This window comes from Pristiophorus japonicus, chromosome 2 (assembly GCF_044704955.1).
Source record: "Pristiophorus japonicus isolate sPriJap1 chromosome 2, sPriJap1.hap1, whole genome shotgun sequence".
Taxonomy (NCBI): Eukaryota; Metazoa; Chordata; class Chondrichthyes; family Pristiophoridae; genus Pristiophorus; species Pristiophorus japonicus.
This window is the reverse complement of record NC_091978.1, coordinates 212,861,047-213,005,225: the sequence shown is the minus strand read 5'-3', so window position 1 is coordinate 213,005,225 and position 144,179 is coordinate 212,861,047. Positions and strand designations below refer to the sequence as shown.

Below are 144,179 nucleotides of genomic sequence, written 5' to 3'. Positions count from 1 at the left end.
CCCTTGATAGCCACGGTTGAGCCACCTTCCCTTTTTTATTTTTACGCCAGACAGGTATGTACAATTGTTGTAGTTCATCCATGCGGTCTCTAAATGTCTGCCATTGCCCATCCACTGTCGACCCCTTAAGTATCATTCGCCAATGTATTCTAGCCAATTCACGCCTCATACCTTCAAAGTTATCCTTATTTCAGTTCTGGACCATGGTCTCTGAATTAACTGTTTCATTCTCCATCCTAATGTAGAATTCCACCATATTATGGTCACTCTTCCCCAAGGGGCCTCGCACAACGAGATTGCTAATTAATCCTCTCTCATTACACAACACCCAGTCTAAGATGGCCTCCCCCCTAGTTGATTCCTCGACATATTGGTCTAGAAAACCATCCCTTATGCACTCCAGGAAATCCTCCTCCACCGTATTGCTTCCAGTTTGGTTAGCCCAATCTATATGCATATTAAAGTCACCCATGATAACTGCTGCACCTTTATTGCATGCACCCCTAATTTCCTGTTTGATGCCCTCCCCAACATCACTACTACTGTTTGGAGGTCTGTACACAACTCCCACTAACGTTTTTTGCCCTTTGGTGTTCTGCAGCTCTATCCATATAGATTCCACATCATCCAAGCTAATGTCCTTCTTAACTATTGCATTAATCTCCTCTTTAACCAGCAATGCTACCCCACCTCTTTTTCCTTTTATTCTATCCTTCCTGAATGTTGAATACCCTTGGATGTTGAGTTCCCAGCCCTGATCATCCTGGAGCCACGTCTCTGTAAACCCAATCACATCATATCTGTTAATATCTATTTGCACAGTTAATTCATCCACCTTATTACGGATGCTCCTTGCATTAAGACACAAAGCCTTCACGCTTGTTTTTTTAACACCCTTTGTCCTTTTAGAATTATGATGTAGTGTGGCCCTTTTTGTTCTTGCCTTTGTTTACTTGGCCTTCCACTATTGCTTTTTACCTTCCTACCATCTGTTTCTGACTCCATATTACTTCGCCCTGTTTCGCTGCAAAGGTTCCCATCCCCCTGCCATATTAGTTTAAACACTCCCGAACTGCATTAGCAAATGTTACCTCCAGGACATCAGTTCCAGTCCTACCCAAGTGCAAACCGTCCCTTTTGTACAGGTCCCACTTCTGGTTCCATTGTCCCAGGAATTTGAATCCCTCCCTCTTGCACCACTGCTCAAGCCACTTATTTATTCTAACTATCCTGCTCCCTCTACTCTGATTAGCACGTGGCACTGGTAGCAATCCAGAGATTACTACCTTTGAGGTCCTACTTTTTAATTTAACTCCTAGCTCCCTAAATTCAGCTTGTAGGACCTCGTTCCGCTTCTTACCTATATCATTGGTACCTACATGTACCACGACAACTGGCTGTTCACCCTCCCTCTCCAGAATGCTCTGCAGCCGCTCCGAGACATCATTGACCCTTGCACCAAGGAGGCAACATACCATCCTGGAGTCTCGGTTGCGGCCGCAGAAACTCCTATCTATTCCCCTTACAATAGAGTCCCATATCACTATAGCTCTCCCACTCTTTTTCCCGCCCTTCTGTGCAGCAGAGGCACCCAAGGTGCCATGAACCTGGCTGCTGGTGCCTTCCCCTGGTAAGTCATCTCCCCCAACAGTATCCAAAACGGTATATCTGTTTTGGAGGGAGATAACCCCAGGGGACTCCTGCACTACCTTCCTGCTCTTGCCTTGTCTCTTGGTCACCCATTCACTATCTGTCCTAACCTTTACCTGCGGTGTGACCAACTCACTAAATGTGCTATCTACAACATTCTCTGCATCGCGCATGCTCCAGAGTGAGTCCATCCACAGCTCCAGTGCCGTCATGCGGTCTGTCAGGAGTTGCAGCTGGACACACTTCCTGCACACATAGTAGTAGTGTCCCTGATTTCCCACATAGCACAGGAGGAGCATGACACAGGTCCGAGCTCTCCTGCCATAACTTAACCCTTAACTTAATTTACTTACTAAAATTTACTTAAACATCAAACAGCTACTTAGTAGTTCGCTGCCAATTAAACCAATCTAAAAGTCAGTCTAAAAGAGAGTTATACTTACCAGTCGAACAGCCAACCACTTACCGGTGTCACCTCTCGATTTGGCACCCCTCTATCTTTGTCTGCAGCTGGTTGGGCTGGTCTCTGGGCTTCCGTCTCCTACTCTTGCACTCCTTATCAGCTGCTCTAGTGTCAGCACTGGTAGGAAAAACAAGACAAAACAGCACCAGCCACCCCCACTTGCCCAAACTCAACCACTTACCAAACTCACGAATGCCACTCTATGCTGCTGCACTCCGCGCTCTGCACTGTATCTAAGTCAGATGACTCACTACTGGTCAGTCGTTTACAGAACTGGTTTTAACTAGCTGCTAATTGCCTCCTACTGGAGAGTTAACTTGTTTTTCTCTGCCTAAACCTGAAAGATTCCCAACTATTTAACTTTTCCCCTTTAAATTAAACTGCTACTTACTTAGAAGCTACTGGCAATTGTCACTAACAATTTACTCCAGCCTCCAAATAGTTTAAAGAGAATAACCCTTAAAACTCACCCACTTACCAAACTCACGAATGCTACTCTATGCTGCTGCACTCCGTGCTCTGCACGAGCAGCCACTTTTTTTTAAAGAGACCAAGGTCACAATGGTGTCAGCTTACAACACAGTTCTCGTGGAGTTATTCTGAACTTAACAACTGGCGACGAGTTACAGATCACGAACCTTCATGCGGAGATGGCTACCGTTGGTATTCTTGAGAGATTTGTTGAGAGTGATGATTGGGAAGCTTTCATTGAGTGCCTCGACCAGTACTTCTTGGCGAATGAATTAGACACGGCTGAAACAGAGATCGAGCGCAGACGATTCTCCTCACCGTATGTGGGTCATCGGTATGTGGCCTCCTCAAAAATTTGCTGGCATCAGTCAAACTAATGGACAAATCCTACGCAGAGCTGTGTACGCTGGCTAAGGAGCACCTCAAGCCAAAGGAGAGCATCCTGATGGCCAGGTACCGCTTTTACATGCACCGTCGCTCCGAGAGCCAGAACGTGGCAAGTTTTGTCATCGACCTAAGACGCCTTGTGGGGCAGTGCGACTTTGCAGGATCCTTGGGGGAAATATTGCGGGACTTTTTCATGCTTGGAATTGGCGACAAGGTCATCCTTCGCAAACTGTTGTCTGCCAACTCCCTGGATCTGAGCAAGGCCATCACTATAGCCCAAGCCTCCACATCCATGAGCAACAACACGAAACAGATATCTTCACAAAATCGAAGCTCACCAGTAAGTATTGTGCTGAAAATAATGCCTTCAGCAGGCGGGACTGTACATGGTAGGGCCCACGCGACCGCAGAGGCCAGTCCCAGGGTGACTCAGAGGCTGCTGGGGAGATCTAATGTGAATCCATTAACACCGTGCTGGCACTGCAGAGGCAGTCACAGAGCCCATCAATGTCGATTCAAGCACTACGTGTGCAAGGACTGTGGAACAATGGGGTATCTCCAACGAATGTGCAAGCGACCTCTGACTCACCACATGGCAAAGTCAGCAGAGAGCGACCGATCCAGCGCGGATCACGCTGAACGAGCAGGAGAGGCAACTCAACTGGAGGATGAAAAGGAAATGTATGGTGTCCACTCCTTCGCCACCAAAGGCCCTCCAATAATGTTAAAAGTCAAACTTAACGGCATTCCAGTCTCCATGGAATTTGACACGGGGGGGAGTCAATTGATTATGAACCAGAAGGCTTTTGAGAAACTGTGGGACAACAAGGCACAGAGGCCAAAACTGAGCCAAATTCACACAATGCTGCGCACTTACACCAAAGAACTCATACCTGTTATCGGCAGTGCGGCAGTGAAAGTATTGTATGATGGAAGGGTGCATGATTTACCATTATGGATTGTACAAGGCAATGGCCCAACACTGTTCGGCAGGATCTGGCTAGGAAAGATCCGGTGGAACTGGGACGACATCAAAGCACTGTCTGCGGCGGATGATGCTCTGTGCGCCCAGGTGCTAAACAAATTCCTGCCGTTATTTGAGCCAGGCATCGGCAACTTCACAGGCGCCAAAGTGCAGATCCATCTTGTTCCTGGGGCACGGCCCGTTCATTACAAAGCCCGAGCAGTCCCATACATGATGCGACAGAAAGTCGAAATCAACCTGGACAGATTTCAACAAAAGGGAATCACATCACCAGTCGAGTTCAACGAGTGAGCCAGTCCAATCGTGCCGGTACTAAAGAGCGATGGGACGGTCAGAATCTGCAGGGACTACAAGGTGATGATCAACCGAGTCTCGTTACAGGACCAATACCCGTTACCCAAAGTGGAGGATCTATTCGCAATGCTAGCAGGGGGAAAGTCATTCACCAAGCTAGACCTAACCTCCGCTTACATGACGCAGGAGCTGGCTGAACCGTTTAAGAAGTTGACATGCATCAACACGCACAAAGAACTGTTCATGTACCACAGATGCCCCTTTGGGATTCGCTCAGCTGCGGCCATCTTCCAGAGGAACATGGAGAGTCTGCTGAAATCGGTTCCTTGGCACAGTGGTGTTCCAAGACGACATCTTGATCACTAGTCACAACACCCCTGAACACTTGCACAACCTGGAAGAGGTTTTGAAACGACTGGACAGAGTGGGACTCAGGCTGAAAGGCTCCAAGTGTGTTTTCCTGGCGCCAGAGGTCGAATTTCTGGGGAGAAAGATTGCGACGGACGGCATCAGACCCATGGACTTCAAGATGGAGGCCATCAAGGATGCACCCAGACCACAGAATGTGACGGAGTTGCGTTCGTTCCTGAGACTCCTCAACTACTTTGTTAACTTGCTACCGGGGTTGAGAACTTTGCTGGAACCCTTGCATTTGTTGCTACGTAAGGGTGACGATTGGATTTGGGGAAAATCTCAAGAAACATCATTTAACAAGGCCAGAAACCTGCTATGCTCTAACAAGTTACTTGTATTGTATGACCCATGTAAATGTTTAGTACTAGCTTGTGATGCGTCGTCGAACGGGATCGGTTGTGTATTACAGCAAGCCAATGTGTCAGGCAAACTGCAACTGGTTGCATATGTGTCCAGAAGTTTATCCAAGGCTGAAAGAAGCATTGGCTTGTGTATAAGGGGTTAAGAAAATGCATCAATATCTATTTGGTCTCCGGTTCAAGCTCGAAACTGACCACAAACCGTTTACTTCACTGCTCTCAGAAAGCAAAAGCATCAACACCAATGCTTCGTCCCGCATCCAAAGATGGGCACTAACACTGTCTGCGTATGACTATGTAATCCGCCACAGACCAGGCACAGAGAACTGCGCTGACGCCCTCAGTCAGTTGCCATTATCCACCTCCGAGGTGGAAATGGCACAATCTGCAGACTTGCTCCTTGTAATGGATGCTTTCGAGAGCGAGGGGTCACCCGTCACGGCTCGCCAGATCAGGACCTGGACCAGCCAAGACCCCCTGTTATCACTAGTAAAAAGATGCATCCTCAATGCATCCTCAATGGAAGCTGGTCGGGGGTTCCCGGGGAAATGCAAGATGAAATTAAGCCTTTTCATCGACGCAAGGACAAACTGTCAGTCCAGTCGGATTGCCTCCTATGGGGTAATCGCGTGATTTTGTCCAAAAAAGGCAGGGAAACATTTATACGCGACCTACACAGTACCCACCCAGGCATAGTCTGGCTAACACCAGGTCGCACATCTGGTGGCCCAGCATTGACTCCAAATTAGAGTCATGCGTACACCAATGTAACACTTGCTCACAGCTGAGCAACGTACCTAGGGGGGCCCCCCTGAGCCTGTGGTCATGGCCCTCCAAACCGTGGTCCGGGATCCACGTAGATTTCGCTGGCCCCTTTCTAGGGAAGATGTTTCTAGTAGCAGTGGACGCTTACTCAAAATGGATTGAATGTATAATAATGTCATCATGTACGTCCACTGCCACCATTGAAAGCCTCCGGGCCATGTTCGCCACCCATGGTTTGGCCGATGTCCTTGAAAGTGACAATGGACCATGTTTCACCAGCTCGGAATTCAACGAGTTCATGACCCGCAATGGCATTAAGCATGTCAGGTCTGCCCCATTTAAGCCCGCATCCAACGGCCAAGCGGAACGGGCAGTCCAAACAATCAAGCAGACGCGAAACAGACGGCTCCTTGCAGATGCGCTTATCCAGGGTCCTGCTCAGCTACTGGATGCGCCCCCACTCGCTCACCGGGGTTCCCCCTGCAAAATTGTGAATGAAGAGAGCACTCAAAACCAGGCTCTCCTGAGTCCACCCGGATCTCAATGATCATATAGAAACCCGGTGGCACAGGCATAACGTGTAGCCCAATCACGCGGCAGCCTCACGTCACATTGAAGTCAATGATCCAGTGTTTGTTCTAAATTACGATCACGGTCCCAAGTGGATTGCTGGCACTGTCTTAGCCAAGGAGGGGAATAGAGTGTTTATTGTGAAATTGTTGAATGGGCAAACGTGCAGAAAGCACCTGGATCAGACCAAACTGCGATTCACGGATAACCAAGCACAGTTTGAAGAAGACCCTACCATCTGTGATCCACCAACACACACCCAACCAGCAATTGATCCCACTGTCAACCACGAGAATTAACCTACCTCGCCCGACAGTCCGATCAGACCAGCCGAGCTGCCGTGCAGCGATGATCTGACCAACTCACCCGTGCCAGGATTTCAACTCAGGCTATCGACCAGGGAACACACACCGCCAGATCGCCTCAACCTGTAAATAACTTGTACTCAAGACTTTGGGGGGAAGTGATGTTATGTATGTGAACCTCACCTGTGTGTAAGATATGCCACTAGAGAGCACACCTGTGGGAGACCTATGGGTCACCTGTGTACCCTGGTGCCAGCAGGTATAAAAGGCAGTCCACTACGCTGCTGCCTCACTTTGGAGTTATATTAAAGAGACCAAGGTCACAATGGTTTGAGCTTTCAACACAGTCTCGTGGAGTTATTTTGAACTTAACAGTAACTAAAGCAGTTATGCCAGCGCAGATTCCAAGGGGAAACTTTGCATTAAATAATTATGCCAGAAAAAATGGCGCACACCAAAAAAACGACGCAAATGACCCGGGAGAATTGAGCCCTAGATCTTGAACTTCAGTTAAAATATTTAACATGGGGTTGCAGCTGCCAAAATTGGATAGTTTTGTTGCTGATGACAAAATAATGAAAATATTTAGACTAACTGCTATCTCAGAAAAGCAAAGATTTTGATTCCAAGTAAATTCCAGCTTTCAGAGTAAAATGTGGATACTGTAACCACTGAAGTCTTTATAAAGTCCAGAGCTGAATTTTAAAAAATATTTGCATTTTTGAAATACTATCCAAAAATGAAAGTTTTCACTAGCTCTGTGACCTAAAGAATTATCCCATTTTGGGGGCTGTAAAAGCTCAAAATGTTTAATCTAAGTTTCCAGTCAAAAGATTTGTCATATGTTATGTTGTCATGAAATGTTGACTTGTTGCCAAAAGGCTGTGTGGTGTTTGTGTATGTGATGTCAGGTACAACTTAAAATATTTCCTTTTTCTTATCTATTCCACAACTTGGAAAGATGCCACTCTGTTACTTATTTTGCCTGGCAATAACGGGTTATGATGCTACATGGTGGATAAGGATTGTAAGGACTTTACAGTTGAAAAAGGATGAAACTGAGTACTGTGTACAATAAGCAAGTGTGACCTTAGCTCCTTTAATAAGACTCCAGAGTGCAGATACCTCGTGGGTGGCCTGCTTATATACCGTGCTCCCAAGAGATGCTGGGATCCCTTGGGACTCCAACAGGTAGACTCTCTGGTGGTTGTGTAATACAGGTTACAAGGGGTTAAAAACATAACATCACTCCCCCGTGCAGTCAATAGTACACTTATTTACAAGGTGAGACGAACTGGGGCTTTTCGCTCCCTTGTCGATCGTCTCGGTACAAATGCGGATGTGTGTGAGTTGGTTGGTTCTTCACTGGGCTGCTGGGCAGCCGGCCTTGCCGGGCTACTGGGGATGGTGAGTTCGGCTTTGTGGTCAATCATGATGTCAGTTGCCACTTGTGTGTGTGTTGGAGGGTCAAAGTTGGTGGTGTCCTCTTCGGGTTGTCCGAAGCTGTTGGTAAACTGCAATTTTATTTGGTCCAAATGTTTTCTGCACGTTAGTCCAATTTGACCTGAAACACCCGACTCCCCTCTTTGGCTATGACCATGCCAGCGAGCCATTTGGGACCATGTCCATAATTAAATACAAACACATGATCATTGACCTCAATATGGATTTTCAGCATGGATTTATGAAAGGGAAATCATGCTTGACAAATCTTCTGGAATTTTTTGAGGATGTAACTAGTAGAGTGGACAAGGGGGAGCCAGTGGATGTGGTGTATTTAGGCTTTCAAAAGGCTTTTGACAAGGTCCCACATAAGAGATTAGTGTGTAAAATTAAAGCACATGGTATTGGGGTAATGTACTGAGGTGGATAGAGAACTGGTTGGCAGACAGGAAGCAGGGAGTAGGAATAAATGGGTCCTTTTCAGAATGGCAGGCAGTGACTAGTGGGGTACCGCAAGGCTCAGTGCTGGGACCCAAGCTATTTACAATATACATTAATGATTTAGACGAAGGGATTGAATGTAATATCTCCAAGTTTGCAGATGACACTAAACTGGGTGGCAGTGTGAGCTGTTAGGAGGATGCTGAGAGGCTGCAGGGTGACTTGGACAGGTTAGGTGAGTGGGAAAATACATGGCAGACGCGGTATAATGTGGATAAATGTGAGGTTATCCACTTTGGTGGTAAAAATAGGAGGGCTGATTATTATCTGAATGGTGACAGATTGGTAAAAGGGGAGGTGCAACAAGACCTGGGTGTCATGGTACATCAGTCATTGAAGGTTTGCAGACAGGTACAGCAGGCGGTGAAGAAGGCAAATGGCATGTTGGCCTTCATAGCGAGAGGATTAGCGTACAGGAGCAGGGAAGTCTTACTTCAGTTGTACAGAAACTTGGTAAGGCCACACCTTGAATATTGTGTACAGTTTTGGTCTCCTAATCTGAGGAAGGACATTCTTACTATTGAGAGAGTGCAGCGAAGGTTCACTAGACTGATTCCCAGGATGATAGGACTGACATACGAGGAGAGACTGAATCGACTAGGCCTGTATTCAATGGAATTTAGAAGAATGAGAGGGGATCTCATAGAACCATATAAAATTCTGACAGGATTGGACAGGTTAGATGCAGGAAGAATGTTCCCGATGTTGGGGAAGTTCAGAACCAGGGAACACAGTCTAAGGGTGAGGGGTAAGCCATTTAGGACCGAGATGAGGAGAAACTTCTTCATTCAGAGAGTTATGGGCATGTGGAATTCTCTACCACAGAAAGTTGTTGGGTCCAGTTCGTTAGATATATTCATGTGGGAGTTAGGCGTGGCCCTCATGGCTAAAGGGATCAAAGGGTATGGAGAGAAAGCAGGAATGGGGTACTGAAATGCATGATCAGCCATGGTCATATTGAATGGTGGTGCAAGCTCGAAGGACTGAATGGCCTATTCCTGCACCTATTTTCTATGTTTCTATGTAATATCGTGTGACAAATTTGCGCAGTCATGGTACGCACTTTGTTGATGCCGCCTGCCCTCCACGTGAACATGGAGATCAAGGTGGACAAGAGAGAGCCTTGTTTTGAGCGCCATTTTCATGAGCAGCTCAGCTGGGGGAACTCCATTTCGACCTCTTCAGCCGCAGCCCTACGCGATCCAGTCACTGGAGGACCTCCTCCAGGTTTTGTAGGTGCTCGACAGTGTCCCGACCCGTGACCAATATGTCGTCCTGAAAGACCACCGTGTGTGGTACCGACTTGAGTAGGCTCTCCATGTTTCTCTGGAAGATCGCTGCAGCCGACCGAATTCCAAACGGACATCTGTTGTAGATGAACAATCCCTTGTGTGTGTTGATGCAGGTGAGGCCCTTCAAAGACTCCTCCAGCTCCTGCGTTATGTAGGCCGAAGTCAGGTCGAGCTTGGTGAACGTCTTGCCTCCTGCCAGTGTCGCAAATAGGTCGTCTGCCTTAGGTAGCGGGTATTGGTCCGGTAGTGAGAAACGATTAATAGTTACTTTATAATCGCCGCAAATCCTGACCGTGCCATCACTTTTGAGTACTGGAACAATCGGGCTGGCTCACTCGCTGAATTCCTTGTGATGATGCCCTCACGTTGCAGCCTGTCCAACTCGATTTCCACTCTCTCCCTCATTATGTGAGGTACCGCTCGTGCCTTGTGGTGAAGCGGTCGTGCCTCTGGGACCAAGTGGATCCGCACCTTCGCCCCGGAAAAGTTTCCAATGCCTGGCTCAAAAAGGGAAGGACATTTGTTCAGAACCTGGGTACATGAGGCCTCATCGACATGTGATAGCGCTCGGATGTCATCCCAGTTCCAGCGGATTTTGCCCAGCCAGCTCCTTCCAAGCAGTTTGGGGCCATCGCCCGGGACAATCCAGAGTGGCAGTTTGTGCACCGTGCCCTCTTAGCTGACCTTGACCATGGCGCTGCCAGGATAAGCTCTTTGGTGTACTTTCTCAGTTTCGTGTGGATGGGGCTCAGGGCTGGTCTGAATGCATTGTTGCACCACAGTCTTTCAAACATCTTTTTACTCATGATGGATTGGCTAGCACCAGTGTCCAGTTCCATGGCTATGGGTAAGTCATTCAATTTTACGTTTAGCATTATAGGTGGACATTTCGTCGAAAATGTGTGCACCCCGTGCACTTCATCATCTGCCTCCTCTCTCTGAGGCTCGAAATTGCTTTGATCCACCATGGACCGATCTTCCTCTACCATGTGGTGGTTAGCAGGTTTTGGAGAGCTTGCAACTCGTTTACAAGCTCGTTGGAGGTGCCCCATTCTTCCACAGCTCTTGCAAACATACCCTGTGAAGTGGCATGAATAGGCTGAATGGAGACCTCCACAACGCCAACAAGGTGTGAATTGCCTTGCATTCATCCTTTGTTGGGGACTCTGAGTCATCTGGGTCACCTGAGGCCTGCTGGCAGTTGCAGACTCGTGGGTTCTGCCCTGTACATTTCTGCTCGCAAACACAGTTCCAGTTAATTTATGAACATTGCTAGCACTTGTGTGCTGAGAGATTTGTTTGGTGTTATCACTGGTGGACATAAACACCTGTGCTATCGCAATGGCCTTACTGAGGGTCGGTGTCTCTGCAGTCAAAAGTTTTCATAAAATGGTCTCGTGGCCAATGCCCAGTACAAAAAAGTCTCATAGTATTTCCTCCAGGTAGCCATCAAACTCACATTGTCCTGCAAGTCGCCTTAGCTCGGCGACATAGCTCGCCACTTCCTGACCTTCAGATCGCTGGCACGTGTAGAACCGATACCTCACCATTAGCACGCTCTCCCTCGGGTTAAGATGTTCCCAAACCAGTGTACACAGCTCCTCATACAACTTATCTGTGAGTTTTACCGGAGCCAGAAGATTCTTCATGAGGCTGTAGGTCGGTGCCCCGCAGACTGTGAAGAGCACCACTCTCCTTTTTTGCAGCGCTACCTTCTCTTGTTGGCTACAAGGTACTGGTCTAGCCGTTCGACATAGGTTTTCCAGTCCTCACCCTCCGAGAACTTCTCCAGGATGCCCACAGTTTGCTGCATCTTTGCGTTGGATTCGTATTCTCGTCACCAGTTCCTAACACAGATGAGGCTGCACACAGGGAGGTTAAAGTAACAGTGACCTCAGTCTTTAATAAGATAGTCCAGAGTGAGGATCAGGCCTTAGGGGCCAGCTTATATTCAGTGCTCCCAAGGGATGCTGGAATCCCTTGGGACTCCAACAGGTAGGCCCTCTGGTGGTAGTATAATACAGGTTACAAGGGGTTAAATACATTACAATAGTCATAGGCTTCAAGAAGATATCGACTGGCTGGTGGAATAGGTGGACAAATGACAGATGAAATTTAATGCAGAAAATATGAGGTGATACATAGGATTCCATAGGATTACATGGGATATACGGCACAGAAACAGGCCATTCGGGCCAACCAGTCCATGCCAGCAGTTATGCTCCATTCGAACCGGTTCCTGTCTTTCCTCATCTAAATCTATCAGCATAACCCTATGGACTAGACTTTCCCATTTGTTCGCTAGGGCCCAAAAAATGGGCGATGTTCCTGCCTTAACGATGTTGCAGCCTTCATGATCGCTGGACCATCGCCCATTTTTTGGATTCCGACTTTCGGCTCGGTGATAGCCCAGCGATGTGAAATGGGCGAAGCGACAGCCTAGTGATGTGACATCACCCAGCGATAGCCCAGCGATGGTGAAGGCAAAAGCTTCCCTAGTAACGGCTTTCTGCGCATGCACAATATTTTTTTTGGTGGCCATGTTTTCCTGCGTTTCGGGAGGTCAGGGGTCATCCACACATGCGCAGAACGGGAGAGAGATCAAGAACGGAGAGAGGGAGAGAGATAGAGAGACAGGAGGAAGGCAGAGACAGAGAGGTGAGAGAAAAGAGAGAGAGAGAAAGAAAGTCAGAGAAATATGTCTGACAGCGATGAAAGTGAGAGCGATGTGGAGAGAGAAAGGAAGAGGGCCAAACCCTTCTCCGAGGCCCTCATGTCGGAGGTGCACTCCCGGTGGGCCCAATTCACCAGGGGGCGAGCGTGCTGGGAAACCAGCACCACAGGCGTACTGCAGGTTGTGGGGCAAGATCGCCGATGTTGTCTTGCCTGCATCCCACAAGCCCAGGGGCTCCGACCAGTGCCACAAATGCTGGAACAGCCTTGTTGCTTCAGCAAGAGTAAGTACAGCTTTATATTTTAATGATGCACATTCTAATCATAATAATCATTATAATAGTAATTCTCCTGGATTGAATGTAATCTTGTTATTTTAACAGGTAACATATATCATCCCTGCGAAGCACTGGACAGGGCCATGAACCTGTGCCCGTTTTCAGTCTCTCTGGCTGCTGTCACTTACACAGGGACCCAGCATGGATTGGGGGAGAGCTGCCTTTGCTCACTGTTTGGCATGGGACACTTTTGGACATTAGATACTTTCATTGTCGACTTCAATGTAGATTGTATTCGAGAGAGATGTATGTGGCAACCGTTAGCCTCTAAACACACCGATCTTTGTTATAACCGTGCATCAATTGTGGACACAACCCCCTATTAGCATATAACGTTTGAAACTGTTGTGTATAAATGACATAACCTAGTCAAGTAGCTTAAGCCATGCTCTATTCATGTTTTCAGAGGAAGATATCTAATAATTGGGCACAGCAGAGGTACACCGTGGAGGCTCTGCTGTAATACAGCCACTGAGCGACCTGGAGGAATGTGCTGCAGCACTAGTGGGAGCCCACAGTCGAGAGGTCACCACCCGTGGTGTTGCCGGACCATCCCAAGTGCCATGTAAGTAATGTATCAAGCAGTGTAAAAGCTATGTGACATCATTTCATTATCATATCATAGACGAATGATGTCATGTTATGTATGCAGTCTCTGTGTGATTCTCTGCCACGCTCAGGTTGACAACATAAGAACATTTGAACATAAGAGCAGGCCATCTGGCCATCTGCCCCTTCTCTGTCCACACTCCATAAACCCTCGCTCCGTTATCATTCGATCTATCTGCGACTGATCCAGCCTCCACAGCTCTCTGGCGCAGTGAATTCCACATAAATGCACTGCCATAGATACCACTATATGATGCATTAATATTTTTATATATGTAAATCTGTAAATAACTTGATTAACCACCAGAGGGCTCATCCCCTGGAGTCCCAAGGGATCCCACAATTCCTTGGGAGCACCTGTACATAAGGAGGCCTCACAGGCTAGAGAGGCATTCTGGAGACCTGTAATAAAGGATTACGTTCACACTACTTTGAGCTTACGGTACCTGGTCAGATTCTTTATTCAAGACATAACAACTGGTGATGAGATACAGATGATGAACCCCACCACAACAATGCAGAGAACCATGGGCATCATGAAGAAATTTTTGGAGAGAGATGATTGGGAAACCTTCGTGGAGCGACTCGACCAATACTTCGTGGCCAATGAGCTGGAAGGAGAAGCGAATGCTGCCAAACGAAGGGCGCTCCTCCTCACCATTTGCAGGATATCAACGTATGGCCTCATGAAAAACCCACAGAGAAGTTGTACGATGATTTGTGCACACTGGTCCAGGAGCATCTAAACCTGAAGGAAAGTGTTCTGATGGCAAGGTATCGGTTTGACATGTACAAGAGGTCTGAAGGCCAGTAAGTGGCGAACTATGTCGCCGAGCTAAGGCGCCTTACAGGACATTGCGAATTTGAAGAGCACTTGGAGCACATGCTCAGGGACATCTTTGTACTTGGCATTGGCCATGAAGTAATACTTCGCAAACTTTTGACTGTAGAGACCCCAACTTTGAGTAAAGCCATAACGATAGCCCTGGTGTTCATCGCCACCAGTGACGATACCAAACAAATCTCTCAGCACACGAGTGCTGCTGCAAGTACTATGAACAAAGTAATGTTGATTTCAAATCGTAATGTACAGGGCAGGACACACATGCCTACAGCTGCATGTCCGCAGGTGTCTCAGAGCCCACCATCAAGGGTGGTGAATGCATGGCCATTAACACCTTGTTGGCACTGTGGAGGTGATCATCGCTTCCATTCATGCCGCTTCAATGGATACGTTTGCAAGGGCTGTGGAACAATGGGACTCCTTCAACGTATGTGCAGGCGAGCTGCAAACCCTGCTAATCCCGCAAACCACCATGTTGCAGAGGAGGACAGATCCACGGTGGACCACGACGAACCAGAGCCTCAGACTGAGGAGGGAGAGGTATATGGGGTGCACACATTCACCACAAAGTGTCCCCCGATAATGCTGAAGGTTTAATTAAATGGACTCCCGGTGTCAATGGAGCTGGACACCGGCGCGAGCCAGTCTATAATGAGCAAAAAGACTTTCGAAAAATTGTGGTGCAGCAAGGCCTCAAGGCCAGTGCTGACTCCCATTCATACTAAACTGAGAATGTACACAAAGGAACTGATTCCCGTAATCGGCAGTGCTACCGTAAAGGTCTCCTATGATGCAGCAGTGCAAAATTTACCACGCTGTTTGGCAGGAGCTGGCTCGGAAAGCTACACTGGAACTGGGAAGACATCCGAGCGCTCTCGTCTGTCGACGACACCTCATGTGTCCAGGTCCTAAACAAGTTCCCCTCGCTGTTCGAACCGGGCATCAGGAAGTTCCAAGGAGAAAAAGTGCAGATCCACTTGATTCCGGGAGCGTGACCCATCCATCACAAGGTGAGAGCGGTACCGTACATGATGAGAGAGAGGGTGGAGATTGAGCTGGACAGGCTGCAACGAGAGGGCATCATTTCACCGATCGAATTCAACGAATGGTCCAGTCCAATTGTTCCAGTCCTCAAGGAAGACGGCACCATCAGATTCTGTAGTGATTACAAAGTAACTATCAATCGTTTCTCACTGCAGGATCAATACCCACTACCAAAGGCAGATGACCTATTCACGATGCTGGCGGGAGGAAAAGCGTTCACGAAGCTGGACTTGATCTGGGCTTACATGACGCAGGAGCTGGAGAAATCTTCAAAGGGCCTCACCTGCATCAACACGCACAAAGGTCTCTTTATTTACAACAGATGCCCATTTGGCATTCGATCAGCCATGGCGATATTCCAGAGGAACAAGGAAAGCTTGCTCAAGTCAGTCCCGTGCACCGTGGTCTTCCAGGACGACATCTTGGTTACAGGTCGGGACACAGTCGAGCATCTGCAGATCCTGGAGGAGGTTCTTAGTCGGCTTAATCATGTGGGGCTCAGATTAAAATGCTCGAATTGCATTTTCCTGGCGCCTGAATTGGAGTTCCTGGGGAGAAGAATTATGGCGGATGGCATCAGGCCCACTGATTCGAAGACGGAGGCAATCGAGAACGCACCGAGACCACAGAACGTGACGGAGCTGCGGTCATTTCTAGGACTCCTGAACTACTTTGGTAACTTCTTACCATGTCTTAGCACACTGTTAGAACCATTGCAGTCTTTACTGCATAAAGGAGATGAATGGGTATGGGGTAAAAGCCAAGAAAATGCCTTTGAGAAAGCTAGGAAACTGTTATGCTCAAACAAATTGCTTCTGTTGTATGATCCATGTAAACATTTGGTACTAGCATGTGATGCATCGTCATAAAGTGTCGGGTGTGTATTGCAACAAGCTAATGAATCTGGGAAATTGCAACCGGTTGTTTATGCATCCAGAAGTCTGTCTAAAGCTGAGAGGGCCTACAGCCTGATCGAAAAAGAAGCATTAGCTTGTGTTTATGGGGTAAAGAAAATGCATCAATATCTGTTTGGGCTCAAATTTGAATGGGAAACCGACCATAAGCCGCTTATATCCCTCTTTTCTGAAAGTAAGGGGATAAATACGAATGCATCGGTCCCCATCAAGAGATGGCCGCTCACGTTGTCCGCATACAACTATACCATACGCCACAGGCCAGGCACAGAAAACTGTGGCGATGCTCTCAGTAGGCTGCCATTGCCCACCACTGGGGTGGAGATGGCACAGCCTGCAGATTTAGTTATGGTAATGGAAGCATTTGAGAGTGAGCAATCACCTGTTACCGCCCGACAGATTAGAACCTGGACGAGCCAGGACCCCTTACTGTCCTTAGTAAAAAACTGTGTGCTCCACGGGAGTTGGTCTTGTGTCCCGTTAGAGATGCAGGAAGAAATAAAGCCGTACCAGCGGCGCAAAGAGGAAATGTCCATACAGGCAGACTGCCTCCTATGGGGTAATCGGGTAGTGGTGACAAAAACGGGCAGGGTCACTTTCATTAGTGACCTCCACAGTTCCCACCCAGGCATTGTAATGATGAACGCGATAGCCAGATCCCACGTGTGGTGGCCCAGTATCGATGCAGACTTAGAGTCCTGTGGGCACAAATGTAATCTATGTTTCCAGTTAAGCAAGGCACCCAGGGAGGCGGCGCTAAGTTTATGGTCTTGGCCCTCCAAAACGTGGTCTATGGTTCATGTCGACTATGCAGGCCCATTCTTGGGAAAAATGTTTTTAGTGGTTGTAGATGCGTACTCCAAATAGATTGAATGTGAGAATAATGTCGGCAAGCACGTCTGCTGCCACCATTGAAAGCCTGCGGGCCATGTTTGCCACGCACGGCCTGCCTGATATCCTTGTGAGTGACAATGGGCCATACTTCACCAGTGCCGAGTTCAAAGAGTTCATGACCCGCAATGGGATCAAACATGTCACATATGCCCCGTTTAAACCAGCGTCCAATGGTCAGACAGAGCGAGCAGTGCAAACAATCAAGCAGAGCTTGAAGAGGGTAACTGAAGGCTTACTACAGACTCGCCTATCCCGAGTCCTACTTAGTTACCGCACAAGACCCCACTCTCTCACTGGGGTCCCCGCGCTGAACTGGTCATGAAAAGGGCACTTAAGACAAGGCTCTCGTTAGTCCACCCTGATCTACACGAACAGGTAGAGAGCAGGCGGCTTCAACAGAATACGTATCATTATCGCGCAAATGTGTCATGCGAAATCGAGATTAATGATCCTGTATTGTTTTAAACTATGGACAAGGTCCCAAGTGGCTTCCCGGCACTGTCATGGCCAAAGAGGGGAGCAGGGTGTTTCAGGTCAAACTTTCAAATGGACTCACATGCAGAAAACACTTGGACCAAACCAAACTCAGATTCACTGACTATCCAGAACAACCCACAATAGACTCTACCTTTTTCGACCCTCCAACACACACACAAGTGGCAACCAACCCAGCAGTTGTCCACGAAACAGAACCCATCACCTGCAACAGTCCAGCAGGACTCACCACACCCAACAGCCTGGCAAGGCCAGCTGCGCAGCAGCCCAGCGAGGGCCCAACAAACGACTCACCAAAATCAGCATTTGCACCGAGACGATCAACCAGGGAAAGGAAGGCCCCAGATTGACTCACATTGTAAATAGTTACACTATTGACTTTGGCGGGGGAGTGTTGTTATATATGTAAACCTGTAAATACCATGTTTAACCACCAGAGGGCTCATCCCCTGGAGTCCCAAGGGATCCCACAATCCCTTGCGAGCACCTGTACATAAGGAGGTCTCACAGGCTGGAGAGGCAATCTGAGACCTGTAATAAAGGACTACGGTCACACCTTACTTTGAGCTTACAGTACCTGGTCAGATTCTTTATTCAAGACATAACAAATATGTAACGTTTCTCGGTCAGATTTATGGGATTACTGCTGCTCCTTCTATGTATGCCAGCGCGGTGCAACAATGTTTTCTGCTCTAATAATCTCAATTGTGTTTTGTAGCTTTACCAGCTCCAGAGGCGCAACGGGAGGACAGACGCTCACATGGACCTGACCCACTGCATGTGTCATTCACCATGGGTGGTGAAAAGGAGGAGACCACCGAGCCCGAGGAGGAGGAGGAATACCTGGAGACAGAGGAGGATGCCCCTTGCATCCCTCTGTCTGGGGAACCTGCGGCCACGATAGGGATCCCAACTGAGGAGGACTGGCACTAAGCGACATGCAGTTGGTGACGACAAGGCGCACATTGGTGCCGTCGCAGACCTCACGGAAGCCAGGTCAGCGGCTTGAGCAAAGGCCTACCCTGGACGACCTCATGGAGAGGCTGGCATGACTGTGTGAGGAATCTGTCGCGATCCAGCGCGAGCAGCTCCAGGTGTTTGTGGGTTCACGCAGCTATTCTCCCGGGTGTCTGCTCGCCAAGCGGAGGCGACACAGCAGTGATCCTGGAGTTGCGTGAAATCTCCGTCTCCAACCATGCCATGCGGCATGCGTTCTTGGCGGTACACGGCGTGCACCCCGAGCTCCCGTGACCACCAGCACCGGCACACAGGCGGGTCAGGAGGATGCACCACCTCCTGAATCAGAAGGCGATCCCCCTGCTTTGTCTTCCCCGCCAACAGCCCCCCAACAGGCGATCATCCCAGCATATCCCACACCATGGTAGGAAGTCTGCCATCGCCCACTGCAGGCCGGTTTTGCAGCAGTACCCGGGGACCAAAACTGGTGGGTGAGGCAACGACACGTGGGGGTGCAGGATCTGGAGGGAAACGTGGCCGCAGGTAGGGAGGGGGGAGTGCACTCTTTTTAATATTGTTCCTATTATTCACATTTATTGTTGATGTTGTTGTTTCACTGTTGGGGTGTGGGTGGGGGGGGGGGGCGGTGTGGGTGGTTGGGGTGGCGGGTGGGGGGGTGGGAGGGTGTTTTGGTGTTTGTAATTGAAAAATAGCATTCAAAAGTTGTCATTTTATTAAAACCATTTTATTTCACTTTACAATTGTTGTGCAGTGTCTTCTAATAAAATAAGTTAAAATAGAACATTAGTGCAACTGTTGTTAAACAACGTCCAGGCCAGACCAAGTAAGTATGATACGTCACTTATTTATATAAATATAATAAAACATCTAATTGTGAGTGTCGATATCTTTAAAAGGCCCTTTAGTAATTCACAAACTATCCAAGTCCCTGTTTAAGAGGCCTCCTCTCTTCCTCCGACGTTCAAAATGGCGTCCGTAGTGCCGAGGTCTGTGAAGAAGGCCAGGCAATAGCAACTATTCTCCAGCGATGTTCTCGGCGAGTGATCAGCCCGGCGATGTGCTGGTGATGTGCCGAAAGTTGGGCTGGGCACTGTGTGGGCGATCACCTCAGCGATAAGCTCGGCGATGTGTCCAACTTTCCATCTTTGGGCGATATCAGCCCTTTTTGAGCAATATATGGGCACTAGCCCAGCGATGTGAAGTGGAAAATTGAGCCCTATATTTCCTTCTCCCTCATATGCATGTCTAGCCTCCCCTTAAATACATCTATATTATTTGCTTCAACCACCCACTGTGGTAATGAGTTCCACATTCTCACCACTCTTTGGGTAAAGAAGTTTCTTCAGAATTCCCTATTGGATTTCTTGGTGACTATCTTATATTGATGGCCTCTAGTTATGCTCTTCCCCACAAGTGGAAACTTTCTCTCTGTATCAAAACCTTTCATAATTTTAAAGTGCTCTATTAGGTCACCCCTCAGCCTTTTTTTTCCAAGAGAAAAGAGACCCAGCCTGTTCATTCTTTCCTGATAGGTATACCCTCGCATTTCTGGTATCATCTGGTATCATATTCAGCATTCAGTTTGAATGTTGCTCTTTTTATGATTTTACAAGATTATGGAATGGTTTTATGAATACTCTAACATTTCAAGTATTATTTGCAGCTTGAGCTGATGTTGTAGTAAGTTGTTTTAATGTATCCTATGTTTTAAGAAATTACACCCCTCCCAGCAAAAATCTCAATTTGAAAGGAAAATCTTTAGAGATATTTAGATGTGCAGGTGTTGCTGAACTTGGGAAGATCGATGTTAATAATTACTGAAAGAATAACACGTTTCAAGCCTTTAGTGAAAAAGTCGCTCAATGAAATGATTTGAATCACATCAGAACGCTACTGTCAATGTCAATGTGTCTCTTCCATCTCTCCTGAAGTAACTGTCATGTATGCAACCTTCATACAACTGTAACCTTCATGTAACTGTAACCCTCATGCAACCACACTGTACACTGTATATATGTCCTGGAAATGCACACCTTGACCACAGGGGGTGAACTTGTGGGAGACACTCCTCACCTGGGCACTCAGGTATTTAAAGGGAGGTCCCACGCAGGGTCATCACTTCTTGGTCCTGGGAATAAAGAAAGGTCACGCAGTGACTGTGTCTGCAGTACATGCCTCGTGTGATTCAGTAGCAAGGTGCAGGAACACTACAGTAACGACAAGAGTTAATTACTTCAGCAGCTATCAAAATACTTGTGTAATCTTTGAATCTATCCGCAACCATTGAAACAGTCATGATGCTGAGTGTTAGGATGAACAATTACAAAAGTGAGGTAAGAGGGAAGGGGAGGAAAGAGGTAAGTGATAGGTCAGGTCTTTCAAAAGTATTCGAAGAGTTGAGGAACCATAAATGGTACAGTGCCGGGTTGGAGGTGGCGGGGGGGGGGAAGAAAATGATAAAGGATAAAAAATCCAATCTATGATTAAAATTGAAGTTGCGACTCCGGGTGCATGTAAATAATACTGATCATAATTTAGAGTCAGGTTCACCAAGGTGATTGTTATTAATTGATCCATTTATTTTAAATTGCTGATTACTAATATCATGCTCATCATCACATTGCAAACAGCCAATAAATATGAGACACCAAGAAATGCATATTTAAAACTAACGTATGGTTCTTATACATTGGAATTATGAGGATTCAAAGGCTGAAATAAATATATATATTTTTTAATGGAGCGGATATTCTTTAACTATCAGTCTCATTGCTGTTAGGAAAAATGAGGAGAGACAATTCATGTTAAATGGTACAATTTTAAAGAGGGTGCAGAAGAGAGAGACCTGGGGGTGCTTGTTCACAAATCTTTGAAAGTGACAGGACAGGTTAACAAAGCAGTTAATAAAGTGTACAGGATCCTGGGCTTTATAAATAGAGGCAAAGGGTACAAAAGTCAGGAAGCTATGCTAAACTTATATAAAACACTAGTTTGGCCCCAGCTGGAGTATTGTGTCCAATTTAGGGCACCACATTTTAGGAAGGACATGAAGGCTTTGGAGAAGGTGCAGAAGAGATTTACTAGAATGGTTCCAGGGATGGAGGATTACAGTTATATGGATAGACTGGAGAAGCTGGGGTTGTTCTCCTTGGAGCAGAGAAAGCTAAGAGGAGATTTGATAGAGGTGTTCAAATTCATGAAGGGTTTAGATAGAGTAAATAAAGAGAAACTGTTTCTGGCTGAAGTTTCGATAACCAGAGGGCACAGATTTAAGGTGATTATCAAATGAACCAGAGGCAGTATGAGAAAAAAAACCTTCTTATGCAATGAGTTGTTAGGATTTGGAATGCACAGAGTCAATAGTAGCCTTCAAAAGGGAATTGGAAAAATACTGAAGGGTGAGTGAGACTAACTGGATTGCTCTTGAAAAGAGCCAACGCAGACTTGATGGGCGGAATGGCCTCCTTCTGTGCTGTATTATTCTATGATTCTATCGGGGAGAAATTCATTATAGCCGAGGAATGGGCGTTAACTTTAGAAAAGTTTGCGATTTAGTGCCAGGCAGTAATGAATCATGCTGCACGCAAAATTAAGTCTCATTGCTCAAAGAAAGGATTGGAGTGCTAAATCAAGTGCTAATGGCCTAGCTCAGTGACATTACACTCAAAGCTCAAAGCAATATCAGGTGCTGCCTAATCGCAAGTCATTGTTGCCACATGCTCTTTCCAGTTCTTAAAGCGGAGGTTCATTGATTCTGCAGAACCTCATTCTCAGCATTGCTGGCTGTGAAGCTGTGTCAGCAAGCAGGAGCAGGTCAAGGAGAAGGAGCCAGAGGACTCAAGTAAGTGTTATGATGGCAGATCCACACCTCAGGGAGAGAGCCTTGAGATTCAGCGACCAAGCTTCGGAGGCTTTGGTGTTTGCTGTGGAGAGACAGAGGGTGGTGCTCTACTCAGTAAGTAGCAGGAGGCCCTCGCCGCAAGTCTCCTGCACCATGTGGAGGGAGGTAGTGCAGCAGGTCTCAGGCAGCACATACAGTGCAGGTGCTCAACAAATGCTACATACCACCATCTGTACCACAATCTTCACACACTGCCCAAAGCACCACACCCCCAGCACTTACCCACCAACAATCACTACCTACCCACACTCACACCAACATCTCACTCCTTGCACACAATGACAGCTATTTAACTATGACAAGCATATTACCATCACATCATCAGTCCATGTAACTGACACATTCCTCCACACTCATGCACACACTTTCCTTTCTCTTGCAGGCCAAGGTGGCTCACAACAAGAGGGAGCAGGAGCGCACAGGCAGGGGATAAGCCGACACCCAACCACTGTCTCCGCTGGAGAATAGAGTGCTGCAGATTATTGGGAGCCAGGTGTTGGGCGGCGTGGCCACTGGCGACATTGACCCCCTTGGGGACAACAACGGTTTGTTCATCCCTACTCCTTCTCACATCCCACTTCCCCCTTGTCCCACAAGCATTTCTCACTTTCCAGTTAATCATGCCGTTTACATGCATTTCTCCTTTCTTGCCCCCCTCCCCTCACCTTAACCCAACTCTTGTGCTTTTATGCTTTCAAATAATGAGCAAGCAGCTGAGCAGCCTGCCCGAGGGCACCAGAGAGAGTAAGGTGGGAGAAGAGGAGGAGGACCAACACACTGCATCACTGCATGTCTCACCCGCAATGCAGGCACATGCTAGGATTTTTTAGAGGCTAATATAGTAGCGGGATCTGCACAGCGATGCACTGAGAACGAGTGGACTGCATCAAGGCCGGGGGAGAGAGTAGCTTGGGGGGCAGTCTCAGATGAGGATCTCAATGGGAAGGCATTTAGAAGGAGGGTGATGGGCATGCACATGGAGATAATAGGTGCAATGGCAAGGGTGCCCAAGAGCCTCTCCACAATGATAATGAGCATGTAGGAATCCTACTCCAACATTCACAAAGCTCTGCAAACACCATGGAGCCCATCATTTCCAGTCTGGAAAATATGGTAGACTTCTAGAGAGGCCATGGCGATCCAGATGTGATGCCGTGTGTGATGGGTGATTTGGCAGCTTCCATTGCAGCACAGGCGGAAGTGACGCAACATCTTAGTGCTGTAATGCAGTCTATGCTTGGTGCCATTCAATCTCAGACTGCTCTCATGCAGTCTCAGCTTGATGCCACACAAGCTCTGACTGCTGATATCATGGTTGAATCTACCAAACCTTAACTGGGGCTTTGACGGTGTCACAGCAGGCCAGCAATCTATGCGGCAACAGATTAATAGGGATGCTGAGGTGCTGTCGCAGGGAAGTGGCAGTAGGTAGGTGGAGCAGGAAGTTATTGTTTTCTCTCAGGATGACAGCATTCCTGCTCCCGCCACTGGTACTCCACCATTACCCTTGTCACTGCCTGTCATCCAGCCAGCCCAGACTGCTGCCGCCCAGCCTGAGGTTGTGCAGTCTACAGCCGGGCTGGTCGAGGGCATCCCGCACAGACACTCAGCAGCCTTCCACCGCCATGCTGCAGCCACTGGGCCATGCTTCTAATGTTGGCAATGGCACAATAATAAGAGGCACTAAGGGATTGCACAAGGGTGAATAGTTAATATTGTTATTGTAAATATGTGCCAACTGATTATCGATAAAGTTATTAATTCAGTTTGGATAATTTTGTGGTGTGTCTCATTTCATCTTTGCATTGTCAAATGACCTGCAACAGGGATGAAATGATGGGGATGTGGTAAACAATGGGGATCTGAAGTTTAATTTATTGGAACTGCAGTCTGATGAGGCAGTCATGGACCACTCTTCCGGAAGGCCGATTGAGTGGTTGCTTGTTCCCTCACTCCTGTTCCTCCTCCTCCTCCTCATCTGCCTGCTTGAAGCCTCCTCTCCCTGTCGCTGACAGGACAAGGTGCTAAGGCGGAGGTGACAATGAATTTTGCAGATTGTGTGCCCAGTGAGCGTATCGCGCTCACCGAAGTCATGATTTGCCAGGCGCTGAAGTCCCCAAGCCAAATTTGGCATGTGTTGCTGATTTCGCTGCTGCTCCACTGCCCCATTAGTCTCCCCACCAGGCACGAACTGGAGGCGCGAAGGTGCCAAATTTTTCACCCCATGATTCTATTTCTAGACCAATAGCTAAAGAGCTGCGTGCTATCACATTGATTTAATTCCACGTGGTCATTAGTGTAAGTGGTTTCCCTCAGATATTTTCAACGCACCCCCACGTTACAATATTTCTCGACCTGGGAGTGATTACTGTACTAAACAAATGAATGAGTCAAGGACAAATACCTCGGTCTCAACCGGCAATGCTTTATTAAAGCTACCTCAACACAATAAAATAAGTAAATACAGTGGCGATGTAGTACAATACAATACCCTGGCGTGTCTAAACTCCTCCTATTGTGAAGTATCCAATATCTGAACCCTCTGCTCGGATCCACAGTGTACGCACCTAAGGTCCTTGCAGCTAAACCTCCCCACTAAAACCCTTATTAAGGCTTGGTTGGGAGAATACACGACGCCTCCTCACACAGTGGCTGTGATTTTAAAGATGTGTGGACAGGGATGATGCTCACCGATTCGTTGGCTTACTCGCTGCTTCTCCTGTTGAAAATGTGTTTCTTCTGGTTTCTTCTCTCCGTTCCACTCGGAGTGCTCGGTTCTTGTAGAGGCGAAGCAAGTGAGAGCCAAGAGAGAGAGAGCTGTGGCCACATGGCCCCTTTTATACCCCCAGTCTGTTTGCCTTTTCTGGCCCAATAAAGTTTTTCCTTGTTTCGAGGATCCTATTTGTTTGCCTCTTCTGGCCCAATAAAGTTTTCCTTGTTTCGAGGCTTCTGTCTGAGCGGCCCATGTGTATTCCAGTGATGGCTAGTGATAGGGCTTCATTTCCAACCGGTCTGGGCTTAATGGCTTTCTATTGTTCTGGTTTCCCGCCTCTCAGGTTTATCCCATTCAGGCAATGGCTCTGATCACTGAACAGTTCATATCTGATCTATCTCTGACGAGTTTACGTTGCTTAACAATGGACCCGCCATCTTTGCCCATTACCTGTGATGAGTTGCCTTATCCTGGCCATTGTAATTTCCCAGACCACCCTCACCCATCAGATGTGGATTTCAAATATAACATGGAAAAGTACCTGGGCCCCTCCCACAAACAGGTTTCCAGCTTTTCTGCAGTGAGAAATATTAAAACGCAATGTCCAGATAATGTCCAACAGTTCTTGGGGACCCCATGCCTACAGTAGTATATTTAAGCTATAAACAGTCACACCCAAAAAGTAAGGGGTTACATTTGACTTTGGGCGATAGTGTAAAATGGACAATATTGATCAGCCAGCCATTATACATCTCTCCCCATTTCCATTTCCTTTGAAGTCAATGGAAATGAAAATCGTGAGAGATGTATAACAGACTGCTGAATCAATATTGCCTGTTTTACAATATCACCCAAAGTCAAAATTAACCCCGAATAATTTATAATTGTCAAAAAAGGCTGAAGGTCATATTTCCGAAATTACAACATATAATTGGTGCTTTACAGCTGTGTTTTGAGGGTTGAAAGCAGAGAATATACATTCCTGTAATGAACATGTTTTTGGTAATAAATGGGAGAGATGGGGTTGAGCTGAAACCTACAGCAGTGAAACCATGTCTTTGTCAAATAACATAAGCAGCAAAGATAGTCAAGGAATTAAAAACCCGTCGATAGGTGGTGGGATCATGCATTCAATGAATGTTATAAATTCCACACTGATTTCTCAAGGTGTGATTCCTGATGGCTAAACTAAAACTAAGGGTGAGTTCCGTTGGAGGTTGTCCTGTTCAGCCACTATAATTTCAGCGCAAACTATATGTAAAGGGGATTTCTGCCAAAGTTTAGGTGGTGGAGTGGGAAAAGTTCCAAGGAACGTCAATCCTAAAGTGCAGTGGGTTCATGTCTATGTTCCTTGGAAAACATGCATCAATATCAATTGTACAGACAGTATGAATGAAATGTACCAGGTCACATTTAGATATTGCTTCACATATTTATTGTAAATACATATAAAATTCTCAGCATTAACATTTTCCCTGTTGAGCAGAATGATATGGCCAACATGTTTGTAGCCATTATCTTTGTCAAACTTGTTCAGAACAATGTGCAACACCCTTTCCCAGCTTGCAAAATCATGACAACAGAAAATGTTTTAAATTCTTACATACGCACAACCACTGAGCCCACGGGGGTTCTAGAATGTTCAGGAATTGAATATTAATGCTGTTGAGAATAAATGAAAGTTCAAGATTGCAGTGCAAAAACATCCCCATCAACAGGTTTTTATTGAATATCATTTTAACATAAAAGATCAGTTACTCTCTTATGCCAGTTGCTTTAATAGTTAGCAAAATAAAACAAAACAAGTTGACTTCATCCACCAATAGCCGTGGAATGCATTATTGTCAGAACATTTATTAAAGCATAACTTTAATGTGCTTTTCTTGGCACTAAAATGGGACAAATTTAAATGAAACACACCTGCAGTCTTACTGGTCCAGAAATGTGATCGTGCCTGCTCTCGGGCACATGGGGGCTTGATGTGTGCAGCACGCGCCTGTTCACGAGGTCTCAGGTGCTACATTGGCCCTGAAATTCCGGTGGGAGGCTTCTTTCGGACGAACGCCTCCGACCGGAAAATTTTTACGAATTTACCTGATGGTCTCGGAGGTGCCTGGGATTCCGGTGGGGAGGCCTTCTCTTGCCGCGCTGCAAAGCGTGCTCCCGTCCTCCCATCCTCGAGGTACAGACGCAGAAGGTGCAGTCATGTGTGACTGCATAACCAGTCAGGTACAGTATTCCACATCATTCTCATTAATAGCAATGAGAACTCTGTATCTATGAGTTCTCATTGCTATTGATGAAAAAAAACACACTGAACAGCATAATAAAAAATAAAAAACACACCTCACATAATTAAAATTAATTGAAATTAAAGCTAATAAATGTCTTAGAAAAAAAGTATATATTTTCAGATTTTTAAAAAAGTTTTTTTAATTATCGTTTAAAATAAACTTACCTTTGTGGCCAGGGTTTTTAACAATACAATGTGTTTTTTAAATTTTATTTTACAATGTTTTTGTGTGTTTTAAAACTCTTACGCCTGTAAAAGCAGACTATGCACCTGCTTTTATCAGGCGCAAGAGTTTTCAGGACATCTGCTGGGCAAGATATGGGTAAATACTGCAATCTTGCCCATGAAAATGTCCTGGCTCCCGAGATATGGAGGATCTGTCAAGCTGGAGCTTGATAGATCGGAAAAGCTGGTTTTCAGTGCATGTGCATTGTGTGCTGAAAACCGGCTTTTGCGATGCCTCCCCGGGTCCGCACACACTCAGTACAGACCCGGGGAGGCCGGGATTTCCAGGCCATTAACATTGTGTTGGGAGCTCATTAAAATTATTCCCGTATGCAGACAGCACTATCCATGCTATTCATTGGCTGCTTGCTGTTTGAGGGGACAGGAAATCATGCGTTTCTGACGCCACTTGAAGGCAGTCAGCGCCTCTTAAATAGGAGGTGCACTTTGGCTGCAGACAGCAGGAAACAGTGTCAGAGCTAAAATGTTTGCAAGAGGTCCGGACAGGGATCCCAGGTTCCCTCCAGGGGCCAGAAAGTCCTCCAGGCAACACCTCAGCCACCAGTGGGATGAGTTTAATGAGGAAGTCAATGCTGGAAGCTTGGCTGCAATGCTGAAGAAGTTCAATAACCTCAACAGAGTTGTCTAGGTAAGAATCCTACTCTCCTCCTCTTTGCTCACGCCTCCACCTTCAGCCTCACTATTCATATTACTCCCCTCCCCCGTTTCACTTCACTTTCTTACCATTACTGCTCCACACTTTATTCCACTTCCTTCTCCTCATAGGAGAGGACTGGTGCAGGATTACATAGAATTGCATAGAATATGCAGCACAGGAACAGGCTGTTTGGCCCAACTCGTCAGTGCTGGTGTTAATACTCCACACAAGTCTTCTCCAATTCCATCTACTTCATCTCAGCCTTTCAGCATATCTTTCTATTCCCTTTTCTCTCATGTACTCATCCAGTTTCCTTTTGAAAGCATCTAAGCTATTTGCCTCAGCCACTTCCTGTGGTAGTGGGTTCCACATTCTAACCGCTCTCTGAATGAAGACACTTCTCCTTATTTCTCTGTTAGATTTATTCGTAACAACTATCTTATGTTTATGGCCACTAGTTTTGGATTCTCGCACAAGTAGACATATTCTCTCCACATTTACCCTGTTCAAGCCATTCATAATTTAAAAGATCTTGATCAGGTCTCCTCCTTCACTTTTCTAACTAAAAAAGCCCCATTCTGTTCAATCTTTCCCAATACATGTAATCTCTCAGTTCTGGTACCATCCTTGTAAAAAGTGTTTTCACTTTCTCCAGTGCTTCTATGTCCTTTTTATAGTATGGAGACCCAAACTGTGCACAGTACTCTAAGTGTGGCCTGTTCGAGAAGCCAGTATCACGAGAGCAGAGTGGCGCAGGAGGATAAAGGGCGGTGGCAGCAGTTTGGAGCAGCAGCAGTTCGGGAGGCCAGCTGCAGCAGGGGCAGAAAGTAAACAAAGAAGTAAAAAGAAATCGAAGTGTGACGTCACAGCCAAGTGGGTAAGTGTTTGGCTGGTGCATTAGTGAGTATTTTATCTTTTTCTTTCGGTAGGAAACATTTGGCATTGATGTAAGTAAGTAAGTAAAAACTGATTGGTGAGTAGTTTTTCTTTTTTCTTTATTATTTTTCTTTTTTTTATCAGTTAGAAACCTTTGGCATTGTTGCCAAATTAAGTTAATTTAAGGGTTAAGTCATGACAGGAGAGCCCAGATCCGTGTCATGCTCCTCCTGTGCTATGTGGGAAATCAGGGACACTTCAAGGACTACCATATGTGCAGGAAGTGTGTCCAGCTGTAGCTCCTGTCAGACCTCATTGCAGCACTGGAGCGGCACATGGATTCACTCTGGAGCATCTGCGATGCTGAGGATGTCGTGAACAGCACATTTAGTGAGTTGGTCACACCACAGCTAAAGGTTACAAGGGCAGATAGGGAATGGGTGACCATCAGGCAGAGCAGGAGTAGGAAGGTAGTGCAGGAGTCCCCTGTGGTCATCTCCTTCCAAAACAGATATATACCGCTTTGGATACTAATGGGGGAGATGGCTCATCAGGGGAAGGCAGCAGCAGCCAAGTTCATGGCACCATGGGTGATTGTGCTGCACAGGAGGGCAGGAAAAAGAGTGGGAGAGCTACAGTGGTAGGGGATTCTATTATAAGGGGAATAGATAGGTGTTTCTGCAGCCGCAATCGTGACTCCAGGATGGTGTGTTGCCTCCCTGGTGCAAGGGTCAAGGATGTCTCGGAGCGGCTGCAGGACATTCTGGAGGGGGAGGGTGAACAGCCAATTGTCGTGGTGCATATAGGTACCAACGCTATAGGTAAAACATGGGATGAGGTCCTACAGGCTGAATTTAGGGAGTTAGGAGTTATATTAAAAAGTAGGACCTCAAAGGTAGTAATCCCAAGATTGCTAACAGTTCCATGTGCTAGTCAGAGTAGTAATAGCAGGATAGTTAAGATGAATACATGGCTTGAGGAATGGTGCAAGAGGGAGGGATTCAAATTTCTGGGGGAGGCGGGACCAGTACAAACCGAACGGTCTGCACCTGGGCAGGACTGGAACCGATGTCCTAGGGAGAGTGTTTGCTAGTGCTGTTGGGGAGGGTTTAAACTAATAAGACAGGGGGATGATAATCTATGCAGGGAGACAGAGGGAAGTAAAATGAGGGCAGAAGCAAAAGGTAGAAAGGAGATAAGTAAAAGTGGAGGGCAGAAAAATCAAAGGCAAAAGTCAAAAAGGGCCACATTACAACATAATTCTAAAAGGACAGAGTGTTAAAAAAACAAACCTGAAGACTCTGTGTCTCAATGCGAGGAACATTCATAATAAGGTAGACGAATTAACTGTGCAGACAGCTGTTAATGGATATGATGTAATTAGGATTACGGAGACATGGCTCCAGGGTGACCAAGGCTGGGAACTCAACATCCGGGGGTACTCAATATTCAGGAAGGATAGACAGAAAGGAAAAGGAAGTGGGGTAGTGTTGCTGGTTAAAGAGGAGATTAACACAATAGTAAGGAAGGACATTAGCTTGGATGATGTGGAATCTGTATGGGTAGAGTTGCGAAACACCAAAGGGCAGAAAATGCTAGTGGGAGTTGTGTACAGACCACCAAACAGTAGTAGTGAGGTTGGGGACAGCATCAAACAAGAAATTAGGGATGCGTGCAATAAAGGTATCATGGGTGACTTTCATCTACAAATAGATTGGGCTAACCAAACTGGTAGCAATACGGTGGAAGAGGATTTCCTGGAGTGTGTAAGGGATGGTTTTCAAGACCAATATGTCGAGGAACCAACTAGAGAGCTGGCCATCCGAGACTGGGTGTTGTGTAATGAGAGAGGATTAATTAGCAATCTTGTTGTGCGAGGCCCCTTGGGGAAAAGTGACCATAATATGGTAGAATTCTCCATTAAGATGGAGTGTGACACAGTTAATTCAGAGACTAGGGTCCTGAACTTAAAGAAAGGTAACTTCGATGGTATGAGACGTGAATTGGCTAGGATAGACTGGCGAATGATACTTAAAGAGTTGACAGTGTATAGGCAATGGCAGACATTTAAACATCACATGGATGAACTTCAACAATTGTACATCCCTGTCTGGCGTAAAAATAAAATGGGGAAATGGCTCAACCGTGGTTAACAAGGGAAAGGAGGCATAGTGTTAAATCCAAGGAAGAGGCATATACATTGGCCAGAAAAAGCAGCAAACCTGAGGACTGGGAGAAATTTAGAATTCAGCAGAGGAGGACAAAGGGTTTAATTAGGAGGGGGAAATAGAGTATGAGAGTAAGCTTGCAGGGAACATAAAAACTGACTGCAAAAGCTTCTATAGATATGTGAGGAGAAAAAGATTAGTGAAGACAAATGTAGGTTCCCTGCAGTCAGAATCAGATGAATTTATAATAGGGAACAAAAGAATGGCAGACCAATTGAACAAATACTTTGGTTCTATCTTCAAGAAGGAAGACACAAATAACCTTCCAGAAATACCGAGGGTCTAGCGAGAAGGAGGAACTGAAGGAAATATTTATTAATCAGGAAATTGTGCTAGGGAAATTGATGGGATTGAAGGCTGAAAAATCCCCAGGGGTTGATAGTCTGCATCCCAGAGTACTTAAAGAAATAGCCATAGAAATAGTGGATGCATTGGTAGTCATTTTCCAACATTCTATAGACTCTGGATCAGTTCCTATGGATTGGAGGGTAGCTAATGTAAACCCACTTTTTAAAAAAGGAGGGAGAGAAAAAACAGGGAATTATAGACCGGTTAGCCTGACATTGATAGTGGGGAAAATGTGGAATCAATTATTAAAGATGTAATAGCAGCGCATTTGGAAAGCAGCAACAGGATCGGTCCAAGTTAGCATGGATTTATGAAAGGGAAATCATGCTTGACAAATCTTCTACAATCTTTTGAGGATGTAACTACTAGAGTGGACAAGGGAGAACCAGTGGATGTGGTGTATTTGGACTTTCAAAAGGCTTTTGACAAGGTCCCACACAAGAGATTAGTGTGCAAAATTAAAGCACATAGTATTGGGGATAACGTTTTGATGTGGATAGAGAACTGGTTGGCAGACACGAAGCAAAGAGTAGGAATAAACAGGTCCTTTTCAGAATGGCAGGCAATGACTAGTGGGGTACCGTAAGGTTCAGTGCTGGCACCCGAGCTATTTACAATATACATTAATGATTCAGACGAAGAGCAAATTGGGGTACTTCGGTGATAGATACCCACTAAACATGGCAAATAAAGTTAGGGCTTGTCCATTCGAGTGTACGTGAATTTTTAACGCCGTGATAAGTCTTAATTACTGCCAAACTCTCTTTCTTGCACTGAAAATTAACTTTTACAAGTGTTAAGTCTCATTCCTTCAGATTCTAATTGGAGTTTAAAAATAAAATTATTTTTTTTACTTTTGCTTTGTCTCTTTTATATATCTCTCTCTCTCTCTGTCCATTTTTCCATTCCCTCGCTTTATTTTGCATTCTTTACATGGTTTGGCATTGGAATAACTATTCTAACTTACACTTCCTGGTTCAGACTTTGTGCATTTCAGTAAGGATTCTTTAATCTGATTGATTAATGAGATACACAGTTGCTTGTCTTGTTCACACAGGTCCCGGATCTGTAGCGGGTGCGTGCTGTTGTGGATTTCTAATAACCGCAAGTTCTGGTGTAAAAGCTCATAAAGTCTGTGTGTAAGCCACTGACCACAAAATCTGAGCCATTGTAACGCACAGTTACCCATCTACCTTTCTTGGCAGGGAATACAATTAGAACTTTTTAACAGCGTATTAAATGGTTAACAACTTATACTTGCTATGTCCTTTGGTCAGTCTGCTATCTTGACACACCAAGCACAGTGTCAGCACTATGGGCCCAAGTTTCGGCCTCAGTTGCTCCTGATTTTTTGGAGCAACTGGTGTAGAACGGAGTATCTTAGAAATTCAAATTCTCAGCATTTAGTTTGCTCCAGTTCTAGTCAGTTAGATCAGTTTCACTTTGGAACAGAATTGTTTTTTCAAAAGGGGGCATGTCCGGCCACTTACGCCTGTTTTCAAAGTTTCGGCAGTGAAAACTTACTCCAAACTAACTTAGAATGGAGTAAGTGAAGATTTTTGTACGCTCGAAAAAAACTTTGTCTAAACTTTAGAAAATCAGGCGTAGGTTACAAATCAGGCGTAGGGAATGGGGAGGGGGGGGGGGTTTAAAGGGAAGTTTACAAACATTAAACACTTCAGTTTTACAAATAAAGAGCCATCATCAATAATAAATGATAAAAACATCAATAAATCAACCAATAAATCAATCAAAAAAAATTAATAAGAAATAATTTTTTTTTTAAATCAATAAATAAAACATTTTCTACTTACCAACTGCAGCACCGGGAGCCCTCCAACAGCATGCTGGGATGCCCCCCACCACCCCCCCCTCCATTGTGTCTCTGTCAGTGTCTCTATCTCTCTGTCTGTCTGTCTGTGTGTGTCTCTCACTCTCTGTCTGTCAGTGTCTGTGTTTCTGACAGCGAGGGGAGGGGGAGGAGGGGGGTAGAGGGAGAGAGGGGGGGGCAGGGGGAGCGGGAGAGGGAGGCAGAGGGGGAGGCATGGGGGAGAAAAGGGGGAGGAGAAGGGGAAGGGGGGGGAGGAGGAGAAGGGGAAGAGGGGGGAAGGAGGAGAAGGGGAAGGGGGAGGAGGAGAAGGGGAAGAGAGGGGAAGGAGGAGAAGGGGAAGGGGGAGGAGGAGAAGGGGAAGGGGGAAGGGGGAGGAGAAGGGGAAAGAGGGGTAGGAGGAGAAGGGGAAGGGGAGGAGGAGAAGGGGGAAGGGGGGGAGGAGAAGGGGAAGGGGGAGAGGAGAAGGGGAGGGGGGAGGAGGAGGAGGGGAAGGGGGGAGAAGAAGGAGAAAGGGGGGGGAGAGGAGAAGGGGAAAGGGGGGAGAGGAGAAGGGGAAAGAGGAGAAGGGGAAAGAGAATGGGGGAGAAGGGGAAGGAGAGGGGGAAAGGAAAGGAGAAGGGGGGAAGGAAAGGAGAAGGGGGAAAAGAGAAGAGGGGAAGGAAAGGAGAAGGGTGGAAAGGAGAAGGGGGGAAGGAGAAATGGGGAAAGGATAAGGGGGGAAAGGAGAAGGGGGGGAAAGGAGAAGGGGGGGAAAGAAGAAGGGGGGGGAGGCTGAACAGGCCGGGCCCAAGACTTCGGGCAGGGCCCGTCCCCAGCACCAAATTTACAGGTAGGTGGCGTTGGGTCGGGTCGGGTCCGGGGTCCGGGGTCGGGAACGCGGGTCGTGTCAGGGGGGTCGGGGTCGGGAGCGCGGGTCGGGTCGGGTCGGGGGGGCGGAGGGTGGTCGGGTCGGGTCCGCGTCGGGTCCGGTCCGGGGGGGCAGTCGGGAGCACGGGTCGGGTCGGTGGAGGAGGGAGGTCGGGTTGGTTCGGGTAGGGAGGGAGCGTGGGTCGAGTCGGGTCGGTTCGGGTCGAGGGGGGCGGCAGAGGGAGGGAGGGAGGTCGGGTCGGGTCGGTTCAGGTCGGGGGCGGGGGGAGGTAGGTCAGGTTGGGTCGGATCTGGTCCGGTCTGGGTGCGGGGGGGGAGTCGGGAGCGCGGGTCGGGTCCAGTCGGGGGGGTCGGGTCGGGTCCGGTCTGGTCCGGGGTGGAGGGGGGGGGAAGCGAGAGTCGAGTCGGGTCGGGAGGAAGCAGGAGCTGGGCGTGGGAGGAGCCTTATGCACGCAGCCCCAGTGAGGCCATTCTGCCAGGGCTAGGGGCTGCGTGCTTCAGGCCTATCCCACACAGTTTTGGGCGCCTGGAGCTACTGCGCATGCACGCCCACTGTAGCGCGCATGTGCAGAGGTCCCGGCACTGTTTTCAGCGCAGGGACCTAGCTCCGCCCCCTACAGCTCGTGCTGCGCTGCGCCGAGGGCCAGAGGACCAGCAGGGAGCCGGAGAGTCTGTAAGTTTTTTTTAGGCGGACTTTGTGGCGCGAAAAACGGGCATCCAGGTCGGGGCTGCACCGTTCTAGGCGCGGCCCGAAACTTGGGCCCAATATATCGGACTGTTTGACAAACTTTTTTGTGTGTTTTTGCAGCTTTCAGAATTTTTGCTTGGACTGTGGTAGAAAATATTTCTTTATTGTTGCTGAAACTCTGAAGACTGTAATGGAGAGACTCCCCCATAGTTTGATCAAGTTTGTGCAGTATACAAGCCTAAATGCTGTATTTCCAGTCACCGCATCATGTATAATGCACTATATTCCTAATTGTTAAAATGATTTGCATGGGACAGTAATACATAGTTCATTTTCAATACCATTACTTTACACTTTGTGTTTTCAACTTGCAGACGTTTCATCTAGTGGTCCAAGTACAAGCAAAGCAAATGATGCTCTTTCTATCCTGGACACAATAACCTCTCTTAATCAGGAAGCCAGTGCTGCCAGATCTACAGTAGAGAATTTATCTCGTAAAAATGGTGAGAAGAGCTCCAAGAAAAACCTTATTTCAGAAATCAGCAAGTCTCAACAAAGTTTTGATCTCGGAATGGAGAAAGACCATACTATCGAAGAAACAGCAAAACTTGTATTAGAAACCAAAATGGATGATGGAAAGTTTTATTCTAAGCTAGAAGGGTCAATTAATGCCTTAATACTTGTGAAGGATTTTGAGGAAAAGGATGAAAAAACTGAGAATCTTGAGGAAAGTGTTGAAGATATGAATGGAAAAAAGGACAAAATTGATGAGAAAAAAATGATAAGAAAGATGTGGTTCTATTAAGAAGAGATGAACATGTTGGACTTTCAAAGGAGGAGAGAAGAGGAAAGAGAAAAGAATATGATTCTGTAAAATACATCACTGCGGCTCTAGCCATTAAACAAACAGCCAAGGAAAACTTAAAGAAAGGTACTGAGAATGCTTTGCTGTTCTGGTTTTCAGTAAGCAGACATTTTTATAACTCTGGATTGTGATACGTGTGCATAGAGCTATAGTAGCTAATCAGTAAAATACCAGTGAAGTGTCTGAACTAAATCATGCTGATAAAATACAAGGGGGCAACAAAATGCAAAGCTTATTTTTCATCAGTAGAGTTTTGTAGAATATGTGGAAAATTCTAAAAGTTTGAGTTGATGTGTACAGAAAATGCTTTATTTATTGTCAATGTCACATAATAATCATTCTGTACATATCCTTTAGCACGCTTAAATATTTAAGTGAGTCTTTTTCCTTTTTAAATTTAACATGGAACTCTGCACTGCTAAAATGTGTCACAAAAATTCCTTTTTCCTTGTAGCATAATATAACTTTACTAAGTGCTGCAAGCAAAATTGTTAATTATTGACTTCTATGTTGACGGTAAGTGGCGATAAACCTGCACCAATTATTTTAAAAATAACTTTATTGTTACAGTAAAATGAGTGCCAAACAGACAGAGGGAAATTTAAGTTATATACATGTAACAGGTGGTGCAGCAGGCAGTGAAGAAGGCAAATGGCATGTTGGCCTTCATAGCTAGGGGATTTGAATACAGGAGCAGGGAGGTCTTACTGCAGTTGTACAGGGCCTTGGTGAGGCTTCACCTGGAATATTGTGTTCAGTTTTGGTCTCCTAATCTGAGGAAGGACATTCTTGCTATTGAGGGAGTACAGCGAAGGTTCACCAGACTGATTCCCAGGATGGCAGCACTGACATATGAAAAAAGATTGGATGCTGTAGAATAAGGACTTTACATTGGTGACGAGAAACGGGAATTCACAACCCACGAGAATGGCCACCGGTAGCACAGAGGAACGGTACTGTGTTGGGGAAGACTGGGACGAGTTTGTTGAGAGGCTTCAGCAAAGCTTCATTACGAAAGAACCTGAAGAAGACCATGAGATGGAGCTCACAACAACGCCAGTGAATGAGCAACAAGAGCAATCAGAAGAATGCACAGTCCCTGCGGTCAGCCCGGACAGGCCGGAATCACCACAGGTGACAGACATTCACATCAGTGTCCAACAACCAGAGCCCCAACTGCGGCGCTCCACGAGGGAGCGTAGACCACCTAAAAGACTAAACCTATGATCCCGATAAGACTTTGGGGGGGGGGAGGAGGTGATGTCATGTATGTAACCACAATGTAACACCACTGTATTACTGTATACACTCAACCTAGATGCACACCTTGACCACAAGGGGTGAACTTGTGGGAGACATTCCTTACCTGATCACACAGGTATAAAAAGGGAGGTCCCACACAGGGTCATCATCTTTTGAGTCCTGTGAATAAAGAGTTAAGGTCACAGAGTGACCTTGTCCCCAGAATGTGCCTCGTGTGGTTTCATACTGCAGAGTAAGGACTTTACATTGCTGACTATTTTTAATTATATTTTCTGGGGCCAAAATTGCCCCTGGCCTCTGGCCGCCTGAAAGCAGTGGCCATGGGGCAGCGCAGAATGACTGCGGAGGGGCCGTCATTTTGAAAATTGCCCTTTGTGAGTTTTGGAGTGGTACCTGGAACCTCTCCCCCCGTTTTCCTGCTGTGGCATGCACATGTTGACCCCTTACCAACTAGTGGGGACGCCCTCGCGAAATTGCCCCTCGGGAAATTGCCCTTTTCTTGGTATTGCCAGGCGGGAGCGGCCCCACCGCCGATCAGTGTCCCTGACAGCTTTTGCTGTCGGTACACTCTCTGTGGCTTGGCAGCACGGCCACCCTTAAAGGGGCGGGTGAATGCCGCGGCCGTCATATTATTTTTTTGTCAGCCGACTTCCAGGTCGGTCCAACAATTATTGCTGTGGGTTCGGCCAGGCCGCCAACAGGCAGCTTGACACCCACCCTTGGGTGCCAGGCCGCTGGCCCAGCCGAAACCCTCCCTGGTGGTCCAGTGTTTGCCACTAAAGTGGCTGCAGAGTTAACAGCGGCCCTCCCCTTTAACTGAAGGGAAGAGATGTTGTGACGTCCCAGCGCGATGACGTCATTAGCACAACACTGATGACTGACAGCCTCGGCTACTCCTCCCCAACTTCCACCCCGCTATTGACAACCACTCCGTCTGACTCCACTTCCATCTCCATGATGTGGCCACTTCTGCCCCGCTCAAAAAAAATCCCTGAAGTGCTGAATTTCGACGGCTAGGCCACCCCAATGCATGGGGTGGACAGAACTCATGAAAAATGGTAGGTGCGCCTCGTTTCCGGCGGTGGCCAATTTCGGCACCTGTGTCTCTAATTGCTCTTCTATCACTTCTTTTAGTATAGATTCCAGTATCTTTCCTATCAGGATGTATGAATCATACCTGTTGTCAGGCAACTGGGCACAGGCGTACTTGATGTGCTGCCTGTGGTTGCAAACAAGCTGGAATTGAGGAAGTGGAATCCCGTTCTATTCAGAAAGATGCTATGATGGTGATGAGGGGCACACAAGGCTATGTGGGTACAGTCTATGGCACCTTGCATCCTGGGGAAGTTTACAATGCGAACAAAGCCGAGTGCTTAATCAATAAACTGCAGATGCTGGAATCTGCAATAAAAACAGAAAATGCCCCTCCAGGCTCATCGACCTGAAACGTTAACTCTGTTTCTCTCTCGACAGATACTGCCTGACACACTGAGATTTCCAGTATTTTCCGTTTTTATTATTAAAGCCTAGTGCCTTCTTGCTTGCCCTGTCCATGGGGAAAGAGATGTAGATATGCCTCCCGGAGTAGAAAGCCTCAGTGATTTCCATGATAACGTGGTGGATTGCAAACTGGGAGATGTTGCTGACATCACCTGCTGCAGCCTGGAAGGAGCCAGTTGCATAAAAGTTATGGGGCACAGTGACCTTGACAGCCAAGGCAGTGCTGTCCATGTCTTCGTCTGAGGCTCAGGTTGTGTCTGTGGCAGGTGACACAGCTTGCTAATAGACTCTTTGGTGCAGTGAAGGTGGCTTAGACATTGCTCTTCAGTGAAGTCTAGGTAGGAGAAGTGGTCCCTGAAGACCCGCTGTGGGTATGGCCTCCTGTGCAGCCCTCCGTCTTCTCCCAGCTGCTCCTGCTCTCTCCTGTATTCTTGGCTGTTCAACTCAAAAGAGTTTCTTGGCTGTTCATCCTCCAGCCCGACCAGACCTCCCACGATTGCAATGGAACTGCCATGAAAACAGCCAAAAGCAGTGCAGCACAACCACAACGTTCTTGTCAGAAGTCAGAAATCAGTTAATGAACAACAACAACTTGCATTTGCATAGCACCATTAACACAGTAAAACATCCCAAGGTGCTTCACAGGAACGTTATCAAAACAATTTGACACAGAGCCACAAAAAGAGATATCAGGACAGGTGACCAAAAGCTTAGTCAAAGTAGGTTTTAAGGAGCGTCTTAAAGGAGGAAAGAGAGGCGGAGAGGTTTAGGGAGCGAATTCCAAAGTTAAGGGCCTAGGCAGCTGAAGGCACGGCCACCAATGGTGGAGCGATTAAAGTAGAAGATGCCCAAGAGACCATAATTGGAGGAGCACAGAGATCTCGGAAGTTTGTCGGACTAAAGGTGGTTACAGAGATAGTGACGGTGAGGCGATGGAGGGATTTGAAAACAAGGATGAGAATGAGGTGATGGCAGACTGGGAGCCAATGTAGCACAGGGGTGATGGATGAATGGGACTTGATGCAAGTTAGGATACGGGCAGCAGAGTTTTGGATGAGCTCAAGTTTATGGAGGCCGGCCAGGAGAGCATTTGATTAGTCATATCTGGAGGTAACAAAGACATGGATGATGGTTTCAGCATCAGATGAGCTCAGGCAGGGGCGGAGATTGGCAATGTTTCAGAGGTGGAAATAGTCTTAGTGCTGCCACAAGTACGTGATCGGAAGCTCATCTCGGAGTCAAATACGACACCAAGCTTGTGAACAGTCTGGTTCAGCCTCAGACAGTTGCCAGGGAGAGGGATGGAGTCGGTGGCTAGGGAACAGAGTTTGTAGTGCTGACTGAAGACAAGGCTTCGGTCTTCCCAATATTTAGTTGGTGGAAATTTCTGCTCATCCAGTAATAGATGTGGGACAAGCATTCTAACAATTTCGAGAAAATGGAGCGGCAGAGAAGGCAGTAAATATGCCAAATAGTGCCTAGAAGTTAACCAGCAGACTAAAAGGATGAACCAGCAACTAACTTTTATGCAAGAAATAAGAAATAAAGACTTGGATTGATACAGCACCTTTCATGACCACCAGACGTCTCAATGCTCTTTACAGCTAATGAAGTACTTTTGGAGTGTAGTCACTGTTGTAATGTAGGAAACGTGGCAGGCAATTTGCGCACAAGCAAGCTCCCATAGAAAGTAGGTGCAGGAGTAGGTCATTCGGCCCTACGAGCCTGCACCACCATTTAATAAGATCATGGCTGATCATTCCCTGAGTACCCCTTTCCTGCTTTCTATCCATACCCCTTGATCCCTTTAGCCGTAAGGGCTAAACTCCCTCTTGAATATATCCAATGAACTGGCGTCAAAAACTCTCTGCAGTAGGGAATTCCACAGGTTAACAACTCTCTGAGTGAAGAAGTTTCTCCTCATCGCAGTCGTAAATGGCCTACCCTTTATCCTAAGACTGTGTCCCCTGGTTCTGGACTTCCCCATAATCGGAAACATTCTTCCTGCATCTAACCTGTCCAGTCCTGTCGCAATCTTATAAGTTTCTATGAGATCCTGTCTCATCCTTCTAAACTCCAGTGTATAAAGGCCCAGTTGATCCAGTCTCTCCTCATATGTCAGTCCCACCATCCCGGGAATCAGTCTGGTGAACCTTCGCTGCACTCCCTCAATAGCAAGAACGTCCTTCCTTAGATTAGGAGACCAAAACTGAACACAATATTCCAGGTGAGGCCTCACCAAGGCCCTGTACAACTGCAGTAAGACCTCCCTGCTCCTATACTCAAATCCCCTAGCTATGAAGGCCAACATACCATTTGCCTTCTTCACCGCCTGCTGTACCTGCATGCCAACTTTCAATGGCTGATGAACCATGACACCCAGGTCTCGTTGCACCTCCACCTTTCCTAATCTGCCGCCATTCAGATAATATTCTGCCTTTGTGTTTTTGCCACCAAAGTGGATAACCTCATATTTATCCACATTATACTGCATCTGCCATGCATTTGCCCACTCCCCTAACCTGTCCAAGTCACCCTGCAGCCTTTTAGCATCCTCCTCACAGCTCACACCGCCACCCAGTTTAGTGTCATCTGCAAACTTGGAGATATTACACTCAATTCCTTCATCTAAATCATTAATGTATCTTGTAAAGAGCTGGGGTCCCAGCACTGAACCCTGCGGCACTCCACTAGTCACTGCCTGCCATTCTGAAAAGGACCCGTTTATCCCGACTCTCTGCTTCCTGTCTGCCAACCAGTTCTCTATCCATGTCAGTACATTACCCCCAATACCATGTGCTTTGATTTTGCACACCAATCTCTTGTGCGGGACCTTGTCGAAAGCCTTTTGAAAGTCGAAATACACCACATCCACTGGTTCTCCCTTGTCCACTCTACTAGTTACATCCTCAATTCCAGAAGATTTGTCAAGCATGATTTCCCTTTCATAAATCCATGCTGACTTGGACCGATCCTGTCACTGCTTTCCAAATGCGCTGCTATTTCATCTTTAATAATTGATTCCAACATTTTCCCCACTACTGATGTCAGGGATAAATATTGGCCAGGATACTGGGAATAAATCTCCTGCTCTTCTTCACAATAGTACCATGGGATTTTTTACCTCCACTTGAGAGAACAAATGGCAGCTCGATTTAACGTCTCATCTGGAAGACGGCACCTGCAACAGTGCAGTCATTGCTCCCTCAGCACTGCACTGGAGTGTCAGCCTTGATATTTTTGTGCTTAAGTCCCTGGAGGGGAACTTGAAACCACAACTTCCTGACTCAGAGGTGAGTGTGCTACCCATTGAGCGACAGCTGACTCAGATAATAGATAATAGATGAGGCCTTTAAATAGCACTGCTAAAGGGTAATTTCTGCTTATTAGCGCCATGAGTTGCTTATTCAGTTTATCATGTAGTGAGTCAAATGCAGGGCTAGCCCAGTTTCAGAAAAGAGCCCTTATTTAAATATTTTTATATGCATTCGAAATACTTCTGGTGTGAGCCTGGATGCCTCTAGAGGAGCCCGGTCCAAGTATGGCAGTGGTACACATACAATGCAGGTGTGCACATGCGTCACTCACTATATTGGCTGCTTAGGTGCCTGTTTTATGTCTGTAAAATGGACGCGGTGCAAATGAATTTCTCGGGCATTGTGTCCAACATCATAAACATTTCGTGTGGGAATATCAGCATATCTGTGTAGACCTACTAGTATTTGATTATTCAATAATACAACAAAATGGTGGTACTGATTTGTTTTTCTTACGACTAAACGAAAGTGTTCTTTCTGAACGTTATGTATGTAAACTTGTATATACCTTGTACAGCCACCAGAGGGCTCATCCCCTGGAGTCCCAAGGGATCCCACAATCCCTTGGGAGCACAGATACTTAAGGAGGCCTCACAGGCTGGAGCGGCAGTCTGGAGACCTGCAATAAAAGACTACGGTCACACTTTACTTTGAGCTCACAGTATCCAGCCAGACTCTTTATTCATATATAACAACTGGCGACGAGCTTCAGATGACGAACCAAACGATGCAGAGAACAATGGCAACCTGGAGAAATTCTCGGAGGGAGATGATTGTGAAACCTTTGTGGAGCGACTCAATCAATACTTCGTGGCCATCGAGCTGGAAGGAGAAGTGAATGCTGCCAAACGAAGGGCGATTCTCCTCACCGTCTGTGGGGCACCAACGTATGGCATCATGAAAAATCTGCTTGCTCCAGAGAAACCCACAGAGAAATCGTACGATGATTTGTGCACACTGGTCGGGGAGCATTTGAACATGAAGGAAAGCGTTCTGATGGCGAGGTACCAGTTCTACACCTACAAGAGGTCTGAAGGCCAGGAAGTAGCGAGTTATGTCGCCGAGCTAAGACGCCTTGCAGGACTTTGCGAATTTGAAGGACATTTGGAGCACATGCTCAGAGACTTTTTCGTACTTGGCATTGGCCATGAAGTGATACTTCGCAAGCTTTTGACTGTAGAGACCCCAACCTTGAGTAAGACCATAGCGATAACCCAGGCATTCATTGCCACCAGTGACAATACTAAGCAAATCTCTGAGCACACGAATGCTGCTACAAGTACTGTGAACAAAGTGATGATGTTTTCAAATCGCAACATACAGGGCAGCTGCATGTCCGCAGATGCCTCAGAGTCCACCATCAAGGTGATGATCACAAGGCCATTAACACCTTGTTGGTGCTGCATGGGTGATCATTGTTTCCATTCATGCCCTTTCAAAGGGTACGTTTGCAAGGGTGGTGGAACAATGGGACACCTCCAACGTATGTGCAGGCGAGCTGAAAACCCTGTTAGTCCTGCAAACCACCATGTTGCAGAGGAGGACAGATCCACGGTGGATCACGACGAACCAGAGCCTCAGACCGAAGAGGCAGAGGTATATGGTGTGCACACATTTACCACAAAGTGTCCCCCGATAATGCTGAAGGTTGAATTAAATGGACTCCCGGTGTCAATGGAGCTGGACACAGGCACGAGCCAGTCCATTATGAGCAAAATGACTTTCGATAAATTGTGGTGCAGCAAGGCCTCAAGGCCAGTCTTGACTCCTATTCGCACAAAACTGAGAACTTACACAAAGGAACTGATTCCCGTAATCGGCAGTGCTACTGTAAAGGTCTCCTATGATGGAGCGATGCACAAGCTACCACTCTGGGTGGTACCGGACGATGGTCCCACGCTGCTCGGCAGGAGCTGGCTGGGAAAGATACGCTGGACCTGGGATGACGTCCGAGCACTCTCGTCCGCTGATGACACTTCATGTGCCCAGGTCTTATACAAGTTCCTTTCGCTGTTCAAACCAGGCATCAGGAAGTTCCACCTAATTCCGGGGGCGCGACCCATCCATCACAAGGTGAGAGCAGTACCGTACATGACGAGAGAAAGGGTAGAGATCGAGCTGGACCGGCTGCAACGAGAGGGCATCATTTCGCTGATCGAGTTCAGCGAGTGGGCCAGTCCGATTGTTTCAGTCCTTAAGAGAGACGGCACCGTCAGAATCTGTGGTGATTACAAAGTAACTATCAATCGTTTCTCCCTGCAGAATCAATACCCACGACCAAAGGCTGATGACCTTTTTGCTACGCTGGCGGGAGGAAAGACATTCACGAAGCTGGACTTGACCTCGACCTATATGATGCAGGACCTGGCGGAATAATCGAAAGGCCTCACATGCATCAACACGCACAAAGGTCTCTTCATTTATAACAGATGCCCATTTGGAATTCGATCAGCCGCGGCGATATTCCAGAGAAACATGGAAAGCTTACTGAAGAAGGTCCGGTGCATGGTAGTCTTCCAGGACGACATCTTGGTTAGAGGTTGGGACACAGTCGAGCTTCTGCAGAACCTGGAGGAGGTTCTTAATCGACTCAACCGCGTGAGGCTCAGGTTGAAACGCTTGAAGTGCGATTTCCTGGAGCCTGAAGTGGAGTTCCTGGGGAGAAGAATCATGGCAGACAGCATCAGGCCCACTGATTTGAAGACAGAGACAATCGAGAACACACCAAGGTCACAGAACGTGACGGAGCTGCAGTCGTTTCTAGGACTCCTGAACTACTTTGGTAACTTCTTACTGAAGTGGGTCTCAGCACACGGTTAGAATCACTGCATGCCTTACTGCATAAAGGGGACGAATGGGTATGGGGTGAAAGCCAAGAAAATGCCTTTGTAAAAGCTAGAAAATTGTTATGCTCAAACAAATTGCTTGTATTGTATGATCCATGTAAGCACTTGGTACTAGCCTGTGATGCATCGTCGTATGGTATCGGGTGTGTATTGCAACAAGCTAATGAATCTGGGAAATTGCAACCGGTTGCTTATGCATCCAGAAGTCTGTCTAAGGCTGAGAGAGCCTACAGCGTAATTGAAAAAGAAGCGTTAGCGTGTGTCTATGGGGTAAAGACAATGCATCAATATCTGTTTGGGCTAAAATTTGAATTGGAAACGGACCATAACCCACTAATATCCCTGTTTTCCGAGAGTAAGGGGATCAATACGAATGCATCGGTCCGCATCCAGAGATGGGTGTTCACGTTGTCCGCATACAACTACGCCATCCGTCACAGGCCAGGCACAGAAAACCATGCCGATGCTCTCAGTAGGCTGCCATTGCCCATCACGGGGATGGAAATGGTGCAGCCCGCAGATTTAGTCATGGTTATGGAAACATTTGAGAGTGAGCAATCACCCGTCACAGCCCGACAGATTAGAACATGGATGAACCAGGACCACTTACTGTCCTTAGTAAACAATTGTGCGCTTCACGGGAGCTGGTCCAGTGTCCCAGTGGAAATGCAGGAAGAGATAAAGACGTACCAGCGGCGCAAAGATGAAACGTCTATACAGGCAGACTGCCTTCTGTGGGGCAATCGGGTAGTGGTCCCCAAGAAGGGCAGAGACACTTTCAACTGTGACCTCCACAGTACTCACTCAGCCATCGTAATGATGAAAGCGATAGCCAGATCCCACGTGTGGTGGCCTGGTATCGATGAAGACTTTGAGTCCTGCATGCACAGATGTAATACATGCTCGCAGTTAAGCAATGCACCCAGGGAGGCGTCACTAAGTTTATGGTCGTGGCCCTGAAAACCATGGTCCAGGGTCCATGTCGATTATGCAAGCCCGCTTTTGGGTAAAATGTTCCTTGTGGTTGTAGATGCGTACTCCAAATGGATTGAATGTGAGATAATGTCGTCAAGCACATCCGCTGCCACCACTGAAAGCCTGCGGGCCATGTTTGCCACGCACGGACTACCTGATGTCATTGTGAGCGACAACAGGCCATGTTTTACCAGTGCCGACTTCAAAGAGTTCATGACCCGTAACGGGATCAAACCATATTGCATCTACCCCGTTCAAACCAGCATCGAATGATCAGGCAGAGAGAGCAGTGCAAACTATCAAGCAAGGCTTGAAGAGGGAAATTGAAGACTCACTGCAGACTTGCCTATACTGAGTTCTGCTTAGCTACTGCACGAGACCCCACTCGCTCACTGGGATTCCACCTGCTGAACTGCTCATGAAAAGAGCACTTATGACAAGGCTCTCGTTAGTTCACCCTGATCTACATGAACAGGTAGAGAGCAGACGGCTTCAACAAAGTACATATCATGATAGCGCAAATGTCTCACGCGAAATTGAAATCAATGATCCTGTATTTGTATTGAATTATGGACAAGGTCCAAAGTGGCTTCCTGGCACTATTGTGGCCAAAGAGGGGAGCAGGGTGTTTTGGGTCAAACTTTCTCATGGACTCATTCACCAGAAATACTTGGACCAAATCAAACTCAGATTCACGGACTATCCTGAGCAACCACATTGGACCCTACCTTCTTTAACTCCCCAACATACACACCAGTGGCCACGAAGCAGAACCCATCACCTGCAGCAGCCCAGCAGGACTCACCATCAGGCAGCCCAGCAAGGCCAGTTGCACAGCAGTCCAGCGAGGGCCCAACAAACGATTCACCAAAACCAACATTTGCACCGAGACGATCAACCAGGGAAAGAAAGGCCCCAGATCGACTCACCTTGTAAATAGTTACACTGTTGACTTTGGGGGGAGTGTTGTTATGTATGTAAACTTGTATATACCTTGTACAGCCACCAGAGGGCTCATTCCCTGGAGTCCCAAGGGATCCCACAATCCTTTGGAAGCACCTGTACTTAAGGAGGCCTCACAGGCTAGAGAGGCACTCTGGAGACCTGCAATAAAAGACTAAGGTCACACTTTACTTTGAGCTCACAGTATCCAGTCAGACTCTTCATTCACATACAACACTGAACAATGTTTCTTTGTGCTTTGAAGTTTACGATTTAATTCCAGTACCTTGGAACATATGGGCTATGATGACTTTGTCGGCAACTAATGTTGTGTCTTTAATAGACAAGTACAAAAGACACTGGTTATAACTTGCTCTGTTACTAGCTCTGTGTACATTTGCATTCCTGCCTTTGCATGTTCGGAGTTGTGTGCGGGAGCTGGTGGCAGAATTTACTACATGGTAAATTTAATTAACCTATTTTCACACCCGGATTATTTTAGACATTTTATAAAAGAATAATGAGGCTGCTCTTGGGCATACTGTAATTGTAGTAATGCAATCTGCAGTGTTCTTTCTTTATATAAACTTTGATACTGGTTATGGCTGTGAACTCACATTTGTCTAGTTCCTTCCCATTGTTATGGCATTATTTGAACTACTTCAGGCAATCCTAATTTCTTCTGACAGGACATGCTATTCTTTGATGAAATTATCCGGCCCATTATGTTATTCTTAAACTATGCAACCAACTAATCTGCCAAAAATGGTAGTGGAAATGTTTTTGGTTTGAGGCGGGGGAAGGGGGGTTGAGTGGTGGCGGGAGGATGGAGGGGAAGGAGAAAGGATAGTATGGGTTGTAGCTGTCGTGACTAATGCAAATGGTCATTCTGACAATAAGTGTATCACAGTCTGTTGCTTTCTTTAGCTCTTTTCTACCCATGTGTGGCGAAGGTAACAGGCATGTTTAGAAATGTTTAAAGAACATCAGAAATGATCTTTATTCTGAAGCAAAACACAGGCTTGTGAATGATCATCTGAGAGCTGGGTTACTGCACTTACATACAGCAGCTGAATAACTGCCTGAACGTGGTAAGTGACTTTAAGAGATATAGTCAACAAAAATATTTGGTTTTAACATAAAATCTTTAAAGAAAGTTAATATATTTCAGTTTTAATCTTTGAGTCCCTTGAGCAAACTGTAAAATGAAAAGTCCAGCTGTGGCTTCTCAGTGATTGCACAGACCACAGCTGGGCTGATGTTTTCTTGTTCTCAGAATACTTTAAACACTTATGGCGGACTTGAAGTGATTGTCAGCACATGTAACTTTGGGCTTCTTAATACTTCTAATGATTACTAAATGCTTATCTGCAATAGAATGTGCTTTGGGCAAAAAGAAACAAGGCAAGTTGTATTGTTCTGGACTGTTACAGAAGCCTCGCAGCATTATAAATAGAAAACGCTTTAGAATTGTGACCGTCATTCAATGGAAAAGGACAATTATAACAATTTTAAACATGAATTCAAAATGTTATTTCTAAAATGAAGCTTTGGCAGTTCGGATATTGGGAATTATATATCTTAGTATCTGAGCTGAAATGCGAGCTAGAGTTGGAGAAATATATCAAAATCCAGAAACTCCAAAAAGAACAGATGCAAGAAGTATTTGTGGATCAGTTGCAGTTGTATTTGAGCCAGTATTTATTTTTTGCACTGAATAATGTACTTGGAGCATTCAGTGAGAACATAAACAGCCACTGCAATACAAATTATTAATCATTAATGGATTTGCTCACCTTTTCTAACAACATCTCTTGCGCCTAAGATATGACCAGCACAAAATCTCTTGGTGAATTGGTCGAGAGAGCTAACATTAATGAAAAGACTGTATTGTTGATAAAATGGGAGTTACTACTACCTTTCAGATTCTAGTTGAATTGGAGTTAGCTATTTCTTCTTCACTTCAGATCAGATACTAAGATATATGGTTCCTAGCGATATCCTAACTGCCAAAGCTTTATTTCAGGCATAATATTTCAAATTCATGTTTAAGGTTGTTGTACTTGTTCTGTGTCTCTACTATCAGCAACATTGCTTCAATGTAAAGGGGCCTTTAAAGGGGCTCCACTATCTTTCAAGATAATAACTCCTCTGATCCAGATTAGGCTTCTTTGAACTGATGAAAATTCAACTACTGCACCATTCCTGTGTAAAATATGGTACATCCATGGTCTTGTGGTGATTAACTATAGTTTGGTAAATCCTTGATCATGTGGTGATTAGTTATAGCTTGAGCTACAGAGTTTTCATTTTTACAAGTGTCTTTTAATTTTCCTTTTAGACAGTGGCTGCTATCCTTTGCTTCTTTAGATTTTCTGACCACATCTCAACCTGGACTCACCCGTTTGTCATCACTTCCATCATTTGGTTCACTGGTATGCCTTAGTCACTCTAAAGGTAGCTTAACGGATCCTAGGTCAGGGATGTCATTGAGCGGTGGCAGGACATTCTGAGGGGGCAGGCGAACAGCCAGAGGTTATGGTCCATATCGGTACCAATGACATGGGTAGAAAGAGGGATGAGGTCCTGCAGGCAGAATTTAGGGAGCTAGGGAAAAGACTAGTAAGCAGGACTTCAAAGGTAGTAATCTCTGGATTACTCTCGGTGCCACGTGCTAGCGAGTACAGTAACAGGAGGCTAGAGAAGATGAAAGTGTGGCTGGAGAGAAGGTGCAGGAAGGAATTACTGAGGCATTAGGACAGGTTCAGGGGGGGAGGTAGGACCTGTACAACCGGAGGTGTGGGAGTGGGGGGGGGGGGGGGTTGGATGGGGGTTGCTAGTGCTGTTGGGGAGGGTTTAAACTAGCTTGGCAGGGGTTGGGAACCTGAGCGTAGATTTAGAAGGGAGATAAGAAAAGCTGGAAATGGAAGGCAGAAACGTAGTAAGCAAGTTTGGTAGGCAGAGGAAACAAAGGCTAGAAAATGGACAACAAAAGAGTTTGGCAGAGTTTCAATGCAAGGAGTCCAATGAATAAGACAGATGAGCTGAGAGGACAGATAGACATGTGAAAGTACGGGGGGTATCATAGTATTGTTGAAACATGGCTGAAGGAAAGGAAGAAATGGCAGCTCAACATTCCTGGTTACTGGATTTTCAGATGAGATAGAGAGGGGGATAAAAAGGGAAGGGGGTCACAATACAATTACAACTGTGAGGAGGAATGATATATTATGTTGTACCTTTGTTTAAAAAGGGAGAAAGGGATAGACCGAGTAATTACAGGCCCATCAGCTTAATCTCAGTGGTGGGAAAATTATTGGAAAAAATCCTGAAGGACAGGATAAATCTTCATTTAGAAAGACACGGATTAATCAAGGACAGTCAGCATGGATTTGTCAAGGGAAGGCCGTGTCTGACTAACTTGATTGAATTTTTCGAGGCGGTAACCAGGAGGGTCGATGAGGAGAGTGCTTATGATGTAGTGTATATGGATTTTAGCAAAGGTCCCACATGGCAGACTGGTCATGAAAATAAAAGCCCATGGGTCCAGGGCAAAGTGGCAAGTTGGATCCAAATTTGGCTCGGAGGCAGGAAACAAAGGGTAATGGTTGATGGGTGTTTTTGTGACTGGAAGGCTGTATCCAGTGGGGTTCTGCAGGGCTCAGTGCTGGGTCCCTTGCTTTTTGTGGTATATATCAATGACTTGGACTTGAATGTTGGGGGTATGATTAAGAAGTTTGCAGCTGACACTAAAATAGGTTGTGTGGTTAATAATGAAGAAGTAAGTGGATTGCAGGAAGATATCAATGTACTGGTCAGGTGGGTGGAACAGTGGCAAATGGAATTCAATCCGGATAAGTTTGGGGTAATGCATTTGGGGAGGTCTAACAAGGCAAGGGAATACACATTAAATGGTATGACATTGAAAAGTGTATAAGAACAAAGGAACCTTGGAGTGCAGGTCTACAGATCCCTGAAGATAGCATTGCATGCCCGACTCGAGACTCCCTAAGCAAGTGCTCTACTCGGAAATCCTATATGGCAAGTGAGCCCCAGGTGGGCAGAGGAAACACTTCAAGGACACCCTCAAAGCCTCCTTGATAAAGTATAACATCCCCTCCGGAACCTGGGAATCCCTGGCCCAAGACCGCCCAAAGTGTAGGAAGAGCATCCGGGAAGGCACTGAACATCTCGAGTCTCGTCGCCGAGAGCATGCAGAAACCAAGCGCAAACAGTGGAAGGAGCGTGCAGCAAACCCAGCTCCCCACCCACTCTTTCCTTCTGTCTGCCCCACCTGTTGCAGAGACTGTAATTCCCACATTGGATTGTACAGCCACCTGAGAACTCACTTTTAGAGTGGAAGCAAGTCTTACTCGATTTCAAGGGACTGCCAATGATGATGATGATGATGAAAGGTAGCAGGCCAAGTAGATAAGGTGGTTAAGAAGGCATATGGAATACTTGCCTTTATTAGTTGAGGCCTGGAATACAAGAGCAAGGAGGTTATACTTTAACTGTTTAAAACTGGTTAGGCTGCAGCTGGAGTACTGTGTGCAGTTCTGGTCACCACATTACAGGAAAGGTGTGATTGCACTGGAATGGGTGAAGAGGAGAATTACAAGAATGTTGCCTGGTCTGCAGAATTTTGGCTATGAGGAAAGATTGGAGATGCTGGGTCTGTTTTCTTTGGAACAGAGGAGATTTAAGGGGAGATCTGATTGAGGTGTATAAAATTATGAGGGGCCTGGATAGAGTGGATAGGAAGGACCTGTTTCCCTTGGCAGAGAGGTCAACAACCGGGGGCATAGATTTAAAGTAATTGGGGGGAGGCTTAGAGGAGATACGAGAGGAAATTTCTTCACCCAGAGGGTGGTGGGGTCTGGGACTCACTGCCTGAAAGGGTGGTAGAGGCAGAAAGCCTCACCACATTTAAAAGATACTTGGATGTGCACTTAAAGTGCCGTAACCTACAGGGCTACGGACCGAGAGCTGAAAAGTGGGATTAGTCTGGATAGCTCTTGGTCGGCCAGTGTGGGCACGATGGGTCGAAATGGCCTCCTTCCATGCTGTAAATTTCTATGATGCTATGAATAAATGGATCATCAAATGAGGCTATATGGGTTGAACTGAAGAACAAAAAAGGGGGCAATCACACTGCTAGGAGTGTACTATAGACTCCCTAAACAGTCAGAGGGAGGTACAAGACCAGATTTCTGAGAAGTGTAAACGCAATAGGGCAGTGATAATAGGGGATTATAATTACCCTAATATTAATTGAGATAAAATTAGTGTAAAAGGTATAGAAGGTGCAGAATTCTTAAAATGTATTCAGGAGAAATTCTTAGCCAGTGCGTAGCAAGCCCAACAAGAGAGGGGTAAGTTCTGGGCATAGTTTTAGGGAATGAAGCTGGACAGGTGGCAGGGGTATCAGTGGGAGAGCATTTTGGTAGTAGTGATTGTAATTCAATTACATTTGCTGTAGTTATGGAAAAGGACAAAGATAGATTAGGAGTAAAAGTTCTCAATTTGGGAAAAGGCCAATTTTACTAAGCAGAGATGTAATTTAGCAAAAGTGGATTGGAAACAGCAACCTGATGGTAATTGAGTGTCAGGGCAGTGGGATGCATTCATGGAGGAGATAGTGAGGGTTCAGAGAAAAAGGATGGGATTCCCAAATCTAGAGCCTCCTGGATGTCAAGGGGCATACATGGTAGGATAAGGAAAAAAGGGGAGCTTTTGTCAAATACCAAGAGCTCAATACTACAAAAAACATAGTAAGTGTAGTGGTGAAATTATAAAAGGAAATTTGGAAAGCAAAGAGAGGGCAAGTAAAATCAAGGAAAACCCAAAGATGTTTTAAAGAACAAAAGGATAACTAAGGAAAGGATAGGGCCTATTAGAGACCAAAAAGGTAACCTGCGGAGACAAAAGACTTGGGTATGGTTCTTAATGAATATTTTGCATCAGTCTTCACAAAACAGAGGGACGATGCAGACATTGTAGTTAAGGAAGAGGAGTGTGAAATATTAGATGGGATAAACATAGTGAGAGAGGAAATATTAAAGCATTTAGCATCTTTGAAAGCAGATAAGTTGCCAGGCCCGGATGAAATTAATCCAAGGCTGTTAAGAGAAGCAAGGGAGGAAATAGCTGAGGCTCTGATCATCATTTTCCAATCCTCTCTGGCGAGAGGCATGGTGCCAAAGGACTAGAGGACGAATAATGTATCATTGTTTAAAAAGAGAGAAAGGGATAGACCAAGTAATTACAGGCCAGTCAGCCTAACTTCGGTGGTGGACAAATTATTGGAAGAAATTCTGAGCGACAGGATAAATCATCATTTAGAAAGGCACAGATTACATGGATTTGTTAAGGGAAGGTTGTGTCTGACCTCCTTGTTTGAATTTTTTGAGGAAGTAACAAGGAGGGTCGATGAGCTTAGTGCATTTGATGTAGTCTACATGGGTTTTAGCAAGGAATTTGACAAGGTCCCACATGGCAGGTTGGTCAGAAAAATAAAAGCCCATGGGATCCAAGGGAAGTGGCAAGTTGGATGCAAAACTGGCTCACTGGCAAGAAGTAAAAAGCAATTGTTGACAGGTGTTTTTGTGACTGGAAGGCTGTTTCATTGAAACATAGAAACATAGAAATTTACAGCGCAGAAGGAGGCCATTCCGGCCCATCACATCCGCGCCGGCCGACAAAGAGCCACATGGCCCTTGGTCAGCAGTCCTAAAGGTTACATATAAACCTATGAACAATGACAGAAAGGCAAAGAGCACCCAATCGAACCAATCCAGTGGGGATCTGCAGGTCTCAGCTCTAGGTCCCTTGCTTTTTGTGGTACACATCATTGATTTAGACTTCAATGTCAGGGGCATGATTAAGAGGTTAGCAGATGATACAAAAATTGGTTGTGCAGTTGACAGTGAGGAAGAACGCTGTAGACTGCAGTAAGATATTAATGGACTGCTCAGGTGGGCAGAAAAGTGGCAAATGGAATTCAATCCAGAGAAGTATGAGGTAATGCATTTGGGGAGGGCTAACAAGGCAAGGGAATACACAATAAATAGTAGAATAGTGAAAAGCGTAGAGGAATAGAAGGACCTTGGAGTGCATGTCCATGAATCCCTGAAGATAGCAGGACAGGTAGATAAGGTGGTTCAGAAGGCAAATGCGATACTTTCCTTTATTAGCCGAGGCATAGAATACAAGAGCAGGGAGGTTATGCTTGAACTGTATTAAACACTAGTTAGGTCACAGCTAGAGAACTGCATACAGTTCTGGTCACCACATTGCAGTAAAGATGTGATTGCACTCGAGAGGGTACAGAGGAGACTGGACTGTTGCCAGGACTGCAGAATTTTAGTGATGAGGAAAGATTGGATAGGCTGAGGTTGTTTTATTTGAAAGACAAGAGGCTGAGAGAAGATTCAATTGAGGTATATAAAATTATGAGGGGCCTCGATGGAATGGATAGAAAGGACCTATTTCCCTTAGCAGAATGATCAATAACCAGGGGGCCTAGATTTAAAATAATTGATAGAAGGATTACAGGGGAGTTGAGGAGAAATGCTTTCACCCATAAGATGGTGGGGGTTTGGTACTCACTGCCTGAAAGGGTGGTAGTGGCAGAAATCCTTATCGCATTTAAAATGTACTCGGATATGCACTTGAAGTGCCATAATCTGCAAGAGCTGGAATTAGGCTGGATAGTTCTATTTCGGCTGGTACAGATACGATGGGCCAAACGGCCTCCTTCTATGCCACAAATTTCTAGGATTCTATGGTCTATGCGCAAACTCCCAGGTGGTGTCATCTCCCACAGTGACACCCACTCTGATGTGGAGATTCCACCCCAAACAAGGCCTTACAAAAACTGTCGGAGGCCGGAGCCAAGTGAATCCTGCCCGGGCTTAATTCTCAGGCCTTCGGCTGCATTATCGTTGGACTTACAGCAGGAATGTACTGGACAGACTGTGGAAATTTGGTGCCATTATCTTTTTCTTGTTACACTGGCCATTGTCATTAGTTAAACTCACCTACCTTCTATATGTAACAGAGAGAAAAGGAATAAATGATAATATAAAACTATTTAGTTGCATTCTCTAAATGTTTGCTAAATATATGTACCAGATGGTTTTTGGAACTGGATGGTTAATGGAATCTATCATCGGACACAGTGGGAGCAAAATTGTAACTCGTTTCACCTGTTTCTCGGGCGCGAGATAGAAAACAATTTCACAGGGCCCTATGGGCACCTGAAATACATCCAAAGCTATATTGGCTCTGCCAATAGTCATGCATTCCTCTGACCACCTTAAACATGTGATAACTATTTGCATATGCTAATGAGGGGCATAACACCCGTTTAAGAACATTATCTGAAATTGCTCGATAACTAGTCGGAGTTTGCGTTGCGTAATCCAACTGATACTTCCGTGTCTAAAACGGCCCAACCAGCGCTTGACCCAACCAGTGAGCTGCATCGGGACAGCTGATTGCTGCCCGTAGCCCACGGCGTTTCATGTTAATGAAGCCCGAGGACCAATTTTGGGTGATCCTCAGGCTAATCACTCCATGCCATTTTGGCACTATGCAACCAATGCGCGCCCAAAAAGAGGACATTGATTGAAATTGGTCCTTGGGTCTCATTAATATGCTCGACGAGAGTTGTTGGCACTAGGTGTGCTTCTACAGGCAACTCTTCTGACCGAAGACTACAATATCGCTCCACCTGCTTTGCCAGCAACAGCCCTCAGGTAAGATTCGATGGGAGATTGGAGCAGGCTACAGGGCGGGGATCCGATCGCGACTCCAGATGTAGAAGAACACTTCCATATCTGTAAAATGTAACTTTTTGCTTTTCACAGTTCACAAGTTTCTAATCCAGCCATCTGGATTACCAGATGAATTATTTCTTATAGGATCAAGAAACGTATTTCCTGCTCGTTAAGGTGCTAATTTATGATTATTGCTCTTAAGCTTTGATTGGTTGGCTTAAATTCCTTCCTGGCTAACACCACACTGCTGCTAACCAGAAACTGCCATTTCCCTGCATGCTTGGAAGTTGTGCAGATTGCATGAAAAAATACTTTTCTGAGGCTTATTGTAGTAAAGTTCAATGAGTTCCCTAATGCAACAATCAATGGGTTCAAAAATGATCTAGCTCTGAACTGGAATTAACAGCGTCCTCACTGTTGAATACTAATCAAAGTTCACTTGTGCTAGAGTTCCTAAATCCAAGTACAAAGATTGGTTCTCTTCACTAGGTTACATGACATAATTACCTTCTTTGTCGCAATAACTTTACTTCCAACTGGCCCGCATACAACTAATTCCATAATCAGCAGCCAGTTATTCTTTTGGAAAATAATAAAACACTAAGGCCTTGAAATTCCTGGGCTCAGAGAGAGCAGAAAGCAAGATTCCCATCTGGGGAGGGCCAGAATTTGTGGCAGAACCCAGTCGTGCCATGATTCTGACCTGTTTACATTGGTCCTTTAAATCTCAGAGGGAACTGATTACCTTGAGAGCAAAAAATAAAGGAAGAGGCAGTATTTCTTCAGCCCAGGAAGGAACTCGGTGTCTCCTGATGGGAGTGGCTGGGACTACATACATAGGTTAGGATACATAGGATAAACAACACATAAACAGGCCATTCGGCCCAACTAGTCCATGCCAGCACTTATGCTCCACTCGAGCCTTCTCCCGTCTTTCCTCATCTAAATCTATCAGCATATTCCCTCTCTCTCATATGCTAATCTTGCTTCTCCTTAAATGCATCTATACTATTGCTTCAACCACTCCTTGTGGTAATGAGTTCCACATTCTCACCACTCTTTGGGCAAAGAATTTTCTTCTGAATTCCCGATTAGATTTCTTGGTGACTACTTTATATTGATGGCCTCTAGTTATGCTCTTCCCCACAAGTGTAAACATTCTCTCTGTATCCACTCTATCAAAACCTTTCATAATTTTAAAGACATCTATTAGGTCATCCCTCAGCATTCTATTTTCAAGAGGAAAGAGACCCAGTCTGTTCATCCTTTCCTGTGATGTATACCCTCGTATTTCTGCTATCACCTTGCCAATCTTCTCTGCGCCCTCTCCAGTGCCTCTATATCCTTTTTATAATATGGCGACCAAAACTGTACGCAGTACTCCAATTGTGGTCTAACCAAGGTTTGATACAGGTTTAGCATAACTTCCCTACTTTCCAATTCTAAACTTCTAGAAATAAACCCTGGTGCTTGCTTTGCTTTTTATGGCCATGCTAACCTGTGTTGCAACTTTTAGCGATTTGTGTATTTGTACTCCGAGATCCTTTTGTTCCTCTACCCCACCTAGACTCTCACCCTCCAAGTAATAAGTGACCTCCCTATTCTTCTTACCAAAATGTAATATTTCACATTTATCTGTGTTGAACTTCATTTGCCAATTATATGCAAGTTTATTAATGTCCTCCTGTAATTTGTTGCAGTCCTCCTTAGTATTGACTATCTGTCTTCTGTAAATTTAGAAATTGTGTTTTTGATTCCAAAGACTAAATCGTCATCACCTTTGATTGGGGTGGACGTCTTTGATGCACCCTTGCAGGTGCAATGCTTCAGGCTCAGTCATTTAAATGATCCTTTCCCTGGGTTTGAGACAAGGTCTCCTGTTCGGGGCTGGACTACGCAGTTCTGGATCTGCTCTACCGCACTTGCAACAGCAGAGTGGATCCCCACGAAGTTCAGAGTCTGAGATTCAGGGCTCAATTTTCCCCAATGCCGTTTTTTGGCATTTGCCAGAGTTACACCCGTTTTTCTTGGCCCCATAAACTCCAAAAATGTAGAAAGTTTCCCAGTACTATTTTTTGAAATTGGTGCCACGCAGCTTGTCCTTTAGTTTCGAGGGGTGAAACCTAATGTCTGCGCGGAAAAATGATGTTGCCCCTTCTGCGTGTGCGCGGAAAAAAAATGACGTTTTTAACGTGATTCCTATGGGCGCGCATGCCCAGTACAGCATTCGGCCAATTTTAAAGAGCTAGTTCATGTGTGAGAACTATAATTCTCAGTTGAAAAATCGGAGCTGCAATACAAGATGCAACGCGGCGCAAAGACCAAGAATTTCTTACAGGATGAAGTGGAGGCACTAGTTACTGTGATTAAGGGCAGATGGCACGAGCTAGACACCAGCAGAGATCACACAAAAGTTCCACAAAAAGAAATGAAGAAACGTTGGAACCAACTTGCTGAAGATTACTGTGCAATGGTGACCACCCCGAGATCTGGAGGCCAGTGCAAAAAGAAGTGGCAGGACCTTGGTCAACTAGATAATGTAAGTAATATTTTCATTTATTCAATGGAATTGCAATTGTAACTGTGACCAGCTGTATATGTCCCACCCAGCAGAAAGACACACTCTCTAAAAAGTTGCACTTTCTTCTTTACAGAGGAAGGTGGCACATTCTAAACAGGAAAGAACTCGAACAGGAGGAGGTCCGGCAAATCTGCAACTACTGATACCCTTGGAAGAGAGGGTCGCTGCTTTGATGGGTCCTGCCTGGAGAGAAGCAATCACTACTGCACAAGCTGGGCCCACACTTGAGGGAGAGGGTAAGTCCTGCAAATTCCACATTCTGGCTTTGCTAAATGTTAAGTACTGCGCGGGCTAGCCATGCTTCAGTTCATGCGGATGTCTCCGTTAGCTACGCTTCGGTTGATGCAAAGTGCTATCATTTATCAAGGCCCTTCAAATGAGCCTGCTGCCTGCGCTGTGTGAGCCTACTCGTACCACCCACCCTGCCCCCTCCTCTGCTGCTAACCATTTGTCTGTGTTCTGTTATATTTTGCAGAACTTGAGGCCAACTCTGACAATGCAGAAGAACATTCAGACATGGACGAGCCTGAAGAGGAGAACATCTCCCCATCCCACCTTCCAGACCAAGAGCATGGGAGTGAGAAGGAGGGGGAAGGGGAGGGAATGGATGAAGGCCCCACTGTTGTACTCATTCTAGAGGAGGTGCAGGTGCCGCCTATTGAGGTGCCAGCCCCTTCCCTGAGTGGTATGAGTGTTGGTGGGACATTCCATGGTTTACCACCGTCCAAGGCTGGGGATTCCAGTGAGGTGCAGTGAGGCACACCCAGGGCCTCGCCACCTGAGGCTGCAGATCCCAGTAGGGTGCAGCGAGGCACACCCAGGGTCCCACCGTCCCAGGCTGCGGGCCCCAGTGGAATGCAGCGAGGCACACCCAAGGCCCCAACGTCCGATGCTGCTGGTCCCAATGGGATGCAGCGAGCCACACCCAAGGTGAGTAGGGGAAGGAGAGCTCGACAGCCCTCTCCTGAGGTGCAGGATCTAACAGATGTGGTTCAGATGATGGCAAAGAGCGCGGAGAACATTGATCTTACGCGATCATTCCTGGACACCATCAGTGGGGTGCATGATGAGGTATCGGGACTGTCGGGAGAAATAACAACACTCTCATGAAAAATGGGAACACTGTCTGGGAACATGAGGGAGGGAATATCTCAGTCAGCTGATGCACTGTCAGTGAACATGAGGGAGGGAATGTAGCAAATAGTTGACACACTGCTGCTCAACATGAGGGAGGGCATGTCACAGATAGCTGAGACACTGTCGGAGAACATGATGGAGGGAATGTTGCAGGTAGTTGACACACTGTCAGGGCACATGAGGGAGGGAATGTCGGAGTTAGCTGCTGCAATAAGGGAACATGGCCAGACCCCGCACCCATTGATAGAATCAACTACCACTCCCACTCCAATCCCCAGACCAGCCTCTGAAGAGGCCCAAGCCGGGCCCTCCACATTACTGCCTGCCCCCCACCACCCCCTCCCACCCCAATCCAGAAGTGTGCATTACCAGACATGTTCGAAAGAATAAGCTTGGTACCAAATTGAGTAATGTTGCGCCACCGCCTGTGGGCAGGGGTGGAGTCACCAAGACCAAGTGCAGCGGGCGGTCTTAGAATAAGGTGGTGGAGTGATGGGTGCAGCCTTTCTTTGCTGCTGCTGTTGTTGTTGTTATTAAACAAATCCACGCACAGGCATCTTCCAACCCTGGAGTTCAGGACTGGAATATCGGCGAACTCACCCCATTTAGTGTGGAAGCAAGCCAACCTCGTTCGAGGGACCGCCTATGATGATGATATTATTATTGTTGTTACTGTTGTAACTGTTCTCAATTTAAAAGTTTTTTGTAAGTTATGTAAATTTACAAGTTTACAATTTTGTAAGTGATCTTAAAGTTTGTAAATGATCTTAAATGAAAATTTTAAAGTTTGATACAGAATATTTTTATTAAAGTTAAGTTAAGTACAAACAAATGTTTGTTAAACTTTTGAATAAAATATATTTTAAATTATAACTGAATCATTTACATTATTTGTTCCATTATTAACACAACTTTTTGAATTAAAGAAGAATAATTTCCATCATTTTTTCGATTAACGCAACACAACATGACGGAACAGGTCCAAACAGTAAACATGGTCCATTTGGAATAGTTGCCGCTGAGCCTTCAGGCAGCAAAGCGTTCACAGATGAGCTGCTGGCACAAGGCTCAAGCAATCGTTAAAGGGGCACGGCGTGCTCCGGGTTCAGGTAGTTGCATGGCTTCCTCGTCCAGGAGATCGAAGAACTATTAGATCACAAGCGCAAAGCATTTCTGAGCCTTAAGCAACAACCCAACTCGGGAACTGCAAAACAACATTACAGACGGCTCAAGGCTCAGGTCCAACAAAAAACCCGGGACCTAAAGAACAGGTGGTGGATGGAGAAAGCACAGGAGATACAACAACTGGCCAACAGCCACGATATGCGAGGATTCTTCATCGCAGTCAAGGCCATCTACAGTCCAAACTCCCAAGGCCCCACCCCACTCCTGGCCAAGAACAGGGAAACACTCATCAAGGGCACCGAGGATATCAGAGTCCGATGGAAGGAGCACTTTGAAGATTTCCTCAATCAAGACTCTGCCTTTGACTCGAGTGTTCTCGACTCCATCCCGCAGCATGCGACCCGCCACCAACTCAGTGAAACTCCAATGTTACATGAGGTTGGCAAAGCCATAAAACAGCTCAAGAATAACAAGGCTATAGTTGCGAATGGAATCCCTGCTGAGGCACTAAAATATGGCGGAGAGGCGCTGTTGGCGTGGATACATGACCTCATCTCTCTCATCTGGAGGGAGGAGAGCATGCTGGGGGATCTCAGAGATGCAGTGATTGTGACCATTTTTTTTAAAAGGGGACAAGTCTGACTGCAGCAACTATAGGGGAATCTCCCTGTTATCAGCCACTGGGAAAGTTGTCGCTAGAGTTCTCCTCAATCGACTTCTCCCTGTGGCCGAAGAGCTCCTCCCGTAATCACAATGCGGATTTCGTCCCCTACAGGGCAAAACGGACATGATCTTTGCAGCGCGACAGCTGCAGGAAAAATGCAGGGAACAGCGCCAGCCCTTATACATGGCCTTTTTCGATCTTACAAAGACCTTTGACACAGTCAACCGTGAGGGTCGATGGAGTGTCCTCCTCCGTTTCGGATGCCCCCAAATGTTTGTCAACATCCTTCGCCTGCTTCACGATGACATGCAGGCCGTGATCCTGACCAACGGATCCATTACAGACCCAATCCATGTTCGGACCGGGGTCAAACAGGGCTGCGTCATCGCTCCAACCCTCTTCTCAATCATCCTCGCCGCCATGCTCCAGCTCACAATCAACAAGCTCCCCGCTGGAGTGGAATTAAACTACAGAACCAGTGGGAAGCTGTTTAACCTACGCCACCTCCAGGCCAGTTCCAAGATCACCCCAACCTCTGTCGTTGAGCTGCAGTATGCGGACGATGCCTGCGTCTGTGCACATTCTGAGGCTGAACTCCAGGATATAGTCAATGTATTCACTGAGGCATAGGAAAGCATGGGCCTTACGCTTAACATCCGTAATACAAAGGTCCTCCACCAGCCTGTCCCCGCCGCACAACATTGCCCTCCAATCATCAAAATTCACAGTGCGGCCCTCGACAACGTGGACCATTTCTCATATCTCGGGAGCCTCTTATTAACAAAGGCAGACATTGATGCGGAGATTCAACATCGCCTCCAGTGCAGCAGTGCAGCCTTCGGCCGTCTGAGGAAAAGAGTGTTTAAAGACCAGGCCCTCAAATCTACCATCAAGCTCATGGTCTACAGGGCTGCAGTAATACCCGCCCTCCTGTATGGATCTGAGGCATGGACGATGTATAGAAGGCACCTCAAGTCACTGGAGATATATCACCAACGATGACTCTGCAAGATCCTGCAAATCCCCTGGGAGGACAGGCGCACCAACATCAGTGTCCTCGTCCAAGCCAACATCTCCAGTATTGAAGCATTGACCACACTCGATCAGTTTCGCTGGGCAGGCCACATGGTTCGCATGCCAGACACGAGACTCCCTAAGCAAATGCTTTATGCGGAGCTCCTTCATGGTAAACGAGCCAAAGGTGGGCAGCGGAAACGTTATAAGGACACCCTAAAGGTCTCCCGGGTAAAGTGCGACATCACCACTGACAACTGGGAGACCCTGGCCGAAGACTGCCCGAGGTGGAGAAAGTGCATCCGGGAGGGCGTTGAGCTCTTCGAGCGTGAAGAGGTCAAGTGCAGGCAGCGGAAGGAGCGCACAGCAAACCAGTCCCACCCACCCCTTCCCTCGACGAATGTCTGTCCCACTTGTAACAGGATCTGTGGCTCTCGTACCAGCCATCAAAGAACTCACTTTGGGAGTGAAAGCAAGTCTTCCTCGATTTCGAGGGACTGCCTATGATGATTTGCATGGCTTTCTCGTCCTCGTCCTCGTCCTTGTCCTCCTCCTCCTCCTCCTCCTCGTCATCTGCATCTTCCTCATCATCATCAGCCACTCTCACCTCAGGTAGGTCTTCTACTACCAGCTGCTGCTGCCTCATGATGGCTAAGTTATGCAGCATGCAGCACACAACAGTGAACTGACCAACAATCTCAGGGGAGTATTACAAGTAGGCTCCGGAATGGTGCAGGCATCGGAAACATTGTTTCAAGATGCCAATGGTCCTCTTTATTATGCAACACATCGCAATGTGCGACATGTTTTATTCCCGGTCAGCTTCCATCCAGGTTACACGTAGGGGCGTCATGAGCCAGGTGGCGAGGCCATACCCTTTGTCTCCCAGTAGCCAGCTCTGCCCTTTTGGCTGCTGCTGAAACATGGCAGACATAATGCTCTCGCGTAGGATGAAAGCAGCATGGGTGCCCCCAGGGTATCTCGCATCAACTGACATGATGAGATGCATGTTGTCACACACGAGCTGCACATTAATGGAGTGGAAGCCTTTTCTGCTCCTGTACGTTTCGGAATCCTCCAAAGGTGCTCGCAAGGCAATGTGAGTACAATCAATGCAGCCCTGTACCTTTGGGAAGCCAGCAATCTTGGCGAAGTCCACAGCCCTGTCACACATTGCCTGGACGGTCATGGGGAACTTTATGTAGTCATTCCTCCGGGCATATAGTGCAGCATTCACCTGCCGAATGCAGATATGTGTTGCATGTTGAGAAATGGCACACACATCCCCAGTTGTAGCCTGGAACGATCCAGATGCCTAGAATGAAAGTGCAGCTGTAATCTTCACTTCAATTGACAAAGCAGTCCTCTGACGCTTCTAGGTTGCAGGTCTGCTTTTACTAACTTACAGATCTCAGATGTAACTTCTTTGCGGAAACGCAGCCTTCTGACACAGTCTGCATCACTCAGGTGCAGGTACGGATGCCTGTCTCAATATACCCGACGTGAGTAAGGCCACCTGCCCTCCGTGCTCTGAGGGTTTTCATGCGATGACGTTGAATCAATTGTCTCCTCCGCAGCACCATCATGCAGAAGGCTTGCACGCGATAGAGCATTGTCAGTATTGCCCCCATGATTAAATTCTACCTTTGCAAGAAGCTCAAAACGGCAGTCAGGACAAAATTCTTTCTTCTCTCTCCCCAAGGTCTATGCCCTAATATGGACCACACCCAGGTCTGAGCAGGCGCAATGATCGTGAACCCCTCCCCGGGCTTCATTTTATGCGTAGTGCAGGCTTCTCATGCCTTCCGTTCACCTTCCAAACCCCCCCGCCCCCCCCCCCCATCCACCCCGGGCTTCTTTTGAAGCCGAGCCCTGAGCCTGTGTATGGGCGAGGGACCGATTCTGCCAGCCAATGCTCCGATCTCCGAGCCCGGTTTGGAGACGTTTGATGTTGACGTGTCAGTTTAAAAAAAATGAAAACTTAAAGAATTCCATTAATTGGATTTTAAGTTTTAAAAATTTAAGCTTGACTATGGATATTTTTGTGTTCTTGACTCCCTCCAAAATTTTGCATACAAACAATGGCGTTTTTCTGTGCCGATTTTTTAATGTGCGCTGGTTTATCATAAGTGCACAGAAGGTTTTTCGGGAGTGGTCACATACGCCGCCCTAGGAGAAATTTAAATTGGTCAAACTTCCATAATTGTGCAAAACTGGCGCAGACTTCAGGTTACACAAAAAAAAACTTTAAAAATCGTAACTAACTGAGTTATGCTACCGGACAAAGATGGGGAAACTTGGATTTTTAAAATTTAGGCCAAAAGAACGGTGCAAATCACTGGGGAAAATTGAGCCCATGATCCCCCTGAGAATGGACTTAAAGTTATTAGAATGAAAGTAGCAGAATGCATTCAAAATGCTTTAGAAATTATATTCAGTATTACACTCAATTATACTCAATTGTGCCAACAAATTTCCATGCCATTTTCTTCTGATTTGAGAAACTCTGCAAACACTGTTGTGGGCAGTGGATATTTTGCAGCCAAGAACTTCAAGTCGATACAATCGATACAGCGTACAGCCAGTGAATGTATGATAGCTGAGATTTGGTACTTCAGATGTCATACATTTGAGTTACTTGTAAGCTTTAATAGGACAATTCAAACTTTTGGGCCCCAATATTCCTCTCCTATCAGCCTGGAGATACTCAGTTCCCAGGTACAAAGGAGAGGAAAAGGAGGTGGAGAGCCTTGAATTGGCTCTCCACCTCCTTTGCTTAGGCTTCCGCCAAGGGGGCTGAGTGCCTGCATCTACAACTGACATTGTAATATGATTAAAATGAGGGTGAAGGGGGCTCCCGTCTCAGTTTCCTCTCGGATTACCAGTTTGTAGGGGCGCAGGAGGTATTCATCACACTTAGCCCTCTCAGATTGGAAGGACAGGCAACAAAGGAAACGGTAAGGGAGATTTATAAGCGATTTATATTCCTTTGTCTAGCTAGGGCACATCTGAAGCAATGTTCCCTCTAAATTTTTGGGGGTGTGCGACCCCTTTAACAGAAAAGTAAACAAAGTACTCTGGCCATTTAACATGGTCTGCAGTTAAAATAAAGACTTGCATTGATGCAATTTTTTGACTTAAATTCCTCTCCGCAGCAAACTAGTGTAAATGCAGGAATTTTGCACAAGCTGCTCTTTTGCACCAGGTGGAGCTATGTTAATGAGCAACAGAGAGGTTTTACAGATGTTTCACAGAATCGGTACAAAAGGAAAATTTAAGTATAGTCACGATGGAGTTTTACAGTGATTTTCTTTTGATGATAAATTTTCCATATCTTTGAATGCTTTTTTATGGCATCAGAAAATTGAAAAGCTTCCACTATTTAATTTTCTACAACATGCTGTGCCTGTTGTGCATAAATGATGGTTTGATGGCTTCAAACTTTAATTTTCATAGATAAAGAGGGACTTAAAGAAGAAATATGGCCTAAGTTCTGCACTATCTTTGGGTCTCGATTGGTTACGCTGATTTTTGTTTGTTTACATGAACATTTTTTCATGTTCCTGTGTATGCTAATGACATTGGCAAGAAATTATGGCATAAGTACCAATTCTCAAGATCCGTGTCTGAATCGTCGTAAATCAAAATTTACGCCGATCCAGGAAATTTCAGGCTGTTACAATTACATTTGCCATTTCTGTAGTTCAAGGATTGGGAGGGTAATGTCTGTGCAATAGTTCACTGCATATACAATGCTAAATCCAGCTCCCTTATCCTGATAGCAGAATCATAGACCCATAAAAGTATAACTAGGATTTTCAATTTTGACAGAATCCCAACATGATGTTGACAGGGTCCGATTGCTGACCCAGATGAATTTTCTAGGGTCAGCCTCATTTGAGTTGTTTTGCCAGGCTCTTGACTCGTAGGGGGGCAGTGAGACACTGCTGCAGACATCGGACACCTATAGTGACAACACATGGCCAGCTGCCTTTGTGACACCTGAAGATTCATTTTTACCTTTCCAGGGCAGCGGGATCGGTTACACTTCGTCTGAGGAATTTGAATTTTAAATCTCTCGCAGCATAGCAATGCTGAACATCATGAAGGCACCAGTCCCTAGTATTGCTATGGTGTTAAGGAGGAAGCCTCAGCAGAATGGCTCCTCCCACCTACCTTTCTCCATCACCCACAGGAATTACCACAGGAAACCTGAGTAACTGCAGTGGAAATCTGGTCTTCTGGCAACTGTTGCCTGTAATTTTCTTCATTCATAAGTCCGCGCATGCACAGTTATTTTAATTTAAAAGCCGGCTCACCGGCTGCATGGGACCCCTGGAGCGCTGCGTGGCCGGAGCTTAAAGGGAATATTGCTTGTGAGATGATTCTGTTCTGGGCATAAAGCAGCAGGTTGTATCAACTTAAATGTGAGGAGTCAGTGCACAAATGTCACTCTTCGGTGACCTGAAGTACAGTAGCATCAGAGGCGAAGGAACCTGAAACGTTGGTCGCAATTTCCTCTACCTAGGCGTTCCGGTGCGACCGAGGTCGGTGGCAGGTCCCAACCTCGCTGCTGATTCCAGCCCACTCTGTAAAATAGTTTTCCCCTGATTTGGTTTGTTAAGCCTGCCCAGTGTGTTTGCTGGCCAATTGAAGGAAGTGGGGCTGATGACGGCTCTTGATGACACGCGATCAGCCGGTTTCTTTAAAGGCACCATGCGCAAATTTATGTTAACAGTTGTGCTGTCAGTGTTCTACAGCATGGAGGTGCTGCAAACACTGACGAGCACTGCAGAGGTGCACGGTGGCACCGAAGCTCTCCCATGACTCCCTCCATGTGCTTATGGAGGGAATCACAGCATGGAGGGAAGTACTCTTCCCTTCCCATGGTTGGAAGAGACTCCCCCAGGAGATCAACGCAGCCTGGTTGCACATTGCACAGGAGGACACAAGCAGGGATGTTGGCAGGAGGAGCTGACAGCAGTGGCACAAACCTTTCAATGATCTCAGTGAATCACGAAACGTTACTGCAAAGCCACACTCAGCCTCATCCTGCTGTGCCACTCATCACATCCCCATCACTCTGTCTTCCCCACCCTACTCCGGACACATCCTTACTTACACCAACTTACAACTCCAACTATCCCTCGCTATCTACATTATCACTTCCCTATCACACAAGCCACCCCTTACACTCACCCCTATTCTAGTCCAATCATACCAACTAATAACGCACAAGGGGCGACATTTGGATGTTTCAGCCAATATTCATGTTGTTATGCTCATAATAAAGCAATGCAACTGAGTACTGTAGGCAATGAGTAAGTGTGACCTTAGCTCCTTTATTTAAACTCCAGAGTGCTGGTACAGCATGGGAGGCCTGCTTATATACAGTGCTCCCAAGGGATGCTGGGATCCCTTGGGACTCCAACAGGTAGGCCCTCTGGTGGCGGTATGATACAGGTTGCCTCGGGTTACATACATAATATCACTCACTCCCAAAGTCAATAGTACACTTATTTACAAGGTGAGACGATCTGGGGCTTTTTGCTCCTATGTCGATCGTCTCGGGACAAATGCAGGTCTGGGTGAGTTGGTTGGTTCTTCACAGGGCTGCTAGGCAGCTGGCCTTGCTGGGCTGCTGGGGATGGTGAGTTCAGCTTCGTGGTCAACCGTGATATCGGTTGCCACTTGTGTGTGTGTTGGAGGGTCGAAGTTGGTGGTGTCCACTTCGGGTTGCTCATGGCTGTTTGTGAATCGCAGTTTGATTTGGTCCAAATGCTTTCTGCAAGTTAGTCGATTGACTAGTTTGACCTGAAACACCCTACTCCCTTCTTTGGCTATGACAGTGCCAGCAAGCCATTTGGGACCATGTCCATAGTTGAGTACAAATATAGGGTCATTGACTTCAATATCGCGTGACAAGTTTGCGCGATCATGGTAAATGCTTTTTTGATGCCGCCTGCCCTCGACGTGATCATGGAGATCAGGGTGGACAAGAGAGAGACTGGTTTTGAATGCCCTTTTCAATTGCAGCTCGGCTGGGGGTCTGGTGCGGTAGCTGAGCAGGACTCGGGACAGACGGGTCTGCAGGGAGCCTTCCGACACACGTTTCAAGCTTTGCTTGATGGTTTGGACTGCCCGTTCTGTCTGGCCGTTGGATGCGGACTTCAATGGGGCAGTTGTGACGTGCTTGATCCATTGCGGGTCATGAATTCCTTGAATTCAGCACTGGTGAAACATGGCCCATTGTCGCTGACAAGGACATGAGGCAGGCCGTGCGTGGCAAACATGGCTCGTAGGCTTTCGATGGTGGCAGTGGACGTGCTTCCAGATATTATTACACACTCAATCCATTTTGAATAAGCATCCACAACAACCAAAACCATTTTGCCTAGAAATGAGCTCGCAAAGTCAACGTGGATCCTAGACTATGGTTTGGAGGGCCATGACCACAAACTTAGCAGGGTCTCTCTGGGTGCATTGCTCAGTTGAGAGCAAGTGTTGCATTGGCGCACGCATGACTCTAAGTCTGAGTCGATGCCGGGCCACCACACATGGGATCTGGCTCTAGCTTTCATCATTACTATGCCTGGGTAGGTACTGTGTAGGGGTCGCGTATGAAAGTTTCCCTGCCTTTCTAAGGCAAAACCAAGCGATTACCCCATGAAAATCAAACCGCCTGTATGGACATTTCGTCTTTACGCCGCTGGAACAGCTTGATCTCTTCATGCATCTTCACTGGGACGCTGGACCAGCTCCAATGGAGGACACAGTTTTTTACAAGGGGCAGTAAAGGATCCTGGCTGGTTCAGGTCCTGATCTGGTGGGCCATAACGGGTGACTTTTCGTTTTCGAATGCATCCATCACCAAGAGCAAGTCCGGTGGTGGGCAATGGTAGCTGACTGAGAGCATCAGCACAGTTCTCTGTACCTGGTCTGTGGTGGATTACATACTTGTATGCAGACAGCGTGAGTGCCCATCTTTGGATGCGGGCAGAGGCATTGGTGTTAATTCCTTTGCTCTCCGAGAATAGCGATATGAGCGGCTAATGGTCAGTTTCTTGCTCAAACTTGAGACCAAACAGATACTGGTGCATTTTTTTCACCCCGTAAACGCATGCCAGAGCTTCTTTTTCAATCATGCTGTAAGCCCTTTCGGCTTTGGACAAACTCCTGGAGTCATAGGCGACCGGTTGCAATGTTCCCGATTCGTTTACTTGTTGTAACACACATCCGACACCGTACGAAAATGCATCGCAAGCTAGCACTAAATGTTTACAAGGGTTTTACAGAACAAGCAGTTTGTTGGAACATAACAGATTTCTGGCTTTCTCAAAAGCAGCCTCTTGTGATTTCCCCCATAACTATTCATCTCCCTTGCATAGTAGCACACATAGGGGTTCTAGCAAGGTGCTTAACCCAGGTAGGAAATTATCAAATAGTTGAGGAATCCCAGGAACGACCGCAGCTCTGTCACGTTCTGTGGTCTCGGCGCATTCTTGATGGCCTCCGTCTTGGCGCCTGTGGTTCTGATGCCGTCTGCCGCAATTCTTCTCCCTAAGAACTCGACCTCTGGTGCCAGGAAAACACACTTCGAGCGCTTCAACCTGAGTCCCACGCGATCTAGCCGACTTAGAACCTCTTCCAGGTTCTTCAAGTGTTCGATGGTGTCCCAACCTGTGACCAGTATGTTGTCCTGGAAAACCACGGTGCACGGAACCGACTTTAGCAGGCTCTCCTGTTCCATTGGAAAATTACCGCGACCGATCGAATCCCAAACGGGCATCTATTGTAGATGAACAGACCTTTGTGCGTGTTGATGCAGGTGAGACCTTTCGAAGATTCTACCAGCTCCTGCGTCATGTAGGCCGAGGTCAGGTCCAATTTGGTGAATGTCTTTCCTCTAGCCAGGGTCGCAAATAGGTCGTCTGCCTTGGGTAGCGGGTACTGGTCCTGTAGCGAAAAACCACAAATTCTGAAAGTGCCGTCGCTTTTGAGAACCGGAACAATCAGACTGGCCCATTGCACTCCACCGGCGCGATGATGCCTTCTCGCTGCAGTCTGTCCAGCTCAATTTCCACTTTCTCTCACATCATATATGGCACCGCCTGTGCCTTGTGGTGGATGAGTCGTGTACTGGGAACCAAGTGGATCTGCACCTTCGCCCCCGAGAAACTTCCAATGCTGGGCTGAAACAACGACGAGAACTTGCTCAGAACCTGGGCACATGAGGTGTCATCGATGGACGAGAGCGCTCGGATCTCGTCTCAGTTCCAGCGGATTTTTCCCAGCCAGCTTCTGCTGAACAGTGTGGGGCCATCACCTGGTACAATCCATAGTGGGAGTTCGTGCACTGCTCCATCATAGGAGACTTTTACTTCTGCGCTGCCAATAACAGGGGTCAGGTCTTTGGTGTAAGTTCTTAGCTTGTTATGAATGGGGCTAAGCTTGGGCCTGTGTGCCTTGTTGCACCACAGCCTGTCGAAGGCCTTTTTGCTCATGATAGACTGACTCGTATCCGTGTCCAGTTTCATGGGTACTGGAATTCCGTTCAGTTCAACTTTTAACATGATCTTTGGACATTTCGTGGTGAAGGTGTATACGCCGTACACTTCTGCCTCCTCGGTGCGAGTCTCTGGTTCTGCCTGATTCACCATGGATCAATCTTCCTCTGCAACGTGGTGGTTTGCAGCTCGTTGGCACATTCGCTGGAGGTGTCCCATTGTTCCACAGCCTTTGCACACATAGTGTTTGAAGCAGCATTGATGGGCTTGATGATCACCTCCGCAGCGCCAACAAGGTGTTAACTGCCTCGCATTAACGATTGATGGCGGACTCTGGGTCATCTGAGGTCATGCAGCTGTCAGCGTGTACATTCTGCCATATGCATTCCTGCCTGAAAACGACGTTACTTTGTGTACAGTACTAGCCGAAACATCTTTATGTTGCAAAATTTGTTTGGTGGACATAAATGCCTGGGCTATCGTTATGGCTTTGCTCAGATTCTGTGTTTCAACAGTCAATAGTTTGCGAAGGATAACCTCATGGCCAATTCCAAGCACAAAAAAAGTCTCTTAGCATTTGCTCAAGGAATCCGTTGAATTCGCAATGTCCTGCAAGGCGTCTCAGTTGGTGACGTAGCTTGCCACTTCCTGGCCTTCAGACCGATGACACGTGTAGAATCGATACCTTGCCATCAAGACATTTTCCTTCAGATTTAGGAGCTCCCGGATCAACGTACACAGTTCTTCATAGGATTTGGTTGTTGGTTTCACCAGAGCTAGAAGATTTTTCATGAGGCCATAGGTTATTGCCCCACAGACAGTTAAGAGGATCGCCCTTCGTTTGACAGCGTTCTCGTCCCCTTCCAGCTCACTGGCCACGAAGTATTGGTCAAGTCACTCCACGAAGGCCTCCCAATCGTCCCCTTCTGAGAATTTCTCCAGTATACCAACAATTCTTTGCATTTTCACATGGTTGTTCGTTGTCTTGTTGCCAGTTGTTATGCTCATAATAAAGTAATGCAACTGAGTACTGTAGGCAATGAGTAAATGTGACCTTAGCTCCTTTATTTAAACTTCAGAGTGCTGGTACAGCATGGGAGACCTGCTTATATGCAGTGCTCCTAAGGGATGCTGGGATCCCTTGGGACTCCAACAGGTAGGCCCTCTGGTGGCGGTATGATACAGGTTGCCTAGGGTTACATACATAACACATGTACAGTTTCTGTTAATGTGCTGTCAAACATTGACATCTTTATTTTCAACACTTTGCGTCTTGGACAGATTTGTGAGCAGTTTTGGAAGTGACTTCGTGAGTTGCAGTGAATGTTGAGACATAACAGTAGCTCCCCCCCCCTCCCCCCCCAATGGGAATGAGTGTGAAAAGAATGGCTTGGGCATTGTAGGGATGCTTTATGGTGTTGGTGCCAACATGGTGCATCATGTGGCAGCCAGGGTGTACAGCATCAAGTGAAGTAAATCTAGCCATGGTGAGACCATCCATTGCCTCCCGGGCAGCAATGTGGTTGGTGGCTGATGTCCACTCTCCTGTGCAGCATCAGTTGATTGTGGAGAAGTTTGGTGTTGTTGTTGATGCTGCTGATATGCCTGGTGCTGCTGGTGTTGGGGCTGATCGTGGTGGGATTCTGGGGACCAAGATGAGATAGTTTAAAGGGAACGGATGCTAATGTAATAGATGGCAGATGAACTTAAGATAACAGCAGTGATCTATCAGTGGTGAGAGAGATTGTTCCAATGAGGTGACACTGGATAGAGAGATTTCTCCAAACACTTGCAACCTGCATAAAACTCAATCCGCCTTCCAAATGCAGTCAGCAAAAGCATTTGATCTTGGTATGTGTACAACTGTGAGATGGGAGCTTTTATAGCACATTTGCAGCTGTCAAGTAAAGAAATGAATTCATGGTCACACACCTCCCGACATCCTTGCCTGATGTAATCCCCAAGAAGTGTAGCCCCATGGACGAGCTGGTAAAATGTAAAGGTGAGTTCAAAATACTGTTTAAAGGGCTGTTAAAAATGCTTCCCTCGCCCCTGCGTATCAGGTCTGTTCTGCCCTGACAGACCCGACATCTGGGAAAGTAGCATGGTGGTGGGTTGACAGTGGACTCAAAAAAAAGCTGTCAAAATTAAACATTTTCCCACCTGACCCACCACCAAACGCACCTGCTGACCCCCCCTAAAAATTCCCCTTGTTAACTGTTTCTCTCTCCCCAGATGCTGCCTGACCTGCTGAGTAGTTCCAGCATTTTCTGTTTTTATTTCAGATTTTCAGCATCTGCATTATTTTGCTTTTATATACATGTATCATTAGGTACATTCATAATTCAGCAGACCCCACCAAAAATGCATTCGCCATACCTGCTATGGAAGCAATTGTATTGGAGTCTGAGCAAATATCACTTTATATTAACATTCTTATAACCGACCAACACATAGGCCTAGGGATATAGACAGGCTAAGTGAGTGGGCAAAAATTTGGCAGATGGAGTATAATGTGGGGAAATGTGAGGTCATACACTTTGGCAGAAATAATAGAAAACCAAATTATAATTTAAATGGAGCAAAATTGCAAAGTGCTGCGGTACAGACGGACCTGGAGGTCCTTGTGCATGAAACACAAAAAGTTAGCATGCAGGTACAGCAAGTAATCAGGAAGGCAAATGGAATGTTGGCCTTTATTGCAAGGGGGATGGAGTATAAAAGCAGAGAAGTCCTGCTACAGGGTATTTGTGAGGCTATAGCTGGAGTACTGCGTACAGTTTTGGTCTCCGTATTTAAGGAAGAATATACTTGCATTGGAGGCTGTTCAGAGAAGGTTCACTAGGTTGATTCCGGAGATGAGGGGGTTGACTTATGAGGATGGGTGGAATAGGTTGGGCCTATACACATTGGAGTTCAGAAGAATGAGATGTGATCTTATTGAAACTTATAAGATAATGAGGGGGCTCAACAAGGTGGATGCAGAGAGGATATTTCCACTCATAGGGGAAACTAAAACTAGGGGACATAGGGCTAGAGTTTCCTCATTTTGTGTATGCTTAACGCCCACTTAACATCCATTTTACCGCTAAAATAACATATAACACCCATATATCGCCCATTTAGCCACAAAATGGAAACTGACGGCATTTTTCAGAAACTTAACGCTGAGCGTTACTTTCCCCATCTGGGTAACGCCAGAGAAAAAATAATACCGCCCACCCACTAATTCTGGGCGGAATCATCAGAATGGGCAAAATCAATGCCCATAATATCACCCAGCATTACTTTCCGCACGGAATTAACGCAGAGATTCAATAATACCGCCCGCCCACTTTTTTTTTGTCATAAAGATCACATTTGCCGAAACTAGCGGCCATAAGATCGCCCAGCGTCACTTTCACCACCTCGCACACATATCGCCTACAATATCGCTCGCCCAAAAAAACGCCCAGAAAAAGTGGAACTAATCACAGCATTATGGACGCCATGTCACATCACATGTCACATCCTTTAAAAGGCTGCTGTGCTTCAACCTCGGGGGAGTTCGGATGTACACTGGAGGTCATTGGAGTTGATGTGAACATCTGTACAAACATCTTGACCATACTGTGACCGATTGGAATTGAATAGGTGTCTTCATCGGGACATTCATTGTTTGTAACCAATCGGTGGAAAACAGAGAGCTACTGCAGTGGGGTCTGTTCTTTCTAACTCTCTCTTGATGACCAATTACATGCTGCAGACGCGAGATGGCCAAAGATACGCTCCACAGCATTATGTGCCCAATGTAAGACATGCCAGACTGATGAGGAGGACCAGACGTTACAACCCCCACAAGTACAGAAAGAAGCGGTCTTACCTCGACTTGCCCGACACTACCTGCCTTCAGAGACTGCGCTTCCTCAAAGAGGTTATCACTGAGGTATGCCAGCTCATAAGGGGAGATCTGCACCCTGCCAGCACCATCAGTACTGCACTGTCCGCCGAGGTCAAAGTCACCGCGGCACTGTCGTTCTATGCGTTGGGTTTTTTTCAGGCCTCAGCTAGCACGTTTGCAGTCTATCTCAGCATGCCACACATTGCTGCATTAGACAGGTCACTGAAGCCCTGTACGCACGCAGGAGGGACTTGATCACCTTCCCTATAACCAGGGAGGCACAGACTGAGAGGGCTCTAGGATTCTCCAGAATTGCAAACTTTCCCAAGGTGCAAGGAGCAATACACTGTATGATCGTGATGCAGGCACCTTTTCAGGATGCAGAGGTTTTCAGGAACCATAGGGGATTCCACTCCCTGAATGTCCAACTCGTTGTCGACCACCAGCAAATTATAATGGCAGTGAATGCTAAATTTCCGGGCAACATCCATGATGCTCACATCCTGGTTGAGAGCACTGTATTTGATTTGTTTAACAATCAGCCACAAGGTCAATGCTGGATGCTTGGTGACAAAGGATATGGCCTCACCACCTGGCTGATGACCCCTTTGTGTGACACCCACACCAAAGCCAAAAGGCGATACAATGAGAGCCACAGAGCCACTCACAATATCGTGGAGAAAACCTTTGGAGTGCTTAAGCAGCGCTTTAGATGCCTGGACCACTCAGGAGGCGAGCTCCAATACCACCCTGAGCAGGTAGCTCAATTCATGGTGGTGTGCTCCATGTTGCACAATTTGGCTATCAGGCGAGGACAAGAATTGCCTGATGAGTCTGACAGTCTACCTCACCAGAGAGGGGAAGAGGAGGACGAAGAGGCAGACGCTGACATCGGCCCAGACAATCAGGCTGACACTGAAGCCATGCCTCCGCCCCCCTGTAGACCGCATGAAAGGACCCGTGGTGGCATGATAGCTGCAAGAGCCTTACATCACTAGCTCATCAATGAGCGCTTTGCCTGAAAGAACATTGGTGGTATTTACTTAGCTGACAGATTGCTGGATGTGCAGGTCATACATCAATGGTGGGCATCACCTTGGTGACAGTTAAAGTTTAAGTTGATTGAAGTTAAGTGTAATTATACCCTTGATGTTAAGGAATCACCACCATGTAACGGTGCAGATATCTGAGCCAATTCGCAACAAGGTTTTGTTAAATAAAAAACATTTAAACCGAACAGTTGTCTGAAATCATAAGTATTTCTGTAAAAACCAACCCTCCGCGCCGCCCCCCCCCCCGCTTCTCCTCCCCAGCTCTACCCTTTCCCCTTCCCCTCCTGACTCCAAGCCGCCTGGCCGAGGAGCTCCTCAGGCGATCCTTCATTGGGCGGGCGGGGGGTGGGGGGTGGAGGGGATGATGGCCGACCTGCTGCTTGGATGGGTAAAGGAGAGGACGGTCCTGAGTTGAGAACGTGCTCCGAGCCAGAAGCAAGATGTTGCTCCTGGCTCTCATGTGTGGTTGGCAATGGGGGTGCGGCACCTTGGGGTGCAGTGCCACGCTCCGGAACCACTGGGAGCCCTTTGCCAGCAGTATTCCTGACTACCAGCTCCAGGGCTTCCACCATCCCTTCCATGTTATATATTATTTGTTGGACGAAAACTCGGTGCCACCTATGTTCTTGGTGCTTAATAGACTTTTCGTTGCTGGTGAATCTCCCTCGTGCCTCCCACAACAACCAAACAAGCACACATCACAGCCACACATGCCTTCAGTCCCTCTCAAATCCCTCTCTCTCTGTCTCCTCTTCTGCGCATGTCATGATGACCCTTGACCTCCTGAATCGCGGGAATTGAGCGTTGCCATGCCATTGCTAAGGACGGCGACACTTTACGGCAGAAGGTCAGCTCGATTTAACGCTACCGCCCATTTCATATCGCTCGTGGTATCACCCAATTTCAAAAATGGAGACTAGGTGCTTTGAGAATGGACGAGAAGCCGGCGATCTGAAAACCCATTTTTACCGCCCCGCTGGAAATAACGCCCATTTTTGGGCGATAAGCAGAAAAGTTTCAAATCTCGCCCATAGTCTTAGAATAAGAGGCCGCCCATTTAAAACTGAGATGAGGAGAAATTTCTTCTCTCAGAGGGTTGTAAATCTATGGAATTCTCTGCCCCAGAGAGCTGTGGAGGCTGAGTCATTGAATATATTTAAGGCGGAGATAGACAGATTTTTGAGTGATAAGGGAATAAAGGGTTATGGGGAGCAGGCAGGGAAGTGGAGCTGAGTCCATGATCAGATCAGTCATGATCTTATTGAATGATGGAGCAGGCTCGATGGGCCAAATGGCCTGCTCCTGATACTCTTTCTTATGTTCTTATGTTCTAGATTTTCGCCGACTTTGCGACCAGGTTTTCGCCGCGATTTGACCCTCCATGCTGAAAACCCGGTCAACGGAATCCTCAGTGACCTCTTTGCGGCAGCGCTTTCATGTGCCGCCAGGGAGAGGAGCGCTGATGTTAAACGACGTACAACGTTGCGGATTGCATTAACGTCTTCCGGCTCTCTTGGGACCCGTACGCCATGCCCAAAATACCGACAGGATCAAACCTGTCGGTGCAGCTCTGCCAGCAGCGGTAAGTATGAAGACCTCCAAAAAGATAAGTTAAAGTTTTTATTTTTTAATTATTTTTCAGCGATTTAGTAGGTAAAGGTTTTGTGAATGTTTGCCACATGAACCCGCTGAACTTCAGCGTCCATTGATTTGCCCCAAGAGTCATCCTGACTCACAGACCCCTCTTCTGGTCCATCCACCTCGTAAATTAGCCTGGTTACAGGCTTCCTGCACATTCGAGCTAAATGGCCACTGAAGTTGCAATTTCTGCAGACAAATTTTTGAAACCTGCAAGTCCTGGCAGAGTGTTTGCCCCACACCTCCAGCATGAGCTGAGATTCCCATTGTTGTGAACAAAGGAGCTATGACCCGGCATTCCTCGCTGATTGTCCCTTTGACTGCTCTTGAGTACCCTGCTTGTTAGCGTGAATGTTTTCTCAGAAGAATCACTCAACACTCAGAGTCGGTTCCAACGCCAATGCGGCCTTTATTTATGCTAGCGGGGAGGAAGCCTCAGGACTGGATTCAGGCACTTCTCTCCACCGAACAAAGGGTTTCATGGATTTTTATATGTTTTACAACAGTTTACTACAGTTACATCAGCCCATTTCGGCTGGACACTATCCAATCATACTGATTATAGATTCAATTAGACCAATAGATAGTTAGTCTCTAAATGTAAAGTGGCTCATGTGTTGCCAAGAGATGTGTTGCTAAGGGGTGTGTTGCTAGGAACGACTCATGTATCTTGTAACATGGCCCAGGCCTCCCTTATCTTACTGTCCTTGGGTGCTGTCTTTGGGTAGCCGCCTTATCTTAATCCTGTTACAGAGTCATATTGTCCTACCAGAACATTTCGTCTGAGGCCTGGCTGATTAGAGACATCTGCAAAGTTTGCTTGTTAGTCCTGTGTGTGGGAAACAACAATTATCAGTTTCCAGGAATGCGGTCTATTTCAGCTAACAGAAAACCCTTGAGGCTTCACGGGTAGCCATTTTTATGGTATTAGAGTTACATATTTAGTTCTATCCTTATGCTACAGGTGCCGCTGCCCTAGGTTTTGATATATTCAGCAGGTGCCTAATGCCTACAACACTGCTAGTGGGTGTCAATGGCCCCAACCTGGACCGCATTGTCCACTATGATGACGTAAATGTCCGTTCAGCCTGCCATTGTCTCTGCTGAAAACCTACTCTGGGGTCTATTGCTGCCTGGGGTGTGTCGAACTGCCCTTGCCTGCCTGCGGGGCTCTGAGTCATGTTTATGATATTGACTCCCTGATCCCCCGTTGCGTTGGAGGCAAAATTGCATGCGTATATTATTTTGGTTTCCTCCTCCCCCGCCATGAAAGTCTGAGCCATCAACGCCGCCGCTTCCAAAGTCAAGTCCTTGGTCTCAATTAACTTTCGGAAAATCCCCGCATGACTGATGTCCTCAATAAAGAAGTCCCTTAGCATCTCCCCCCTGCAGGCGCCTGTGACCTTGCAGAGGCTGGCCAAACGGCAGAGGTCCGCAATGAAGTCCAGTATGCTCTGTCCTTCACGACGTCGGTGGGTATAGAATCTATGTCGGGCCATGTGTACGCTGCTCGCTGGTTTGAGGTGCTCACCGATTAGTTTGCTGAGCTCTTCAAAGGTTTTGTCTGCCTGCTTTTCGGGTGCTAGTTGGTCCTTCATGAGCGCGTAAGTCTTAGGTCCGCAGCTGGCCAGCAGATGGGCCCTTCTCTTGTCGGCAGCTGCATCGCCCAGCCATTCTTTCATGACAAAGCTTTGCTGGAGCCTCTCGATGAAATTGTCCCAGTCCTCACCAACACAGTACCGTTCCTCTGTGCTACCGGTGGCCATTCTCGTGGGTCGTTGATTCCCGTTTCTCGTTGCCAATGTAATGTCCTTACTCAATGGCACAAAACCCACACGAGGCACATTCTATGGACAAGGTCACTCTATGACCTGAACCTTTATTCACAGGACCAAGAAGAGATGACCCTGCGTGGGACCTCCCTTTATATACCTGGATGACCAGGTAAGGAGTGTCTCCCACAAGTTCACCCCGTGGTCAAGGTGTGCATTGCTTAAGTATATACAGTATTGCAGTGGTGTTACATAGAGGTTACATACATGACAAGTGGTGTTACAGAGAGGTTACATACATGACAGTTTTTGCAATTTTTTTTTCCCCCTCCCAAGGCCTCTCTCGCAGTGCTACCGGCCTCAGACTAAAGTTGCCGAAACTTGCGGTTTGATTCGCGAATCCTCGTACAACGCCTACTTTACCGATCGCATACGTAAAGGCCGAAAGTTAGGCCTAAAAACGGTAGCACAGCGAAAATGGTAATTTTGGCGTAAAACTACCATTTTCACTGAAAACCAAAAATCTAGCTCAAAGAATTATTTGTCTATATGGAAATTAATTGAGAAATAGGACTTTTCAAACTGACAAGGCCTTTACTCAGTTATTTCATGAAAGCACTCCAAAAACCTTTGTTTTATCTTTTATTCTAGTATTTTAACTTTGCCATGGTATACATATCATATTAAATTAGGATATTTACAAGTCAGACTGATAACTGTACCTTTCCTGCAATGCAGACTTAATGCTTTTCTAAAATGTAACCACTTAGATGCCATGGTCTATAAATGCGACCGCGGATCAACCTACTGAGCCACTAAATGGCGAGCATGAAGTATGCGCACATTTCTGGCCAGAAGTGCACCGCCTGTCATATGAGCAAAGGAAAAGAAAAGGCATCCAGGTCCTACACCTGAAGCAGTTGTTAGGTCCCTTCTATGCAAAGGACCTAATACCTGTTTGCAGCTCCCACTACAAGACTGGTTTGCCCTGAGGCAGCCGGCACCAGCACCAGCTGCACTCAGTGAAGCCAAACCTTGGGACTAGCTGCTACCAAAAAGGTAAGTTGTTGAAATTTGCATACCTTAATGTGGATCCAGGAGGAGCAGGAGTGCTCCCTCAACCCCTCATTTGAAAAATGCAGGCTGCCGCTCCCCTCCTTGCTCCCTACCACTCCACCTGACCCAGCCTCCCATTCCCATCCCAGCCTTTGATCCTCCCCCACAACGTCCTATCTTCTGACCCCAACCTCCAATCACCCAATCTCTAGCCCTCTCTTACCTTACCTATTTTGAAGTCACATTTTAACACCAAAGGAACAGAAATGGACTCAAGTACATGTATGTAATCTACTTCCAGTTTTTAAAAATATCATTATTATTTTAAGCATCTTAATTAACACCATTGCCCGAAAAGAAACAGATTTGCTTGAATGGAACAATAACTAACTTTTTAAATTCATCTGGACTTACTTAAGTTGTACAATAATTCACAGTGCGTAGAATATATCTCTGACAGATATTGCAAGTTACCATCAATCTTAAAGCTGGAATCTGACATAAATGCTCTTACAGAAATGTCAGAACCATGGTATTAAAATGTTGTATATTACTACTAACTCTGGGGGCCCGAATTTGATGGACTCACCACCCACTGCCGCCGACTGCCACCCACTGCCGCCAACATTCCTCTTCGGGTTCTGCCCAATGTCACTTTCTACTGGGGCTGGAAAGGGCGGGAGGGGAGAGTCGCCGGGAACCGTCCGCTGACGTCAGTGGACAGCCGGGTGACATAAGTGGACTCCCGCCTGCCGAGATGACGTATTCATGCAGGCGGGAGTCGGTGGGAGTCGGTGCCAGAATAGGGGTGGATCGCTGCGAGGAGGCTAGTCTGTCCCTGACGGTAGATATGAAGATCCTGAAAAAAAGGTTAGTAAACTTTTTTTTAACATTTTTTTCACAGCGACTTACCTCAATGGTGTCCTCTGAAGATCTTCCAGTGGATTTTTTTTTCTGATAATTTTAATTTTCAGCTCTTCGACCTTACATGGGCCCGACTCCATCCTCAGCGGCACTTGGGCAGACAGCCCCTTTGCCGCCAAGAATGAGAGCTCCCGCGGCTGCCACCTAGATTGGCGGTGTACATCACAGATTTACCGCCCGCCGACCTTCGAAGGACCTAGGTGATGAAAACCCCGCTCAAAGAACTGTCAGGGACCTCGGCGGCCATCGGCGGTCCTTTGGACGGCACTTGGGCGGGCGAGGGTCTTCATTAAATTCAGGCCCTGGGAGATTGTTTGAGTTGGTGTCTAATATGCAGCTGTTCATTGAACATATAACTATTTAACTATTCAGTTCTAGCATGTAAATTCCACAGATAAAGCATCAAGATGTCTGAAAATGCATGGTGTTCATTTCAAAGGAGAAATATATTATCTTGCCAAGTTAATTGTTGCCATAAGGAGAGAATCTGAATTATAGTTCCTGTCACTTAAGCTTCAAAAGCAACATCTAGAGCATTTTCAAAATAAAGTGAAGAAAGAAGAATATGACTGATAGCTAATGTGTCCAGTAAAAAATATTTTTTTGTGGGTTGAAACTTTTGCTAGAACATATAAATACATTGTCATTTAATCAACGAGAGTAAATATTAGACATCATGCAACAGCAAATTTTCACAATGCTTCAGTTTATAACTCAATAACATATTGGCTGTATTTTTCATTTCAAATTGTAGAGAGGTGGTTTTGCCAAAAATATCCCTGTTGTAATACCTTGGTACATTCCTATGGAAGTATATTTAAGCACCAATGAACTTCCAATCCAACAAGAACTGACCCCTTGATTTGTATAAACTGGTTTTCAGTGATAGAGAAAAGTTTGAAACAGCAGATGGAAAAATTGGGTTGAACGAAACATTGGGCCCAAGTTTCCACAAGAAAAAAAACGGGCGCCCCTCCGAGCTGGGCGCCCGTTTTTCGCGCCTAAAAAAATCCTCGGTAGTCTGCTCCTACTTACAGGTCCTCTGGCCCTTGGCGCAGTCAGCACGAGCTGTGGGGGGGGGGGTGGAGCCAGGTCCCGGTGCTGAAAACAGTGCCGGGACCTCTGCACATGCGCGCTACAGTCGGCACACAAGTGCAGTAGCTCCAGGCGCCGAACTGTGTGGGAGGGGCCCGAAGCACGCAGCCCCTAGCCCTGGCCCAATGGCCTCACTGGGGCTCCTCCCACGGCCAGCTCCTGCTCCCCGCCTGACCAGACCCGACACTCGCCCCCCCCCCCCCCGCCGACCGGACCCGACCTGACACCCGCACCCCCCCCCCCCCCCCGACCCGACACCCGCTCTCTTCCCCCCCCCCCCGCACCGACCCGACACCCGCTCTCTCTCCCCCCCCCCCCCCGACTGACCCGACCCGCGCTCCTGTTCCCCGACCCGACGCCTCCCCCTCTCTCTCCCTCCCTCCCTCCCTCTCTCTCCCTCCCTCTCTCTCCCTCCCTCTCTCTCCCTCCCTCTCTCTCCCTCCCTCTCTCCCTCCCTCTCTCTCCCTCCCTCTCTCCCTCCCTCCCCTCCCTCCCTCTCTCCCCCACTCTCCTCCCCCCCCTCTCTCCCCTCTCCTCCCCCCCCTCTCTCCCCTCTCCTCCCCCCCCTCCCCTCTCTCTCCCTCCCTCCCCCCCTCTCTCTCTCCCTCCCTCCCCTCCCTCCCTCTCTCCCCCACTCTCCTCCCCCCCCCTCTCTCCCCTCTCCTCCCCCCCCTCCCCTCTCTCTCTCCCTCCCTCCCCCCCTCTCTCTCTCCCTCCCTCCCCCCCCCCCGCTCTCTCTCTCTCTCTCTCTCTCTCCCCCCCCCCCTCCCGCTCAGCGGCACGAACGGCTGCAGAATTCTCCCTGGCTGAAGCACTTTCACACAGGTAGGAAGATGGTTTATTTTATCTTTTCGTGGCTTATAAATGTTTATTCAGGTTGGATTTATTTGTATAATATTTGTAGAAGTATAAATAAGGATTTATTGTCGAATTTAATGAGTTCCCTTCCCCTCCCCTCCCCCCCACCTCATTCTGGACGCCTAATTTGTAACCTGCGCCTGATTTTTTAATGTGTAGAACAGGTTTTTTCAGTTCTACAAAAATCTTCACTGGCTCCATTCTACTTTAGTTTGGAGTACATTTTCACTGTGGAAACTTTCAAATCAGGCGTCAGTGGCCGGACACGCCCCCTTTTGAAGAAAAAATTCTGTTCTAAACTAGAACTGTTCTACCTGACTAGAACTGCAGAAAAAAAAATGTGGAGAATTGCGATTTCTAAAATAGTCCGTTCTCCACCAGTTGCTCCTAAAAATCAGGCGCGAATCATGTGGAAACTTGGGCCCATTGAGTGAGAGGTGGAGCTCCTTGTGAATAAAGCCCCAAAATATGGAGAAATGGTTTTCAGATAAAGAAAACATTCTTCTGTAACCTGACAGTGTAGGTCAGTCAGTCCTGTACATGGCCTTCTTCGACCTTACGAAGGCCTTTGACACTGTCAACCGCGAGGGTCTAAGGAGAGTCCTCCTCCGTTTTGGATGCCCTCAAAAGTTTGTCAACATCCTCTGCCTGCTCCACGATGACATGCAGGCCATGATCCTTACCAACGGATCTATCACAGGACCAATCCACATCCGGACTGTGGTTAAACAGGGCTGTGTCATCACCCCAACCCTCTTCTCAATCTTTCTCGCCGCCATGCTCTACCTCACAGTCAACAAGCTCCCCGCTGGAGTGTAACTAAACTACAGAACCAGTGGGAACCTGTTCAACCTGCGCCGTCTCCAGGCCAGGTCCAAGACCACCCCAACCTCTGTCGTCGAGCTACAGTACACGGACAACGCCTGTGTCTGTGAACATACAGAGGCTGAACTCCCAAACATAGTCGACGTATTTACTGAGGCATACGAAAGCTGGGCCTTACACTAAACATCCGTGAGACAAAGGTCCTCCACCAGCCAGTCCTCACCGCACAGCACTGCCCTCCCAGTCATCAAGATCCATGGCACTGCCCTGGACACCGTGGACCACTTCCCATATCTCGGAAGCCTCCTATCAACAAGAGCAGGCATCGATGACGAGATCCAACACCGCCTCCAGTGTGCCAGTGCAGCCGTCGGCCACCTGAGGAAAAGAGTGTTTGGAGACCAGGACCTCAAAACTGCCACCAAGCTCATGGTCTACAGGGCTGTAGTAATACCTGCCCTCCTGTATGGCTCAGAGACCATGTACAGTAGACACCTCAAGTTGCTGGAGAAATATCACCAACGATGTCTCCGCAAGATCCTACAAATCCCCTGGGAGGACAGGCGCACCAACATCAGTGTCCTCATTCAGGCTAATATTGAAGCACTGACCACACTCGATCAGCTCCGCTGGGCAGGCCACATAGTCCGCATGTCAGACACGAGACTCCCAAAGCAAGTGCTCTACTCGGAACTCCTTCACGGCAAACGAGCCAAAGGTGGGCAGCGGAAATGCTACAAGGACACCCTCAAAGCCTCCCTGATAAAGTGCGACATCCCCACTGACACCTGGGAGTCCTAGCCCAATACCACCCTGAGTGGAGGAAGTGCATCCGAGAGGGCGCTGAGTACCTCGAGTCTCATCGCCGAGAGCATGCAGAAATCAAGCGCAGGCAGCGGAAAGAGCGTGTGGCAAACCAGTCCCACCCACCCCTTCGCTCAACGACTGTCTGTCCCACCTGTGACAGAGTCTGTGGCTCTCGTATTGGACTGTTCAGCCACCAAAGAACTCACTTCAGTAGTGGAAGCAAGTCTTCCTCGATTCTGAGGGACTGCCTATGATGATGACTTCCAAAAGTTCCAAATGTAGTATCAAAATAAAGGACATGCACTTAAAAAGTGCCTTTCATGACCTCGGGTTGTTATAAAGCACACCACAGTCAATAAAGTGCTTTTGAAGTGCAGTCACTGTGGTATAGAAATGCTTCCACTAAGCTAAGTCTGGCACCTAAGCAAAAGCAGAGGCGGGAACTATCTAAAAATGTTTGCAAAGGTTTTCCAGGCTAGGTAGTCAAACAGCACCTGAAAAAACAGGTTCTACATACAGGAAAATTGCATGCTAATCCTCTATCTGTATCCTGAATAGAACTGCACTTGAACTTCCTCTGTGGCTTTCCAAATGGCTGCACGTGACTGCTCTTGAAGACAGAACAGTAATATAAATTAGATGAAAATGAATATCAGATGTTTTGCACTTACATTTCCTCTAATAGCACTGGCTTCAGTTCAAGGACAGACTGCCTCCATAAAATGTGGTGCTATTGCATCGAAAGCTGCCTTTTAGGCATCATGGGAGCAATTTTCCCTGGATACTTTAGGCGCCAAAGAGCCTCTGAGGTGGCCAATATGGGGTCTTGAGCTGCAACCGTGTTTAGCCCACATTTAGCACAAGATGCCATCTTGGTAAAGGAGTTGAAGCCGGCGCTCGAAAGGGTTGTCCAGAGGATCGGTAAGAGTCTGACAATTTAATTGACTGCTAGCACTCATTAAATCGGCTGCACAGCATTCAATTAACAACCTCTCCCAATAGCAACCAGCTGAACAGGAGTAACAAACAGTTGCTGAGACTTTTGATCACTACTTAGAACCATGCTCAGCTTTCACTGTTCACTTGCTGCTGGAGGTTTGAGGAGGACTTTTGAGAGACATCAGGAGACTTTCTTGGACACTTTGTCAAGACTTTGCCAACGCTCTATTGATATTTTATTTTGGAAATTCTCTGAGGAGCGCACCTAAAGTGAGTGAGTGCTGGAAACTATAGACCAGTTAGCCTAACATCTGTGGTTGGGAAAATGTTGGAGTCCATTATTAAAGAAGCAATAGCAGGACATTTGGAAAAACATAATTCGGACAAGCAGAATCTGCATGGATTTATGAAGGGGAAGTCATGTTTGACAAATTTGCTGGAGTTCTTTGAGGATGTAACGAAAAGGGTGGATAAAGGGGAATCAGTGGATGTGTTGTATTTGGACTTCCAGAAGGCATTTGACAAGGTGCCACATAAAAGGTTACTGCACAAGATAAAAGTTCACGGGGCTGAGGGTAATATATTAGCATGGATAGAGGATTGGCTAACTAACAGAGAACAAAGAGTCAGGATAAATGGTTCATTCTCTGGTTGGCAACCAGTAACTAGTGGGGTGCCGCAGGGATCAGTGCTGGGACCCCAACTATTTACAATCTATATTAATGACTTGGAAGAAGGGACCGAGTGTAACGTAGACAAGTTTGCTGACGATACAAAGGCGGGAGGAAAAGCAATGAGTGAGGAGGACACAAAAAATCTGCAAAAAGACATAGACAGGCTAAATGAGTGGGCACTTTGGCAGAAAAAAATTAAAGAGCAAGTTATTATTGAAATGGAGAAAGATTACAAAGTGCCGCAAGACAGCGGGACCTGTGGGTACTTGTGCACGATAGGATAGTATGCAAGTACAGGAAGGCCAATGCTATCTTGGCCTTTATTGCAAAGGGGATGGAGTACAAAAGCAGGGAAGTCTTACTACAGCTATACAAGGTATTGGTGAGGCCACACCAGGAATACTGCGTGCAGTTTTGGTTTCCATATTTACGAAAGGATATACTTGCTTTGGATGCAGTTCAGAGAAGGTTCATTAGGTTGATTCCAGAGATGAGGGGGTTGACTTATGAGGAAAGGTTGAGTAGGTTGGGCCTCTACTCATTGGAGTTCAGAAAAAATGAGAGGTGATCTTATCGAGACGTATAAGATTATGAGAAGGCTTGACAAGGTGGATGCAGAGAGGATGTTGCCACTGATGAGGGAGACACGAACTAGAGGGCACTATCTTAGAATAAGGGGCCGCCCATTTAAAACAGAGATGAGGAGAAATTTCTTCTCTCAGACGGTTGTGAATCTATGGAATTCGCTGCCTCAGAGAGCTGTGGAAGCTGGGACATTGAATAAATTTAAGACAGAAACAGACGGTTTCTTAATCGATAAGGAGTTATGGGGAGCGGACAGGGAAGTGGAGCTGAGTCCATGATCAGATCAGCCATGATCTTATTGAATGGCGGAGCAGGCTCGAGGGGCCGTATGGCCTACTCCTGCTCCTATTTCTTATGTTCTTATTGGACACATTATACAGCTGCTTCAAGAAAGTGGGACAGGAGGGCAAGGTGGGCTCCTGTCCCCCTGCCCCACCCTCACCACAGGTACAATACATCCCTCCTCCTCTTGACCTCCTCCACCAAGACCTTCAGTGCAATGTCCGAGAACCCGTGCACCTTCTCCCTAGGTCCCTGAGCCATCCTGAAACATTCCATCGTGTGTCAGGCAGCGCACTCCACACAGAGTGGAAGTGGGTACATGGAGGCTATATATACAGCTCCACGAAAATTGCTCTAATCAGGACTTGAGTGCTAAACCTGCCTTTGTTAGTGCCTCCAGGCAAGTTTAACTTATGGTAATCAACAATTAGCCCCAAAATTGCAAGCTAAAACCAGACTTTCAAACAGGCGTGTTTTATTATTAGAGCACCCACTTAGCGCTTGTTTTTATCCTTTTACCAAACTAACTCTCCATGTGTCTTAAGAGACCTGCTGCTGTTGTCAAGAAATGCCTTTAGTTTAGGCTTTTTGGATTAAAACAGACCCAAGTTAAATTGTAAACTTAGTGCAATTCATCAGAAACTGACAGTAAACAAATCCTGCTCCATTATCTTTAAAAATTGATGATCTTTTAGATGTTTCATGGGACTTTCATTTGACTTGTCCCTTTAATATTGCTGGCGTCATATGTCCCAGGAGTGGCAGTATTTCCTCTCTTTTTCTATTTCCTCCAGTAGACCAGCTCCAGGATTGCCCCAAGTCCATCCTCCTCATGATAATGAAGGTCTGTTATAAAATTGGGTACTGTCTCCGGCTCTTTGCTGAAGTGCACTTCCTGTGTGCTGCGTTCTTGTTGCTCCTGGATTGCGGCTGCCCAGAAAAATTTTAAAAATCAATCATTATAAAAGGCAAGCCAGGGCACTACTAAAGAAGGATTATATTCACAAATGTATTTGATTCTGCAGAGGAGAAGTTGGAACTTCAGAAGAACTGTTATCAAAGGGATGCTATCAAAGGGGTGGGTAGACCATTTGCCACCCAGCCAAGCACTACTGATGCAAGTATACCTTTGAGGTCGAATGGCATAACCATTATTAAAATATAATAGCGCCCTTCTCTTTGACCATTGTGATAGATATCAAATTTTAGTCGCAATGAAGTTGTTGGATCCTCTGCTCTCTGAACTCCAATAGACATGAGAGTCATAGAAAAATGAAAATTGTACGTCACAGAAGGAGGCCATTCAACCCATCGTGTCTGTGCCAGCTGAAAAAGCGCTCTCCAACAAAATCCCACTTCAAGTGCACATCCAAGTGCTTTTTAAATGCAATGGGGGTTTCTGCCTCTACCACTCTTTCAGGCAGTGCGTTCCTGACCCCCACCACCCTCTGGGTGAAAAGATCTGCTCAACTCCCCTCTAATCCTTCTACCAATGACTTTAAATCTATGTCCCCTATCTCTCTGCTAAGGGAAATACGTCCTTCCTATCCACTCTATATAGCCCCCTCATCATTTTATACACCTCAATTAAATCTCCCCTCAGCCTTCGCTGTTCCAAAAAAAACGACCTCAGCCTATCCAATCTTTCCTCAAAGCTAAAATTCTCCAGTCCTGGCAACATCCTCGTAAATCTCCTTCCTACCCTCTCTAGTGTAGTCACAATCTCCATTGCAATAACTTTAATAACCATGTTTTTGATCTCTAAACCCTTCAGGGAGTGTTGAAAATGTGTTTCATGCAGTCCTTCAAAGGCACAACATTTTACTAGCACTTGCAAGTTTAACCACCTAATCACATTTACAACATTTACCTATTCTAATGGTTTCTCCCGAATTCCTTTCACTATTATCAGCATTCTTAGCCTTACTATCTCCTCTGATTTCAAATAAAATTTATACATCTCTGCTGCAACCTTTTCTGCCTCTATCTTTTTATCAGCATCTGTTACGGTCTCTAGTAGAATCTAAGTTGCAAATCCTGTATGCTGCTCCCCTTGCATCCTCATTGTGTTGAATCAACACTCATCACACAGTTTCCTAATATAATTACTCATCATACACTACTTCTTCATTCATTTTTTCCAGGACTTCAGAACATTTTACCTGGATGGCTGACTTGTTGGGGGTGGCAGTGGCCATGTCAGGAGTTGCAAGTCCATTTTTATTCAACAGGTCCATAATGCAAACTCCGGGTTCACTGATGACCACTGAGTCCTCTGAAGACTGCTGGTAGGTTGGTTGGTCATCGATGGCTTCTTTGTCCGACTGTTCTGGCTCGTCTGTGTACCTCAGCTTTGTTTGAACCATGTGTTTCCTGCAAGTTTGCCCATTCTTGAGCTTAATAATGAATACTCTGTTGCTCTCCTTGGCCATGACCGTACCAGCGATCCATTTGGGACCCTGACCATAGTTCAACACATATACAGGATCATTAACAGAAATCTCATATGACACAGTTGCGCGATCGTGGTACCCTTATTGACTTTGTCTTCTGTATTCAACATGATTATTTAAATCCGGGTGTACCAGAGATAGATTGGTCTTAAGACCTCTTTTTATCATGAGTTCAGCAGGCGAGACCCCTGTGAGTGTGTGGGGTCTTGTCCTGTAACTCAGCAGTATGCAGGACAAGCAGGTCTGCAGTGACCCTTGGGTTACTCTCCTCATGCTTTGCTTGATAATTTGTACTGCACATTCAGCTTGCCTGTTGGACGCAGGCTTGAATGGTGCTAATGTTTTATGCCATTAAGTTTTACAAACTCCTGAAACTCCTGACTGGTGAAGCACGACCCATTGTCGCTCACCACTATGTTAGGCAGACCATGTGACGCCAACATGACATTGAGATTCTCTACGGTTGCCGTGGACGTGCTGGATGACATGATTATGCATTCTATCCACTTCGAATAAGCATCCACCACCACTAAAAACATCTTGCCTAGGAAGGGACCTGCAAAATCTACATGGATCCTGGACCAAGGTTTGGATGGCCATGGCCATGACCACAGACTCAGTGGCGATTCCGCTGGTGCTTTGCGGAGCTGCATGCAAGTGTTGCACTGATGCACACATGCTTCCAGCTCAGAATCAATTCCTGGCCACCATACATGGGACCTGGCGATGGCCTTCATCATCACTATACCTGGATATGTGCTGTGTAACTCACGCACGAACCTTTCTCTCCCTTTTTTGGACATTACAATGCGATTGCTCCACAATATGCAATCTGCTTGAATAGACAGTTCGTCCTTGCGATGAAGATACGGTTTGGCCTCCTCCCACATTTGCTTAGGTATGGCAGACCAATCCCTTTTTAGGATGCAACCCTTTACCACTGATAAAATCAGGTCCTGGCTGGTCCAGGTCTTGACTTGTTGAGCCATGACAGGGGTTCCTTCACTCTCAAAAGCATCCATGATTAACTTTGGATCCGCTGGTTGTGGCATTTCCATCTCCGGTGTGGGCAACGGCAACCAGCTCAAAGCATTGGCACAATTCTCTGTGCCAGGTCTGTGGCGAATGACATAATCATAGGCAGATAATGTCAGCGTCCACCTTTGGATGCAAGATGAAGCATTGGTATTGATACCTTTGCTCTCGGAAAACAACTAAATGAGCGGCTTGTGATCAGTCTCTAATCGAACCTCAGACTGAACAGATATTGATGCATCTTTTTAACACCGTACACACACGCTAAAGCTTCTTTTTCTACCATGCTGTAGGCTCTATCCGCTTTAGACAAACTTTTGGATGCATACGCGACAGGTTGAAGTTTCCCCAACTCTTTGGCTTGTTGGAGTACGTAACCAATTCCATATGATGATGCGTCACAGGCCAAAACTAAAAGTTTACATGGGTTATAATGTACCAGCAGCTTGTTTGAGCAAAGCAGATTGGTGGCTTTCTCGAAAGCTCTGTCTTGTGATGCGCCCCACACCCAGTTGTCGCCTTTTCTCAATAGCATGTGCAGTAATTCTAGTAAGGTGCTCAATTTAGGTAGGAAGTTACCAAAGTAGTTGAGTAGATCCAGGAATGAATGCAGCTCCGTCACATTCTTCAGCTTGGGTGGATTCTTGATGGCCTTGGTTTTCACATCAGTAGGTCTGATGCTATCAGCAGCGATTTTCCTCCCGAGGAACTCGACCTCCGGTGCCATGAAGATGCAAATTGAGCGTTTCAGTCTGAGTCCCACTTTATCCAAATGCAGTAGAACTTCTTCCAGGTTGTTCAAATGTTCCTTGGACTCACAACCGGTGATCAGGATTAAATCTTGGAACACAACGGTTCTGGGAACGGACTTCAGTAGACTTTCCATATTCCTCTGGAATATTGCTGCAGCCGAACGAATTCCAAAAGGGCACTTGTGGAAAATAAACAATCCTTTGTGCGTGTTAATGCACGTAAGTCTCTTTAATGCCTTGACCAACTCCTGTGTCATATAGGCCAACGTCAATTCCAGTTTTGTGAACGACTTCCCTCCGGCTAGCGTCACAAACAAGTCATCAGTCTTCGGTAACAGATTCTGATCTTGTTTCAAAACCCTGTTGATCGTAGCCTTGTAGTCTCCACAGATTCTGACTGTGGCACTTTTCAGCACAGGAACAATGGGGCTGGCCCATTCATTAAATTTGACTTCACACTGGAGTCTGTCCAGTTCAATTTCAACCTTCTCCCTCATCGTATACGGCACTGCCCGAGCTTTATGATGGACAGGTCTTGCATCTGAGTCCACATGGATCTGCACCTTGGCTCCCGTGAAGTTGCCGATACCCGGTTCGAACAGCGAGGGGAACTTGCTCAATACTTGGGCACATGTATCTTCCTCCGACGACAACGCCTTTATGTCGTTCTAGTCGCATCTGATTTTCTCCAACCAGCTTCTGCCGAGCAGCATTGGGCCATTGCCTAGAACAGTACACAGCGGTAACTCGTGAACCGCACCGTTATATGACACATTAATTTGTGCACTGCCAATCATCTTTATCAGTTTTTGTGTATGTGCACAGCTTGGTGTTAACAGGGCTCAGCCTGGACCTCACAGTCTTAGTATCCTACAGCTTATTAAATGCCCTCTCATTCATGATCGATTGACTTGTCCCTATGTCCAGTTCCATCGATACCAGTATCCCGTTAAACTTCACATTAATTAAAATTGGTTTACTTTTGGTTACGAAGGAGTACAGTCCATACATTTCTTCCTTTGGCATCTTGGATTGCATATCTGGATCCGCGCTAGTCTGACTCTCATCTTCCACGTGGTGTGTCGCAGTTCGCTTGCTCATCTGCGGACACTTGTGTTGGAGATGCCCCACTCTCAGACAGCCTTTGCAACTATATTGCTTAAATTGGCACTGCTGGTGCCAATGATTTCCCCCACAACGGATTTCCCCCACAATGCCAACACGGAGAAGTCGGATACATTCCCGCTGGTGGACTTTGGGCAGCCACAGGTTTCACGAATGCAGCCGGATAGGCCCTGCCTTGTGCCGCTCTGCCAAATGCCGAATCAATCGCATTTACAGTACTTGCCAAGGTTCGGTTATTCACCGCTATTTGCTTGAGACTCCTGTCCATCGTCATACATGATTGGGCGATCTGAATGGCCCTTTTTAAATCCAGCTCCTCCACCACCAGAAGTTTGTGCAGGATCACCTCGTGGTTGATACCGATAACGAAGAAGTCCCGCAGCATGTCTGCCAACACCGTCCCGAACTTGCACGATCCCGCTAGACGTCTTGGGTCAGCAACGAATTCCGCCGTGCTCTGGCTCTCCGAGCGAACGTGTGAATAAAACCTGTATCTCGAGATGATGATGCCGTCATCTGGCTTGAGGTGCTCCCGTACCAATGTACACAACTCCTCGTACGTTTTCTCTGTTGGATCACTATGCAAGAGTAGATTCATTCAGACCGTAAATCTTTGAACCGCACACAGTGAGGAACACGGCCCGGTGCCGATCTGCATCGTCGGCCCCCTTCATTTTGTTGGCCACAAAGTACTAGTTCAAACGGCTCACAAAGTCTGCCCAATCTTCTCCCTCCATGAATCGCTCTAAAAATCCAATCATGCTCATTTTGCAAACAAAGGTTCTTGTATTCTCGTCGCCAAATGTTATGTATGCAATAAAGGTTCAAACTGAGTACAGTTTTTAACTAAGCAAGGTACAACCTTGGCTCTGCTTTATTTAGGCCCAAGGTGCCTGACTCTCAAAATGGCTGGTCTTTTATACCTGAGCAGCACCATATGTATGCTGCTCAGTGGCCTCCAACAATGACGCTATCTGGTGGCTACAATCAGAATGTGCATACATGACAACTTTACTTTATTTGTTCTCAGGATATGGGTGGCACTGAGAATACTGCAGTTTATTGCCCATCCCTAGCTGCCCTGAGAAGATGGTGGTGGGCCTTCTCCTTGAATCACTGAGTCCTTGTGGACTGTGTTGGTTAGGGAATTGGCCCAGCAATGATGAAGGCATGGACCATATATATTCAATTCAGGATGGTGAGCGACTTGGAGGGGAAATTGGAATCAATGGTGTTCCTATGACATTGTGCTTTTGTCCTTCCTGAAGGTAAAGGTTGCAGGGGAGGGCCCTTCATTTATCCTACTGTTTTTAAGGTTTCAAAATTGAAACTCTATGCCATGATTTCTTTATCTTCCCTTTAACCCTTTGAGGTCTTGACTGTGTTATGCACTTTGGTTTTTCAGTAAAAAGTGTTTATATTGAAAACCTAATTTTTGATCATCAGTATCAAATGTGATATGTATGTATGTATCAGTTTCCTACACACTGAAAAGATGTAATTCACCTTCACTGTCCACACAATTTAGCAAATAATGCAGTTATCCTTAAATCTATGAATTTTGTTGTCAGTTAATGAATTTGAATCATTCAAACTGATTTGCTGATGGTCACCATTCTTAATACAATACAGATGATGCTGAATTAATGATTCCAAACCAGTAGCATTTGGTATCTCATAAAATGACTGCTATTGATGTGGCCAAGGATGAGGCTGTAGACTAGTCAATCATGAAAAATATCTGACAACTTAAGGACATCAACAAAGAGGAAACACCTTGCTGAATAAGAAGTGGCAAGAAGCCAGCAGAACAACTGATCAGCATCAAGAACGTCCCCACCTTTATACCAATGTATATGTCACATGCACAACAATTTGAAAACCAATGAAGGAGACCTCAGCCATCTTGGTTAATAGTCAATTGTTAATTTCTCATGGACTCCCTAAAGTTGCAGGACATAAGTGACTCACTGTACAATGTTCTAATGACAGTACTATGGCCTACTATTCATATTATGAGAGAAGACCAACAATGTGCCTCAGCCAGATTGATAACAGCCCACAACAGATGTAAACAACTAGAAATTTCACCTCTGCCCGAAACAGGGCACACCTTCTGTTTTTCTCCACCGCATGGGTTGCATGTCGATATTCAGCACTTGGAAGTTTTTTTTGGTCGGGGCGGATGTAGTTGCGGCTGAGGGGTAGAAGTGCCCTTGCAGCAGGTCGGCCGCCCCAATCATCAGCGCCGCGCTAATGATGTCAGTGCGATGCAGACGTGCTGCGTCGTGTTGACGCATCACAACATCTCTCCCCTTCTGTTAAAGGGGAGGGCCGCTGCGATCTCTGCATATTTTTAAGTTAGATCCACTGGGCCACCAAGGAGGGTTTCGGCTGGGCCAGCGGCCTTATCGAGAGGGGTAAATTCGGCCTCTAAGAATCATGGCTTTGGTCAATTGACCAATCAGAGTGGACAACTGGTCCGCCACATACCTCCAAGATATTGCCAGCCAGACAGCTAAAGAGACAGCTGAGCTACTTTGCCCAACCAATCAGGCAGACCGTGTGCAGATATCCACTTTGAATCCCTCTATGTATCGCTCTACATCAAGTTTTTTTTGATTCCAACACTGGAACCAGGACAAAGAAATGTACATTACATGAGAAAACTAAAAGAAAGCTTCTAATCTTAAAAAGTATTTGTCTCAGGAAGAAGCAACATATGAAACAAAAAGGACACCTTTAATTTTTTTTTACAGCTTTCTTAGACTACAGAATGCAGAGAGCTCACAGCACCAATGTTGTCATAGGAAAATTATGGTCTACTATTCAGACTGTGATGGCAGACCTATAGTGATCGGTTGTATGGATTCTGCATTATTTACCCTTCCTGATTGAGGGCAATTGCAGTGCCCCTGTTGCTGCCCCAGTTGAGGTCAGTTAATGTGGTACAGATCGGGGCTGAATTTCTTGGTGTTTGGCTCAACTATTCATCGCAAAAACTCACAGAGCCAATGGGTGAGTTCCTGCCTGTTATAATAACATGAAAACCCAAAAAAGAGGGTCTCTTTAGACTATTCAACATGCTCCTTCCATATGGACCGCATATAGTTTGCAGAGTTGCTGGTAGTGAAGCTTATTTTATCTCCTGGTAGAGATCAAAATCCACAAATAAAACTTTAAGGGCCCGAACTTGGTGAAGGCCTCCGCCTGCCCAAGTGCCATCCAAAGGACCGCCGATGGCCGTGAGGTCCCTGACGGTTCTTTAGCCGGGATTTTCATCACCCAGGTCCTTCGAAGGTCAGTGGGCAACAAATCTGAGATGTACGCAGTCAATCTGGGCGGCAGCCGGCGTGAGCTTTCATTCTCGGCGGCAAAGGCGCTTGCCATCCAAGTGCCACCGAGGATGGAGTCTGGCCAATGGAGGGTCAAAGAACTAAAAATAAAAAGCATTAAAAAAAAATCTGACAACCTTCAGAGGACCCCATCCAGGTAAGTACCTGTAAAGAAATAATGTAAATAAACTTCACTTTTTTACAGCATCTTCATATTTACTGTTGAGGACAGAGCAGCCTCCACTCAGCGGTCCACTGCCGTCCTGTCGACGACTCCAGCCGACTCCCTACCCACATGAATTTGGCATCTCGGCGGGCGGGAGTACACTTCCCACCAGCTCTCCCCGCCCGCCCAGTCCAGACCACGACGAAAGTGGCATTGTCGCTTCCATGAGAGGAATGTCGGTGGCAGTGAGCAGTGGGTGGTGAGTTCTCCAATTTCGGTCCCTATGGAACTGAAAACAACAATTAAGTGCATCACTAGACATTTAAAGTACATCAGGCTCGATACACTATAGTGAAGTTAGCAGTGTCACAGTACATTTTACCTGGGCACACTTCTGGGTTTTCATGCAAATTGAGGCCACGTCATTTACTTTTTTGTATTGCAGTTGTGTGGACAGGCTGGATGGACCAGAGGGTCTTTTCCTGTCAGTTGTTTTTTGTATGTACCTGGCATATCAACTCTTACCTCACCTAAGTGGCAACAGCCTGCAACAGGTGTAGACCAACTATGCTTAGTGGCTTTTCATAGAACCATAGTATGCTACAGCAGAAAAACAGGCCCATCAGCTTTGTGCTGGTGTATTTGATCACATTAGACGAGAAGACAGACAGACAGACAGACATCACTACAAAAAGTTAGGATGGGTGGAAATACCATGATAGACCAGGAAATGTCAGATGTGTTAATAACTAATTCTTTATGTCAGTCTTCTCTTATTAAAAATTGCAAGTAATTCCAGACACACTTAAAACACACAGGGGTGGAAATTTGGTACTGCCCATTTTGAGGCATTAATCCAAGCAGAGCGGTAATTTTAGTGCCTTTAAAAAGTTTGGGCCTCCTGCCGAGAAATTTGCTTGGATCGGACCAAGAGCTGAAGGGGTCGTTAAATCAGCCGTTACACACACCTGACCTGGACGGGTGCTACAGAAAATCTTCGCGCTAAATTTTGGAAACCATTGCGCATGCTCCGAAGTCCGATTCACATCCCGGGAAAAGCCGAGTCTTAAAAGCGAGGTAAGTATGCACATCCGCTGCTCCACCTCCTCAGTGTCTTCAGAGCAGGAAAATAGAGGAGCAAGGAGGACGGCAGCGAGCGCACCTCTTCTCAGCCACGGTCCTTGACACCTTGCACTGCGCGACAGCCTGGAGGGGGACGATGGCCGCCGCCAAGTGTATTCAGAAGGCTGTGAAGGGAGGTGGCCCAGCACATTTCTGCCTGCAACATGGTGGCCAGGACAGCGACATAATGTCGCAAAAAGTTCAACGACTTCACTAGGATCATGAGGGTGAGTACCCTTTCCATTCACCTTGCAATGCGTTCATGTGAGCCTCACTTTCTCACACAATGCAAAGGCTTTGCAGTGCCCACCCCTTCTCTAATGTACCAGGCCATTCTCCTCATTGTTGGAAACACCCTAAAAGCTCTCTGTCGCCTCACCAGACATGCCCCACCCATCCAAGCATCTCTCAGCTTCTAGGCCTGAGGACACCCACCAACACCTTTTAACTCTTCATATGCAGTCACAGGCTTTCGTCCTCATACTTACTCGTAGCTCTTTGTCCCCAAATCCCACCGTTAACACTTCCACTGTGCGCTGCCATGCAGGCTGAGATGCAGAGATGCACACCTCGGGACATTAGTAGCAAGTCACTTACCGTGGACACATGTGGCACATGAGTAGCAACAGACCTGCTGGCTGACAACTTCTGGTTTTGGTCATTGCAGACCAAACTCATCTACAACAGGCGAGAGCAGCAGTGGACAGGCAGAGGAAAGCCTGACCTCCAGGACCTCACCACGGTCGAGGAGCGAGTGTCCGCCCTCATGGGCACACCAGTCGGGGCGGTGGCGGCCGGTGAGACAGAGTCCCCGCTCGACAGTGACCGTTTGTGAATGAGATGGCCGTTTTCTGTGAGACCCCTCACCCTTGAGCCCACACGCCTTACAACATGTAGCTCCAAAATAACTTTGCCCCCTCCTTCTTGCCTTCCTGCCCCCTCCTCAATTGCAGATGATGAGCCAGACGTGAGACAGCCTGCCCATCAGCCGTCTTCTTCACATGACGGGGAAGATGAGGAGGAACTGGAGACCAGTGCGGCGACAGAGCGAGACCCATCCTCAGTGCCAGCGAGTGGGCAGGCCAGCTCAGTGGAAGAACCCACCTTCTTGGGGTTTGTAGATCCAGACGCTCCTGGCCCTCGTGGCCTGCAGCAACGCCCAGCGCGAGAGGAAGCACGGGGGTCCAGCTCTCCAGAGGGTAAGTCGACCCAGGAGTCCTGCTCAGAGACAGGCAGAAGAGGACCTGAATTTGGAGGCTATGTCCAGGGAGTCCATGCAGATGCACCGTGAGATTATGGGTGCACTGGGGAGGGTGCCGCACAGCATGGATGCATTTGCTGTGAGTGTGGTGGAGGCCACCTCAAGTATTGCCCATGCCTCTCAGCAGTCTAATGAGCCCATCCTGTCATTTTGGAAACTTTCAGGACCGAGCATTGCGTGATGTTTTGTTTGTGAGATGAAAGATGAAGCAATCGGAAGAAAGTTGTTGACAACCCCTAACTTGACTTTTGATTTAGCTTGTCAGACAGCTATGTTGATGGATATGGCTGACCAATATTCTCGAGAACTTCATGCCATTTCCAGTTGTCAGATAACTGAGGTGAGTCACCTGCAGGTTAAAAGTAATAGGCACTTTAGTCCCAAGGCCTCAGCAACTGGCCAAGGTAAGAGTAGATTGAAGTCATGCTATCAGTGTCTGGGACAACACATTGCTCAAAGTTGTCCTTATGTGAAGGCAGAGTGTTTCTACTGGAAGAAAACAGGGCTTCTTGCGTAGGCTTGCTGACTGAAGAATAAACTGATATTCAATGCTAGAAGTCGAAATCGCCAGAGACTACATAGCATTGAAGAGAAGCAACAGAACGACGAGGTTTTGGAGATATATGTCATCAGCAACACGAAAGTATCTGCGTAGTACCGGAATTGCTATATCTCGACAAGTTGCATGATTTTCCACTGGAAAAGTCGAAGATCGAGCTGCAAGGCTACTCAGGAGAGCAAATCACTGTGGTAGGACGTATCACCGTACCAGTGAAATACAAGGATCAGTTTCAGAGATTGCCTCTCTTAGTAATGGCAGGAAACAAGCCTGCCTTAATAGGTAGAAATTGGTTGTGATCACTGAAGCTGGATTGGAATGAGATCTTTTGTGTTGAAACGAGATTTGCATCGAAATATGACATCATCAAACAGTATCTGAAGGTGTTCTGCAAAACAGGCAGTCCGATCCAAAGCTTCAAGGTGAGTGTTAGAGTGCAGAAGGATGCTAGACTAGTTTACTGCAAGCAATGTCTTGTACCATACATACTCAAGGAGAAAGTTGAGCAAGAATTCAAAAGACTAGATACTGAGAACATTATCTCTAAGGTAGATCTAAGTAATTAGGCTACACCCATTGTTATTGTACTGAAGACAGATGGTAAGGTAAGGTTGTGTGGTGATTATAAAGTAACCATAAACCAGGTTCTAGAGGGTAAACTACCCAATACATTGCCAAATGTAGAAGGTGGTCAGATCTTCTCAAAGTTAGATCTCACAAATGGTTACTTACAACTTGAACTAAATGAGGAGTCTAAGGCATACTTGACTACAAATACTCATCTAGGCTTACATCAATTTAATAGGCTACCATTTGGAGTGTCTTCCGCCCCCACCATATTCCAAGGGGTGATGAACCATATTTTGCAAGGCCTTGAATGGGTAGTATGTTATTTAGATGACGTATTAATTTCAGCACGAAATAGGCAAATCCATAATAATGTATTGAATGAAGTCCTCAAACAGCTAGAAAAGCACAGAGTATGAGTGACTTCTCGCAATTGTGAGTTATTTCAAAACTCAGTGGAGTACTTAGGGCACAGAGTAGACAAAGTTGGTTTACATATAACCAAGGGAAAGCTGGATGCAATCAAAAATGCACCCACTCCCAAGAATGTCACTGAACTTTGGTCATTTTTGGGTCTTAGGAACTTCCCATAATAGTTCAAATCAAATTTGGCTACAGTGTTACATCCACTGAATGAGCTGTTGAAAAAACAGGCCCATTGGAAGTGGTCAGTTGGTAGGGAGTACCATGTTAGTTCACTATGACGTATCTAAGGAGATCAAGCTAGCATGTGATGCCTCTCCGTATAGAGTTGGGGCAGGGATCTCTCATGTGCACGATCAGCCATGATCGTATTAAATGGCGGAGCAGGCTCAAGGGGCTGTATGGCCTACTCCTGCTCCTATTTCCCATTTCTTATAGTGGGGAGGAAAGACCAATTGCTTTTGCTTCACACACTCTGTGCCAGTGAGCATAATTATGCGCAGATTGAAGAGAAGCTTTGGCATAAATTTTTGGGGTCAAGAAGTTCCATAAATACTTGTATGGTCATAAGTTTACCATCGTTACTGACCATAAGCCCCTGACAGCAATCCTCCATCCAAAGTCTCTAGCTTGAACCTAAATTAAATCTGAAGGTGCGAGTGAAGCACCATCACCATAAATGGTTAAAGTGGTTACCAGGAAGAGTAGTGAAGATATGTGGCACTCACACATATTTGGTCAAGATGTTTGATCATGGAAAGTTAGATTTGTTCACAATGATCATATTTTACCAACAAATGTGGAAGGAGTTGAACATTGGAATGATTCGATTATTTCTGACTCATCAGATAGTCTTGTTACAAGTAGAGAACCAGTAGCAAATCCTACATCAAATGGACTAGAAACAAGTCCAAGAGAAAGTCAGAATTTAAGTCTGAGTCAGGCTGATAAACAGTCTGAAGTTGTAAAGAGTCCAAATGTAGATCAAGGGCTGACTTGGAGAAAAATTCTCCTCAGGATCAGTCTGGAATGAGTTTAAGTTCGACACCACGTTTGGAAAGTTCTGTTCGAGAGTGAAGGTATCCTCTTCAAGACAGAAAACCAATGGTTAAGTTTGATTTGTAAATATGGCAAAATAAGTCCATGGGCTAGAATTTACACTTTTGGACAGATCGCCCAAAAATGGGGGTTATTTCCGGCGTAGGTGGTAAAAATGAGTTTTCAGATCGCCGGCTTGTCGACCATTCTCAAAGCACCTAGTCTCCATTTTCGAAATTGGACATTACCGCGAGCGATATGAAATGGGCGGTAGCGTTAAATCTCTCTGGCTTTCTGCCGTAAAGTGTCACCGTCCTTAGCAACGGCATGGCAACGCTCGATTCCCATGATTCAGGAGGTCAAGGGTCATCATGACATGCGCAGAAGAGGAGTCAGAGAGAGAGGGAGCTGAGAGGGACTGAAGGCATGTGTGGATGTGGTGTGGCTGTTTTGGGAGGAGGAAGGGAGAGTTTAGAACAAATAGGGAAACAAAAATTAGCTGCTACCAGCCAGATATTTGCTCGAATTTGGCGTGAGAGGAGGAGGCGTCACAGCATGCTGTGGAGACTGAAGCTGGCGAGAGCAGTGAGCTGGGAGAGGAGCACATTAGAGGGCGCAAAAGAGTGAGGAGATTCTCAGACGAGGCAAATGCCTCACTCCTGCAGGAGGTCGAGACACGCCAAGGTGATTTGACCCAGGGAGGGTGTGGGAGGCCCACCCCAAAGGCCTACCAGAAGATATGGGCTGAGATAGCAGAGGTGATCTCGTCGGCGATCAACGAGGTGCGTGAGGGCAACCAATGCCACAAACGATGGTTCGATCTTGTGGGATCCGCAAGAGTAAGTATTACATTTATTTACATGTACATATGTATTTATATAATTTGATTTGTAAGAGTCATGAGTGACTATCAGCAGATGTGAGGTCTTTCACTTTTACCGGGAATGTTGTAGTCAAAGCCTGTGGTGACGGTGCATGTCTTTAGATAAAGAATGATAATTATCATAATAATCATGATTACTTCTGTCGGTTATGTGTTATCAGTCTCTGTGATGTACCTAGCAATGATATCACACAGTGATCTCATGGCATGTCCTGTCAACTTTTACAGAAGAAGCTATCGACGATGAGGTGCCGAGGCGAACGGGTGGGGGGCCACCAGTTCCCAGTGATATCACTGAGATGGAGGAGCGGGTGCTCACATTCATGGGGAAGCACACCCGGACAGCCACGCAAGCATCTGCAGACCCTGAAGTGAAGCGATGTGAGTAAAGTTTACACCATTGCATGATGTAAAGTTAATAGATGCCACACCCACTCATATCCGAACAATCATATATGATAGATGATTTCTAAAATTGTCCTAGAAATAATGCTGGCCTAATGAAAATCATTGCAATGCACCATGTGTTGATGGTCATGAAATGTGATGTCTGTGATGATCTTGATAGTGGTGGTGCTTTTGTCGTGCATATGCTGTGTGCAGCGCTGGAATCACCTTTTGACCCTAGCACCCCCTTCTCCTCTAATAACCTCATTTGTGTTTTGCAGCTCAGCCCGCAGCACGGCCCCAGGCAAGGCCACAGAGGTCAGAAGGTGGAGGCGCAAGGCCGGACTCGCCAGACGATCTTGTAGAAACATTTAAAATAATGAAAGGGATAGACAAGATAGAGGCAGAGAGGTTGTTTCCACTGGTCGGGGAGACTAGAACTAGGGGGCACAGCCTCAAAATACGGGGGAGCCAATTTAAAACTGAGTTGAGAAGGAATTTCTTCTCCCAGAGGGTTGTGAATCTGTGGAATTCTCTGCCCAAGGAAGCAGTTGAGGCTCGCTCATTGAATGTATTCAAATCACAGATAGATAGATTTTTAACCAATAAGGGAATTAAGGGTTATGGGGAGCGGGCGGGTAAGTGGAGCTGCGTCCACGGCCAGATCAGCCATGATCTTTTTGAGTGGCGGAGCAGGCTCGAGGGGCTAGATGGCCTACTCCTGTTCCTAATTCTTATGTTCTTATGTTCTTATGATCCTACATCTGCTGAGGTGCTCCGATTCTTACCCATCAGTCCGCTGGGTCTGTTCTCTATAAATGAGAGCGCGGACTTCAAGGAGCCTGCATTGCTCCACTCCAGAAGCCATTCCACCCCAAGGCCATCTAGTGGTCCTCCAGTCATTCGCGCCTCCACTCTGGAGGTACCGGCCCCAAACACCTCACCACAGGGCACCCCATTTGTACCAGGACGGCGCCGACCCCGCGGACGTTTCGTGGACGTGGCAGGTCTGGTCCATGAGCGTGATATGAGTTGTCCAGGAGGATTGTAGACATTGGTGACTAGCTCCTCGAAGCATTGGGGGGCATAGCCCGACAGCTGGCCACCATGACGGAGTACGTTCCGTGGATGGTGGAGGCCCCGGAGGCGATAGCCAGGAACACTGCTGGCACAGGCCTCCCAGTGGTCCCGCAACGCAGCACTCCACCCTTAGGTTCCACACCACCACTGCAAAAGACAGATGAGAGGCAGGACCAAGATCCTGCTTCTGGATCATAAAATGTTCCATCCTCGGTACCTCCGGCTCCCGTACCCATGCAATCACCGTCTCTGCCTTCATCCCCCCGAATGAGGCACCACCTGAGGAGCTCTTCGGCCAGGCAGCGTGGAGTGAGGAGGGGAAGGGGTAGAGGTGGGGAGAAGAAGGGGAGGGGAGAAGGAAAGTGAGGTGCATGTCCGCAGGTGATGGCTGTGTTATATCTCCATCTGGGTGTATGCAATTTGTTGTAATGTATGGGGGGAGGGGACCACCCTCCTGCTTTGCCTTTGTATTCTGTGCTGCTGGACATGTTGAACATTTGATTGATGTCAATGGTGGAAAAAGTGGGTTGTGGGCGGTGGGGGAGGGGTGTTTTTGCCCGTGATATTTGTGATTTCAGACCAATGTTGGTATAAAATGTTTTTTATTGAACATAACCTTGTCTCAGATAGCTGGACTGTTACACACTGTTGATTTCTTAACATGAAACTGTTAAATAAAACTTAACTTCAATCAACGTAAACTTTAACTGGCACCAAGGTGATGGGCACCATTGATGTCTAAGCTGCACACACACCGCAGTATGTCAGCATTGTCACTCACAGCAACATTCTTTCAGGCAAGTCATTCGGATATCAGCTCCTCACATAAGAGTCTTGCAGCTATGTAGCCACCACGGGCCCTTTCTTGTGGTCTGAACGGGGTCGTGGGCATGGTTGCATAGCCAGCCTGATTGTCTGGCCCTAGGTCAGCGTCCAGCCCCTCATTGTCCTCTCTCTCTCTCTCCTGAGGTGGAGCATCAGTCCCTTCTGACAATTCTTGTCCCCTCCTGATAGCCAAGTTGTGCAGCATGGAGCACACGACCATGAATTTAGCTACTTGCTCAGGGTTGTATTGTAGCTCCCCTCCTGAGTGGTCCAGGCATCTGAAGCGCTGCTTAAGTACAGTTATTGTTTTCTGGACCACATTGCATGTGTCTCTGTGGCTCTGGTGGTATCACTTCTCGGCCTCGGTGTGGGTGTCACGCAGGGGGGTCATCAGCCAGGTCGCTAGGCCACATCGGTTGTCACCAAGCAACCAGCATTGTCCTTGTGGCTGATTCTTAAACATGTCAGAGACAGCGCTTTCACGCAGGATGTGAGCCTCATCGAAGCTGCCCGGACATTTGGCATTCACTGCCATTATGACCTGATTGTGGTCGACAACTAGTTGGACCTTCAGGGAGTGAAATCCTTTTCTGTTACGAAAAAGCTCTGGGTCCTGAGAAGGTGCCCGCATGGCGATGTGAGTGCGCTGTATTGCTCCCTGCACCCTGGGGAACTTAGCAATGTGGTAGAATGCTCCAGCCCGGTCAGTCTAAGCCTCCATGGTCATGGGGAAGCTGATAAAGTCCATCCTTCTCGCATACAGGGCCTCCGTGACCTGTCTAATGCAGCGATGGGTGACATGGTGAGACAGAGGAGAAATCTCAACCGCGGAGGCCGGAAAGGAACCGGACGTGTAGAAAGACAGTGCCGCGGTGACCTTGACCTCAACCGACACTGGTGTCCTGATGGTAGGCTGCATATGCGGCCTGATGAGCTCACATATTTCATTGATCACCACCTTGTGGAAGCGCAGTCTCCGAAGGCAGGTGTGCTCAGACACGTCGAGGTAAGACCACTTTTCCCTGTACATGCGGGGTGCGTGTGGTTTGGACCTCCTCCTCATTCTTGCATCTCTTAAATTGGGCACATAATGATGTGCATCAGACATTGAACCATTTGCACTCTGCAGCATCTGCGTATTAATCGATGCAGGCTGTGAAATGGCTGGCCTCATTGCAATTAAAGTATAATAGTGATTGATAAGCAATAATTTGGTCACTAAAATACATCTACAGTAAACCCCCAATCATCCAAAGTCTGAAAATATGTCTGTGGAGATGGTCACTTCACCTGAGAAGAGCCCCAGAGTCAATCGAAACTCCCCCGAAGTTCAAGCACATTGATTGGGCTAACCAAACTGGTAGCAATGCAGTCTACATATTGATTGGGCTAACCAAACTGGTAGCAATGTGGTGGAGGAGGATTTCCTAGAGTGTATTAGGGATGGTTTTCTAAACCAATATGTCGAGGAACCAAAGAGAGAGCTGGCCATCCTAGACTGGGTGATGTGTAATGAGAAGGGACTAATTAGCAATCTTGTTGTGTGAGGCCCCTTGGGGAAGAGTGACCATAATATGGTAGAGTTCTTTATTAAGATGGAGAGTGACACAGTTAATTCGGAAACGAGGGTCCTGAACTTATGGAAAGGTAACTTCAACGTTATGAGGTGTGAATTGGCTAGAATAGACTGGCAAAGGATACTTAAAGGGTTGACGGTGGATAAGCAATGGCAAACATTTAAAGATCACATGGATGAACTTCAGCAATTGTACATCCCTGTCTGGAGTAAAAATAAAACTGGGAAGGTGGCTCAACCATGGCTAACAAGGGAAATAAAGGATAGTGTTAAAGTAAAGGAAGAGGCATATAATCTGGCTAGCAAAAGCAACAAACCTGAGGACTCGGAGAAATTTAGAATTCAACAGAGGAAGACTAAAGATTTAATTAAGAGGGGGAAAATAGAGTACGAGAGGAAGCTTGCAGGGAACATAAAAACTGACTGCAAGAACTTCTATAAATATGTGAAGAGAAAAAGATTAGTGAAGATAAACGTAGGTCCCTTGCAGTTGGATTCAGGTAAATTTATAATGGGGAACAAAAAAATAGCAGACCAATTGAACAAATATTTTGGTTCTGTCTTCACGAAGGAAGACACAAATAACCTTCTGATTATACTAGGAGACAGTAGGTATAGTGAGAAGGAGGAACTGAAGGATATCCTTATTAGGCGGGAAATTGTATTAGGAAATTGATGGGATTGAAGGCCGATAAATCCCCGGGGCCTGATAGTCTGCATCCCAGAGTACTTAAGGAAGTGGCCCTAGAAATAGTGGATGCATTGGTGATCATTTTCCAACATTCCATGGACTCTGGTTCAGTTCCTATGGACTGGAGGGTAGCTAATGTAACACCAATTTTTAAAAAAGGAGGGAGAGAGAAAACGGGTAATTGTAGATCGGTTAGCCTGACAGCAGTAGTGGGGAAAATGTTGGATGAAATAGCAACGCATTTGGAAGGCAGTGGCAGGATCGGACCAAGTCAGCATGGATTTATGAAAGATAAATCATGCTTGACGAATCTTCTGGAATTTTTTGAGGATGTAACTAGTACAGTGGACAAGGGAGAACCAGTGAATGTGGTGTATTTGGACTTTCAAAAGGCTTTTGACAAGGTCCCACACAAGAGATTGGTGTGAAAAATCAAAGCACATGGTATTGGGGGTAATGTACTGACGTGGATAGAGAACTGGTTGGCAGACAGGAAGCAGAGAGTCGGGATAAACGGGTCCTTTTCAGAATAGAATGGCAGGCAGTGACTAGTGGAGTACCGCAGGGCTCAGTGCTGGGAACCCAGCTTTTTATAATATATATTAACGATTTAGATGAAGGAATTGAGTGTAATATCTCCAAGTTTGCGAATGACACTAAACTGGGTGGTGTTGTGAGCTGTGAGGAGGACGCCAAGAGGCTGCAGGGTGACTTGTACAGGTTAGGTGAGTGGGCAAATGCATAGCAGATGCAGTATAATGTGGATAAATGTGAGGTTATCCATTTGGGGGCAAAGACACGAAGGCAGAATATTATCTGGATGGCAGAAGATTAGGAACAGGGGGGGTGCAACGAGACCTGGGTGTCATGGTTCAATAGTCACTGAAAGTGGGCATGCAGGTACAGCAGGCTGTGAAGAAGGCAAATGGTATGTTGGTCTTCATAGCTAGGGGATTTGAGTATAGGAGCAGGGAGGTCTAACTGCAGTTGTACAGGGCCGTAGTGAGGCCTCACCTGGAATATTGTGTTCAGTTTTGGTCTCCTAATCTGAGGAAGGACGTTCTTGCTATTGAGGGAGTGCAGCGAAGGTTCACCAGACTGATTCCAGGGATGGCTGGACTGTCATATGAGGAGAGACTGGATCAACTGGGCCTTTATTCACTGGAGTTTAGAAAGATGAGAGGGAATCTCATAGAAACATATAAGATTCTGACGGGATTGGACAGGTTAGATATGTGAAGAATGTTCCCGATATTGGGGAAGTCCAGAACCAGGGGACATAATCTTAGGATAAGGGGTAGGCCATTTAGGACTGAGATGAGGAGAAACTTCTTCACTCAGAGAGTTGTTAACCTGTGGAATTCCCTGCCGCAGAGAGTTGTTGATGCCAGTTCATTGGATATATTCAAGAGGGAGTTAGATATGGCCCTTACGGCTAAAGGGATCAAAGGGTATGGAGAGAAAAGAGGAAAGGGGTGCTGAGGTGAATGATCAGCCATGATCTTATTGAATGGTGCTGCAGGCTTGAAGAGCCGAATGGCCTACTCCTGCACCTATTTTCTATGTTTCTATGAAACAAATAAGATACTGAGGGGTCTCAACAAGCTGGATGCAGAGAGGATGTTTCTCCTCATGGGGGAATTTAGAACTAGGGGACATAGTTTCAGAATAAGAGGTCGCCCATTTAAAACTGAGATGAGGAAGAATTTCTTCTCTCAGTGGGTTGTAAATCTGTGGAATTCTCTGCCCCAGAGAACTGTGGAGGCTGGGTCATTGAATATATTTAAAGTGGAGATAGACGGATTTTTGAGCGATAAGGGAGCGAAGAGTTATGGGGAGCAGGCAGGGAAGTGGAGCTGAGCCTTTGATTAGATCAGCCATGATCTTATTGAATGGCGGAGCAGGCTCGAGGGGACCAAATGGCCTACTCCTGCTACTATTTCTTATGTTCTTACGTTCTTATATAATATAGCTCCATCTAGTGGATGACTGCAACAACTGATGTATAGCAATAAAGTCATATGATATAATGGGGCCATCTTGTGTGTGTGTGTGTGCTTTCGTGATGTCGTAGATGTTATGTATGCAACCCTACGCAACCTGTATCATGCCGCCACCAGAGGGCATTCCTGTTGGAGTCCCAAGGGATCCCAGCATCCCTTGGGAGCACTGTATATAAGCAGGCCTCCCATGCTGTACCAACACTCTGGAGTTTGAATAAAGGAGCTAAGATCACACTTACTCATTGTCTACAGTACTCAGTTACATTACTTTATTATGAGCATAACAACTGGCGACGAGATAATGAACAATCACGCAAAAATGCAGAGAACTGTTGGTATCCTGGAGAAATTCGCAGAAGGGGATATAGAAAAATAAGTGCAGGAGTATGCCATTCAGCCCTTCGATGTTGGACGATTGGGAGGCCTTCATGGAGCAACTCGACCAATACTTCGTGGCCAACGAGCTGGAAGAGGACAAGAACGCTGCCAAATGAAGGGCGATCCTCCTCATCGTCTGTGGGGCAACAACCTATGCCCTCATGAAAAATCTTCTAGCTCCGGTGAAACCAACAACCAAATCTTATGAAGGACTGTGTACGCTGGTCCGGGAGCACTAAATCCGAAGGAAAGCATTCTGATGGCAAGGTATCGATTTTATATGTGTCAACGGTCTGAAGGCCAGGAAGTGGCAAGCTACGTTGCCGAACTAAGACGCCTTTCAGGACATTGCGAATTCGATGGATTCCTTGAGTAAATGCTAAGAGACTTCTTTGTGCTTGGCATTGGCCATGAGGTTATCCTTCACAAACTATTGGCTGATGAAACACCGAACCTGAGCGAAGCCATAACGATAGCCCAGGCATTTATGTCCACCAGCGATAACACCAAACAAATTTCGCAGCATAAAGATACATCGGCAAGTACTGTACACAAAGTAACGTCATTTTCAGGCAGGAATGCATATGGCAGAACGTACACGCCTGCAGCTGCACGACCTCAGAGTCCGCCATGAAACGTTAATGCGAGGCAGTTAACACCTTGTTGGCGCTGCGGAGGTGATCATCGAGCCCATCAATGCCGCTTCAAACACTGTGTGCAAAGGCTGTGGAACAATGGGACACCTCCAGTGAATGTGCAGACGAGCTTCAAACCCTGCAAACCACCACGTTGCAGAGGAGGATCGATCCATGGCGGATCAGGCTGAACTAAAGACTCAAACCGAGGAGACAGAAGTGTACGGGGTATACACCTTCACCACGAAATGTCCACCGATCATTCTAAAAGTCGAACTGAATGAAATTCCAGTATCCATGGAACTGGACACGGATGCGAGTCAGTCTATCATGAGCAAAAAAGCCTTCGACAGGCTGTATTGCAACAAGGCACACAGGCCCAAGCTTAGCCCCATTCATACCAAGCTAAGAACTTACACTAAAGAGCTGATCCCTGTTATTGGCAGCGCAGCGGTAAAAGTCTCCTATGATGGAGCAGTGCACGAACTCCCACTATGGATTGTACCAGGAGATGGCTCCACACTGTTCGGCAGAAGCTGGCTGGGAAAAATCCGCTGGAACTGGGAAAACATCCGAGAGCTTTCGTCCAACGACGACGCCTCATATGCTCAGGTTCTGAGCAAGTTCCTGTCGTTGTTTGAGCCAGGCATTGGAAGTTTCTCTGGGGCGAAGGTGCAGATCCACTTGGTTCCCGGTACCACAAGGCACGGGCAGTGGCTTATATGATGCGAGACAAAGTGGAAATTGAGCTGGACAGGCTGCAGTGAGAAGTCATCATCGCGCCAGTGGAGTTCAACAAGTGGGCCAGTCCAATTATTCCGGTTCTCAAAGGCGATGGCACGATCAGGATTTGTGGGGACTATAAAGTAACGATTAACCGTTTTTCACTACAGGACCAGTACCCGCTACCCAAGGCAGACGACCTATTTGCGACCCTGGCTGGCGGAAAAACATTCACCAAGTTGGACCTGACCTCGGCCTACATGACCCAGAAGCTGGCGGAATCTTCAAAAGGCCTCACCTGCATCAACACGCACAAAGGTCTGTTCATCTACAATAGATGCCCGTTTGGGATTCGATCGGTCGCGGCTATTTTTCAAAGGAACATGGAGAACCTGCTAAAGTCAGTTCTGCGCACTGTGGTTTTCCAGGACGACATACTGGTCACAGGTCGGGACACCATCGAACACTTGAAGGACCTGAAAGAGGTTCTAAGTCGGCTAGATCGCGTGGGACTCAGGTTGAAACGTTCTAAGTGTGTTTTCCTGGCGCCGAGGTTGAGTTCTTACGGAGAAGACATGCGGCAGACGGCATCAGACCCACCGACGCCAAGACGGAGGCCATCAAAAACGCGCCGAGACCACAGAACGTGACGGAGCTGCGGTCGTTCCTGGGACTCCTCAATTATTTCGATAATTTCCTATCCGGGTTAAGCACCTTGCTAGAACCCCTACATGTGCTGCTATGCAAGGGAGATGACTGGGTATGGGGGAAATCACAAGAGGCTGCTTTTGAGAAAGCCAGAAATCTGTTATGTTCCAACAAACTGCTTGTTCTGTAAAACCCTTGTAAACGTTTAGTGCTAGCTTGCGATACGTCTTCGTATGGGGTCAGGTGTGTGTTACAACAAGCAAACGAATCGGGAACATTGCAACCGGTCGCCTATGCGTCCAGGAGTTTGTCCAAGGCCGATAGGGCCTACAGAATGATTGAAAAAAAAACTCTGGCATGTGTTTACGAGGTGAAAAAAATTCACCCAATATCTGTTAGGTCTCAGTTTGAGTTAGAAACTGACCATAAGCCGCTCATATCACTATTCTCAGAGAGCAAAGGGAATAATACCAATGCCTCTGTTCGCATCCAAAGATGGGTGCTCACGCAGTCTGCATGTAACTATGTAATCCGCCACAGACCAGACACAGAGAACTGCGCTGATGCTCTCAGTCAGCTACCATTGCCCACCACCGGGATGGAAATGGCACAGCCTGCAGACTTGCTCTTGGTGATTAATGCATTTGAAAATGAAAAGTCACCCGCTGCGGCCCGCCAGATCAGGACCTGGACCAGCCAGGATCCTTTACTGTCTCTTGTAAAAAACTGTGTCCTCCATGGGAGCTAGTCCAGCGTCCAGTGGAGATGCATAAAGAGATCAAGCCGTTCCAGTGGCGCAAAGACGAAATGCCCATACAGGCGAACTGTCTTTTGTGGGGCAATTGCGTGGTTTTGCCTAAGAAAGGCAGGGAAACGTTCAAAAGCGACCTACACAGTACCCACCCAGGCATAGTAATGATGAAAGCTATAGCCAGATCCCATGTGTGGTGACCCGGCATCGACTCAGATTTGAAGTCATGCATACGCCAATCCAACACTTGCTCTCAATTGAGAAATGCACCCAGAGAGGCACCATTAAGTTTGTGTCATGGCCCTCCAAACCGTGGTCTAGGATCCACGTTGACTTTGCGGGTCTGTTTCTAGGCAAAATGTTTTTGGTTGTTGTTGTGGATGCTTATTCAAAATGGATTGAGTGTGTAATAATGTCTGTAAGCACGTCCACTGCCACCATCAAAAGCCTACGAGCCATGTTCGCCACGCACGGCCTGCCTGATGTCCTTGTCAGTGACAATGGGCCGTGCTTCACCAGTGCTGAATTCAAGGAATTCATGACCCGCAATGGGATCAAGCACATCACATCTGTCCCGTTCAAGCCCGCATCCAACGACCAGGCAGAACGGGCAGTACTAACCATCAAGCAAAGCTGTTTTGGCAGGCTCCCTGCAGACCCGCCTGTCCCGAGTCCTGCTCAGCTACCGCACAAGATCCCACTTGCTCACCGGGATTCCCCCAGCCGAGCTGCAATTGAAAAGGGCGCTCAAAACAAGGCTCTCTCTTGTCCATCCTGATCTCCATGATCACGTCGTGGACAGGCGGCACCAACAAAGCATGTACCATGATCTTGTCACACGATATTGAAGTCAATGACCCTGTATTTGTGCTCAACTATGGACATGGTCCAAAATGGCTTGCTGGCACCGTCATAGCCAAAGAAGGGAGTAGGGTGTTTCAGGTCAAACTTGCTACTGGACTAACTTACAGAAGGCATTTGGACCAAATCAAACTGTGATTCACAAACAGCCACGAGCAACCCAAAGAGGATACCACCAACTTCGACCCTGCAACACACACACAAGTGGCAACCGACATCACGGTCAACCACGAAGCTGAACTCACCATTCCCAGCAGCCTGGCAAGGCCAGCTGCTCAACAGCTCAGCGAAGCTCTAACCAGTTCATCCACACCTGCATTTATACCGCCACGATCGAAAAGGGAGCAAAAAGCCACAGATCATCTCACCCTGTAAATAAGTGTACTATTGACTTTGGGAAGGAGTGATGTCATGTATGCAACCCTAGGCAACCTGTATCATGCCATTACCAGGGGACATACCTGTTGGAATCCCAAGGAAACCCAGAATCCCTTGGGAGCACTGTAAATAAGCAGGCTTCCCATGCTGTCCCAACACTCTGGAGTTTGAATAAAGGAGCTAAGGTCACACTTACTCATTGTCTACAGTACTCAGTTACATTACTTTATTATAAGTAAGTATATCACAACAGCCTCAGAACCATCTCCAGCAACCTTCAACTCTGATGTGTGCACAGCTCCTTTAAATAGGTGAGCTGAAGCCGAGTCATCTGACGTCATCAGACCCGCTCCAGTTAATTGACTGGGAAACCCGCATGACTCAATTTATTGATGTCGTTAAGTTAAATAAACAGTGGAGAGTGCGCTGATAGGAAGTACAGGATAGTGACCCATTATGCGACCTCAACGCACCTGACCGGCTCACAGGTAAAAATTCACCCCTTATTGTCAGAGGCAAAAGCTATAAGGAATGACGTGATATACTAGGGAGTTTTCAGCCTCAAAAAGAGAGGGGAGCTGATAGAGTTGAAGTGCTCAAACAATGGCCTGTGGGTCATATATGGCTCACAAGTCCTGTGAAACTAGCCCTGATGCTGCACTGACTCACCCTCCTTCAGCCCATGCCTAAAATGGGCAGCAACGTAGCATGGAGAGGGGAGGAGTGCTTTATTTGTTTTTAATTTAATGTTTTGCATTGTTAATTTTAACATGTCACCCACATGTGATACAATGCTAGGTGGCCTCACTGAAATACCCCTTTGTAAAGGTTTATAAGATATTTAATGTGATAGATAAAATAAAACCAAAATAAAACTTTTACATTTTCCAGGGCAGGAAGGCCTTGGTTCAGAGTTGAGAAGGAAAGGATGTCTGTCTGTTAGATATAACATGAAAGGTATCAGACTATGCCGTGAATTTCTTGAACCCTTGAGGCAAAATTTGGCGACCAGAAAATTAAAGAACAATTATTATTTGACTTTTTTGATTGGTTGAGTTTATTTTAAATCTAATCAGCGCCTGCTTAAAAAAAAGTGAAAGTTCAGTTTTCTCTTCAAAATGCTGTTAGGGACTTCTCTTCTGTTTACTTGTGATGTTATTATTTCATCACTTGATCCATCTCTGCTACATTTGACATCAGTCGGCAGCAGTGAGCACTATTTCATGTTATGTAGATGCATGAACATTTCATGTGATAATGTGTCATTATCAAGCTATATTAAAGCACGCTGTATAATAATTGCTTTTTTATTATAGATCGCAAGATGTTTGCCTTGCTTTACCTGGCAGCCTTTGTGTACTGCATAGCAGGCCAGACTCTTCTCAGCAAATTCAAGGGAGAACGAAGATACACCAGTAATTTCTCCAAATTAGTATGTAGTGTTCCCGGCTTACCCGGAACACTAGGGCCACCTGGAGCACATGGAACCCCTGGGCCTCATGGACGCATCGGCCTTCCAGGCAGAGATGGGAGAGATGGCAGACAGGGTGAAAAGGGGGAGAAAGGGACATCAGGTACAGCATTTACTTTCCTTTTTATGTTAGCTATTGTAGCAATATAATTATCTTACCAAATCAGCCATGTTAGAAATAATTATAAATGACATTTGCAATATATCAATCACAATACAGTTGCTTGACACCTAAAAATTGCATGGGTCAATGGAAATCTGAAGGAACCTTTGGTAAATTCTGCTAAAATATGTGAAATCTAAGAGCAACTTTCACAGATTTAGTGATGTTCCCCATGAATAAAACTTATACATACTTACAATTACCCCCTTTCTCCAATGCATTAAATTTTAATGGAATTTTCCATTTCCCCAACCAATGAGCTGCACCAAGGTACCTATTTGGTATCCACAGCTCTGGTTTTATGGAGATAGGACCAATTTCCAGCAAACTTTGGGCCAATGTCCTTGGACGTGCATTCAAGGCACACTACCCATTTTGTACTGGTTTATAAAGATCAAAAATTATATCACTTTATGTTTTTGATCAATATTCCTCTTTCTATGGTGTTTACTCTGTATCACTCTCTGTCCCTCTCCCTGGTGTTTACTCTGTGTCACTCTCTGTCCCTCTCCCTGGTGTTTACTCTGTGTCACTCTCTGTCCCTCTCCCTGGTGTTTGCTCTGTGACACTCTCTGTCCCTCTCCCTGGTGTTTGCTCTGTGACACTCTCTGTCCCTCTCCCTGGTGTTTGCTCTGTGCTATTCCCTAGCAGCATTGTCACAAAGTTTATTTATTTAACCTTAAATAAATTCCCTTCCCAATTTTTTCTCAATTTGTGCTTTGTCTGTACTAGATTATTTTATTTTCCTTTAATATGAATGCCTCTAATTTGTACTTTTTATTGAACTTACTATGAAACCATCTCAAGCTATAACCAATCTGCACTATGAATGTGAAACAGACCAACCTTTCAGCTATGGAAATGTGCTCAGCAAGGTTTGTTGGGTGGATCTGGGGTGGGTGCGGGAGGAGCATTGGGTGAGGATCCATTTGGTGACTTCCTGCCCCCCCCCACCTGCCGTCACTTCTGGCATTTCTCACTAAAGTGACATAGGAACAGAAGTAGGCCATTCATTCCCTCGAGCCTGTCATGCCATTCAATTAAATCATGGCTGATCTGCATCCTAACTCCATTTATCTGCTCTCGGTCCATATCCCGTAATACCCTTGCCTGACAAAAATCTATCAATCTCAGTTTTAAAATTTCCAATTGACCAAGCCTCAGGAGCTTTTTTGAGGAGTGAGTTTGTGTGAAGAAGTGCTTTCTGACATCCCGCTGAACGGCCGAGCTCTAATTTTAAGGTTATGCTGCCTTGTTCTGGACTCCCCCACCAGAGGAAATAGTTCTTCTCTATCTACTCTATCTTCTATACTCAAGAGAATACAAGTTCTCTTCATAATTTAACCCTTTAACCCTTTCTGGTGAATCTGCATTGCACCCACTCCAAGGGCAATGTAACCTTTCTGAATGTGGTGCCCAGAACTGAATGCAGTAATTCAGATGCGGTCTAACTAGAGCTCCGTATAACTCGAGTATAACTTCCACCTCTTTGTAATCCAGCCCCAGATTTGCAATCTGTTTCATTTAAAAAATATATATATTCGAGCCCACAATACACAATCTCTTGAAAGACCATGTGAAAAGTCATATTGACACAGTTCACCCGTCTTTAGTTAATATGCTGTGGAGTGCTTTTTGATTCCAGAGCCTCCAGACGCTGAACTCAATCTGGGGCTCTGAAGAGAATTTCACAAACTGCAGACAGCTTTGTCCAGCTGGTGATAAACATCATAGTGTAGATGAATAAGTATGTTAAAGGTTGAACATGTGTTTTTTAAAATCGATAGTTGAATTAAAAAAACACACAAAACTTTACAAGCAAAAAGATAACTAAAGTTTCATGTAATTTAATAAAGTTGAACAACATTAAACAGAACTGTTCAAATTTGTTCCATTTGGATCTATTCATATTCGGACAATAGTCATCACTCAATTCTACGCCAAATTAGAGCAATTTGCTCATTTATGCTTCCTTATATTAATAATCTTCTGAAATATAAAAATAGGCTTAAGCTTTCTGGCTACATCTTGTCAGTTTTCCTGTGGAGCTGGGCAGACACGGTTGGAAATGTGCTTGGGGACATGCTCTGCTACATTCGTGCCTCCTCCCTTTGCTGGGGGCATAAAATATGTCCGCTCATATATGGAATAAGTGAATACTTCATTTAATTTTATTACAGTCTGTGACCTAGGCTTTGTGATTGGGGAGAATCACTGATGGAGCGGGACTTCTGCCTGTTATAGAGATGCTACCTTGCCTTGTTAGCCGTCCGGCGTATGCATAAACACCATTTTTATACAAAATGGTACCCATAGCACCCAAAAGTCGGGCACTACGGTGCCCAATTTTGCGGCCACTATTCCAATAAATTATATTTCAATTTGATATTGTTTCAAAATTCGACAGTGATAATTAAGGTTAGAAATTAAGGGCGGGTACAGCCCCCAAATAAATATATTTTATTAAGCTCGCATTCCTGATAACATTTGGAACTTGTTGCAACTTATCCACCTACAAACCCACAGAGAGTCCACGTACTTGCAAAAGCTGACTTACCATCCGTGTGTTGTGCTTTGCCCTAGGGCAGGTTCTTACTCAAATCTCACACATGAGATTCTTGAGCCATTTACTAGGGAAGAGCAGCTGGCAAAAACTGACCAACAGCTTAAAAAAAACTGACAACCTAAAAGCATTCCAGAATTTAGGAATGTGATAGGTATAAAGAATTTGCTCTTTCTGCCTTTCACATCCTCAGGACATCCCAAAGCGCTTTACGTCAATTAATTACTTTTGCAATTTGTCACTTTGTTTTGCAGGCAATTTTGAATGCAGTACAATCCCTCGAGCAGCAATAAGAGAAATGACCAGATCATTTGTTTTTGGTGGTGTTGGTTGAGTGATAAATATTGGCCAGGATAGCAATACTAATGCCCACAACGTTCCTCAGTGGACGGGGGAGGTCAAGAAGCGGCCTTCTCTCCTTCTGGTCTGGTCCCCACTCATTTACCTATCCATTCTGCAGAGAAGTCCTAAAGGGTTGAATTGTGGAGAAACCTGTGCAACTGCTCTCAGTGTGCACTGGTATCCACAACAGGAAAAACATTTTGACAAAAAATTGTATTTGCTTTCCTCCTCCCTCTGCAGCATATTCCTATCTGGAACGGTTCCTCAGAGAAGGTCAGGAAGCCCACCTCCAGCATGCAAATGACCCGAGAACTGGTCGGACGTATGCAGATTGTGACCTCAATCAGCGTACAACACTGATTTGACCCTTGTGTTGCCATTTTAGACCTCAACGCTGGAATTAATGCCCTCTCTTAACCTCCCATAGCTGAACATGTATTCAGCAGTGTGAAGGAACCCCACCAGCACTATTTATAGGGATCATCATCTGCTTTCAGGTTAGTTGCTGATTGATTTCTACTGGCTCTTGGTGAGTTTGTAGAAGTGGTTAGTGGTTTGGTGTCTGATTTGAAGTTGTTGAAGTCTCCAGGGAGTGTTGTGGCAGGCTACTTCAAAGCTTCTGCTCAGACCAGTTGCACCCAGACATGGTGCTGTAGTTTGTATCTCCCTTGGCATGCAGCATGATAGGGAGAATGAGCAGAGGCGACACACAGTAGGACAAGCTGCTCAAAGAAAGAGGATGAGAAAGGGGAGAATGGCTCTCAGCAGGAGGCTATATCCACCCAGGGTCTTCAGGATGCAATTCTCCAACCTCAACCTCCATCTGAGCGAGAAACAATGCATGTGGAATCTCCGCTTCACTAAGGACGTGGTCACTGAAATCTGCCACCTGTTGCAGGCAGATCTGCAGCCTTGGAGCAGGTTGAGGACGGCATTGCCGTGAATTTTTATGCGTTGGGCTTCTTCCAGGATGGAGCAGGCGACATTTGCAATATCTTACAGTTTGCCATTCACCGATGCATAAGGGAGGTGAGTGAGGCTCTGTCAGCAAATAGAGGTGAATACATTTCATTCTTTCTTGCCAGGGAGAAGCAGGTGGAGCGAGCACACAGCTTTGCCAGGATAGCAGACTTCCCCTTGCTGCAGGGTGCCATTGACTGCACACATGTTGCTTTGCGGGTGCCGCATTGAACTCAAAGATGTACCACAATCGGAAAGGATTATACTCCCTCAATGTCCAGCTGTTGTGTGACCATACTCAGCACATCATGCAAGTCAATGCTCGGTATCTTGGCAGTAACCAAGTTTCATTCTGCAGCAGTCCGCTGGACCATCTGTAGCAGGCCTTGTAGGATGACGTCAAGCAGCTCTGGAGCTAGTAGGCCCGGCTTCGGACTGCCCCACCTCAGCATGGGCAGCAGCAGTCTGGGCTGGCTGCTGACAGGCAACAGCAAGGGCATTGGTGGAATGCTGTCAGCCTGAGAGGACAGCAGGTTCGTGCTCCACGGAGCCACTGCCACTCCCTTGGGCTGGCGCCACAGCAATCCTAGTAATCTGTTGGAGGACAGATTGCTAGACTGCTGTGACACCCTGCAAGTCCATTTCAATACTGGTAACCACAGCCACGACGGCAGCAGTCTTCAGGCAGCATGACTTCAGTCTGTGCTCCCATTGCAGCACTCAGATGTTGGGAGGCTTCTGCTGTGCTGCAATGGAAGCTGAAACATCGGCCATCAGACACTACATCATGGTTGGGTCCACAAGTGTGCTAATGGAGTTACCCATTACTGCCATGCTGGAAAGGATGATATCCAAGCTCTGCGCAAAGCCCTGTGCCAAATTGGCACCGGATACCTCCAAGTTCCTTAACATTGCACTCAGGCTTTCTGACAGGCCTGCCAATGCACCAAGCATTTCATTGTGCATACCCATCAGTTTTGTTCTGTACGCCACCCCATCAAAGTCCTCATCTGAGTTCTGTGCAGCAGAACTTGTGTGCGATCCCGTCCTCCGGGGAGCTGGCACCTGAGCTACCTATTTCCCCTGCCCTAGCTGCAGGTCACTCGTGCCCAGTGTCTCACCACATGCAGATCCTGCCTCTATGCTACCCTGTAAAGTACACACAGTGTCTGTATCTGAGCTGGTGGCTACGAGTGTGAGATTGAGTGACTGTGTTTCTTCTTCATCACTGTCTTCTTCCTCTTCTACTGCTGCCAGCCCAGTTTGGAGCTCTTGGGTGTCTGAAAAGAAAAAGGCACAAGGGTAGTGCTGTGGTGAGAGAAGCAGGGGAAAGCAAGAGGTACATTCTTACACAATCAGCAACTTATAAATCAGAAGAGATTGTGGGATGAGGGGGATGTGGGATGTGAGAAGGAGGATTAAGTATGAGCATACCATCATCTTCATTGGTTTCAGCCGCTGCCTCAGTCACAGCTGTTCCAATAATGGCGAGCACCGTCTCCTCCAACTGGGTCAGGATATGGAGCAGCGCCCATCCCCCACTGGTTAGCTGCTGCTGTCTGCAAGTATGAGCCATCTTCTCCTGCAAGAGAAAGGGAGGTTTGTCAGTGAAGGTGGTGCAATGTGTTCGGTTGATATGGCTGTCAGGGTTGAATAGCTGGCAGTGGGTGCAAATTGTGAGATGTGCATGTGAGGTTCGCAGCTGTCGTAACTGTGTGAGGATGAGGTGAAACTATGGGCCCAAGTTTCGGCCTCAGTTGCTCCTGATTTTTTGGAGCAACTGGTGTAGAACGGAGTATCTTAGAAATTCAAATTCTCGGCATTTAGTTTGCTCCAGTTCTAGTCAGTTAGAACAGTTTCACTTTGGAACAGAATTTTTTTTCAAAAGGGGGCGTGTCCGGCCACTTACGCCTATTTTCAAAGTTTCGTCAGTGAAAACTTACTCCAAACTAACTTAGAATGGAGTAAGTGAAGATTTTTGTACGCTGGAAAAAACCTTGTCTACACTTTAGAAAATCAGGCGTAGGTTACAAATCAGGCGTAGGGAATGGGGGGGTGGTGGTTTAAAGGGAAGTTTACAAACATTAAACACCAGTTTTACAAATAAAGAGCCATCATCAATAATAAATGATAAAAACATCAATAAATCAACCAATAAATCAATCAAAAAAAATTAATAAGAAATAATTTTGTTTAAAAAAAAATCAATATAAAACATTTTCTACTTACCGACTGCGCACCGGGAGCCCTCCAACAGCATGCTGGGATGACCCCCCCCCCCCCCCCCGTGTGTCTCTGTCAGTGTCTCTATCTCTCTGTCTGTCTGTCTGTGTATGTCTCTCTCTGTCTGTCAGTGTCTGTGTTTCTGACAGTGAGGGGAGGGGGAGGACGGGGGTAGAGGGAGAGAGGGGGGGGCAGGGGGGGAGGGATGGGGGAGAAGGGGGATGGATGGGGAGAAGGGGAGGGAAGGGGGAGGGGGAGAAGGGGGGGGAGAAGGGGGAGGGGGGAGAAGAGGGGGAGAGGAGGGGGGGAGAAGGAGAAGGGGGGAGGAGGAGAAGAGGGAGGGGGAGAAGGGGAAAGGGGGGGAGAGGAGAAGGGGAAAGGGGGGAGAGGAGAAGGAAAGGAGGGGGAGAGGAGAAGGGGAAAGAGAAGGGGGAAAAGGAATGAGGGGGGAAGGAGAAGAGTGGGGAGGGGGGGAAGAAGAAGGGGGAAGGAGAAGGGGGGCGGGAAGGAGAAGGGGGAGGGAGGCTGAACGGGCCGGGCCCAGCCGGGCCCAAGACTTCGGGCAGGGCCCGTCCCCAGCACCAGATTTACAGGTAGGTGGCGTTGGGTCGGGTCGGGTCCGGGGTCGGGATCGCGGGTCGGGGTCGGGAGTGCGGGTCGGGTCGGGGGGGTGGAAGGAGGTCGGGTTGGTTCGGGTAGCGGGGGGGAGGGAGGGAGCGCGGGTCGGGTCGGGTCGGTTCGGTTCGTGTCGGGGGCCGGGGGAGGGAGGTCAGGTTGGGTCGGGTCCGGTCCGGGTGGGGGAGGGGGGGAGTCGGGAGCACGGGTCGGGGGGGTGGTGGGAGGGAGGTCGGTTCGGTTCGGGTCGGGGGCAGGGAGGGAGGGAGAGGGAGGTCAGGTCGGAGGTCGGGTGGTGGGGTGGGGGGGGGGGAGTGCAGGTCGGGTCCAGTCCGGGGGGGGTCGGGTCGGGTCCAGCCCAGGGGCGGGGGGGTGGGGTGGGGGGGGAAGCGGGAGTCGGGTCGGGTCGGGAGGAAGCAGGAGCTGGGCGTGGGAGGCAGCCTTATGCACGCAGCCCCAGTGAGGCCATTCGGCCAGGGCTAGGGGCTGCGTGCTTCGGGTCCCTCCCACACAGTTTTGGGCGCCTGGAGCTACTGCACATGCGCGCCCACTGTAGCGCGCATGTGCAGAGGTCCCGGCACTGTTTTCAGTGCAGGGACTTAGCTCCGCCCCCTACAGCTCGTGCTGCGCCGCGCCCGACTCCAGAGGACCAGCAGGGAGCCGGAGAATCTGTAAGTTTTTTTTAGGCGCACTTTGTGGCACGAAAAACGGGCGTCCAGGTCGGAACGGCGCAGCCCGAAACTTGGGCCCTATTAATGTGAGGTATGAATCGTAATTGATAGAGATTATTGGTAGATGAGTGATGGGGTGTGGTGCATTGAGCAGTGTGTGAGGTTAGTGGTGCAGTTGGTGGGATATGGCATTTCAAGATGAATTCACTGAACTTGACCACTGTGCCACGTTTACATGGGGAAGGAGCAGGAATATGGGCTGGATCCGAACTCTGTCTAATCCTCCTTCTCACATCCCACATCCCCCTGATCCCACAATCTCTTCTGATTTACAAGTTGCTGATGGTGTAAATTACAGTTGCTAGGCGTCTCCAGGAAATTCATCTCTTTATATCCTTGAAAGGCTTCAGTTGAGACCTGACATGATTGCCACCTCAAATCTTGGAATTTCCAGACAAAGTTGCTTATTTTTCCTTGCAAAATCCAGATTTGGGCTTAACAACTTCTTCTTCTTAGCAAATGTACCTTCCTATGAAAACATGGAATATTACCCAAGTCCTCCCACCCCAGTGTTGTTGTCTGCCTGGTCTCAAGGACAGAAAGGCACAAATGCTCCAAGACATTGTCAATGGTATGCTTGTCCAATCACCTGGATGGTGAAAGGGAGGCACATGACAGTAGTCAGGCGAAAAGTCACCATCTGATTTTTTTTCTGCCTTGATAGGGAGATGTTTGGTCTCTACATGGCACTTCTCCACAGTACTGTGGCTTAGATTGGGAGCTTAATGGATCACATCCATTAGCCTGTAACATAGTTCATCAGTGTTCAAGTGTGCACCACAGCTACACTGCCCAGCAACTACATTTACAAGTACATTTATTTTGTGTGTACATTGTTGAACCATTTGTGACGAATTATTGGTTGGATATTTCCTCATTTGGATGGCTATCAATTATTCTATCTGGAGACTAATTGGTTGTAATAAATAGTCAGTTTTTAGGAGTACTCAGTCAGTGACTGGGCTGTGAAATGCACAATTTCTTTCATATTTAACAGAACAGCTTTTGCGCTTTTATACACAATTGGAATTGCTTCTATAATCTGTGGAGGATAATCAGATGCTGATTAATCCCTGCTGTTTAAGAGGTTTTCTTGTTGCTCTTATTATGTTTCTGTTTGTTATATTTAGTCCAGTCAATGTTGCTTTGACCGCAGCAATTCCAAAAGCTCTATAAATATTTAACGTATTGAAAAAGTAATTTTGAGAATAGCTGTATTGCAGAGATCCAGACATAGGCCCAGCGGTAAGACTTGTGTGCCAAGACTGGAGAAGCACATGTGAGGGCACATCCTATTGTTACACCCTGGGCTATGCTATTGTATAATTAGATGTTGCGCAGGACTGGCACATTCCTGAATATGAGACACTTGGATTACTTACAGGCCTGACCAGCACTGAGAGCATATCCAAGACAGACATCACATTTGTAATGGCCATCCTGATGGTCAAAGGTTGCCTGCTGATGCCTTTATCCACAAGGCTATCTTTATGAAGACAGTGCTTCTTTAAGATTTAAATTCAGCTTCACACTTCACTGCACACTTTTGTTTGCCCAGAATGATAAGTTGACTAATCTGCCAAACCTGACTGCTACAGTATGTGCTCGTATATTTAATTTTATTTGGAAATCTGTGAAACCTACTGTGGGTACAACTAGAAGTCCTATTAGAGTGCTACAAAGTAAAGTGCATTTTAGTACATTAAATTGCCTTTCTCTAAACTTTAAAAATATATATGTTTTGTATGAATTCTTTTTCCCACAGTTCTTTATTTAAAATTAATTCTTTTGATTTTTCTCTTCTTTATGTTTCTTTCAGTTCTGTTATTCTTTGTTTGGTTTAGCTGCATTACTGCAGAGTAAATGTGGGGTAAACAAATAGGCATAAAGGAGCCTAAATTCATTAACGCCTGAAACCAGGCTTGATCCGTGTGGTGTGCAACCAAGGTGTGCCAGAACCGAGAGGCCCAAGGACCATCCTAAATTTGTCCTCAGGCCTCATAATCATAATTGCAGTAAGCCTTTCAAATTTCGATAGGCATTTGCACAGGTGAATCCTGTGGTGGATGGTGATGGGGGTAGATGAAGGTGATCAGGAGGCAGGTCTACTCCTCTTGGCTCCTCTCTGAGGTAAGTTTAAAAAACTTATCTGCAGGCTCTTCCAAGGCCTCCAGTGGAAAGACCGCTGGTTAGGTCGGTGTAGAGGCTGTAGAAGTAGTAACACAAACTCCAACTACTTTGCACCAATTTTGGGAGCAAGTATCGAAGTGAGGCCAGTTAAAAAAGACCCAGCCACATTGGCCTGAGCACATACGCAAATCAGGCTCGGGCCTTCCAACTAAATTTGTCACTGTGTCGCCCATTTTACGCTCATAAAACGGGCACAGTGATGTTGAATTTAGACCCAATGTCCCAGGCTCAGGAGTGCATCATAGGAAACTGTGCATTAAAATGAATGGATGGAAAATCAAGAGCTGGTGGTACTCAATTTCACAAAACGTACTTTGGATATGGACCAGAAGGGCTGAAGCAGAAAATCTCCCTGCCACAATCATCAAATTCACATGAATTTGTGAAGCATTTTGGTGTTCAATGTAATCATCATATACAGCTAAAGATGGAGATGAGACACCATTTTTGAATAGACCTCCTAGCTGCTCTGTGTGGCGAACAGTGGCTGCAAAGATGCAAGAGATGCTGGAAGTAACACTAAAGTATCTTGTGACTTCTGCGTAAGCCAAAAATGGGAGAAACTATTGTACACGATGCAACACTACAGTGAGTAAATCAATCAATTATAAAGTTGTAATATGGAGGATTAAGTGACACAGTGGCTTACACATTATTATTTAATCTGTGAGATCTGGGTTTTAAATCAGCCCAGAATTATGGGATTTATTTAACTCAGTTGTAGAGGTGGGTATTTAGATTAGGTAGAAGAGTATTTTTCTGTAGATAGGGAAAACAATTTTCAGGATCTGAATGAATCCTTTGTTTTATGGGATAAAAATCTCCCATCTTTTGCAGCTGTAAAACATATTTGGGCCAGATTTTGCTGGTGCAGCAAGGGCATCAAGGCATCTGGGACCTTTGTGAATAACGGGACCAACAGTTTATCTCCTTAGCCAATAAGTTGAAAGGATTGAGAAATAAACAAAGGAAAAACTGAGAAGAAAGGTGCATTACAGTGGGTGAATTCAATGTCAAATCAGGTACAGAAAGAGAAATAAAAGAGAGGAAAAAAAAGATTGGATTTAGAGAGATAAAAAGAGCCAAAGGAAAAGTCAGAAAAATAAATAAAAAATTTGACATTTTTAAAATCTCTGAAAACAATTCACAACCTGAAGGAATGAGACTCCACACTTTCTGAGCAAGAGAGGTTGATTGGCAATCATTAACAATTATCACGTTGTTAAAAGGGTACTTAAACAGTTAATTACGACCTAACTTTTTGAGGTGAGTTTAATGGGCTAACAGTGGAGCAGTGCAAATCATCCAGCAACTTCTGCCGATTCACAATTCACAGACTTTCCACTTCGCATCGCCCATCTTAAGGCCCATCTATCGCCCAAGATAGACCTCTATCGGCCATTTTCACCAAAAAATGGAAACTAGGCCCAAAACATCGCTGGAAAAATAGACCCCCAAGTTTCGGCTCACTTCACCGAAATGATCGCCGAACAGATCGCCCACACAAGGCCCATCCTAACTTTCGGCACTTCGCCGGCACTCCAAGGTCTCCCATTTTATCTCCGTTTGCACAGAAGACCAGTTGGAGAAGTTCGTGTTGAACTGGCTCCAGGTTGTTGAGAACTGGCTCCAGTTCGTGGAGAACTGGCTCCAGTTCATCGAACCCCTGGATAAGGTCGCGAACTATCGCGACCGTCTCCCTTCACAGGGAGGTCAAGTATTCCGTCTGCCCGTCCGCGGTAGGCGATTGCTCACTTCGCTGACCCGACCTCCGTGGGGTCGGCGTGTGCAAAATGTTGCGCTTTGGCTTCACCAGCTGCACACCGCTTGGTCCCGGTGCCTCATCACTCTCAATAGAGAAGACCGCAGGTTCATCCCCCCCACAACAATGGTCAATTCCTCTTCATCTTCCTCCTGCTCTTCGTCCTCCTCCTGGAGGTGAGGAAAGTTTTCTTCCTCTTCGCTTGAATATTCCTCCTCTGCCTCCTCCGAGGTGGTTGTTGACGGTGCAGGTGCAGTGGACAGCTGCAGTACCACTACCTTCTCAGGTTGACCTTAAAAACATGAATGACATTTTTAAAGAACTTATTAGAACATAACGGTGATCATTACTAGGAGACATTACATATCAATACTTTTCACTACCCCATATGCACAAGGGCTGCACCAGGGGTACCATGATATCATTAGTATATCAAGAGTACATCACAAATATATTGCATATTGCATTATAATTACAGGACATTACATGCATAGCTAATTTAAGATTTTAAGATTTAAAAATGTTGTTAATACTGTTTGACACATTACACAGTTCACATTACTCACGAGACACGAGGCTGGGTTCGGCCAGACCACGGGGGTCGTGACCGAACGGCTGTCATGTCCCACCAGCGCGACCGCAAGCTCCTCAATTTCTGTTAATGGTTGCAGCTGAGCAGAGCGCCCCCCCAGTCCTCCTCTGCTCCACCCAGTTGATAGATATCTTCTTCTGCAAATGAGAAGAAAGCATGGCATGGTATAAGCTAATGGACTTGGTAATTAACATTTAAGAATGACAGACGTAAATTCAATGCAGGAGATTCAATGTTTGATTAAAAATTTGCATTGCATCAGTACAATATTTTAGAAATGGAAAACGCAACTTACTGTTAGCATGGCTTAATTAATTAATTAATACAATAAAGAAAGACAAACTTAAATTCAATGCAGGAAATTCAATGTTCTAATCAAAATTTGCATGCATCATTAAAATATTACATATAACATTTGAAATATAACATGCAACTTACTCTTGCTGCTGCCAACAAGCTATTCCATCATTTTCGGCACTGGTCAGGTGTCCACGTCTGCAATTTCCTGCCATATTTTTCTGTAGACACGGGATGGAGGTTTCCCATGCCCACCCCATGTCAAGGCGTCCCACCTGGCATGCATCACATTGACCAGGGCCTCGTTTGCCTCATCACTGAAGGGTTTTGCCCTTTTCCTTTCAGAGTAACCCTCTATTTTACTATATTAAATTTAATATTAAATTTAACGATATTAGTTTCTGTGTCAGGATGATTAGTCTCTTCATCATGAACAATATAAATATATATAGCTTTTATATAGCTTTTCGAACTCAAAATAACTTTTATACCTCCAAATAACTCCTACAACAAACAATTCTCTTTCCTCTGTAACTCTGCCTTCCTTCTCTTGCTCTATCTCCACTCTCTCTGACCCTCCCTGTGCATTCTGAGCATGTATGATGACCTCTGACCTCCCAAAATGTGGCAAAGACAGTCAGCCAGACAGTCAGCCACACATGCGCAGAATAGCATTGCTAGGAAAGCTTTTCTTTTCTTTGACTTCCGTTTTTGGTGGGCGATCGTTAGATCGCCAAAAAATCACATCGCCCATTCGACATCATCGGGCTAAGGCCAAGTGGAAAATCGGCAAAAAAAATGGGCCTTGTACCAGCGGTCAGCAAGGCTGAGACGTCCCACATCGCTGGAACAAGGCCCATTTTTCTGGGCCTTGGCCACCAAGTGGAAAGTCGAGCCCACAGAGTATCTCTTCCTCACAAGTTGCTGGCCCATTTGTGATTAATAATGGTGTGTGTTGTTCAGACGTCATTATTGTTTCAGCAAAATCTGGCCTAATTGTGTAGTCCTAATCCAAATATAGTGCAAAGCACAAAGAAAATGTGTTCTCCTGATTGGCCACCATAGTTTTGGCAGAAGGTCAGCAGAACCCTGTTTACAAATTTACAGCAGCTGATTGGAAAGGGGAGAAGCACTGTGGAAATAGCCGGGGAAAACATCCTAAAATTCTGTACCAGTTGTCAGTCTTGTTCAGAACCCTGGGATGTCTAAGTATAAGGAACAGAAACATTTACACCACTGGAGTAGGGCATGCTCCTCTGAGGCTGAGGTAGAGAAGGACTTTACTCTGTATCTGGCACATGCTATTGATTACCTGGAAGTACGTGATGCTGACATTGAGTGATTAAAAATGGAAACATGTTTCATTTTCTGAAACTGACATCCCTCACCTTGATAAGTACAAAAACTCATCAAAAATAGTAAAAAGTTGTAATGTTCAATCTTTGGAACTCAGTGTTGCATTAATAATGAAATTGAAATACTGCATGTGCTATGCATGAGTAAAATAATTACCAATTGAAGGAAAGAATAAAAATTCAGATTACTTCCCCAGCCGATTTGAGAAATTATTGCACACAAATGATACTGAAAAATAAAATATTGCACATGACTAAAACTGGAAAAATGAGTTCCATAGGTCATCTTCATGAGTGAAATGCAAATTATATAAAATGGTTGATGACTCCAAATTCTATTTATTTAAGTATGTTATGTTAGAATAGAAACATAGAAACATAGAAATCTACAGCACAGAAGGAAGCCATTTCGGCCCATCGTGTCCGTGCCGACCGACAAAGAGCAACATGGCCCTCGGTCATCAGCCCTGAAGGTTACATATAAACCTATGAACAATGAACAATAGCGGAAAGGTAAAGAGCATCCAGCCCAACCAGTCCGCCCCACACAACTGTGACACCCCTTACACTAAAACATTCTACATTCCACCCCAACCGGAGTCATGCGATCTCCTGGGAGAGGCAAAAAGATAGATAAAAACCCAGGCCAAATGGGAAAAATCTGGGAAAATTTCTCTCCGACCCATCCAGGCAATCGAAACTAGTCCAGGAGATTACCCTGGCCATATTCGATTCCCTGCAGTACTTACCATCGTATCTGCGCCAGCCAACAAGAGGTTATCTAGTCTAATCCCACTTACCAACTCTAGGACCTGCAGGTTAAGGCACTTCAAGTGCCCATCCAAGCACCTATTGAATGTGCGTGATCTGAAACATTAACTCTGTTTCTCTCTCCACAGATGCTGCCTGACCTGCTGAATATTTCCAGCAATTACTGTTTTTATTTCAGATTTCCTGCATCCGCAGTATTTGGCTTTGGTTTAAGTATTAAACTAACATGTTTGTATCTGTGCCTAATAGAATTTCATGAACAAGGAATTTTACATAGAAGAAATATATATTTTTTGAACAAATTAATAATTTAATTAGCAAAATCATGCCATTGAATAGAAGTTTTATTCCGACCCATGAATGAGCTCGCTATATCCTATGCATGAAAATAAGTCACATTCAACAAAGCCTCATTGAGGATCCTTCCAATGTATATAGAAACATAGCAACATAGAAAATAGGTGCAGGAGTAGGCCAATCAGCCCTTTGAGCCTGCACCACCATTCAATATGATCATGGCTGATCATGCAACTTCAGTACCCAATTCATGCTTTCTCTCCATACCCCTTGATCCCTTTAGCCGTAAGGGCCACATCTAACTCCCTTTTGAATATATCTAAGGAACTGGCCTCAACAACTTTCTCTGATAGAGAATTCCACAGGTTCATAATTCTCTGAGTGAAGAAGTTTCTCCTCATCTCGGTCCTAAATGCCTTACCCCTTAACTTAGATTGTAACCCCTGGTCTGGACTTCCCCAACATCGGGAACATTCTTCTTGCATCTAACCTGTCCAATCCCAGTAGAATTTTATATGTTTCTATGAGATCTCCTCTCAGTCTTCTAAATTCCAATGAATATAAGCCCAGTCGATCCAGTCTTTCTTCAAATGTCAGTCCTGCCATCCCGGGAATCCGTCTGGTGAACCTTCGCTGCACTCCCTCAATAGCAATAATGTCCTTCCTCAGATTAGGAGACCAAAACTGCACACAATACTCAAGGTGTGGTCTCACCAAGGCCCTGTACAACTGTAGTAAGACCTCCCTGCTCCTATACTCAAATCCCCTCGCTATGAAGGCCAGCATGCCATTTGCTTTCTTTACTGCCTGTTATACCTGCATGCCAACTTTCAATGACTGATGTACCCTGACACCCAGGTCTTGTTGCACCTCCCCTTTTACTAATCTGTCACCATTCAGATAATAATCTGCCTTCATGTTTTTGCCACCAAAGTGGATAACCTCACATTTATCCACATTATACTGCATCTGCCATGCATTTGCCCACTCACCTAACCTGTCCAAGTCATCCTCCTCGCAGCTCGCACTGCCACCCAGCTTAGTGTCATCTGTAAACTTGGAGATATTACATTCAATTCCTTCACCTAAATCATTAATGTATATTGTATATAGCTGGGGTCCCAGCACTGAACCCTGCGGCACCCCACTAGTCACTGCCTGCCATTCTGAAAAGGACCCGTTTATTCCCACCCTTTGATTCCTGTCTGCCAACCAGTTCTCTATCCACATCAATACATTACCACCAATACCATGTGCCTTAATTTTGCACACTAATCTCTTGTGTTGGACTTTGTCAAAAGCCTTTTGAAAGTCCAAATACACCACATCCACTGGTTCTCCCTTATCTACTCTACTAGTTACATCCTCAAAAAACTCTAGAAGATTTGTCAAGCATGATTTCCCTTTCATAAATCCATGCTGACTTGGACCGATCCTGTCACAGCTTTCCAAATGCGCTGCTATTACATCTTTAATAACTGATTCCAACATTTTCCCCACCATCGATGTCAGGCTAACCGGTCTATAATTCCCCGTTTTCATTCTCCCTCCTTTTTTAAAAAGTGGGGTTACATTAGCTACCCTCCAATCCATAGGAACTGAACCAGAGTCCATGGAATGTTGGAAAATGACCACCAATGCATCTACTATTTCTAGGGCCACTTCCTTAAGTACTCTGGGATGCAGACTATCAGGCGCTGGGGATTTATCGGCCTTCACTCCCTTCAATTTCCCTAACACCATTTCCTGACTAATAAGGATTCCCTCAGTTCCCCCTTCTCGCTAGACCCTCGGCCCCCTTGTATTTTCGGGAGGTTATTCGTGTCTTCCTTAGTGAAGACAGAACCAAAGTATTTGTTCAATTGGTCTGCCATTTCTTTGTTCCCCATTATGAATTCACCTGAATCTGACTGCAAGGGACCTACATTAGTCTTCACAAATCATTTTCTCTTCACTTATCTATAGAAGCATTTGCAGTCAGTTTTTCTGTTCCCTGCAAGCTTACTCTCGTACTCTATTTCCCCCCTCCAAATTAAATCCTTAGTCCTCCTCTGCTGAATTCTAAATTTCTCCCAGTCCTCAGGTTTGCTGCTTTTTCTGGCCAATTTATATAGCTCTTCCTTGGTTTTAACAGTTTCCATAATTTCCCTTGTTAGCCACGGTTAAGCCACCTTACCTTTTTTATTCTTACGCCACACAGGGATGTACAATTGTTGTCGTTCATCCATGTGATATTTAAAAGTATGCCATTGCCTATCCACCATCAACCCTTTAAGTATCATTCTCCAGTCTATCCAAGCCAATTCACGTCTCATACCATCAAATTTCCTTTCCTTAAGTTCAGGACCCTAGTCTCTGAATTAATTGTGTCACTATCCATCTTAATGAAGAATTCTACCATATTATCGTCATTCTTCCCCAAGGGGCCCCACACGACCACTTTGCTAATTAATCGTCTCTCGTTGCACAAGACTCAGTCTAGGATGGCCTGCTCTCTAGTTGGTTCCTCGACATATTGGTCTAGAAAACCATCCCTATACACTCCAGGAAATCCTCCTCCACAGTATTGCTACCAGTTTGGTTAGCCCAATCAATATGCACCTTACAGTCACCCATGATAGCTGCTGTACCTTATTGCACGCGTCCCTAATTTCCTGTTTGATGCCATCCCCAACCTCTCTACTACTGTTTGGTGGTCTGTACACAACTCCCACTATTGTTTTCTGCCCTTTGGTGTTTTGCAGCTACGCAAATAGATTCCACATAATCCACGCTAATGTCCTTCCTTACTATTGCGTTAATCTCCTCTTTAACCAGTAATGCTACCCATCTCCTTTTCCTTCCTGTCTGTCCTTCCTGAATATTGAATACCCCTGGATGTTGAGTTCCCAGCCTTGGTTAGCTTGGAGCCATGTCTCTGTAATCCCAATTACATCATATCCGTTAACAGCTATCTGCGCAGTCAATTCATCCACCTTATTATGAATGCTCCTCGCTTTGAGATTCAGAGCCTTGAGGCTTGTTTTTTTAACACTCTTTGTCCTTTTAGAATTATGTTGTAATTTGGCCCTTTAAAATTTTTGCCCTTGATTTCTCTGCCCTCCACTCTTGCTTTTCTCCTTCCTACCTTTTGCTTCTGCCCCCTTTTTACTTCCCTCTGCCTCCCTGCGTAGATTCCCATTCCCCTGCCATTTTAGTTTAAACCCTCCCCAACAGCACTAGCAAACACTCCCCCTAGGACATCGGTTCCGGTCCTGCCCAGGTGCAGACCGTCCCATTTGTACTGGTCCCACGCCCCCCAGAACTGGTTCCAATGTCCCAGGAATTTGAATCCCTCCCTCTTGCACCATTCCTCAAGCCACATTTTCATCTGAGCTATCCTGCAATTCTTACTCTGACTAGCACGTGGCACTGGTAGCAATCCCTGAGATTACTACCTTTGAGGTCCTACTTTGTAATTTAACTCCTAGCTCCCTAAATTCAGCTTGTAGGACCTCATCCCATGTTTTACCTATATCGTTGGTACCTATATGTACCACGACAGCTGGCTGTTCACCCTCCCCCTCCAGAATGCGCTGCAGCTGCTATAGGAACAGGTTTTACATACTAAAATAAAACATTAAGGCCACGAAATGCAACACCTTGGCGCCAGCAGTTAAGGCTGGTTTTAGAAAAAAATGACAGCCACCTCGCTTCCACCCTCTTCCAGCGCGCTGCTCGCCATCTTGGTAAGGGCGGGACGTGCATGCAGCATTATGCAAAGTAGGCAGCTAGTGACATCAGTCAGCTGATTTAACACATGACATGCCATTTTAGATGCCACCGTTCCAAACAATGCCCTCTCCTAAACATGCACAGCTGCATGTGTGGGTGTAAGGCTTGTAACAGTGTGTGTGTGTGAGATGAAGCTATGTTTGTGAGGTATAAGAACATAAGAACATAAGAAATAGGAGCAGGAGTAGGCCATACGACTCCTTGAGTCTGCTCTGCCATTCAATACGATCATGGCTGATCTGATCATGGACTCAGGTCCACCTCCCTGCCCGTTCCCCATAATCCCTTATCCCCTTATCGTTTAAGAAACTGTCTTAAATTTATTCAATATCCCAGATTCCACAGCTCTCTGAGGCAGTGAGTTCCACAGATCCACAATCCTTTGAGAGAAGAAATTTCTCCTCATCTCAGTTTTAAATGCGCGGCCCCTTATTCTAAGATCTTTCCCTCTAGTTCTACTCTCCCCTATCAGTGGAAATATCCTCTCTGTATCCACCTTGTCAAGCCCCCACATAATCTTGTACATTTCGATAAGATCACCTCTCATTCTTCTGAATTCCAATGAATAAAGGCCCAACCTATTCAATCTTTCCTCATAAGACAACCCCCTCATCTCCGGAATCAACCTTGTGAACCTTCTCTGAACTGCCTCCAAAGCAAGTATATCCTTAAGTAAATATGGAAACCAAAACTGCACACAGTATTCCAGGTGTGGCCTCATCAATACCCTGTAAAACTGTAGCAAGACTTCCCATGCTTTTATACTCCATCCCCTTTGCGATAAAGGCCAAGATTCCATTGGCCTTCTGATCACTTGCTGTACCTGCATACTAACCTTTTGTGTTTCTTGTACAAGTACTCCCCAGGTTCTGCTGTACTGCAGCACTTTGCAATGTGTCTCCATTTAAATAATAACCTGCTCTTTGATTTTTTTTTTGCCAAAGTGCATGACCTCACACTTTCCAACATTATACTCCATCTGCCAAATTTTTGCCCACTCACTTAGCCTGTCTATGTCCTTTTGCAGATTTTTGTGTCCTCACACATTGCTTTTCCTCCCATCTTTGTATCATCAGCTTGTTACACTCTGTCCCTTCTTCCAAGTCATTAATATAGATTGTAAATAGTTGGAGTCCCAGCACTGATCCATGCGGCACCACACTAGTTACTGATTGCCAACCCGAGAATGAACCATTTATCTCGACTCTCTGTTTTCTGTTTGTTAGCCAATCCACTATTCATGCTAATATATTACCCCCAACCCCGTGAACTTTTATCTTGTGCAGTAACCTTTATCCACCCTGCTCGTTACATCTTCAAAAAATTCCAGCAAATTTGTCAAACATGTCTTCCCCTTCATAAATCCATGCTGACTCTGCCTGACTGAATTTTGCTTTTCCAAATGTCCTGCTACTGCTTCTTTAATAATGGACTCCAACGTTTTTCCAACCACAGATGTTCGGCTAACTGGTCTATAGTTTCCTGCTTTTTGTCTGCCTCCTTTTTTAAATAGGGGCGTTACATTTGCAGTTTTCCAATCTGCTGGGACCTCCCCAGAATCCAGGGAATTTTGGTAAATAACAACCAATGGTCATGGGGATTTATCTGCCTTTAGTTTCCTTGCCGCCGCCCCACCCCCCCCCCACCCCTAACCCCCCCCGCCGCCTATAGCCCATTGACTATCCACTGATGGAATATTGTTAGTAACCTCTACTGTAAAGACTGATACAAAATATTTGTTCAGAGTTTCTGCCATCTCCATGTTCCCCATTACTAATTCCCTGCTCGCGTTCTCTAAGGGACCAACATTTACTCTTGCCACTCTTTTCCTTTTTATATACCTATAGAAACTCTTGCTATCTGTTTTTATATTTCATGCTAGTTTACTTTCATAGTCTATCTTCTCTTCCTTAATCATTTTTTTCGTCATTCTTTGCTGGCTTTTAAATGCCTCCCAATCTTCTGTCCTCCCACTAGTTTTGGCCACATTGTATGCTCTTGTTTATAATTGGATACCGTCTTTTATTTCTTTAGTTAGCGATGGATGGCTCTCTTTTCTCTTACACCTTTTCCTCCTCACTGGAATATATTTTTCTTGAGAGTTGTGAAATATCTCCTTAAATGTACACCACTGTTCATCAACCGTCCTACACTTTAACCTATTTTTCCAGTCCAATTTGGCCAACTCTGCCCTCATACCTTCATAGTCTCCTTTATTTAAGCTTAGTATGCTGGTTAGAGATCCAACTTTCTCGCCCTCCATCTGAATTTGAAATTCAACCATGCTATGATCATTCATTCCAAGGGGATCCTTTACTAGGAGATTGTTTATTAATCCTGTCTCATTACACAGGACCAGATCTAAGATAGCCTGCCCCCGGTTGGTTCCGTTACATACTACTCAAGGAACCCGTCCCTTATGCACTGATGAGTTCTTCCTCAAGGCTACCCAGACCAATTTGATTTGTCCAATCAATATGGAGGTTAAAATCACCCTTGGTTATTGCTGTTCTCTTTTTACAAGCCCCCACTCTTTCCTGGTTTATGCACCGGCCAACAGAGTACTGTTAGGAGGCCTATAGACTACGTCCAAGACTTTTTCCCCTTATTATTCCTTATCTTCACCCAAACTGTTTCAATATCCTGATCATGGGATTACTAGAGATGGTTGGAAGATGCGTGATGGGGGTATGGTGCATTGAGCAGTGTGTGAAGCTAGTGGTGCAGTTGGTGGGATATACCATTTGTAAATGCATCATTGATCTTGACCTGATAAGAACATATAAACATAAGAAATAGGAGCAGGAGTAGGCCATTTGGTCCATCGAGCTTGCTCTCCCATTCAATAAGATCATGGCTGATCTGGTCATGGACTTAGCTCCATTTCCCTGCCCGCTCCCCTTAACCTTTTACTCCTTTATCACTCAAAAATCTGTCTATCTCCGTCTTAAATGACCCAGTCTCCACACCTCTCTGGGGCAGAGAATTCCATAGATTTACAATCCTCTGATAGAAGAAATTTCTCCTTATTTCAGTTTTAAATGGGTGGCCCCTTATTCTAAGTCTATGTCCCCTCGTATTAGTTTCCCCTATGAGTGGAAATATTCTCTCTGCATCCACCTTGTTGAACCCCCTCATGTGAGGTCATTAAACTTCTTCGACACTGGATCCAGGTCCTGGGGGAAAGACTAGTGACACTGACGGCTTCAGCGATCTCCTCCCACTACCTTCGTACAGTGTGTCTGGATGACCTCCTGGCCCCCTGCAGATAAAAGACCTGTCTCCTGCTATTGACCCCCTGCACTAAGACCTCCAGTGCTGTGTCCAAGAACTGAGGTTCATTTTCTCTACCCTGTTGTGACATTGTTAATTTTCCCTTCACTTAGCTTCAGTCAGAATGAGGTACTTCTTTTGTAAAGCATCTCCCTTTTCAGAAGTGCAGACAGCATTTCACTCTGCAGACAACCTCTAAATACAGAGCAGACCGCCCAAGATATAAGCCCCCTACTGAACGCTGAGCCAACCAGCAGTGTGTTCAGTGCAGGGCACAGCACTTCAATTATGTTAATGAGCAGGCAGCACGAATTTCGCATGATGCCTGCAGTACTTTCAATGCACGCAGGTAGATCACGCATTACAATCCCTCGCCCATTTGTGGGCCTTATTCAATTTAGTACCTTAAATTCTGGAGTGCTGATTACTAGTGGGAATAAATAGATTTAAAAAAACAGAAAGGAAAAGAATTCCTCTTTACATTGGTTAATATTTGTTGTTAATGGAATTTGGCACAAAAATTTTGATGATTAACTGCAAATTCTGAATGTAAATTATTTAAAATTTACCACAGTAACTTTAATTATTGTGATTTATCCCAGGAATCAGGGGAAAAATAGGTCGTGGAGGAAATGTGGGTGATAAAGGAGATAAAGGACCAGTTGGTAAAGCAGGACTCAAAGGACAGAATGGCATAAAAGGGAAAACAGGACCATCAGGAACCTTTGGACCAAAAGGAAATCAAGGACAAAAAGGAGACCCTGGACCACCAGGTGTTTGTAAATGTGGGAGTTTAGTGCTTAAATCTGCCTTTTCTGTTGGTATAACTACCAGTTACCCAGCAGAGAGAACACCCATTATATTTAATAAAATCCTTTTCAATGAGGGTGGACATTACACCTCTTCCTCTGGAAAGTTTATATGTGCCATTCCAGGGATTTATTACTTCTCTTATGATATTACACTGGCTAATAAGCATCTTGCACTTGCACTGGTGCACAACGGTGAGTATCGTATAAAAACCTTTGATGCTAATACAGGGAACCACGATGTTTCTTCAGGATCTTTGGTCATGTACCTGAAACCAGAAGATGAAGTGTGGTTGGAGATCTTTGATTATGAACAAAATGGTCTGTTTTCTGATCCTAACTGGACTGATAGTTTATTTTCCGGGTTTTTACTTTATGCTGATGCTGATTACCTGGATGCGTTAGCAGAAGACGAACTATAGTACAATGAGGTCCAAACATTTCGGTTTGATTTCCAAGTCTTTTATAAAGATGCAATATAACCTTTTTTTGATCATTTGGGCTTCTATGAATTATGTTCCAGTTGTCACTGACTGCTCCATCTTGGAATCAGATCGGGATTTGATCATCTGATAATGCTTCATCCTGGAGTCGGTTTTAATCTGGCTTAATTTACAAACTGGTTGAATTAGAAGTGACGAATCTGGGAGCAACTTTGATGATGACATTTCACATATCGAGCACACGTTTATAAGATATATGCGCCTGGGTTCCAGTTCAGAACAACTCAGACTTCTTCAAAGGCCATGTGAACACTCCAGATGTGATGTTTCCAATCCAAAACCTAACCCTTTTATCACTAGTGGAACCACATTTTACACACTTGGACTGATTTTGATGAAATGTTTTTATTTTTTCTTGAGTGACAACTTCACCCAAATAATAATTGTGGAGAAGCTGAAAGGTTATTCTATCATTGTGAACTTTTGGTTGCATCTAATTTCGCAAACCTGCTGTTGACTGAAACTGCAAATATTTCACTTATTTTTTTAAATATAAAATTATCTCATCGGCTTGTCTTTTTTCAACAGATCCATACCGTGAACTCTCTTTTCATTATTCGTTATTTTGGTAATGGAACTATATATTTTATGAAACTCCTAAATTGTCTTACTTTTTATTCATATATGGTCACATAACTGAGTGTTTTATAAAAATAGCACCATGGAAAAGGTGGCAACGGGGCTTTCTGCCTTATATAAATAATGCCAATGCAGGTCCTATTCATAACACTAAATGAAAAAGGCAGATCAGTTTCATTTTTATTTCCGAAAACCTGAATGAACTCAACCTCTTTATGATAGCAGAAAAAATTGTTGACTAAATACATACAAAACCTTACCAGAGTGATGTGGCATCATTGCTTTAATTGTACTTGGTGGTAAAATAATAGGCAGTCTGTGTACATTTAGACTAATGTAGAAACAAAGAAAAAAATAGAGTCCTTGGGAAGGTTTGTTAAAACTATTGTAAAAATTAGGATAGATTTTTGACTTCACCACCTGGGCAGCAAGCATTGCCTGAGCAGAGCACAAAGAGGAAATTCAGTTGTGTAGGATCACAGATATGTATTGGAGCCCACCTGACCTTCTTTCCGTTAATTTAATACTTTACACCCAGGCAGTGTAGACAAAAATCTACCTCAGGATCTGTTGGACTGATAGCTTGGAATTTATACTCAATTACCTTGAATGGTCAGTTAGATCTATAACAGAATGGTAAATTCACTGATTCTGCACTCCCAAGGAACAGTGCATTCACAGGGAGGACAGGTCGGAAACAACGCTACATCATATTGATTCTTTGACAACCCTCCTTGTGATTGCGAATTCCTGCAGGACATGTGGGATTTGTTGTGTATGCAATAACTCAATAGACTGAATACTATAAACTCCGAACAAGTACAAACCTGGTTCTACTTTATTAGGGCCCAAAGTGATTACATTACAAGATGGCTGGCCTTTTATACCTGGGCCGCACACACGTGCGCACAACCCAATGACCTCTGACAGTGGCGCCACCTGGTGGCTAGTAAACCCGAGCATACATACATGACAATATCCCCCTTTAAGATATTAGTAACGGTCTTTTTACAAATTGAGACGGCCCGGGGCTTTCTGCTCCCGAGTTGAACGTCTCAGTTCAACTCCAGCCTTGGGCGAACGTTCTGAGTCTGTTATGACTGGGGGCTGGGTAGCCGATCTGATGGGAGTGGCAATGACCACGTCAGGGATTGAAAGTCCAGATTCACTGATGACAGCGGAGTCCTCTGATGACTGAGGGTAGATTGGTTGGTCACTGATTGTGTCTTCCTCAGACTGTTCCGGTTCATCCGTGTGCCGCAGCTTTATCTGATCAACATGTTTCCTGCATGTTTGCCCATTCTTGAGCTTAACGATAAACACTCTGTTACCCTCCTTGGATGTCACAGTACCAGCGATCCATTTGGGACCTTGATGTCTGTATTCGACACGATTATTCAAGTCAGGGTGGACCAGAGAGAGCCTGGTCTTAAGACCTCGCTTCATCAATAGTTCAGCAGGGGAGACCCCGGTAAGGGTATGGGGTCTTGTCCTGTAACTAAGCAGTATGCATGACAAGTGAGTTTGCAGTGAACCTTGAGTTACACGTTTCAAACTCTGTTTGATGATTTGGACTGCACGCTCTGCTTGTCCATTGGATGCGGGTGTGAATGTTGCTGACCTCACATGTTTGATACCATTGAGTTTCATGAACTCTTGAAACTCCATATTGGTGAACCAAGATCCGTTGTCGCTTATAACGATGTCAGGCAGACCATGTGTAGCAAAGATGACACGAAGGCTCTCAATGGTAGTTGTGAATATGCTGGATGATATCCACTGGGAATAAGCATCCACCACAACTAAGAACATCTTTCCCAGGAAGGGACCTGCAAAGTCAATGTGGATCCTGGACCATGGTTTAGATGGCCAGGACCACAGACTCAGCTGCGATTCCGCTGATGCTTTACTAAGCTGCATGCAAGTATTGCACTGATGCACACATGATTTCAGATCAGATTCCAGGCCACCATACCTGAGACCTAGCAATGGCTTTCATCATGACAATAACAGGATGCGTGCTATGTAGATCATGTACAAATTTATCTCTGCCTTTCTTGGGCATAACAACACAATTACCCCACAGTATCCAATCTGATTGAATGGATACTTCATCTTTGCGATGTGAGGTTTGGTCTCCTCACACATTTGTTTGGGTATGGCAGACCAATCACCACTAAGGATACAATGTTTCACAACCAATAATATCGGGCCCTGGCTGATCCAGGTCTTAACTTGTTGGGCGTGACAGGGGTTCCTTCACTTTCAAAAGCATCCATGACTAACAGTTGGTCTGTCGGTTGTGACGTTTCCACCTCTGGTGTGGGCAACAGCAGATGGCTCAATGCATCGGCACAATTCTCAGTGCCAGGTCTGTGATGAATGACATAATCATAGGCAGATAATGTCAGCGCCCACCTCTGGATGTGGGACGATGCTTTGGTATTGATACCTTTGTTTTCCGAAAACAATGAAATGAGTGGCTTGTGATCTGTTTCCAGTTCAAACCAAAGACCAAGTAGGTACTGATGCATCTTTTTAACCCCATACACACAGACTAGTGCTTCTTTCTCTACCATGCTGTGGGCTCTTTCCGCCTTTGACAAAACTTTTTGAAGCATATGCAACAGGTTGTAGTTTGCCTGACTCATTAGCTTGTTGGAGCACGTAACCAACTCCATATGACAAAGCATCACAGGCCAATACTAAATGCTCATAATGTACCAGCAGCTTGTTAGAGCAAAGCAGATTAGTAGCTTTCTCAAAAGCTCTATCTTGAGATGCCCAGTTGTCGCCTTTTCTTGGCAGCATGTGCAGTGGCTCTAATAAGGTGCTCAATCTAGGTAAGAAATTACCGAAGTAGTTGAGTAGACCAAGGAATGAAAGCAGCTCCGTCACATTCTGTGGCTTGGGTGCATTTTTGATGGTCTTGGTTTTCGAGTCCGTAGACCTGATACCGTCAACAGCAATTTTCCTCTCCAGGAATTCGACTTCCGGTGCCATGAAGATGCACTTCGAGCATTTCAGTCTGAGTCCCACTTTGTCCAGACGATGTAGAACCTCTTCCAGGTTGTTCAGATGTTCGGTGGAGTCACGACCTGTGACCAGTATATCATCTTGGAACACGACGGTTCTGGGAACAGACTTCAGTAGACTCTCCATGTTCCTCTGAAATATGGCTGCAGCCGAGCGAATTCCAAAAGGGCACCTGTTGTAGTTAAACAGTCCTTTTGTGAGTGTTGATGCACATAAGTTTCTTCGATGTGTCGACCAGCTCCTGTGTCAAGTAGGCCGACTTCAGATCCAGTTTCGTGAACGACTTCCCAAGCGTTGCAAATAGGTCATCCGTCTTTGGTAACGGGTATTGATCCTGTTTCGAAACTCAGTTGATCGTAACCTTGTAGTCGCCACAAATCCTGACAGTGCCATCACTTTTCAACATGGGAACAATAGGGCTGGCCTATTCGTTAAATTCGACCAGAGTCTGTCCAGTTCGATTTTGATCTTTTCCCTCATCGTGTACGGAACTGCCCGAGCTTTATGATGGACAGGTCTTGCATCCGAGTCCATGTGGATTTACACCTTGGCTCCCGTGAAATTGCCGATGCCTGATTCAAACAGCGAGGGGAACTTGCTCAGCACTTAAGCACATGGAGTATCATTCTCTGACAACAACATTTTGATCTCATTCCAGTTCCATTTGATTTTTTCTAACCAGTTCCTGCCGAACAGCATTGGACCATTGCCTGGAAAAATCCGTAACGGTAAATCGTGAACCGCACCATCATACGACACCTTGATTACTGCACTGCCAATCACCGTTATGCGTTCTTTAGTGTACGTATGCAACTTGACATCGACTGGACTCAGCTTAGGCCTCACAGCTTTAGTATCACACAGCCTGTTCAATGTCCTCTGGCTCATTATTGATTAACTCGCACCCGTGTCCAATTCCATCGATACCGGCACACCATTAAGTTTTACATTAATCATTATCAGTTGGCTCTTTGTTAGGAGCGAATACAGTCCATACACTTCCTCCTCTGGAATCTCTGATTGCATATCCGGATCCACGCTAGACTGATCATCATCCTCCACGTGGTGTGTCGCAGCACGCTTGCTCAGTTGCGGACACATGCACTGAAGATACCCCACTCTCGAACAGCCTTTACAAATATACTGTTTACACCGACACTGATGATGCCGATGATTTTCCCCACAACGCCAACATGGTGATATCGGATTCATTCCCGTTGCCGGACTTTGAGCAGCCACAGATTTTGCGTATGCAGTCGGGTAGGCCCTGACATATGCAGCTTTGCGAAACGATGATACTATCTTGTTTACAGTATTTGCCGAGTTCCAATTTTTCAATTATATCTGCTTTAAGCTTTTGTCCGTCGTCATGCATGAATGGGCAATCGTGATGGCCTGCTCAAATCCAGCGTCTCCACCACCAGTAGCTTACGCAGGATCACCTCGTGGTTGATGCCGATTACAAAGAAGTCCCGCAGCATATCTGCCAATGCAGTTTCAAACTTACAAGGTCCAGCTTAGACGTCTTAGGTCGGCAACAAATTCTGATACATCCTGGCCCTCAGAACAAATGTGCGTATAGAATCGATATCTTGAGATGACGATGCCTTCATCTGGTTTGAGATGGTCACGTACCAAAGCACACAATGTTTCATAGTCCTTGTCCATTGGATTTAAGGGCGAGAGGAGATTCTTTGTGTCCATAAATTTTCGGACCGCAAACCGTGAGGAGGACCGCCCAGTGCCGAACTGCGTCTGCCTCTTTATCCATTTTGTTGGCCACGAAGTACTGGTTCAAGCAGGCTACAAAGTCTTCTCAATCTTCTCCCTCCACAAATCGCTCCAGAATTCCAATTGTGCTCATTTTTGCATGTGAAGGTTCTTGTTACCTCGTCGCCAAATGTTGTGTATGCAATAACTCAATAGACTGAATACTGTAACTCTGAACAGGTACAAACCTGGCTCTACTTTATTCAGGCCCAAAGTGATTACATTACAAGATGGCTGGCCTTTTATACCTGGGCCGCACACACATGCACACAGTCCAATGACCTCCGACAGTGGCACCACCTGGTGGCTAGTAAACCCAAGCATACATACATGACAGGATTGGTGAAATTTACTCTGAAAATTACACAATATGCAATTTTGAAACTTTAATCTTTGAGAATGTACTTTTTTAGCAGGCCAATACTTACCATTTTTTTTGTGAAAAGAGGCATTTCATCATCTTAATGTGTCAGACTTGGTTCAGTGATAGAACTCTTACCTCTGAATCAGAAGCTTATGGGTTCAAGGCCCACGTCATAATCTAGACTGCACTGTCAGTGGTGCCATGTTTAGGATGAAATATTAAATTAAGTCCTTGTCTGTCCTCTCGGGTGGCTGTAAAAGATCCCATGGCATGAGTTGAAGAAGAGCAAGGAAATTCTCCTGGTGTTCTGGCCAACATTTCTCCCTCAACCAACATCACCAAAAAAATACAGATTATCTAATCCTTTAGCTCATTGATGTTTGTGGGACTTGTGTGAACATTGGTTGCTGAGTTTCCTGATATTACAACAGTAACTACACTTTAAAAGTACTTAACTGGCTGTGAAGCATGTCTTGAGATCATGACAGGCACTATATAAATGCATGTTCTATCTTTTAAAATGGTTTCAAGCTGCAGGAAACCGGATGGTTCTGTCAGGGTTTCTTTGATAAGTGGTAGTCTCCACAAGCAAATCTCCTTGGACATGTGCAGGTACAAATGCCTTGGCCTGTGACTGATGATGAACTGTGAGCACCTAAGGTGTAAAGGGGAACCTGCCTTGTTGCCTCCATTGATCCTCCTTCAGAACCTGCAGATAAAGATTGTTGTCAGTGGGATACTCACACTATATAGGCTCTGTACAATGCAGTTCCTTTGGTGAACACCCTCAGATAAGAGATGGGTGCAGCTTTAAGAAGGTGTGTATAGCTCATTAGTAAAAGGAAAAAAGAACTACAAGGAA

General features: G+C 46.1%; 1 protein-coding gene across 3 annotated transcripts; it reads left to right on the top strand.

Moving 5' to 3' along the window:
* The first annotated feature begins 47,867 nt into the window (after positions 1–47,867).
* On the top strand, positions 47,868–138,098 carry LOC139233089 (complement C1q tumor necrosis factor-related protein 7). 3 transcript variants are annotated; one of them, XM_070863619.1, is made up of 4 exons: positions 47,868–48,115; positions 55,934–55,981; positions 114,194–114,451; positions 136,859–138,098. In XM_070863619.1, the coding sequence occupies exons 3-4, from the start codon at positions 114,202–114,204 to the stop codon at positions 137,485–137,487; spliced, it is 879 nt and encodes a 292-aa protein (XP_070719720.1). In that variant the 5' UTR covers positions 47,868–48,115; positions 55,934–55,981; positions 114,194–114,201; the 3' UTR covers positions 137,488–138,098. The 3 variants fall into 3 exon arrangements, with proteins under 3 accessions (XP_070719720.1, XP_070719712.1, XP_070719729.1); XM_070863611.1 differs by having other exon boundaries at positions 55,898–55,981; XM_070863628.1 differs by lacking the exon at positions 55,934–55,981.
* The last annotated feature ends 6,081 nt before the right edge of the window (positions 138,099–144,179 follow it).

What these genes read in the sequence shown, in the direction of transcription:
- LOC139233089 (XM_070863628.1), top strand. Translation starts at nt 114,202, where the DNA reads ATGTTTGCCTTGCTTTACCTGGCAGCCTTTGTGTACTGCATAGCAGGC. An exon ending in GGGGGAGAAAGGGACATCAG is followed by an intron (nt 114,452 to 136,858) that starts GTACAGCATTTA and finishes GATTTATCCCAG; the next exon opens with GAATCAGGGGAAAAATAGGT.